The 144179-nt window shown below is 35.6% G+C and overlaps 1 protein-coding gene across 15 annotated transcripts; it reads left to right on the plus strand.

Moving 5' to 3' along the window:
- The first annotated feature begins 3548 nt into the window (after nt 1–3548).
- LOC127086004 (uncharacterized) lies at nt 3549–101717 on the plus strand. 15 transcript variants are annotated; one of them, XM_051026646.1, is made up of 5 exons: nt 3549–3705; nt 4058–4589; nt 4659–5098; nt 73830–73967; nt 101512–101717. In XM_051026646.1, exons 1-5 carry the CDS (start codon nt 3652–3654, stop codon nt 101542–101544), a joined length of 1197 nt encoding a protein of 398 aa, XP_050882603.1. In that variant the 5' UTR covers nt 3549–3651; the 3' UTR covers nt 101545–101717. The 15 variants fall into 15 exon arrangements, with proteins under 15 accessions (XP_050882603.1, XP_050882602.1, XP_050882590.1 ...); XM_051026645.1 differs by lacking the exons at nt 4659–5098; nt 73830–73967 and adding exons at nt 73278–73691; nt 100969–101153 and having other exon boundaries at nt 4058–4477; nt 101361–101717; XM_051026633.1 differs by lacking the exons at nt 4659–5098; nt 73830–73967 and adding an exon at nt 73390–73691 and having other exon boundaries at nt 3550–3705; nt 100969–101717.
- Nucleotides 101718–144179: the final 42462 nt, after the last annotated feature.

Below are 144179 nucleotides of genomic sequence, written 5' to 3' on the forward strand. Positions count from 1 at the left end.
GCTATTATAATAATTTTATAAAGAGTTTAATATCTTTTAAGATCAACTTTTTTATTTTAAATGTTACACTCATAATTTTTAATATGAATATTCACATTTTATCATTTATTTTTTCGGGTAAAGATATAAACTCCATCACATTTAAAACCAATTATTTATTATTAATTTAAAAAATATTTAATTTTTTTAAATAAAAATAAGAATAATGAAAATATATTAATTCGTTCCAGTATATAGTCCTTCTATTAATGGTATAAAATTGAATTTAATAATTTTTTTTAAAATCAATAATGTTTAAGGTTTCATTAAGGATTAATATATTTGATTGAAAATAAATACAAACAAGATTTATTATGATTTTTTTTGGATCAAGTAATTTATTGATTGGAAATTTCCGAGATAAAAAAGTGAGATGCCGTGGGTCGAATTCGTGCCCCTGCAATTGGATGTCCCATCTTGCATAAATAGAAACTGAACCGATTTATGATAATTCAATCAATAATTTTATATTTTAAAAAACTTATTTTTTTATTTTAGATATTTTTATTATAATAATAAACTATTATAATAATTTTATAAATAGTTTTACATCTTAAAAAGCTCAAATGTTTATTTTAAATATTACAGTCATAATTTTATTATTAAAATCTTTGTTAAAAATTTGCCAAGGCTTTGATATCTCTTGAGCCGATACTTATATCCATTAATTATATCAAAATTAAAATTAATAAAGTCATATTTAATATCAATAATGTTTCAATAATAATGTTTTAATAAAAATTAAATATATCTACTTTATTATCTATTAAAAAATAAATATCAAATGAAATTTATTATGAATAATTTTGATTAAATAATCTAATGGCTATAAAATAGGGTGATTGATAGAATATTAGTGTGAAAGTTGATATATGTAGTCAATTTCATATGGTGAAATAAGATTTTGTTGTTGTTTTCTTTAATCTAATGATTAGAATTTCATCCCTTAAAAGAAAATAAGTTAGATATCGCAGGTTCGAATCAGCATCTGTTGCAGTACATATTTCTTCTTGAACAACTATCAATTGAATTGGTTTATAATAATTTAATAAATACTTATACATCTTAAAAAGCTCAATTTCTTCTTATTTGAAATATTATTTATCATAATAAATTATCATAATAGTAAATTTATTAAGAGAGTTTAATAAATAATTTTACATCTTATAAAGCTCAATTTTTTTTAATTTTAAATATTACACTCATAATTTTTAGAACATTTATATTCCTACACCAAATTTTATATCTAAAATTTAGTAGTTTAGTTTAGTTGGATTGATTTATTGTTCCCTAATTTTGATTGCGTGTTACCATCCCTCAATTCACTTTAATCTTAACTGATTACTTAATTCAAAAATAGGAAACATAATTCTTACAATTTCATTCGTGCTATAATAATCAATAATAGGTTGGTATCAAATCAGTAGATCAGTTTATTTTATAATCACTTTTCATAATCACTTATTCGGAATCAAATATAAACCCCCAATTCGATTCCATTAGGTTAACAATAATTCAACGGTCTTTGAGATACTATATTTGAGTGTCGGTTCCCTTTTTCCTATGTTGTCTTAAACTCATTTTTGATTTATTTTTATAATTATTTTTATAATATAAATATAAAGTTTGTCATTAACCAATTTTACTATTATATTAATTAAAAAATACAGGTGATTAACCATATATTTTACTTATTATTATATCTATTAATTAATAAAACACATAATATAAACAAATTCCGACATTAAAATATAAAATGTAATAATTAATAATTAAGCAAATTATGTATTTCATATTTTAATATCATAACTTGATTAATATTACGTATTTTATTAGTTAATAAATTATAAGTGAAATATGTGATTTATAACCTATATTTTTATATTAATATAATAATAAAATTGTTTTGTGCTAGATTTTATATTTCTATTATAAAAATAATATTAAAAATAAAAATATTTTTATATAAATATTTTTTAATTAAAAATTAAAAATATATTTGATCATTTAAATACGGTCGTAGGAATACCATTATTCTAATTTTTATTATTAAAATCTTAGTTAAAAAATTTACAATAAATGTGGACTGACCTACATATTTAGATAAATATTTAATTTTATATATGAATATTCACATTTTATCATTTATTTTTTTAGGTTAGGATATAAACCGTCATCACATTTAAAATCAATTATTTATCATTAATTTAAAAAATATTTATACTCTTTAAATAAATAAAAAAACAATGAAAATATATTCATTATAATTTATTGCTTTTTTAGATAATATTTTATTATAATAGCAATATAATAATGTAGTGCTTTTTAGATAACTACAAATTTTTAACTTACTACATAAACACGTAAGCACGCAAACCCTAGTTACATGTGAACATCTTAAACATGCAATGGTCAACACAGTATACTCATCTGACTTTTTACAAGTTTCTTGTGAGACTATTTTGGATTCATTGTTGACCATGTAGTGAGACCCTAGGAGTTGGTAGCAGAAGATTCATGATTCATGATGTATACTCATCTGACTTGTTACAAGTTTCAAAAACTAGTGCTTCAAAATTTAATAGTTATCTAAATTTTGATAGGTAAATTCCAATTCAATTAATTGGATCCGATATTTAGTTTTCATGTTTGATAATTTTGATATCGTGTATATTTGATGATAATAGAATTAAAATATTATATTTATTATAATTAATTTTATAAAATAGTAATTATTAAAAAAATATAAAATATTAAATAATAGTTATTTCCAAAAATTAAAATTTATATTATATAATTACTATTAAATAAATTAATAAATATTTGTATTAAAATATTAATAAAAAACATATAAGACGAAAACATAAATATTTTAGTCTATATACTAGTCTTCAGATTTTAGTCTGTTAAATTAATTCATTGCATTTATTACATTTAATAAAATTAATTATTAAATTAGTTTAATTAATTGTAAAATTGACACTATCATTACTGCAAATTTTAATTCAACTAAAATATATTTATACAATTAGCTCAAATATTAGAACTCAAGAGGCGAGATTATGATAATTACCACTTCAATTATAAATTAAAATAAATTTATGAAATTTTAAATTACTTGAAATATCTTATTAAAATAAATGTTTGTTTAACATTTAAAAAATCACCTTTGTCATTTTAATATGTTTTAATTAAAGATTTTTAGAAAATCAATTTTAATTTTAAAATAAAAAACTAATTGCAGTAGCTTTTCTAAAATTTATTTATTTTAAACTAAAAGAATTTAGTTAGGAACTTCTAATTAAAAAAACGATGTCAAACAAACAATTTTTTTAAATTTTTTTAATAACTCAAAACAACACACCTAATAGATCTTGGAAAAAATAAATCTTAGTAAATTGATCCTTTTTAGACACATAAACTTATAAATTAAACTAAACATTTAAAAAATAAATTAAACTAAATATTTAAAAAGTAATCTGGCCAACCAAAGTCTCAATGTCCTTAATGTAGTTTTTCTTTTCATTTACTTATAAATAGCCCAATTCACTTCCATTTCAATACATCTTTTCACATTAAAACAATTTCCCCACAAAATCATAACATAAAGAAATGACACAAAAAGATGTTTTGTCTCTCCTTCCTTTTATCATGTTCTTGTTGATTGTAAGTTACTAACTTTGCATCCATTCTTGTATCTTTTACGTTTATATTTTTCATCATTTATTTATCGCAGTCTATCATTTCTCATCTTTATTTGATTTGATTTCATCATTCACTTTCAATCAAGTTGTTCTATTTGATTTGATAAAATAATGTTTTCTATGCGGTAATGAAATTAAAAAAATTGTTTTTCTTTCATTTTTATTTCACATTTTGTATTCATCTGAAATATATAATGAATGCGTCTTACCTGCGCAACATAATGTGTCTCATAAAACACATAATTTTGTTTTTATAGTCATATATACCATCTAAAAATAACTCACTAATATCCATTTATTCAATTGTATCGTAGAATGGACAAGGAAGCTTTGCCCGATATATCAAACTTCAACAAGAGAATGTAGAAGAAATACAAGCTGACCAACCTTACCTTGATGGTTGGCTCAAAAATCCATTGAAGAGTCAAAAACACATTGCTAATTCTAACCAAGTTTATCTTGATGGATGGTTGAAAGATACACGAGCAGAGAAAACCAAATCCTCCCAGGACTCTGATCAAGTTTATCTTGATGGATGGTTGAAAGATACCAGAGCAAAGAAAGCAAAAGACACCTCTGAATCCAACCAAGTTTATCTTGATGGATGGTTGAAAGATACTCGAGATGAGAAAGCAAAATCTACAGGTGACACCAACCAAGTTTATCTTGATGGATGGTTGAAAGATATCAGAGCTGAGAAAGAAAAGTCAATATCTAACTCCAACCAAGTTTACCTTGATGGATGGTTGAAAGATACCAGAGCAAAGAAAGCAAAATCCACCTCTGAATCCAACCAAGTTTACCTTGATGGATGGTTGAAAGATACCCGAGTTGAAAAAACAAAACCTACAAGTGACTCCAACCAAGTTTATCTTGATGGATGGTTGAAAGATATCAGAGTCGAGAAAACAAAACCCACCTCTGACTCCAAACAAGTTTACCTTGATGGATGGTTAAAAGATACCCGAGTTGAGAAAGAAAAATCTACCCCTGACTCCAACCAAGTTTACCTTGATGGATGGTTAAAAAATACTCAAGCTAAGCAAACAGAAACCATGTCTGACTCCAACCAAGTTTACCTTGATGGATGGTTGAAAGATACTCGAAATGAGAGAACAAAATCCACCCCTGACTCCAACCAAGTATACCTTGATGGATGGTTGAAAGATACCCGAGCAGAGAAAACAAAATCCACCTCTGATTCCAAACGAGTTTATCTTGATGGTTGGTTGAAAGACACTCGAGCTGAAAAAATAAAATTGCCCTCTGACTCCAACCAAGTTTACCTTGATGGATGGTTGAAAGATATCCGAGCCGAGACAACAAAATCCACCTCAGACAACAATCAGGTTTACCTTGATGGATGGTTGAAAGATATCCGAACCGAGAAAGCAAAATCCACCCCTAACTCCAAACAAGTTTACCTTGATGGATGGTTAAAAAATACCCGAAACTAATTCATATCTTTGTTAATCAATGTCTATGTCATTTTGAAAACTTTTCATGTTGTTCCTATGTTTTTAATATCTATGTTTTGTAAGATCTTATTTCTATGTATTAAGTAAGATCTCATTTGTGTACTAAACAAGTTATCTTTTCAATGAACTGGTTGTTTGTGTTTTAAAATAAACTTTAATTTAATTTGATAAAGATTGAGTTGACCTCTCTTTAGTTTTTTCAACTTTGGTAGTTGTTTGTATAAGCGCTATAAGAAATATGCAATTATATTTTATTAATTCAATATGTTTATTCTTAAAATAAATAGGGGGATAGAGATTAGTGAGAGATATCCAATTCTTAAACATTTAAGAAGAGGAGATATCACGACTCTCAAAATCTTAGAGTATAATTATTCTAAAATTATTATGTGTGATTGGTGTGTTATTGTCTTTATATTAATTGTGTTTCTTTAAATAAATATCAAAAAAATTTATTGTAAATAACTAGTTTATATTATCATGCGTGATGATTCCAGGGGCTGAAACTTTCCTATCTTTTTTTTTCTTTCTATTTTCTTCCCTTTTTCTTTTTCTTTCTTTTCTTCTTTTACCTATTTTCTCTTCCAACAACATAACACAAAAATTAACAAGGTTAGAAAAATAAAAATTCACTATGACATAAAAATAATTTCTTACTGATGGGTTGCCTCCCATCAAACGCTTTTTTTTTACATAACTAGCTTAACAATCCATGTCTAAGGTACGTCAGGCGCGAGGGATACCCTCACGCCTGTCACTTCCTTTCTCATCGTTCCTTTGTCTAATTTTTTACCTTTTTCCTCCGGATGGTATAAAGTATCCAAATTATCCACATAAGATGCCCAGTCAAATACCTTGAAAACCACATTCCTTTTATTTGACTTCAAGATAAGTTGACCAGTGTCCACATCAATCTTTGCTTTCTTGGTTGCCAAGAATGGACGTCTAAGAATAACAGATCCTTCTGAATCTCCTTTTGTATCATGCACTACAACATCTATAGGAAACAATAAGTCATCCACAGATACTAATATGTTGCGTAAAGTAACAATCGATTGAGTAATAGACGATTCAACTAGAGTGAGAGTCATGTTATTCAGTGTGATCTCACCCATTTTTAATTCTTTGACAGTTTTTAGTGGCATGACATTTATGTGAGACCCCAGATCACATAGAGCATGCAGAATATTGAATCCACTGATATTACAAGAAATAGTAAACTTACCTGAGTCTTTTAGTTTAGGTTGTAAGGATTGAGGTTTTACCATATCATCATTTTCGGTCATGTTTACATGTTCCTTGATCCTTTTCTCTTTCGTCCCATTTAGTAACGCCTTCATAAATTTACCTGAGTCTTTTAGTTTAGGTTGTAAGGATTGAGGTTTTACCATATCATCCTTTTCGGACATGTTTACATGTTCCTTGATTCATTTCTCTTCCGTCCCATCTAGAAACGCCTTCATAAATTTAACAAACTTAGGCATTAGTTCTAAAATTTCATGGAATGAAATACTTTCCTGGAGAGTAACTAGAACTTCCTTGAACTTTGCAAACATTCCCGCTTCATCATCTTGAACCAATTTCTTTTTAATTATCGGGTACGGTGGTTTTACGTAATCTGGTAAAGGAGGATTTGGTTCAATCAAGATATGCCTCTTTGTTCTCCTCCAAGGAGAATTTTTGTCTATAAGTTGATTAATGGTGACTCCTCTTTCCTCTTGGTCACCTTGATTGGTACCCTCCTATGCCTTAACCACACATTGTTTAACTATCTCATCCTTATCCTTTTCAGTAATTGCCCTTAAACCTATATTTAGGGTTATCATTCTTATGGCTATCAATGGTGTTACTGGTGAATCCTCCACTTGAGCTTGGCAAAGTAGCTACTTTTCTGGATAATTAACCAATCTTCATCTCCAAAATTTTGACAGACGCATCCTAGTTTCTACTCATTTATTCATGGGTCTTATTTACCCTATCAAATCTACTTTGAGTGGCCTTAATGAAATTTTGCGAGGTCTCTACCAACTATGATGGGATTCCTTTGAAACAGAGCTTGTTGACTTTGTTGCATCCCTTAGTTAGCATTTGAATTTTGATTATTATTCCAACGGAGTTTTGGGTGGTCTTTTCAACCCAGATTGTATGTGTTTGAATACAAGTTATTTTTTAAAAAATTAGCGAATTGGACCTCCTCACTTGTCTCTTCCAGTGAACACCTTTCATTCGCATGTTCTATTCTACATAAATCGCACCCAAGTGCTTGTACCTAGCCTACATTAGCTTTAACTAAGCTGCTTCCAACAAGATTTTTATTTAATAATTCAATCTGAGCTAAAAAAGCAGTGTGGGTATCAATAGGTAACATACCTTTAGGTGTGCCCACAGTTCCCATCTTGACCGACCTTTCATTCTTGGATCGGTACTCCTTCATACACATCTTCTCAATGAGATCTTTTACCCGTGGTTCATTCATTTTTCAGATAGTACCTCTCGTAGAAGCATCCAATAACATGTGAGTTTGACTCTTGAGACCTTTAATGAAGTTTTGCATCTGCACCATATTATTCATGTCGTGATTCGAATCTTTTCCAAGAGTCATAAAGTGACTCAGTTTCCTGCTGCACAAAATTCATAATTTCTGCTTAGCGCTCGGTAAACTGAGTAGTAGTGAAAAATATTTCGAGGAATTTATCCTTTAATTCCTTCCAAGTATGTATCGTTCTATTCAGAAGGCAAAGTAACCAATCTTTCTCCCTTCCAATTAGTGAGAACCCAAACAACCTCAATTTAACCTGCTCTTCAGTGGCATCAGTTGGTTTGCACATTTAAGTTATTTCATAAAAGTGTGTAAGAGGCACCCATGGGTCTCTAATCGTGTTCCCATCAAACGAATTTTCTCTCAAACCTTAAAGCACATAATTTTTAATATCAAAGTTAGCAGGGTCTACCAGCACAAACCCTCTTGATAAGTGTCCTTCATCAGTTAATTTATAATAATGCCCCATAGTTAGGGGTTGTGCAGCTTCCATTAGAGCTTCTTCTTTAGAGTCAGAAGAATTTGATAGTTGCTCTTCTTCTAGTATTCCTCCTTCCAGAGCTGCTTCTCTAACTGCTTTTCTGAGAGCACGTGTAGTTCTTTCAATTTCTAGAATCAATGGTATTAATGTTGATCCTAAATTGTGCATACACAAACAAAAAATACCTCAATAGCACTATGATAAACAAGAAAAAAAAACTAAAAGACTAAAAAAATTAAAATTAAAATTGCACAAACATCGCCTTGTTGAAAAATCAACAGTCCCTGGCAACGGCGCCAAAAACTTGATGACTTCTCGATAAGTGTATTGATATTGTCAAAGTAATAAAAAGATCGAATCCACATGAATTTCCTTCAGGCAAGACAAAATGTGTGCAATTTATAGAAAACTAGTAAAAATGGGGGTTTTCGAGTTTCAGTGTGAAAAGTAAATAAATAATTAAACAATATCACGAAAACGGGCATATTGTGTTCTAGAATCCCCTATTCCTCTATTGTTGATGTTTTATGTCTTTTACGAATGGTCTTATCACTATAACACCACATCGAATTAACAAAATCACTATAGCTGATCCCTCGCGAAATAACTCACTAACCACTACTCAGAGCTTTCTATCCCTAGTCTTCCAGCGTAAGCAAGGTTAGGTGATGTATAAAACATTAATTCTCTATGCCACTACTCAGGGTCTCCTATTCCTATTCAACCAGCGTAAGTACAACAATTTCCCTAGGTCCAACACATATACTAATAGTCAATATTCCCTATGTGCTCAAAATCAGATTAAAAGAGTATCTCACATAAAAGGAATTATGAACAAAAAGCAATTGAATGGAATTATAGTTTAAACGGTTCTTACAATGGTTAAATCAACATAGATTCCAATAATATAGAAATAGGTTCATCATAACACAACCTAATATAAAAGAGCTTAGCTACTCATAATGCAATTAAAAATGCCATAATTGATAGATGAAAATAACATGTGAAATACGTTGAAGTAATGGCCTCCAATAGCTTCCAATGCTATAAAAATCACCACTTGTGCTCTCAAAATCGTGCCTAGATCTCCCAATTTTGTAACCCTTGTGAAAGTGCAGAAAATCCTCTTTTAAAGGCGTTAGAATGGACTAGAACGTGTCTAAAAAGCCCATAAAAAGTACTTATCACGCGCGTAATTCCTTGTATTGCGCGTGTAATGCTGCTTTAAAGACCCCATCGCGTGCAAGATGCTATGTGAAGGTGCGCGTGATTATTCCCGTGGTTGCACGGTTTTGCTCCCCTTTTCACTCAAATTTTCAATAAGTCCACAATTTTCACACTTAGCTATTTTTTCCTCATTCTTCTTCATTTTATCTCAAATTTCACTTATTTTTCTTTGATTCTTCGACTAAATATATGCAATGACAAACAGTCATCAAATACATCATCATTTCTCTTGATTAGGTATGTCCATAGCTTCGTACTATGATCATCGATAAATGTGAAAAAATACATATTGCCACCAATAGAATCTACTTTCTTAATTTTCCCATATGATGCTTCGCTTGCATACATTCTTCATAAATTTCAGCTAGTATGTTGATCGATGGCAGCCCCGTTACCATTCTGTTCTTTTGAAAGTCTTTGAAATCTCTAAAGTTGAGATACCTAAGACGATAGTGCCAAATCCAATATTGTCTACTTGTTACAGTAGCAAGATATTTATGCTCTATAACCTTCAACTCAACCTTAAAGGTTTTATTGGAATCCATATGCGCTTTAAGGACCAAGACTCCTCTTACATCCATAACCCGCAACCCCTTGTCTTCCATGTGAATCTTGTAACCCTTCTCAAGAAATTGGCCAATACTCAGAAGGTTACATTTGATTCCCTAAATGTACAAGAATTTATGGTCAAGGAATGTCCATTATCCCTTCTCATGATTAAAACATCATTGATCCCATTGAACATTAGAGTGGTGTCATCCGCGAACTTTACTTTGTTCTTCATGGCACAATTGATTTTGGCACACCAATCCTTTATTCCCGTTATATGTGTAAGACCCCAATTTTGGCCCTAAGTTCCCTCATGGCCCATAACATCTCATATCATGGCCTCAAGGATCATTGCATGCCCTAGCTTCCCTCCTAGTGGTTGGGTATCTTGTGATTGTAATTTTTGATCACCAAGCATGTATTGCATTGTATGTCATTTCTTTACATATGTTTACTAACCCAAAGTACAAAAATATTGTCATCTAACCTTGTTGCTTGCAGATGAAGCAAACTAGGTCAAACCAGTTAAAATCAGCCATTGAGCAATGGATGGTGACCATTCTTGAAGAATTTGGGCACCATGATCATTCATCATGAGTTCATATGGCTTGTGATATCATTTTGGATCAAGATCTCATGTGGAAGAGGCTTGGAATTCATCAGAACATGGCTCAGTCAACCAAAACCCTAGAAAAATCAACTGTGGTCAACTGTGCATTTAATCAGGGATTTGAAGGTGTGAGATGGTTGGAAAAGTCTCATTCATGTCCATATGAGCCTCATTTGGTATTTCAAAGATCATCATTGAAGAATTTGAAGTCAGACAAAAAGTTTCCCAAAATGGAAATGACCTGTAATTTTCACCTGCCCAAAATGGAAAGTTTTTCTCCCCAAAATTACATGTCCAATAATGCTTCAAATCAAATTTTGCCCAACATGAAAGTTGAAGATCTTGTTCTCACCTTTCCAAAAAGTCCAAGAACTTGAAATTCCCATGTGTGGTTGGCAAGATATGGTCCAATCATTTTCTAAAAATGCCTAAATTCAAAGTGGCATAACTTTCACATGGAATGGCCAAATTGGATGGTTCTTCTTTGAGCAAACCACATTTCATATGAAATTTCATGATGCATCATTACATTTCACCAAAAACCTTCACATAAAAAGGTCATTTTTCAAGTGGACCATTTAAATTTTAGTGGGAAAAAAGTCCAAATTTCAAACTACATTGAATTTCCACTTGAAACCAATTCCAATAGCTTCCAAATATGATTTATGGCTTGCTCAAAGTGAAAAATTACTGTTACATTGGTTCAATCCATCCAAGGGCAAAAAGGCCAAATTGCATAAAGGAGCTCATTTCACTAATCACCAAATTTTGCTAATCATGATTAAAGGGTGGATTAAGAGCATGTATAAAAGCCTAATTCTAACAGAATTGAAGGAATCAATAATCATTTTTTAGATCCAATCACAAAAACTCAGAAATTCTCTCACTTTTCTCCATTTTTGACAAAAACTCTTTTGCATCAATTCATCGATTTTTCACTAATCTTTGTGCTAGTTCATTGTGGATTCATCATTTGCAGGAGATTGTGGAGTTCTGTTTGTGGAGATTGAAGGGAGAATCGTGCTAGAACCCTCACTGTTGCAACATCAAACTCCAATGGCAGTTGCAAGATTCACCTTCCTCATGCACTTCTGAGCTGAACGAGCATCACCAGTCACCTTCATAACCATTATACTTCATCTGTTTCCACAAATCAAGGCAAAAAACGCACGGATTCGAGCTGCATTTCAAGAAGGTAAAAATTTCGAACTCTTTAATTCACGCAATTGCCATGCGGTTTAGATAGGTCTTTGAACATAGAGTAGTTTGGTGTTTAAATCATGCACTTTCATGGAGTAATCGTGTAGATATCTTGATTCAAAGTTTGTATGACAAAACAATTCTTGAGTGGATCTTTATGTACATTAACTTCTAGACAAAACCACGGCCATATCTATGATCTACGTGGAGAGACGGAGAGAACGGTATAAGATTTGTTCGATTTGGTTGAAAAATGCTCTTCACGAATTCTGGAATTGAAGAACAGTGACGAAGCTCAAGAATTCTGGAAATTTCGCGTGTTGGATCCGTTTCCTCATGCTTCAATTTTCAAAACTTGTTTCCCGCGCGCTTGGACGAATCACGTGACGCCACTGCATTAAGTAAAACGGAGCGTTTTGCTCCCTGGCCACACAAATTACGAAATTGCCACAGCAAATTTAATTAATTCATTTTAGGTTCTAAATAATTATTTCAATTTTAATCAATCTTACAAAATTCATAACTTAATCAATTTTAATCCAAATTAGGTGGGAATTTTTTTGTTAGATTCAGAATTTCCTCTAGTTTTTTTTTTGGCATAGTAGTTCAAGTTGTGCCTGGTGATTTTTTTGGATTGGCTTAATGATCTTTGACATGTATGCCATATATGTATGTTTCACTATATTGATCATAAAATAATCATGCATTATCCAAAATGAATGAAATTTCATATGCTTGTTCTTGACTCATGCCTGGTGATTTTGATGTATAATTTGTAATTTTTGGATCCCTGGATTGGTAGGTATGATATAATCTTTTTGAGTGTGACAATATGTGTCACACTATGCTATGCTGTGTTCATGATTTAATTTTCCATGCTTACACTAGGCCTATGGCTCTGATTTTTTGCATGAGATACCTTGCATATGTCTAGTTTCACCCTGAATTTTTGTGGGAATTGTTGATACATTTCCTATTTGATTGACATTTTTGATTGCTGTTTAGCATTTTTGGATTGTTTCTTGAGTAGCAAACTTTCATATCTTGTGAAATGCTCATTTCTTACCATATGAATGTGAAATTTGGTGGAGTGTTTCTTTACATGTATAGCTTCACAGTGGCTTTGGTCCCATTCATTTCTCATTTGTTGTCACTGTTTTACAATTGATTGAAGTTGACACTTGTTTTGTGACCTAGTTTAGGTTGATTTTTGCATGCCATGACATGTTGAATTTAATTCCCATACTTCCCCTTCTCCAAATGCTATGAAATTTGATATGTAGCTCATTGGATATGTTCTGTTTGAGCTGGAATTTTTGTGGAATTTATTGAGATGTTTTGATATTTGTTTGATTGAAATCATTCTGTTCACTCATATATGGTTCACACTTGCTTACTTTGACCTAAATTGTGCATAAAATGAAAATGGTGTATTGTTTTGATATGAGGCCAATTGGATCCTCTTCTTAATTGAATTATCTTGGTTTTGATCATGTTTCACTTGCTGTTTTAAGATTTTTCCCTCCTTTGGACCCTAGGCTTGTCCTAGTGGTCTTGTTACTCATGTTTGAGTTTGACTTTGACTTTTCAAGTTAAGAAGCAAAGTGCTTTAAAGGAATTAATGCAAGTTGAATTGTTTCATTTGATTATTGTGAACTAACTTGTTTGTTTTGTAGGGGGCTTGATTCACTTGAGCTTTGTGCTATGCACATATTGTATTGTTTGATTGTACATTGGTTGTTGATTCTTATGTTGTTGTTTTGTTTATGTTGGGATGTTGATTATATTTGATTGATTTCAGGTACCCTTAGTTGCTCAGTTCTCTTAAGAACTTGCATTGCTTTGCTTGTATAGCATTTGCATTGAGGTATAGCACCTTCTTCTTCATGTAGTCTGGAAGACCTGGCTTGTTATTTAGCCAGGCAACTGTCTGAAGTCCTCCTTAAGAGGCAATGTTTGTGATTGTTTATGTTTGTCCCCAAGCAGGTAAAGTCCTTCTAAAGGCAATTGGTGGATATAAGAGATATGTAGCCTATCTCCCACTATTCTGTGAGTCTTCTCCTTGCTCCCATTACATGGTTGTAGCATTGGGATCCAAGCCCAAGATCTATCGAGTCTAATTTGTGGAGAGAGTTCCCCTTTTCTGAACTCCCACACCTTCTGATATTCAATGCTCTCCCTGACCAGGGATAAGAGTGATGAGGCACACCCCTCATACCCTTTCATCTGCTTCACCTTAGCCCCTCAATGGCAAGGTTAAGAGCAATATTAACCCTATTCCAGTTGGCTTTAATGCCTCACCCTTGTTTGAGCCTGATTGCTTGGTTATAGTGTGTGATAAATGACCTTGCTTGATTATTTGCTTGATTCATATGTACATGATTACTTGAGTTTGCCATTGTGCATGTATCATCATTGATTGCCATTGTGCATTTATCCTCATTGATTGCCATTAGTGCATGATCATTTCATTTGTCCTTGTGACATTGATGTTTTCCTATTGAGGACAACTGTAAGTCCATTTACTGCCTAGTGTTCCCATGACATGGAAGGGATAGAGTGTAAGACAACTTCATTGGCCACTCATATCCTCTTTGCTCTTTGATTGAGCTTGTTGTTGTATGTGAGGATTCATTGTAAGTCCATGTAATTTGGCATTTGTTTTCCTATGATCATATGTGGAGGTTAACCTAAGTCCAGATAGATTGGCAGTTGACTTCCATGTTTTGTTTTTGTTTTTGCTTTGAGGAGATTAGAGTAAGACCATTTATTGGCATCTGACATCCTTATTTTGTTTTGCCTTTGTGAGATTGGAGTAAGACCATTTATTGGCATCCGGTATCATTGTTTTATTTTAGGAGATTGGTGTAAATCCATTTATTGGTATCCGGTATCCGCCTTTGTGTGAGATTGGAGTAAGACCATTGAGTGGCATCCGGTATCACCTTGTATTTTATTTTACTAACTTGCTTTGTTCCTCATTCCAAAGGACGCCCTTGAATCATCTTCTATATGATTTCAAGAGGTGAACCTCTAGGAAGTTTTACACCCCATCATCCATACCTCTTGTTTCAAAACCCCTTTTCACATGGTTGACTTTTCAAACTTGTATATACATGTTGTGCAAACATTCTCACTTCTTTCCAAATTAGAAACTTGGACCTTAAGTCCTTGACTTTCCAAACTTAATTTTTGTAAATACTTCATTTTGAATTGACTTTAATCATACTTTGACCATACTTTGTAGATAATCCAAATCAATTAACTTCACCCAGTCAAATGATTTTGTGGCTTTGTCCATGTTTGTTAAGTTTTCATACATTAGCTATAGGTTTGATTTACCCTAGTTGGTTGATATTAATCTCACCTATTTGTCCTTAGTTGATTGAATTGTAAGTCTTTCTTGCTTATTATAGGGTTAACCCCTTTCTAGCAAGTTGAAGCTTTTCTCACATGGTGGACTTGTTGTTTCTTAAGGTTGAGTTTTCTCCCGTGGGTAACGTAAGACCTTAGAGCTTGTGTTTAAAATTGAATTCACTAATTTTTGGAAATCTTTTAGCCGAACTACGGCGTTTTGATCCTTACCTTTTATGGAAGGTACGTAGGCAACGGGTTCATCCGTTCGAACACAAAAATAATTAACATGTACATTCTTTTCTCATCATCCCATTCATGTTTGCACAATATGTCAAAACAAATAAACATTTTTCTTATACAACAAGTGTGAAAAGGGTTCCCTAGGAGTACCTAGGACGTGATGGGTGCCTAACACCTTCCCATTGCGTAATTTACCCCTTACCCCGATCTCTGATCTTTTCATTGGTTTTCTACGTGTAAAACTTCTTAGGCTTTTGTTCGCTTTTTAGCCAGTCCTTTGGATAAATAAAAGTGCGGTGGCGACTCTATTTACTTGTATACTTTGCTTATGATTTAATCAATAGATCATATAGCGACGAATACACCGCTACAATATGGGTTGAACAAACCAAGTCCAAATACCACTCCTCACTGCATTGAACTCCTTTCAAACTCATCATGGCGTCTTCCTCTTCATGCAATTGGTTAATCGTATCATTCAACCAGCCTATTCAACATTCGTTGAGTTGTTGTAGCTGTTGTCCCGCAGTTGTTTGCTGCTACAATTCCCTTCTTTGATCATGACCAAAAATGTATTCTCTTTATCAAACTCTTATCTTGCAACCTTGGCTTCATCCCCTTGAGATTCCTTCTTGTTCAAATTGCATTCTTTTGCAAACTGGCCAAACCATTGATACTTATAGCACTACTCCTTGCTCTTGTCAAACCTCTTCCTTCTACCTCTAAAGTTGCCTTGACCACCATGTTTGTTGAAGATGCTCTCACCCCTTTGACAAGTCAAATTATTTGAATTTTAGGACTCTCTTCCACCAAAATTATGAAAATTCCCTTTGCTTTTCTTGGGCCATTTTCCTTTCGATCTCTTGTCCTTCTCATTGAAACGAGCTTGCAAAGCGATCTCCGCCTTTGCCTTAACGTTATTCCTCTCTTCCATCCTTTTATCATGAGCCTCGAGAGAACTTTGCAGCTTCTCTTTACTCATCATCGTGAGATCCTTTGACTCCTCAATCGCCACAACTATATTGTTAAATCTTGGTGTTAAAGAACGCAAGATTTTAGCAACAACATATTGCTTCGTAATAGTTTCTTTGCATGCCTTCACTTGATTCACCAACCGGGTGATTCTCATTGCAAAATAGTTTATTGTCTCCTTTTCCTCCATTTGAATCAATTCAAACTGGTGTTTGTGAGTTTGTAACCTCGCCACCTTTTCCTTGTCAACCCATGCACATGTTTTTTCTAAGATCTCTCACACTTGCTTTGACGATTCACAATCACCAACTTTCTTAAAATTGTCGCCATCAACACATTGATGGATCAAGAGCAGCACTTTGAAGTATTTCTTCTTCTCTTTCTTATGTGTTTTTTTTTGCACCTCTGTTGCATTTTGAATAAGAGGACTAACACCATTCTTGATTACTTTAAGAACATTTTGGTAGCCAAACAACATCTTCATTTTCTTGCACCATTTATCATAATTCTTCGCATCAAGGATATGTAGGTTTGCAGGGATTCTTTCATTGGAAATATAATTCATGTTGTACATTAGGTGTTTGTGGATCTGAACCAGACTCTCGATGTCAAATGTTGGAACAAGACACCACAAGTTTGATGAACTATGGTGGAGATACTTTGGATGTAGAGTGTGAAAGAGGAGAATTAAGGGTGAGAGATTATTATTGCATTAACCTTAGATGAGTGTGCATTCTAAACATTTATACAAGAGATACAACACAATTGGGAACTGAATTGACCAAGTAAAATAGCAGGAAAAATCAAAATATTGCGCTTGTAATCGGTTACACAAAAGTGGATAATCGGTCTCAAGAAAAGGCAAAGGTTCATGTGTTTATTTCCATGCCTTCTTCAATATGTTACCTCAAACTTTAAGAAATTTAATAAAAATACATTCAAGGACACCTTATTTTTAGTTCATATGATCATCCATGTACCTTGAAATGCAATAAAAGTCCAAGTACACAAGTTTATTCCAAGAGGTTTGACCAAAAAGTCAACATTTGAAGTCAAAGTTCCAAGGATCACAATTCCTTCAATCCTCAATATTTTTGAATGTTTCTTTTTGCATATGACTCTTTAAATATCCTCTATAACTTCTCTTTACATTACAAGAGCCAATTATACATGGAGGATCATCAAAAGTTTGAAGACATTATAGGTCATTTGTGGACCTAGTGAAATTTGACCTATTTTCAAGTGACTTTTTCTCAACTTTCAAGGATTATAACTTCTTCAATTTCCAAAATTTGACGCTGACTCTTTTTGAAGAATATCATATGTGATGCCCTCTACAAGTTTTCTTCAAGGATCAAAGTCAAATTGTGCTTGGAAGACCATGGAATTCTTTGAGACATTATGGGTCATTTTTAGCCATCTGGGACTTAGAATTTTCCAAGTTGCATAACCAAATTTTTGTGCCAACTTTAACATGCCATAAATTTATGCTCAAGCATCCAAATGCAACCTTTCTTGACACATTGTAATCTTTGATATGATGTCCAAAAATTGCAAGAAAAATGAGATCAAAAAGCCTCTTAGGCAAGACGCCCCATTGAATTAAACATGGTAACTTGGAACTGAAGAAATCATCATGTTCAGAATTTTGAACTTCACTAATCCTTAATTACAAGTCAATTTACCACACGTTTTGGACCTAAACATGATTAATCAAGTCTTCAAAAGTTAAATGAATCATTTAATGCATAATTTGGCTGAGTTTTGATGGTTTTACAAGTCACACTTTTCTCACATCATGAGCAAATTCGTTTTGCACGAATTGAGCATCATTTGGCACGTATGAGATCACCAATCACTTCCCTATAAATAGAGCAATATATTTGTCTTATTCCCAAGCTTTGGAGAGCTAAAAACCCCCTGCTCCACTATTAAACATTTATAGAAAATTGAGCTATCGTGTTTTGATTTCTAGCTTGTTTCAATTCAATTTCTTGATTCAATTAGAACTTTCAGTCTCCTATGAAGATTTTGCAATAATTCCCAATCTGTAAGACCTTCTGAAGTGCCCTGACCAGATCAAGCTTCTTCAACCTCCGATCTTCATTTGGACAAGGTAGTTTTGAGCATCATTTGAACTCAAATGAGTTACCACAATGTAGTCCTTCACCCTCTTATGCTTTCCCCTAACTTATCTGGTGTTGACTGATAATGTTCATCATTTAATTTTACTTTTTGTGACTTGCTTGTTTCTAAAACTTCTCTGAAATTCTCCATACTCAATTTAGATAAATTAATTTTGAGCATTAGGTTGAATTCGTGATGAGGAGACGATCACATTGGTGGTAGTCTCATGTTCTTACTTTGTCAAATGATGAAACTCCGATGAGGGATTACCGAAGAAGATGAATGGATTTGTTTCAGGCCATCTGAGTTGGCTATCCATGTTGGCATTTTGAAATGTTTTGATTGGTCCATTTTGAATGTGATTCCATGTTTTATTCTAACTATTTTCCACCATGCGCCCTAGCCTGATAGTTGTTGGATTTGCCACGTCAATTAATGAGGTCAGATCTAATGCCTCTATTTTTTTCTGTTTTTTATTTATTTTTTATTTTTTTATTTTAAATTGCATTTTCTTTAAAAATTTATAGAAAATTCATTTTTTATCCAAAAAAATCCCAAAATATTTTCTAAAATTTTCTTTTTTTTTCTTCATCTGATTTTTATTTTTCCATATTTTATTTTCTTGGATTTCCTCTTTTTCCCCTTGTTTTAATTGGTTTAAAAATACTTTTATGCATTAAAAATATTTGAAAAATTTATTTTATGTTTCTTATTTTATCTTCAACCTTCCATAATTTTCTTGGCCATTTATTTGGTATTTTAAAGGGTTTTATGGATTTTTTGTTTTATTTGCCTTTTAAAATTCATTTAAAAAATATTTTGATGCATTTTATTTTATTTTCTTTCATTTTATGCTTGTTTGACCTTTGTTGACTTCTGTTGACCTTGGATCTTAGCTATTTTGATCATAGATCTCATCAAATTCAATGGATCTTGGGTGTTAATGGGGTGAAAACCCAAATCTACCAAGATGGATGATTGATTTTGATGATGACTTGATCAATCCTTTGATCCAATTTGGGTTTAGTTTCTCTCGTCTTCTTCTTCTTCTTAATCTCTTTCTCTTCCTTTTTTCTCTTGATCAATTGGATGGTTTGTGTCCATCTTGTTTATGATGTATGAATTGGTACTTGATGAACTTTCATCACTTCAAATCTACCTCCTAATTGATCATAGAATATTTAAGGTACTTTAGATTGATGCATAAGCTTGTCCTAAGTATCATGAAGTATTGATTGATGTAATGAACCACTCTCTTAACATTTGTGCTTGATCCATCCTTTTTTTTGTGTGGCATATTTTTAGGAGAATGATTTACATATAATTTCTCTAGCATGTATTAACATAAATATTATTATTGACCGGACTCAGATAGTTGTGACTTCAACATGAGTCCAATTACGATTGCTTAACATAATGTTAAATTTGTCCCGAATCCGAAAGTAAGTCATTTTCATAAGTGAGATTGTAAGTCTCCTACTCCCCATGGTATTGTGTGAAAAATATTGTTTCCTTTTCACCTAATAGAACTAGTGGCATACTTATTGATTTTATCCAAGTTGGAGTCTTTCTCATGGTGATGTAGAGGTCCACATTTTCATGCTTGTGGGCGAATAGTTGAGTATTCTCCCAAAAATGATAAATTATCTTTCAATTTTTTATTACTAACACAACTTACTAACATATTATTGTATTAAATTTACTTTAATGTCATTTATCTTATGCTATTTATTTTTTTGCCATTTATTTATTGTTATTCACTTTATGATTTTATTTTAGCATCTCATATCATATTGTTTGTATTTATGCTATTTTCTCTTTGTCCACTTGGACCTTTGTTTATGTTTATGTTTTTTTTCTTTGTCCATTTAGACTTCTTTTTCTTTTAAATACATTAATAAAGGAAAAAACTCCTAAAAAATTGGTTCTCTTAATTCATGGACTTGAGGTTACTATCATTGGGATTATTATGAAGTTACGGAGTTAGAACTAGAATTTTGACCCTTGTTTGGGAGTTTATAGTTTGAGACCTTGAGATTCATCTGGTACCTTTGACTTTGGGATTACTTTGAAGAATTTCCTTGGTTACTTTGGTTTCATCTGACACATGGATTTTTCTTTGCTTGTTTGGCTTGCTTGAAGCTTAATTCAAAGGAGAGTGTTCTTGCTTAACTCATGTCATAAAGCTTGTTATCTCTTAGTTAGATTTCCCCCCCTAGCTTTTACTTTATGTTTTAGGATAATCTTCTTAGCTCCTCCCCTTCTTTAATTTTCAAAATCTTTTCTCTTTTTTTCAAGAACCTTCTTGTTTTCAAACTTGAATCACTTTCTCAATAAATCTTGACTTTTGTCAAGTGATTTTCAAAATATTTTCTTAATAAATACTAATAAATATTAAGCATATTTAAACCAATTTCAAAAGACTTAAAAAATACATTACTCATTCAAACTATTTTGTGTCCTTTGTGCACTTTTCCTTTTAAAACTTTTTCTCAAAGTTTAGACATGAGTCATTTCCATAGTTGAGATGTAATTATTCTGTACCCATAGTATTGATGATAATTATTTTCCACCTAAGAGAACTAGTGGCATACTTGTTTATCTTTTGGGAGTTTATGATTTGAGACCTTGAGATTCATCTACTACCTTTGACTTTGAGATTCTTTTGAAGATTTTGCTTGGCTACTTTGGTTTCATCTGATACATGGAATATTCTTTGCTTATTTGGCTTGCTTAAGGCTTAATCCAAAGGAGTGAATTCTTGTTTGACTTATGTCATAAAACTTGTTATCTCTTGGTTAGATCTTTCCTCCATAGCTTTTACTTTATGTTCTAGGATAATCTCTTCTTCTCCTCCCCTTCTTTGATTTTCAAAATCTTCTCTCTTTTTTCAAAACATTCTTGTTTTCAAACTTGAACCACTTCCTCAATAAACCTTGACTTTTTTCAAGTGATTTCTTTTCAAAATCTTTTATTAATAAATTCTAATACATCTTAATCATATTCAAACCAATTTCAAAAAACTAAAAATGCATAACTCATTCAAACCTTTTTGTGCCCTTTGTGCACTTTTTTTTCCTTTTTAAAACTTTTTTCTCAAAGTTTAGACATGAGTAATTTCCATAGTTGATATATAATTTTTCTATCCCCATAGTATTTATAATAATTCTTTTCTATATAAAAGAGCTAGTGGATATTTGTTGATATTTATCCAAGTTGGAGTCCTTCTCATGATGATGCAAAGTTCCCATACTTGTGGATGGCTAGTTGAGTGTTCTTCTTAAAATGACAAAAAAAATTCATTAAAAATGAATCAAAGCAAACATCTTTGTTATTTTTACCACGAACTACGAGGTTTTGATCCGCCATTGCACTTTATGTGTACGTAGGCACGAGGTTCAGAAAGTCTTGGCAAACACAAAAATTATAAAAAAAAATTCTCTTTTCATCTCCCCAATCTTTTGTAAACAACACCATTTTAAAGCCAAATGCACATATTTTCAAAGATGTTCCTGTAGAGTACTATAGATGTTTAGGGTGCTAGTATCTTCCCTGTGCATAACCAACCCCTGGACCCTTATCTTTGTTTTTATTAGTTTTTTTTAAACTTCTTTGGGTTTGGTTCGTTCTTTTTCTATTTTCTTTGGAAATAATTGTTAGACTATGGCACGGATCTAGAAGGGGGGGGGGGGGTTGAATAGATCCCAATTAAAATTTGAGTCGGCGCTACCAATTAAAATTGATTTTGAAAATTTGTTTTAAGTGCGGAAGCGGCCGAGGAAAATATAGTCTAAAACGAACCGTTATTGGAAAACCGGATATGCGTCTAGCCTATGGATTAGTGACAATGTGGAATAAGAATCACTACACTAGTCACACGATCAATGATTTGTTTCACTTAATAGGATTCCTAGTTCCAATTATTCAAAGAGCAAACCAAACTAGATACACAACTAAGATAATTTTGGTTTAGGAAAATTATCAAACACTTGGTGTGCAAAAACACTCCAAGTGATATTTATGTTGAGTAAGAGATTTCAATTAGTCTAGTATAATATTTTATTGTACTTTGAATTCAAAAACAGAGTTTTAACTTCTTACTCAATTAATATCAAGGTTTGATAAAAGTGCTTATACAAAAATCACTTAATTTTTAAGCTAAAAACAACTATGCTGAAAAATAGAGAAGACAAAGATTTGATGAGGCAGTTCCCTCGTCGTCCTCGCTTCGGGGTACGTCTACCCTCAATTCTAAAACTAGAATTGAGATGATTTAATAGATATCACCTGTTGAATTTAACCGTTTATACAAGGATTGCAAAGCAAATTTACAACAGAACTCTCAAGACGTTGAATGTCGCTTCCACTCCTTGTTCCTTGATTCAAGGTGAATCAAGTCCTTCGATTGTTGTTGATAGACCTCCGATTCCAGCCCCTTTGTTGAATAACCCTCAGTTCTTCAAACCCTCGGCCCGGCTGATCTCAACTACAACAAATCGAACCCGAAATCTTCCCTTCAATATCACTGAATCCGCTACTAGGTTGACGAAGACTTCCTTTTCTCAATCACCTTCGCTCAGCTGAAAATTGATGAAGAATTCGTCCAAAAAACCCCAAACACAAACCAGTCTTGGAGGACAAAACCCTAACGGTTTTATTCAAGAAAAAACCTGTCACAAGCTTCAACCCAAACCGGATTCTTCAATCTCGGCTTCGAACCTTATCACCTTTAACCAATCACAAAGCACTTCAAAAATGGTTGTGTGTAGTTGATGTGTTGTGAGATGTTGAAGATGAAGATGATGAATCTTGGACACCTATTTCACTTTTTCTTGTTTCTTTGAACACTTGAATCAATTTGACAAATGTTAGTTGATACAAGTAACTAAACTTCTATATATAGTAACCAACTTACCAACCAAACTTAACAGCATTTCAAACAGAGTGGGAAATACACAAAAACTGAATCTGCGCACGAGTGGTCGACCATAGCAGGTCTATGCATCGATGCATGGCCTGCAATTTTGGACAGACTGAAGAATACATTAGTATGCGTCGACCATAGGTCGGCGTGCGCTGACCCGTGGGAAAGTGAAGGCTTCATGCGCCGACCCTGTGGTCGACTCAAGTCTCCATGCGCTGACCCATGACCAACTGCACTATATTATGCACCGACCTGTGGTCGACTCAAGCCTCCATGCGCTGACCAGTGACCAACTGCACTATGTTATGCGCTGACCCGTGGTTCATGCGCTGACCCTTGCGGTCGACTCAAACCCTGCAAATCTGCAAAAATTCATATTTTTGTGGTTTTCATGCATTTTGTCATGACCACATTTTATCCACATATGTTGTATGAAATATAGCAGTTTAGATGAGCATAGAAAATGATATGATAGGTGATATGTTGCATTTGTTTTGTAGAGGTGGAACCGACAATGCCGATTCATCCATGGTGGTCATTTGTCATCATCGAAACCTATGATCGTATGTTGTATGACAATTTGCCCTTACATACTCCCCCTTTTTGATGATGACAACTTGTGTAAAACCAAAGAGAAAAAACAACATGCAATATTTACACACATTATGCACACTCCCCCTTTCTTTTGTAATCTAAGGCTATCTGCAAAACCAACTGTTAATTGTTGTGAATATTTTGGCTGCTATTTTGGCTGCTTTGGCTTTGGTACATGCTCTTCTCCCCCTTTGACAACATCAAAAAGAGAAAAGGAACGATTATTCAACGTAACATGAAATACAACAGGAGATAGGGAATCATATAACAATATCACTCCAAATATTATTACTGAACAAATTAAAAGGAAGATAACATTAAATTGGATTTGCACAAACGAGCACAACAGAAAATTAATTCAGTCAAACAACAAAAAATTACAGATGCATATGCAGTTTTATGTCCTAATGGTCTCGTCCTCGATGGTAACAGATATCCGGGTTTCTGTAGGGGTCTGCCAGAGACGATATTTGGTCAGCAACGCCACCTAGATACTTGAGACCCACGTCGATCGATCGCTCTTGGCGTTCAAATGTTTCGGTAAATGCTGCATACCGTTCATTCATGCTTGTAGAGAGGTTATCGAGCCTCTCATTTTGTGCTTGAAGTTGGCTGCTAATATGAGCATAGCGCTCATCCTGAGTTTGCATGAAGGATTGTTGAGCCAGCTGCATATTTCGCATTATATCCAAAAGTTTAGAAGAGTTTGCGTGCTGTGGAGGAGACGGAGGAGATTCTTCATCACCATATTGATACGGCTGATAGAATTGGCGTTGTGTTGACCAGCCCGCATGTTGCCATTCACCCCAGCCACCCTGGTTGGGGGCATCTTCTGCAGTTGAATAGGTATTCTGAACCCAAGCTGAGTTTGTGTAATCGTGAGTGTCAACTTGTGGAGGACTATCATCTCCACCAAGCTGCTCAAATGCTTGACCAACTCCCTCTTCTTCATTTTCCTCTTGGTCTTCTTCTTCACTTTCATCACTTTCATCATCTTCTTCAACATTCGTAGGAACATACCCTCTGCGAACAAATTTGTATATTCTCCGCTCATCACACCGGAAATATCCCATCATAGACAAAGTTTTTGGGCTGAATTCTTTGTCTGAGGAAATGGAGGTATACGGAAAGGACGGATAATCCACGTCAGCTGCAGTAAGAACCTCTTGAATGAAAGATCCGTAGGCAAGATTCGTTCCTCGTCCGGAGTCTCGTAAACCGAACATTCTACTAGCAATGTAGTAGGGCCAGTTTATTTTGCGCTGATTCTTCAGAATGTATATGAGATGAACCTCAGCTTGTTCAACTCGGGAAAGACCACCCTTCTTAGGCTGCAGGATGCGCGACACAATCCACTGGAGAATGCGCTCACCTGTCTTCAGCTTACCGGCAGTGACAGTTCGTGGGAACGCGTCACTGTTCACAGTGTTGTCAGGGTATGGTCGTTTCAGCATAGCGTTCAAAGCGCTCTTAAACTCATAACCTTCTATTTGGTGAGAGTCAGTTACCTCAGCAAGAGGATTTTCATCAGCAGCCAATGACATATCAAAATATTTGTTCCAAACATTAGACTTAAACGATACCTTCCTTGTCCCGATCCTGGAGTGAAACCTTTGCCCACGAAATTTGTCATGAAGGCAGGCATAGAACACGCGGACCAGGTCTTCGTTATATTTGGCATTGCATTCCAGGAATTTGACAATGCCGTGATACTGTAGCAGAGACATGATTTCTACGAGATGCATGCGTTCTGCGGTGAGTTTGTAGAATGCATGCTGCCTCACAACTCCTCTTTTACCAATATCTTTGTTGAAGGAATCGACGAGAGCCGGTGGAACTAATGATACAGCGGTAATGGGTAGAGAGGCAGAGGATGATTCCCGTGATCTCTTACCGGTAGGTCTTCGGGATGAGGAAGCCATTGGAAATGATTTTGAAGCTTTGTGTGTGGGTAGAGAGTGAAGCTTGGTGAAGGTTTTTTTTAGAATTATTTGCCAGAAGGAGGTTTCCCCTCTTTATAGATGAGGATTTAGGGTTTTGGGAAGAGAAGAGGCCAAGAGACAATAAATACTAGGTAGATGCAACTCACAATGTAGTGGGAAGTTTGAAATGTAAATGCGCACTTAATGAGAATTTGAATGTAAATGCATGGGAAGTTTGAAAGTTTTCTGCAGAGAAAAACTGAATTTTCGAGCGATGCATCGACCATACCTCTGCATGCGTCGACGCATACTGTTTGATTTTTAAAAAACAAGAAAATTTGTAAGATGTGCGTCGACCATTGCCCTGTTATGGTCGACTCATACAGGCAAATTTTGCAATTTTCACTGTTATGCTCATATGCTCACATGTTTGATACATAAATAGAATGCCACACAACATTTAAACATCCAAACAGATATGGCATAAGAAACGATACATATATGTACAATATTATCATGTAGTACAACTATTTAGTTATGAAGTTTGGGAGAGAGAGAGAAAAGGAACAATATCACCTCTATGCCGGAATGACTTGATGAACAATATGATTGTGCTTGCAACAACATTAACTTGTTAGAAGTACAAGATTATAGTGTTAAATGAAATAAGGTAAAGCAGGCAATTTATAACGCCCGTTCAGAAATGTCGAGAATACCAAGTTCTCGGCGAATATGAAAGAAAGGCTCAGTAGCTAGCGGCTTTGTGAAAATGTCCGCTAGTTGATTTTCAGTATTAACATGTTCAAATACAACATCACCTTTCTCTACATGATCCCGGAGAAAGTGATGTCGAATTTCGATATGTTTGGTGCGAGAATGCAACACAGGATTTTTGGTAAGATTAATGGCACTTGTATTGTTCCAGAAAATGGGAATATGTTCGAGTTTGAGGTTAAAATCCAATAGTTGTTGCTTAATCCATAGGATTTGAGCACAACAACTACCGGCGGCAACGTATTCCGCTTCGGCGGTTGACAAGGCAACTGAAACTTGTTTCTTGCTATGCCAACTGACCAAGGAATTTGAAAATAAGTGACAAGTGCCACTAGTGCTTTTCCTATCCGATTTGCAACCGGTAAAATCGGAATCGGAGAAACCTACCAATGAGTAATCATTACCTTTGGAATACCATAGTCCATACTTCGGAGTACCGGATAGGTATCGAAGTATTCGTTTGACAGCTTTTAAATGGGATTCCTTGGGACATGATTGGTATCTTGCGCACATACACACGCTAAACATGATGTCGGGACGAGAAGCAGTAAGATAGAGAAGTGATCCAATCATACCTCTATACCTTTTTACCTCTACATCCTTACCGCTTTCATCTTTATTCAAGTTTGTACAAGTTGGCATGGGGGTGTCAATGGCCTTGGCTTTTGCCATGTCAAATCTCTTGATAAGGTCCAAACAGTACTTTGTTTGACTCACGAATGTTCCTTCTTTGAGTTGTTTAATTTGCAAACCGAGAAAGTACGTGAGCTCCCCCAACATACTCATCTCGAATTCACCCTGCATAAGATCAGAAAACTCTCTCACGAGATTCATGTTAGTAGACCCAAATATAATATCGTCTATATAAATTTGTACTAATATCAAGTGCTTTCCTTGACGTTTAATGAAGAGAGTTATGTCAACCTTTCCTCTTGAGTAACCTTGATCGAGTAAAAATTTACTTAGTCGCTCATACCAAGCTCTAGGAGCTTGTTTGAGACCATATAAAGCCCTTTTTAGTTTATAAACATGATCAGGATACTCATGAGATTCAAAACCCGGAGGTTGTGCGACGTAGACCTCTTCATTTATGTAACTGTTAAGGAATGCACTCTTAACATCCATTTGGAATAGTTTAAAGTCTTTCGCACAAGCGAAGGCAAGGAGAAGGCGTATAGCCTCGAGTCGGGCAACCGGCGCATAAGTTTCCTCATAGTCGATGCCTTCCTCTTGGTTATACCCTTGCGCGACTAAACGCGCCTTGTTACGGGTTATTACCCCGTTTTCATCCAACTTGTTCCTAAACACCCATCGGGTGCCGATTACTCGATGATCTATCGGAGGAGGGACAAGGTCCTAAACCTCATTTCTAGTGAACTGATTTAGTTCCTCCTGCATTGACAAAAACCAGTGTTCATCGAGTAGGGCTTCTTTAGGGTTTTTAGGTTCCATTTGTGAAACGAAAGCGAAGTGATAACATAAATTACTTAGCTTCGATCGAGTTGTAACACCCTTTGAGATATCTCCGAGAATGTTGTCAATTGGATGGTCTTTGGAAGACTTCCAAGCTTGAGGGAGATCATCGTTTGAAGGCGGATGAGCTACCTCGGTTTCCTCATGGTGTACATCTTTATCCTCCTCAACTTTAACTTTGTCGGGTTGATCAATCCCCGGCTCGCCACCCTTGAGTATGTCTTCCGTAGATGTACCTGCACCATGAACAACACTACCCTTTCCGATGTTTCTCGGATAGGATTCGTCAAAAGTGACATGTACAGACTCTTCCACAGTAAGTAATCGTTTATTATATATTCTATATGCTTTACTCGATTGAGAGTATCCGAGGAAGATACCTTCGTCGGCCTTGGAGTCAAATTTGCCCAAGTTTTCCTTTCCATTATTTAATACAAAACATTTGCAACCGAAAACATGTAAGTGAGAAACATTTGGGTTTCACCCTTTTAAAAGCTCATACGGTGTTTTATTTAGAATGGGGCGAATGAGCAGCCTATTCAAAACATAACACGCCGTACTAATGGCGTCGGCCCAAAAATATTTCGGTAAACCACTTTCGTTAATCATTGTTCTTCCCAATTCTTCCAAAATTAGATTTTTACGCTCCACAACCCCATTTTGTTGAGGAGTACGTGGAGCTGAGAAGTTATGATCGATACCATGGTTACCACAATATTCTTCAAATAGATGGTTTTCGAACTCACCCCCATGGTCGCTTCTAATTGAAACAATGTTTGTATTTAATTTATTTTGGGAAAGCTTAGCAAACCTTTCAAAGGCGGAGAACATATCGCTCTTGCTTACTAAAAAGATAGTCCAACAAAATCTAGAGAAATCGTCCACTATTACGAAACCGTAATAATTTCCTCCTAGACTTTTAATCCTAGACGGCCCAAATAAGTCCATATGAAGAAGTTCGAGAGGTCTCGTTGTTGAAACGATATTTTTGGATTTAAATGAGATCCTCGTTTGCTTCCCTTTTTGACAAGCATCACAAAGGTGATCCTTGGTGAACTTTATTTTGGGGAGACCTAGGACTAGATCTTTTGAGACTACTTTGTTTAGTAAGTCAAAGTTAACATGTGCTAAACGCATATGCCATAACCATGAATCTTCACTCATTGTTACAAGGCATTTGTCACTTGTTAACGATACTTCGTTCAAGTCTAACATATAGACATTATTCACTCGCAGGCCATTAAACATACTCTTCTTATCATCATTATGTACAATTTTGCAACAATCTTTTGAAAACGATACATTGTATCCTTTGTCACATAATTGACTGATGCTAAGTAGATTGTGTTTAAGACCTTCGACAAGCAATACATCAAAAATAGTAGTGGAAGTAGGGTTACCTACACTACCTTTACCTAGTATTGCTCCACGGTTGTTGTCACCATAGGTTACATATCCTTTCTTCTTAGCCATGAAGTCAATGAAGAGTGATATGTCTCCAGACATGTGCCTTGAGCATCCACTGTCGAGAACCCATCTTCTCTCGGTGGTCTCGAGGCATTGTACCTATGGAAATGCAATTAACACGAGAAGGTACCCAATGGCTTATTGGGTCCTGAATGGTGAGTAACGAAATGGTTGCATTTATGCAGCCATTGATAAATGCCTTTAGGAACTAAGAATCTCCTAAACCTGCATTTAGCAATGGAGTGGCCTTTCTTGCAACAATAAAGACAAGAGAAATTAACATTTTGATTGCCTTTGTTATCTTCATCTTTTATAACATATTTGTATTTTTGATATGGATTAACCATACTTTTTCGAAAGTTTGATTTGTCGATTGCGAAGGTAATCTTGGGTTCAAGAGCCTTGTCAAGTTTGGCCTTTAGGTTTCTTACTTCACCTTGCCAAATATAACAAGTATCACACCCAAAGTTAATCATCCTACTTCTAAGGTCCTCACAACTTGTTTTTGTGCTTTCTACTATAGAAGCTTTGAGTGCCTCAAGTTTCCTTTCGGATTCTCGAATTTTTTGTTCCAAATGGGTAAAAATTTGGTTATTTGAGGCAAGCCTTTTAAAGGCCTCTTTCGCTTCACAGTGTAAAGTATCAAAAGCAGCTTGTAATTCATGATGAGACATACTAGAGGATTTTTCATATTTAGCATGTCATACCTGTTTCTTTTTGTTCTTTTGATGAGCAGAGAGGCATAAATTTGCAGCTTCATCTTCATCACTAGAACTTTCATCATCGGAGGAGTCGTTATCGCTTTCCCAAGCTATGTATGCTCTCCTTGGCTTTGATGATCTCTTGTGTGATTTGGATGTTTCCTTTTCCTTTGTCTTTTTGTTCATCGGACAGTCCGGTTTGTAATGACCGGGCTTCCCACAAGTGTAGCACGACCCTCTAGTCATTCTACCTTTTGAGTCATCATTTTTAGAGTACCTTGATTGTTTCCGGAAGTTTACCAAGTTCTTCTCGGAATGTTGGATGTCGTTCTTTCTCACGTAACGATTGTAATGTTTAACGAACAACCCCATATCTTCGCTCTTGTCCTCTTCTTCTTCGTCGCTCGAGGAATAATCACTTTGCTCTTTTGCTTGAGACTTCGAGGAGGAAGTCTTAAGAGCTATGGATTTCTTTTCACTCACCTTTGCTTTGTCCTTCTTTTCTTTCTTTTCGTGTTGTTCTAGGCTCAAGAGTACTTGTTCGTGCTCTTGTAGTTTGCCAAATAATGTTGTCAAGTCTAATATGGTAAGATCATTTGCTTCTTTGATGGCGGTCACTTTCGGCTGCCATTCCCTGTTAAGACATCTCAAGATCTTATTAGTAGCAACATCATTGGAAACTGGCCTACCTAGTGAATATAATCGATTGATAAGATGAGTAAATCTCTTTTGCATGTCAGCAATGGTTTCCCCTTGCTCCATGAAAAAGAGATCAAACTCTTGTGTTAGTGTGTTGATTCTTGCCAACTTAACATCGTTCGTCCCCTCATGGGCAATTTGTAGTGAATCCCACATGGCCTTAGCAGTAGGACAATGGGATACACGATAGTATTCATCTACACCTAATGAGGAGATTAGGATATTTTTGGCTTTCCAATCATAATTGTATTTCTTTTCATCATCATCGGTCCATTGCGCTTCGGGCTTAGGCACTAATTCATTATTCTCATTGGTCATGGTTATTTCAATTGGACCATTGAGAATAACGTTCCATATTTTTCTATCTATGGAATTTATGTGCACCCGCATACAGTCTTTCCAATAACTATAATTTTCACCATTGAAAACGGGAGCTCTATTATAAGCCCCTTTAGGTTCGTTAGCCATTTTCTATCAAAGTTATATTTTGAAGCACGGAGTGAACCGGAGCTCCTGTACCACTTGTTAGACTATGGCACGGATCTAGAAGGGGGGTTGAATAGATCCCAATTAAAATTTGAGTCGGCGCTACCAATTAAATTTTGGTTTGAAAATTTGTTTTAAGTGCGGAAGCGGCCGAGGAAAATATAGTCTAAAACGAACCGTTATTGGAAAACCGGATATGCGTCTAGCCTATGGATTAGTGACAATGTGGAATAAGAATCACTACACTAGTCACACGATCAATGATTTGTTTCACTTAATAGGATTCCTAGTTCCAATGATTCAAAGAGCAAACCAAACTAGATACACAACTAAGATAATTTTGGTTTAGGCAAATTATCAAACACTTGGTGTGCAAAAACACTCCAAGTGATATTTATGTTGAGTAAGAGATTTCAATTAGTCTAGTACAATATTTTATTGTACTTTGAATTCAAAAATAGAGTTTTAACTTCTTACTCAATTAATATCAAGGTTTGATAAAAGTGCTTATACAAAAATCACTTAATTTTTAAGCTAAAAACAACTATGCTGAAAAATAGAGAAGACAAAGATTTGATGATGCAGTTCCCCCGTCGTCCTCGCTTCGGGGTACGTCTGCCCTCAATTCTAAAACTAGAATTGAGATGATTTAATAGATATCACCTGTTGAATTTAACCGTTTATACAAGGATTGCAAAGCAAATATACAACAGAACTCTCAAGACGTTGAATGTTGCTTCCACTCCTTGTTCCTTAATTCAAGGTGAATCAAGTCCTTCGATTGTTGTTGATAGACCTCCGATTCCAGCCCCTTTGTTGAATAACCCTCAGTTCTTCAAACCCTCGGCCCGACTGATCTCAACTACAACAAATCGAACCCGAAATCTTCCCTTCAATATCACTGAATCCGCTACTAGATTGACAAAGACTTCCTCTTCTCAATCACCTTCGCTCAGCTGAAAATTGATGAAGAATTCGTCCAAAAACCCCCAAACACAAACCAGTCTTGGAGGACAAAACCCTAACGGTTTTATTCATGAAAAAACCTGTCACAAGCTTCAACCCGAACTGGATTCTCCAATCTCGGCTTCGAACCTTATCACCTTTAACCAATCACAAAGTACTTCAAAAATGGTTGTGTGTAGTTGATGTGTTGTGAGATGTTGAAGATGAAGATGATGAATCTTGGACACCTATTTCACTTTTTCTTATTTCTTTGAACACTTGAATCAATTTGACAAATGTTAGTTGGTACAAGTAACTAAACTTCTATATATAGTAACCAACTTACCAACCAAACTTAACAACATTTCAAACAGAGTGGGAAATACACAAAAACTGAATCTGCGCACGAGCGGTCGACCATAGGAGGTCTACGCGTCGATGCATGGCCTGCAATTTTGGACAGACTGAAGAATATATCAGTATGTGTCGACCATAGGTCGGCGTGCGCTGACCCGTGGGAAAGTGAAGGCTTCATGCGCCGACCCTGTGTTCGACTCAAGTCTCCATGCGCTGACCCGTGACCAACTGCACTATGTTATGCGCCGACCTGTGGTCGACTCAAGCCTCCATGCGCTGACCAGTGACCAACTGCACTATGTTATGCGCTGACCCTTGCGGTCGACTCAAACCCTACAAATCTGCAAAAATTCATATTTTTGTGGTTTTCATGCATTTTGTCATGACCACATTTTATCCACATATGTTGTATGAAATATAGCAGTTTATATGAGCATAGAAAAGGATATGATAGGTGATATGTTGCATTTGTTTTGTAGAGGTGGAATCGATAATGCCGATTCATCCATGGTGGTCATTTGTCATCATCGAAACCTATGATCGTATGTTGTATGACAATTTGCCCTTACAATAATAAAAGCGTTGTGGCGACTCTTTCTTTGTGAGTTAAGTTAATCAATAGCTTAATCTCCTTACCAAATGGATCTCACATGACTGCTTGCATATCTAGAAACATTGTCATTTCCCTTTCCTTAACTCTTTACAATTTTCACTATATTCCTAACTTTCATGTCAATTTAATCTTAGTCACAAAATTGACTAGCAATATTGATTGCTATCTGAATTTTTCTTCAAACCCGTGTCATATTTTGCAGAACCATCCAAAGCAAATGCTTGGTACAACTAAATGGCACAGAGGCCTCTATGTGATAGATATTAGTGATGTTTATTCCACTAGTAATTATGTTATTTCTAATTCCTTTGAACTTTGGCATCTAAGACTAGGCCACCTTTCTAATTTCAGTATGAAAACTATGGCTAAACATTTTCCCCCCATCCCTTGTAAAAATAACATGAACCCTTGTGATTCGTTTCCTTTTGCAAAACAAAAGAAATTCCCCTTTCCAAATAGTCTTACTCATACTCATGCTCCATTTGAACTTTTACATGTTGATTTATGGGGGCACTTTTCTACTGATTCTATTTTAGGCTATAAATATTTCTTAACTCTTATTGATGGATTTTCAAGGTTTACATGGGTCATTTTATTAAGGAAAAATCTGAAACAAAACAAAGTGTAATACATTTTATTGCCTTAATAGGAAATAAATTCAAAACCACTCTTAAATGCTTTAGGTCATATAAGGGTTCAAAGTTCCTAACTCTTAGTTCCTTTTTCCCTTCCAAAGGCATAAGTCGCTATAAATCTTGTGTAGAACACCCCCCCCCCCCCACACCACCACACACACACCACCACCACCACCACTATAACAAAAACAACAAAATGGGGTAGTTGAGAGAAAACATTAACACATATTCCTTTAAACCTATGGAACTTCAGTATTCAACATGTTGTCCACAAGACTAATAGGATCCCTAGTCCTCAACTTCAATCAAAATCTCCATACGAGTTGCTTTTTCAAAACTTAATATATTATTGTTCATTTGAAAGTCTTTGGTTGTTTATGTTTTGCAACAACTTTACAGGCCCACATAACAAAATTCGATGGTAGGGCTAGAAAAGCCATTCTCCTTGGTTTTAAAGATGGTACTAAAGGTTATATTCTCTATGACCTTCAGTCTCATAACTTATTCATATCTCTAAATGTTTTCTTTTATGAAACCACCTTTCCATTCAAAAGTAATGCCACAAATCTCCCTACTTATATTCATAGCTTGATGGACATCACCTATGACATTGACTATGTTACACCTCAGACCCTCACTCTGACCCCTGAGCCTCATATGTCCACTCCTTCTACTGTTGTCACACCAGTCACAAATCCTTATGATTATTCTATTACTTCTGAAACAGGACTTATCCCTAACCTTCCAAGTCTCAATCAACCTACTTTGACTGACTCTAGTACCTCAAGTCCATATCAAACTACTTTTAATCCATCACCAAGTACCCAAGATCCTAATGTTATTGACTTTGAACCCAACATCCTTCATGATACCTTAGTTGATAACATGTATCCACACAATTCTAACCCTCCCTCAGACATTCCCCAAAACCAATCCACACTACTAACTCAAAAATCAATGAGAACCAAACACCCTTATAGTTTTCTCAAACACTATTATTGTAATCTCTTTCTTTCATCAAATAGCTATGCCTCTATAAATAACTCCTCTTCCACTACCTACCATATCTCCAACTTTATATCATATAAAAAATGCTCTCCAACTTACAAATCTTTTTGTTGCTCTATTTCATCCATATTTAAACCAAAAACCTATCTTCATGCCTCTAAACATGATTGTTGGAAGTAGGCCATGGATACTGAAATTGCATCTCTTAAGGACAATCAAACTTGGACCATTGTGGACCTTCCTCTAGGCAAAACTCCAGTTGGTTGTAAACGGATATACAAAGTAAAGTACCATGCCAATGGCTCTATTCATATATGCAAGGACCGGTTGGTACCCAAGGGTTACACTCAACTAGAACATGTAGATTACTTTGATACTTTTTTCCCAATTGCCAAAATTACTATTGTTCGTGTTCTTTTATCTCTTGCAGTTGTCAAACACTGGCACCTTGAGCAACTGGACGTTAAAAACTCCTTCCTTCATGGAGACCTAAATAAAGAAGTATATATGTCTCTTCCTCTTGGCTATGGTAATCTTGAATCCAACAAGGTTTGTACACTTAAAAAAATCATTGTATGGACTAAAACAGGTCAGTCGACAATGGCATTCTAAGCTTTCTTCAGCTCTCATTTCATTAGGCTACTCTCAATCTGTTGTTGGTCACTCATTATACACCAAGATCACACCTCATGGTTTCACTTCCTTTTCAGTGTGCATTGATGATATTGTCTTGACAAGCGACTCAATTATGGAATAAACAAGTAAAGTCTTTCCTGCATCAACAATTTTGCATTAAAGATCTCAGTCAACTAAGGTACTTCTTGGGCCTCAAAATCGCACGTTCTACTTCTGGTATCTTTCTCAGCCAGAGAACATACATGCTCTAGCTGCTTGAGGACACTGGTTTTCTTAGGGCTAAGCTTGTCTCCACACCTATTGATCCTCACATGAAGCTCTCGTCTAGTGAAGGTACTCCTTTAGAGGACCCTTCTTCATATTGCAAATTAATTAGCAGGCTACTTTACCTTACAAACACACGACCAAGTATTTCTTTTGTTGTCCGTCACCTTAGCCAATATGTGGCTAACCCCTTGGTTCCTCACCGTTAGGAAGCCACTCGAGTTTTGAAGTATCTGAAGGCATTTCCTACTTGAGGCATTTTTTTGCCAGCAATAATTCCTTAAAGCTGCATGGTTTTGCTGACTTCGACTGGGCACGTTGTCTGGATACTAGGAAATATACACTAGCATTTGTGTGTTATGGGGTAACTCCTTGATTTCATAGCGCTTAAAGAAACAAAAATTTGTGTCTTGTTCATCTACTGAAGCGGAACAGCATGCTCTCGCTGTAAGTACATTGTTTTTAGAGATGAATGTTTCTTTATTTTTTGGTTTATGGTTAGGTGGTGAAAGCAGTAAAGTGCATAAATTAAATAACATCGAAAATTATACAAGTTCCCGTCATAATCCGAGAGTACGTCAGTCCCCTTAGACACTATAAGAGATTTCAATATTGTTATAACTTTGTACAAGCCTAAACCTAGATTCTATACACAAGATTCTAACTTAATCACCAAGGAAAACCACCTTGTGATTTTACAACATAGAAAAATAAACACACTTTATTTTTCCATCCTTCTTGTTTCCAACAATCCTAGACAATAAGATACAGACACAAATATTTTAGTTTTTGATACAGATAACTATTGTACAGTAGTGTCGCGACGCGAAAAATGACCATGAGCGCTTGCGCGGTCAAGATAACAGAGTCACCATCAAAATTGATTTATTCCAAAAAGGAAAGGGGAAATATTGATAAAACCCTTAAAAGAAAAAGAAAATGTTTGTCACAACCAAATTCAGGTTTGGGAGTCGATTATGCGAGGGGAAGGGATTAACACCCCTCACATCTGTTACACTCAACGGGAACCATTTAGTTAGATTTGTGGTTGAAATTTTAGCTTATGTCATATGTTTTCTTCGAGTGGTCAAAAGTGTAAAGAGAAAACAAAATGGGTCACAAAAAGTTTTCTTTTATTAATGTGCCTGACGAGATTACGGGTCTCGCTTCTACATATCTCAGGTGCGATGAAAAACTCAAGGCTACGTAGTTCTGGGTAGAAAATTTTTGTTTGTTGATCGATTTTTACGAAAGGTACTAGTCGCATTCGAGCGAAAACATTATTTGCTACTAAAAACATGGAGAAGTGAACATTGGCATCGCATTAGAATGAATAACATAATCCAAATTCTCACAAATTTGTTCTCGTCACATTCGAGCGGAAAGAGTTATAACTTCTTGCGCATGGTAGAAACGAAGCGTGTTTACATCGTCTTGGGATGAACGAAGGGGGAGAGAAAATAGTTTTGATTGGTTTACTGTTTTTTAGGAAGACGATGAAAGCTCGAGCAATATGGCGTGCACCAATCACTCACTTATTCGAGGAGCAACAAGTTGTGCGCGTCCCATTCCTTTTTTGTCTGATTTTAATATTTTGAAAATTATTTACGGAAGAAAAAATATTCGCAGTAGCGAGGTGTGCGTCTTCCACTTGCTTATTCGAGGAGTAGAGATGTGTGCGCCTCTCTTCCTTTTTCATCCATGTTTATTTAGGATATTTTATTCGGAAGATGAAAGTTAGAGCAATATGGAGTCTACCAATCACTCACTTATTCGAGGAGCAGCGAGGTGTGCGTCTCCCATTCCTTTTTCAACTGATTTATTATGAAAATGATTTTCAAGTTTTTAATAAGCAAAAAAGAAACTCGATGTTGATCGAGGGTTTATTCGTGTTAGCATGAAAATAATTTGTGAGATGACTTGAAATTAACTTTGAATCGATGGTGAAAATAGTGAGATCTTTTTAAAACCAAATTCATATCGATAAAGTGTTTGAATCTTATTTTGAAAGGTTGATTTTATTGCACATTTACTTTTATCTTACTAACAATCAAAGGTCTAAGTGAAAGGTTACATAAATCATGGATCAAGTATGAACAATACAAGCATTCACACAATCAATAAAGATCAAACAAATCAAACCATAATGGAATCAAATTTATTTTTTAAAAAAGGAATAATTCTTAAAGAAATATTCTTCTTTTGAGATATAGCTTGATAGGAAAGAGAAACCCTAAGGCATGCATCAAACAAATTTTGTCTACTTTTATTTATTTATTGATAAAAAAAATTGAAATAACAATAAAAATCAATTATTATAAAATTGTAAACCACCTTTTTTTTCATGAAAAAGTTTATGTTTTTTTATATATTATTTTACTAAAATATTAATGCAATAAAAAAGGTCGAGGAAAAGACAAAAATAAATAAATAAATAAATAAGACAAGATGGCTCCTAAAGTGGGGTTTGCCCAAGTCACAAATAGGTAAGGCCAAACAATAGATGGTATACTCACAAAATAATTTTAAAAAAAACTAATGGTTAGTGGATCAACCGAACCTAGATTGGGTCTAGCCCGAATCGGTCCCTAACATAAACATAAACACGGTTCAAACTATGTTGAACCCTAATTCTCCTTCTTCCTATCTATGGTTGTGGTTCACGCTTTCAAATCTCCTTTCAAAGTTCCTTGCCAAATCCGTATGAGAATTTCATTGTTGACAAAATTTTAGAACTTTTTTAAAGTAGTTTTGATAATTGTTATGATTAAAATAAATGAAAAAGAAAATAAATTTTCACATGAAAATAGAAATAATTCATAAATAAAAAACTGTAAGTCCACGTAAGCATATATGTAATTAAAAAACTAAAAACTAAAATATATCATGATATTTATCATGACACGTAAGCATCAATCATGGGTCATTCCCCCAAGGTACAACCAGAATGTTTCTATAAAAATGTTATTAACCCTTACTATTAATACAAAATTATATACAATTATTTGATAACGAAAAACTAAAACGAATCGAAATATTTGTCGGCGGCTAAATTTATAAGTATGAGTGGTCCCCCCTTTGACTTTTGTGCATTTTATTCACTTTCAATGTCGCTCAATTTGGTAAACTCTTGCATCTTTTCCACAAATTGGTCCGTCTAAGTCCCGAATTTTATTGTTGAATGAGTTGTCCACTCCACTGATGTAAGTGGTATACGACATCCCGTTTCAAATAAATTTGAACAAAGTGTCGTAATTTTAAAGGTCTTCTAATACACAAAATACGATCATTTAGATTTTGAGGTTGGGTGGTGCGCAGTGGAAAAAAAGTTTCCAAAAAACCGTATCTTGTAAGACCAATACACACTTTATCAGATGCACTTGCTATGAGATGACTCATTTCAGGGAAGCACATTCATTTTTCCTCTGGTGTCGGACCACTAATGCAAGGAATAAAAGACTCATAAATTGCATCAAAATTTTCTTTCTTTCGGTAAAGTCGTGTGTATGATTCTTTATGGGTCCTCAACCATGGATAAGTTGATGGAAGACAAGTGTGTGATCATCTTCTCCTTTACCCAGCAAAATCGAAATAGCTCGAAAATCGCGATTACCGTCACCCTCAACATTGATGATTTGTTCGATGTATTTATGAAAAAAAATAACATCTCGTCAATGAATGAAATTTTTGGTAGAGACGGTGAAGGAGGTGGTTTGCTAATGCGAGTTCCTTTAAAAACACTTTTTTGAGATTTTGGAGTTGGTGATGTAGCTAGCGGAAATATACCCGAACACGTCGATAAAACCCAGGGGAAAGAGATATGTTGGGTAAGGAAGTTGATTATGCAATGGGAAGGTATTAGCATCCCTAACATCCATGGTACTCCATGGGAACCATTTTGATTGTTCTCGCTCGAATGAGTGTTGTATCTAAAGATTACTCGTAAAAGAATGGGGAAAATGAAAAGAAATAGATAGAGTGCTCGGTGAGGATTAGGGCCCTCATGCCTACGTATACTCATAGTGCAATGAGGAATTCATAACTTCGTAGTTCAAAGAACTAGTGGTGGGAGATGAAAAGGAAGTTGTGATCAAGGTATGGCCTGAACCAGAGGATAATGTTTTGAACCCCAACAAAGGGTGAAAGCGTGAACCCAAGAGTAAAACTGGCACTAACCGATATATGGATTGTCTGAACATTCGCCACTATATGGTATAGCCGAAAACAAAGGAAATTAATTTTGGTTTCACAACACAAACATCTCTTGGTTCACAAAGGGGTACAAGATGGAGCACAAAGGTATAATGTATTTGGCTCAAAGAATAGGGTATATCACATGAAGTGAATAAAGGTAGTATATGACTGTATCATGGAGATGGATGGAGAAATTCCCTAAGGCAGGAGTAATAAATAAGTATGCTCACGGAGGATTTGAACCCTTGTGTCTATGTATTCTCATTGTGCAATGAGAAAATCAGAGCAATCGTAGTTCAGCCTACTACAACTGAAAGCAAAGGGAGATTTGATAGGATTGCCCAAAGGCAAGGTGATTGCTTAATAAGCGAGAGTGTGGCACTTACCAAAGATGGTAATCAACCATAAGGACAAATGAGATATAGCTAGAGTCTGAACTCCACAAGGCAAGATAGATGAATTCCATAGTCTGAACTAATACAAAGGCAAGGAACAGATTCTCAGAGTCTGAACTCAATAAGAGAAAAGGAGATATAATTCTAAAGTCTGAACTTCAAGACAATGTCAAAGGTTGCCAGAGTCTGAACTCCATGGGCAAGATGTATAAGCATGCCATAGTCTGAACTATATAAGGCAAATGAACTGATTTGAATGCCAGAGTCTGAACTCCATAAGGGCAAAATAGTACAATGCTAAAGTCTGAACCCAATGGGCTGGATGAATGAATTCCAAATTTTTTACTATAAGGCATAATAATATGTCAAAGTCAGTACTGTATAGACAAAATCAGATGGCCAGAGTCTGAACTCATTAGGGCAAGGATGCCAAGATCGGTATCTTGTAGGCAAGGAATAAAGCCAGAGTCTATACTCCATGGGCTGCAAGAAGTTGCCAAGGTCTGTACCTCGTGGGGAAGAAACAAAGCCAGAGTATGTACTCCATAGGCTAAATGTCAGGGTTTGTACATTGAGGGCAAGCAATGAAGTATGCCATAGTGTGAACTGATAGGCAATGCATGAAGCAATTGATTGTGAAATGGGTATGTGACCCCAAGGTAATAATCCCAAGAAATGTATGAACATCCAGGAGGAAAGTCCAATACTAAAGGGGGTAACGGTGTTTCACTATTGAAGTGTTGAATGATTGATGCTTGCTTGAAGAAGAAGGCTTGTCAATTGCATGATTTAAATTGCACCAAAGTCTATGAAAAAAGGCAAATACCTTGAGCAACTGGGTCATTCGTCCCGTACCCAAGAATATTCTAGACAAGGATAGGAATTCTCCACTCTCATCATTCTTTGTTTCTTAAGGCTCATGGCGTGCAACTTGAATCAAAATTAACAAGTTGCTGACATGATGCCCTTTGTGTTAATGGGGGTAGGAATTCTTCAGTCTCATTCCTTCTTCATTACTTAAGGCTCATGCCACACAATCATAACTTTGATTTGACAAGCTCTCAAAGATGCCACCTTTGATGTACTTTGTATTATCCACTGCTTGGTCTGACCGATGATGCCTTGATTGAAAATATGACTTAAGGCCTCGAGCTCCACAACTTACAGAAAAAGTCTCATTAGGTGACCAAGAGTATTTTTGTCACTCAAATTAGACAGTGGGATTATACAATATCAAATGATTTTATTGATCAAAATTGCTTTTGATCAATTTGAATCAGAAGGTTTGAATTAGTTTGAAAACTAGATTAAATCCTAATCTAATGGTTAGAATTTGTTACAAACTATCCTAAGGGATCATGATATAATTGGTCAAGACTTGATTAAAATTTGATGTCAAGATCTAAACCTAAAGGAACATGTCCTTATGGCTAAAATGATAAACATAACCTCTAAAGGATAAAATAGTCAATATGCATAAATGGATTAATTAGGAAAATAGTTTCTAATAATCAACCTTTAATCAAAAACTAATTAATTATAATTATATCTAATTATGTGAAAATCTAATTAGTCTAAAATAGATTCTAAAACCCTAGTTAAATTCTAAAATTTCTAATTAATTCTAATGAAAATCCAAAATCTATCAATACTAGAATTCTAATTAAATCACAGTTTCTAATTGTCACTTAATAACCTAATATTCTCATTCTAACAGATAATAGAGTTCATGGATTGTGTTCAACCTCATCGACATGTGACTCCATCCAACATTGTGCTCGCGGACTTAAACAAAAAGAAAAGAAAATCAAAAGGACTTACCAAATTTGATGCTTCAACCGCGAACAGGTATTGACCGATCTCTTCCCTTTTTCTTCGTGTAAGTTCCTTACTTCTTCTTCGTCTCAATTTTGTTCCTTCACTATTTCTGTTATGTTGTTGCAATCTTATTCCTCTCCCTCTGTTCTTCTAAGCATATGCTGTTGTTGCGTTTTCCGCGTGAGGTCGAAGAGGTGCAGTGGTTTAAGCTCCACGAATTGAAGCTTCAATGGCGTTTCAAAGGAAGAGCTGTAGCCATCAATGCAATGGCTGTGTTTTCTTTTTCAGTATTTGAAGCTTCCATATAACCTCGATCGGCATTTATGTCTGTTGTTCATCATGTAAATAATTTCCAAACAGAGCCTAACAGAATCATGATATTTCATGCTTTTTTTTGTGCATTATCTTTTGGGACATGGCCAATTTGTGCTATGGAAATATTTCTAGTGAATGCATAAGAGGCCATGGGCTGCTTCATGACATTGTTGGATTATGATGCATTATAATGTAGCTTGTATTAGAAGTAATTCATATTTATTAGTTGTACTATTTTCTTAGCCCCTAAGTTTGTTAGAGGGTATTTTAGTATTTTATCCTATTCTAGTAACCCTAGTTTTAGCTTATAAATAGGGTGACAATCATTGTAACTTTTATCATGTTTTGTAGCCGTCATTCTCTTAATAGAATATTCATCTTTCATTCTACCTTTGCACCAACAATTGGTATCTAGAGCTCCAGTTCGGATTCATTGGGAAACACGAGTGAACGTGAGGTCTTGTGTGTTTGATTTTGATTCTTAGATTCGTGTTGAATCTTGAACAAAATCTTATCAGAATTTTAATTCTGTGGGTTGGGAAACACTGTGTGAGAAATCTGAGTGTACTGTGCAAGGTAGAAAGATGAACGGAAACGGCAACATGAACACCAAACTTCCAGTATTTGACGGTAAAAACTGGAATCGTTGGATGATCCAAATGCGTGTACTGTTCGGTGCTCAAGATGTTCTAGATCTTGTCACTGATGGTTATGTTCCGGTAGCAGCAGATGCAACGGGCGAACAGAAAAACGCGCAGAAGGAAGTAAGGAAGAAGGATCAGAAAGCATTGTTCTTCATTCATCAATGTGTTGATGTAAATGTGTTTGAGAAGATTGCAGATTCAACGACAACAAAGGCTGAGTGGGACACACTGGTTAGATGTTATGGTGGTGATGCATCAGTGAAGAAGGTGAAGCTTCAGTCCTTGAGAAAGCAATATGAGAATCTCAACATGAAGAATAATGAGAAAGTTTCTGAATACATCTCCAGAGTGATTCTGATCACTAATGAGATGAAAGCGTGTGGAGAAACTCTTTCTGAAGAAACAATCATGGAGAAGGTATTGAGATCCCTTACCTCTCAATTTGATTACATTATGGTAGCAATAGAACATTCCAAAGATCTGAGCACCATGAGAATTGAAGAGCTGCAGAGCAGTCTAGAAGCGCAAGAGTTGCGTTTGATTGAGAGAACTTCTGAAAGGGAAGTAGAGCAGCAGGCTCTGAAAGCAACTTCTGATAGGAGGTATCAGAAGCAGTCAGAAGCCAGGAGAAGATATGATGGTGGTCAGAAGTCAGAAAGCTCAACCTCTGATAGACAAAAGAATGCTCAGAAGGGAAAAGAGAAGTATGACAAGAAGAAAATCCAATGTTACTGTTGTAAGAAGTTTGGTCATTTTGCTAGAGACTGTTGGTCAAACAAGGAGAGAAAATCAGAAGAAGTAAAGATAGCCAGAAATTCTGATGACGAATCTGTGCTATTGATGGCCTCTGAATCTGATGATATGGATCTGACAGACTGGTGGTATATGGACACTGGCTGTTCAAATCATCTTACTGGAAACAAGAAATGGCTGGTTGACTTTGACTCTGAAAAGAGGACAAAGATTAGATGTGCTGATGACAAATATCTTAATGCAGAAGGTATGGGAAATGTCAGAGTGATTCTGAACAATGGGAAAACAGCATTGATTCAGAACGTGTGGTATGTACCTGGCATCAGAAGCAATTTGATGAGTGTGGGGCAATTAATTGAGAAAGGTTTTTCAGTTACCATGAAGGACAATCTTCTGAAGCTGTATGACTGCAATCAGAAGTTGATTATGGAGTCAGAACAGGGAAGGAATAGAACATTCAAGGTGAATGTCAGAACTACAGACTCAGAATGTCTTAGTGCAACAAGTGCTGAGAAGGAGAGTGAGTTGTGGCACAGAAGATTTGGTCATTTGAATTTCAGAAGCTTAAAACATCTGAATTCAAAGAAGTTGGTACATGGAATTCCTGCAATTAAGAAGCCTGAAAAGTCATGCAAAGTTTGCATGGAAGGAAAACAACCACGATTGCCATTTGCGTCAGAAACTGCTCCAAGAGCAAAACATGCCTTGGGAGTTGTACATTCTGATGTGTGTGGTCCATTTCCAGTAGCATCGATTGGAGGGAATAAATACTTTGTGTTATTTGTTGATGAATTCACAAGAATGACATGGGTATCCCTTATTAAGTTTAAACACGAGGTGTTTGATGAATTCAAGAAGTTCAGAATGAAGGCTGAGAATCAGAGTGGTCAGAAGTTGAAGATTCTTAGAACTGACGGTGGAGGTGAGTATAACTCCAAAGAGTTCCAGAAGTTCTGTGAGGAGAATGGAATTGAGCATGAGGTTACTGCTCCTTATACCCCTCAACACAATGGTCTTGCTGAAAGAAGAAACCGCACTTTGCTTGATATGGTGAGAAGCATGCTAAAGGAGAAGAAACTTCCTCAGAAGCTCTGGGGAGAAGCTGTTGCCACTGCAACGTATGTACTCAACCGATGTCCTACGAAGAAGTTGAAGGAAATAGTTCCAATACATAAGTGGACTGGAGATAAGCAAAGTGTTAGTCATCTGAAGGTGTTTGGTTCTGTTTGCTATAAACATGTTCCAGAAGCCAGAAGACAGAAGCTGGATGATAGAAGCAAAGTGATGATTCTGATAGGGTACCACAGTACAGGTGCATACAAGCTCTATTGTTCAGAAACCAATAAAATTGAATTCAGTAGAGATGTGATTGTGAAGGAATCAGAATTTTGGAATTGGGATAAGTCTCAATCTGATTCTGATGTTAGAACCTCTGAAGAAAGGTCAGAGTTAAGAATTTCTGAAGTTGGAGTAAACTCTGACGTTGATTCTGATTCTGATAGTGATTCTGACTCTGGAGAAGACTCAGAAGATGAAGGTGACTCTGATGATCCAGACTCTGATGACCCAGACTCTGATGGTAATCCAGATTCTGGTGGTAATTCAGACTCTGGAAATATGCCAGCCCCTGAAGATGGTCAAAGCTCTGGAGGAAGTCAACCATCTGAAGCTAGAAACTCTGAAGCTCAAGACTCTTAACAAGTTCAGAGACCACAAAGAATCAGAAACCTCCCCAGAAGATATGCAGAATTTGATATGCTGCAAGACACTGAAGTAGACTCTGAAGGAGAAGTTATTCAGTGTGCCATGTTAGTAGACTCTGAACCCATAAGTACAGAAGAGGCTCTTAAGCAGAAGCTCTGGCTGAAGGCCATGAAAGAAGAACTTGATGCTATAGAGAGAAACAAGACTTGGAAGCTGACAAAACTTCCAAAAGACAAGAAAGCCATCAGCGTCAAATGGGTTTTCAAGCAGAAGTTAAAGCCAGATGGTTCAATTGGCAAACATAAAGCAAGGTTGGTAGCCAGAGGATTTCTACAGAAACCTGGGTTGGATTACTCTGAAGTGTTTGCACCTGTAGCAAGACATGAAACAATCAGAATGGTGATTGCAATAGCTGCTAACAGGAATTGGCCTCTGATACATTTAGATGTAAAATCTGCATTTCTGAACGGTCCATTAGAAGAAGAAGTTTATGTGTCACAACCTCCTGGATTTGTGAGAAAGAATCAGGAAGGGATGATATACAGATGATACAAAGCTCTATATGGATTGAAACAAGCGCCCAGAGCTTGGAATCAGAAGATTGATTCATTTTTCAAGAAGCAAGGCTTTCAGAAATGTGAGATGGAGTACGGTGTCTATGTTCAACATACTTCTGAAGGAAATATGACTCTGGTATGTTTATATGTTGATGATATACTGCTGACTGGAAGTTCTGAACAGGAGATAGCCAAGTTCAAGAAAGTTCTGATGAATGAATTCGAAATGATTAATCTAGGCAAAATGACATACTTTCTAGGGATGGAATTCAGATACTCTGAGAAAGGTATTATTTTGCATCAGCTCAAGTATGAATTAGAAATTCTGAAGAGATTTAATCTGAAGAATTGTAAGATTGCTGTCACACCTTCTGATACAAATCAGAAACTGGATTCTGACTCTGATGGAAAGGATGTGGACGCTACAACCTTCAAACAGTTGGTTGGTTCTCTGAGGTATTTGTGCAATACCAAACCTGATATTTGCTATTCAGTTGAGATGGTTAGTAGGTTCATGAGTAAACCTAAGTGGTTCCATTACCAAGCTGCTGTCAGGATCCTGAGGTATATCAAGGGAACTCTGAAGTATGGAGTATTATTTCCTTCTGGAAGAAAGGATGAGTCAGAACTTCTGAGTTATTCAGATTCTGATTGGTGTGGAGACAGAGTTGATAGAAGAAGTACGTCTGGGTACTTATTCAAATTTCTGGGAGGTCCCATTTCTTGGTGTTCCAAGAAGCAACCTGTTGTGGCGTTGTCAACTTGTGAAGCTGAATACATTGCAGGTGCTATTACTGCATGCAAAGCTGTGTGGATTCTGAATCTATTGCAGGATCTGAAGATTAAAGTAAACAAACCTCTGAAGGTGATGATTGACAACAAGTCTGCAATCAATCTTTCCAGAAACCCAGTGTTGCATGGGAGAAGCAAGCATATTGAGACCAAGTATCATTTTCTGAGACATCAAGTTCAGAGGGGAGTGTTAGAAGTTGTACACTGCAGCACTCAGAAACAGTTGGCGATGCTCTGACAAAAGCTATCAAGACTGATCAATTTCTCAGATTAAGGGATGGAATTGGTGTTACAAGTTTTGATGGAAATATGAATTAAGGGATGGTATTAGAAGTAATTCATATTTATTAGTTGTACTATTTTCTTAGCCCCTAAGTTTGTTAGAGGGTATTTTAGTATTTTATCCTATTCTAGTAACCCTAGTTTTAGCTTATAAATAGGGTGACAATCATTGTAACTTTTATCATGTTTTGTAGCCGTCATTCTCTTAATAGAATATTCATCTTTCATTCTACCTTTGCACCAACAACTTGAAATGGAAATGTATGCTTGAGATATCTTGTATGGTTAGTGAATGAAATTCTATCTTGCTTGATCATTTGGAATGGTTAATATGGCTATGTAGGATATGGTTGATACATAGTGTAACAATGTAAAAAAATGGTTTGTAATAATTGTAAAGGAAAGTTGTAGGTAAAACTTGAATGTATTGGAATGGAACTTAGTGATTATGAAAAGATTGATATTTTGGATGAATAGAATTGCAATGCAAATATATGATGGAAAGAAAGGATTAAATGCGTGAACCATGGACAAATTTATTGTATTGAATGATATTTATGATGGAAAATTTTGAATGCTTATGGAAAGTTTATGAGTGGAAATATATTGTAAGAGAAGATGGTTTATAGAACTAAAATTGTTAACCTTGAACTGTTAAAATGTTTGGAATGGTCAAAATTACATTTGAAAATTGAATGAATTGGATGCACCAAATAGCTAGAAAAATGTGATTAAGTGTGAATGATCAATGAAAAAGTTTAATGGACTCAAAAAGGGATGGTTGACTTTGGTCAACTAGTTAACCGAAGTCAACTGTGAAATTTGAATTAGAATTTTCACAAGACATAATTCAAATGAAATAATGATTTTGCTTAAGAAACAAATAATGAACCAATGAAACCAAATATTAAATGGATCAATCATCCTTGATCATCTGCATCATATGAATGAAGTGAATCGGGCATATGGGTCTACGCATTTGCCCATACCAAAAGACTTGAGTTAATGGCCTATGCAAAGTTAAATGTGATGGACATAGGGATGCTTGAAACAAGACCTGAATCAGGTGCAATTCCAAACCAGTAGGCATGCATAATAGGATAGTCAAACACCTCTCCCTAATGAATTAGGGTTTCCAGCACACACAAGATGAAAAGTCAAGTCATAAGGTGCAACCTGACCAAATCTTCCCTCATTAGGGCTTCATGATACACAGGTGAAAGCTTGTGACACCGAAAGACAACAAAGTCAGGAATAAGGGTTTGAATGACTAAATGAATGTCGTGATTGTAACCTTTTTGAATCAAAGTCTAAAAGAGTATGAAATTAGGGTTTCCCCTCACATGATGAGCATATGAAGAGCCATGTCCCATCAGCAAACCTTAGATTTGCAGGCCACAAGCTTTGAATCTATGATTAACGAATGATGCATATGAATGAAATATGAATGTGGTACAGATGAATCTCAAGTTGATAAATTGAGTGGAAAGATGATATAGGGAGGGCAAATTTAGGGTACGACAGTTGCCCCTATTTAATCAGCTTAGACCTGAATGGTCGAATTGCGAGAGCTTTTCGGCTTTCTAAGGTATGCGTGGATTAAATATCGAAGTATCCGAAAAATTTTCCTTTAAGGACAATTGTATAAGATATAGGGATATCAACTTTGATTTTTTACGGGTTCATTTGCTGGTGATTTTGATGTACTGTGGGGATATTAATGGCAAATGACGATCATGATATGCATGCTAAATTGTATTTTTTTTAATCATTTTTGAAACATGTGGCCATGTATGCTAATCAGAGAACTCATGAAAGTTCCAAAATATTTTTGCAAACAAGGGGTTTCACAAATGAATCATCAGTTCAAAAACTGGAAACAAAGTCAAACACAGAGGTTTGAAAAAAAGAAAGGTCATCAACATTATAGTTTGGAAAAGAGTTTGTCAATCACGTAGATTGAAAAAGTTCATCAACCAATAAGGTTTGGAAAAAGTTTCAACAACCACAAAGGTTGGAAACAACGATCATCAACCCTAAAGGTAGGAAAAAGATTCAACAACCATGATGGTTGGAAGAAGATTCAACAACCGCAAAGGTTGAAAGCAAGAGAATCATCAACCTTAAAGGCCGGAAACAAAGTCTATCATCACCCTAATGGTGGGAAAAAGATTCAACAACCATGAAGGATGGAAATAAAGATCGTCAACCCTAAAGATTGGAAAAAGGTTATCAATCCTGAAGATTGAAAAAAGGTTCCTCAACCCTGAATGTTGGAAAAGAGGATCATCAACCCTAAAGGTCGAAAAAAGATACCAAGCAAACTGGGCTTAAAAGATGCCAAGCAAATTGGATTTTGGAAGAATCATCAAACTAGCTGGTTTTAAAAGATACCAGGCAAGTTTGGAATTTGGAGATGCCAATAAAATAATGGGCTTTGATTCCTTTGATTCTCACACACGATTTCATGCTATGATAGATGAATGGTATGCATGAGTGAAGCGACGTGATTTATTCATGATAATGATTTATGCAATGGTTAAGCCAGGTACTCATATAGAGGGAGGTGGAAATTTTCGGCTAGGATGGTATCCTCCAGACGTGATTCTTCGAACCTACTTCAAGCTGAAAAATTGTTGTCACACCTCTGGATTATGTCTAAAACATGGAGAGAGCTTGTACCCGCGTAGCCTGCCTCTGCCCTAATGTATTGGATATCTGCACCAACTTCTCCAATTAAAAATTAGAGTGGTCTCATCATCTGAGTATCTCAAAACTATATCCTCCTAGTTAATCATCTTAGGAGTGATTGACTTCTCATGCTCTTGAGGTGGCCTTCCCCAATATGAACTTCGAATTAAACTTTGCCCTTATACGGCTGATTCAGAGAGATTTGCAAAATCTTGGCATGGTGCCTTAGATTGACGGGCTCTTAAAGAGATCTGAGCTATGGGATATCAGGAATTTGATCAACTTTCCCATTGTAAGCTTCCTTGGTGTCAAATGACTGTTCGCATGTAAAATGCTCATTTTGAAAATGATAATTGTAATTTCATGCTCATGCAAGTTTTGAAAACTCAAGTGTGTTCACTAAGATTATGACATCTAGTGAACGAATCACTGTTTAGAATGCCATACCAGTATCAATATAGATGACAAGCAAATCTTAAGGAGTCAGCTTAACACGATCTTACCATAGTATGCTTTTGAAATAAATCCTACTTCAATTAGGTCTTTTGAGGGTTGTAACTTGGCCTAGTTCACGGTTTCAAAAAGAAAGGATATAAGGCTCAAACCCTATTCTAACCCACCCATTCTCTGTGATGTTATCTAGTTCTACATTAAATTAGCTTAAAACAAGCGTTCGTCTTTCAGAAAGGATTTTGAATATCATAAATGATGGTTTAAGGAATCCACGAGAATTTGGAGCGATAGCCACACACCTTCTGCTTTTGTTAATAGTCACAGGGATTTGCTCTCGCTACGAATTTTGGTATTGATCCTCTGATTCTTTTGTTTTGTTTACCCTTATTTTTTCCTAAGCTGATCCTTTGGGTCTGCATCCCACCGGAATACCCTGACTTTTGCCTAAGTCAATCTTATTTTCAAGCTTTTGACTTAGCAGGCTTTTAATTTTGTTTCATCTTTTATTTTTGTACTAGAGAAAACCCTGTGACACAGCTTTCTCGATTTGTTGCATGAGTCGTGACTATCTCACTCCTTTTGATGGGTAAGGGATAACCATCCTGGATTTCTGATTCCATCCTCTTGAGAGAGATATGATATGATTGATCACTGGATGAGATATTATCCTTCTTAAATTTGAATGCAAGTCTAAACTAACTGAAGAATACCCTGCCTCTAGTTAAGCATGAGGGTTTTATGTGTTAAAGAAAGAAACTCCTATTACAATAACCAAAGGGGTTGACTAGAAATTATCTTCCTTATATCTCCAGTGTTTAGGGATTGAACAATTCCTTACATCATCAGCACGATCTTATTCAAAAGCATACAGGCAGCGATCTTACGTATTTTTAATTGCATCATTCTCTTTTGATTTTGTTCGACAAACAGTTTGATACTGATAAGATAAAATATGAGTGAACACAAATGAATTTAAGAAAAACATGCACGTTTATTTAATTATTATTATCATCTGAAAAACCAGACAAGTTACAAATGAACAACATTTAAAAAATAAGAAAAGATTACAAATGATACATGATTGAATCAATATGATATTGCTAGCATCGATACTCCTCTGAAGAAGCAACTGAATCTGAGCAATCTTCGCCACTAACTACATTCACTATTTGTCCAAAGTGGTATGGCAACGGGTTGGTTATGACATTGGGTCCTGCGTCAAAGAATGACAAAGCCTTATGGTCAATTAACTCTTGTATTATGGCCTTGAGGACCAAACAATCCTCTATAGAATGCCCTATGTATCCGATATGAAATGAACAAGACACATTAGGATTATGCTTTTGATTTTAGGGAGGAGTTATAGGCGGAATCTCTTTTGGCGCAATTTCCCTTTACTGGACAAGATACGATAGCAACCGAGTGTATGATATAGGGATTTGGTCATGCTGAGGACGTTTTCTATCATAACGTCTGCCCTGACCTTGACTCTGGTTTCTGCTATTTTGTTGATTCTGAGAAACTGGAGCATGTGGAGGCTGTTGGTGCCGCGGTTGTTATGCAGGTTGCTGATATTGAGAAGCGACAATGTACAGATAAGGGTAGTATGACACAGGAGCCATAGGTGCTTGAACTTGAGGGTAGACATTTACTATCACGCCACTGGTCTCAGCCTCTTTCTTCTTAGCAAAACCCTGAGATTTCTTAAGCAACAAAGAATAAACCAATGGAACCAAGTCTTAAATGGATCAATCATCTTTGATCATCTGCATCATATGAATGAAATGAATCGGGCATATGGGTCTATGCATTTTCTCATACCAAAAGACTTGAGTTAATGGCCTATGCAAAGTTAAATATGATGCACATAGGGATGCTTGAACCAAGACCTGAATCAGATGCAACTTCAAACCAGTAGGCATTTACTATCACGACACTGGTCTCAGCCTCTTTCTTCTTAGCAAAACCCTGAGATTTCTTAAGCAACAAAGAATGAACCAATGGAACCAAGTCTTAAATGGATCAATCATCTCTGATCATCTGCATCATATGAATGAAGTGAATCGGGCATATGGGTCTATGCATTTTCTCATACCAAAAGACTTGAGTTAATGGCCTATGCAAAGTTAAATATGATGCACATAGGGATGCTTGAACCAAGACCTGAATCAGATGCAATTTCAAACCAGTAGGCATGCACAATAGGATAGTCAAACACCTCTCCCCAATGAATTAAGGTTTCCAGCAAACACAAGATGAAAAGTCAAGCCATAAGGTGCAACAGGATCAAACCTTCCCTGATTAGGGCTTTATGATACACAGGTGAAAGCTTGTGAGACCGAAAGACAATAAAATCAGGAATTAGGGTTTGAATGTCTAAACGAATGTCGTGATTGTAACCTTTTCGAATCAAAGTCTAAAAGAGTATGAAATTAGGGTTTCCCCTCACATGATGAGCCTATGAAGGGCCATGTCCCATCAGCAAACCTTAGATTTGCAGACCATAAGATTTGAATCTATGATTAATGAATGATGCATATGAATGAAATATGATGTGGTGCAGATGAATCTCAAGTTGATAAATTGAGTGGAAAGATGAAATAGGGAAGGAAAATTTGGGGTACGATAGGTAAGTCCGGAATTTTTTTGTCAACATATTCAAAATACGAAGGAGACCACACCGTTGAATTGTCACTCGATGTATGTTTGACCTTCTTCCATCTAAAAATGTACAAAAGTGACATATATTTCAAAATCCTGCCCCAAACTTCTGAAGATGCATCTTCGAAATATCCACGACATTGCTTAAATATCAATATATTTGTTCAAAATACTCGGAGATGTATCTTTGGAATAAGATTTTATTTTACTTTAGGGTGTCGCTCATTTAGTGTGTCATAAGGTGATACAATGTGTATTTGAAGATGCATCTTTAAACTTGAAGGAATATTTTAAATTTTGTATAGTGTTTTTCCATTTCTTATGATGACATAAGAAATTCCTTAATAGTTATCGGACCTATAATTGATTTGTTTAATTTTTTTAAAGAGGCTTTGGCATATTGATAGTTAGCATACCCTATTCATCGAGAAGGTAAGCCAGACAATGATCTTCATTTTTTCTCTCTTTTATCTATTATATTCAATAATATTTAATAACATTATTTGTCAAAAAATTCAATATTATTTAATTATTATCACTATCATTATTATTGTTTCCTTTTTCTTTTTCAACAAAGTGACAATAAATAAGGCTAAATATATGAGAGTATAAATTATTAAACTACTCATAAATTTACCACATCTTTTTATCAGAATTGAATCTTTTCCAATTTTTTCTTTCATGCCCCCTCTCATGTGCAACTTTAAACCATTTGATTAATCCAACTATTAAAATGTAAGAAATAAAAAAAATATCATTTAAAGAAGAGAGAGAAATATATCAATTTTAATTTTCTTTTATTTTTTTATCTACTAAATAATTTAACTTAAGAAAACAAACGATTAAAAAAAGGCCATATCATCTCATATAATTTATTATTCATTTTAATATTCTTTATTAAATAAATATTTTATACATTTTTATTTGATAATAATTAAATTATTTAAACTATTTATAATTAATTTTATTAGCCAATTTTAACTACTTTTTATTTTAATATATTATAAAAATTATGGTTAAAGAATAAAATTAACGTTTTTTATATTGTCAACATAAAAGTAAATAAAATATAAAATATATCAACTATTATTTTTTAAACTTTTAATTTTTAAAGCTATTTTATTTGAAAATGAATCATTATATAAATTGTTGAAGCATATAACTTAGATGTTGATTTTGTTTTTGTTTTTCACAAACCATAATTATTTAATTAACTTACCATTATATATTTCTAATTAAAAATGAGAATATTTATAATATATTATAAAAATATACTAAATAAATGTTGTGATTAAAGAATTAATTAAAATAATTGTTTTAAAATAATTTAACATTGATACTATTAGAATTTAATACTATTATCAAGTGTTATGTCGTGTTGATGAACTTTATTAGACACTAGTAAAGGACCCGTGCGTTCGCACGGGTCGCGCAAGTGCAATAATTTATTTTAAAAAAATTTAAATATAATATATATATATATATATATATATATATATATATATATATATATATATATATATATATATATATATATATATATATATATATATATATATATATATATATATATATATATATATATATATATATATATATATATATATATATATATATATATATATATATATATATAGTTGGATCAACGTACACAAATTTATTGCATAAGAGTTTTTTTTAATGTAATGAATGTTAAATGATCAATAAATGGGTTCAAAAAATTTCCATAAATAACTTTTTCCAGTTTGGGACATAATAAAGTAAAACATTATTAATTTATAGTAATATAATTTGCTTAATCTTTTTGTATACTATATTAAGGAAATAATCAAAAAAATATAATACAAAAATATTTTTACAATTTATTGATATATTGATATATAATAAACATTCCATTGTTAATGTTATGAATAAACATTCCATTTATCATTGAGATTTTGGACATAAGAAATAAAAATATATTTATTTAGTAATGGATGAAATTTTCCAATCTATTACTAATTTGAGGTATAAAAGCGCAAATATTAACCTTCATAATAAATGATTATTTAACCAAAATACATAAACCATGTAAAAGAAATACCAGAACCTCATTTGTTTTAAAATATAGTAATGAATACTACCAAATGTATTTTGATATATTTGAATCAATTTTTTAATTATATTTTATATAATATATAGTGGGATTTAGTGGGGCCCATTTTCTTAGCCCACTTTAATTATTTATAATCATTTTCTTGTACAACTAAATGTATAAAGAATTGATATTCTTATTGATTTATTACAAATTATGCATAACATTAATTATCTTACGGCTGAATTATTTTAATACTTCACTGACATAGCCAATAGAAAGGAGGCAGTGGACATAATTATTCATTTCAACCCCCAACTATATTTTGGCAAATAAATAATTTAAATATGTTGAGTTATAATACTATATATGATGACGTGAGATTGGTAAAAAGTATAGTTGCATGCTTAACTTAATCATTTCAAACAAACAATGTAGATTTTCCATTACCAATCAAAAGACAATTCACTGTATATGATAATTATACCTTATTTTTTTTTATAAATCCTTAATTCAGTTGAATGCAAGATTCAAACATTGCTCCAACATTTCTGAACTACCTGCAATTTTAACATATGTATTAGACTTTGAAAAAAATTGTAAAAAAATGTGTTTCTATGTGTTTTCTATAATTAGTTTTGAAGGATTTCATAATAAATTTTTATGTAATTGTTTTTTTAAGTTCTAACACCATTAGGCATGCTGAAACCAAATATGACATGCAATAATCTATTTATAATTTAGTCGTATACACATATTTCATAAGATGACAACGTATTTTGTTATCAATCTAAAATACTTATTAACATTTGAAGATATGATACTCATATAAATTTTGTAGTTGAAAGAACACACAAAACACAATGTTCAACATAACAACATAGGATTTTGAATAATTTCACACACATGAATTAAATACTCATTATCATCCTTTAAACCATACATGAAATATAAATGTCAATTGTAATCCCATAAAATAAACACTTCAAAAAAGTAAGAACACATCCTACAACCAAAACATATCATGTTCTTAACAACTTCATACTTAAACTCATTTTGGTGCTAAAAAGTTCATAAAATATATTTCAATATCAAATTTCCGAAAATTCTAATTAAGAAGATGGTTCTATCTTTAATTTCTTGGATGGTTTGGTGCCTGATAATTGCGTAGCGCCAGACGCTTCAAAATCAACTTCTTCACCCTTGTCAGCAATTACAACATCCTTAGCCGGAGTCATTAGAATGATTGATTCTGGATCATTTTCACCAGATGCAGATAATGTTTGCTTGCAATATAAAAAATTAATTGTCAGATATAAAATGAATTATAATAATACAATATTTATCATAGAAAATTATTATGTTAATAAATGAAGATACTTACTGCGGAAGTTTCCAAATTTTCTTTGTTAGGGACCAACTTTGCATATTCAATTTTAGACTGATTCTGCACATTGAAACATCGAATATTTATTATACTTGTTAAATGTTTAAATAATACATGAATTAAGTGAATATTATACGTCTTCTACTATGTAGTCATTTTCAATCTCTTTAACAAAGGCTTCATCATCACAAAGCTTCCAAACAGACGCTTGGGAAAACGTTGGCTGCATCTTAACTCTAAAAGCCATTTTCTTATTCAACATCATTTCAAGCTCATCAGGATAAACCATTGGATCATCTTCTCCATTCTAATGGAAAAATAAAATATCAACCATGAATGATAATCTGAACTTTACAACTCGATAAACTATTAACATTTTAACTTATGTATAACAATGTACCTCCACCATAGAGTTATGCATAAATTCAGCAGTCATTCCAAGTATAGCAGCACATTCAGAATCCCAGAATACAAATCGATATTTTGATTCACCATTGCTAACATATATCTCAATCTTGTACCTATAGTATTTTAAACAAAGAAAATAATATGATTAATAACAAATCCATTACCAAATTTATTTGCAATTCATCTAGATTATATGTACCTTGGTATAGGTTGTTCGACTTTTTGCCCACATGAACATTCATAAGCTTTTTCAGGATTAGGTGCCTTCGAAGAACACCTTGTGCAGCCATAATAAAACCATCCATACTTTGAGACAGCAAATTTCAATGTGGTTGCTACAGTAACACATAAAGTTTCCTAAAAGCAAATCAAAAATGATATTAATTTCAAAAAGCAAACAATATAATTGTAATAGTAAAGATAAGTTCGGCTCTATAGTATTCAACTTACATGTTTGATTTTGCAGAACTGACTTAAGGACATACATTTCGCATTATGAACAAACCTTTCTACTGGCGAATACTGAGAACCACCAGACCAATTAGAAAAAGATTTTGCAGATTGAGTAGGTTTCTCCTTCTGTTCATTAGTAGGCAACCTATAGAAATAAGATTGTTTTTGAAATTAAAAATTATGTATAATAATCTGAATATAAATAAATAAATAAAATCCATACTTAGACATAAAATCTTGAATTTCAGGGATGTCTTCATTTATCAACAATTTGGAACCACTTCATGCATTTGACACTGTAAATTGTATAATTAATATAAAAATTATTGAACGTATAATGAAAAATACAAATCAGCTATGTATTTATAAAGTCTGATAGTGTAATACCTTGGCCATCTTTTACCATTGCATGAGTGAGCAGAATTACAATAGCTCCATTGTTTTTAGGATCATTGTAGTACCAAAAATTTTGATCCATAGATTTCCCATAAATTACAATTTATGCAATTACCCCTATTTTGCAATATAAATAAACAATATTATATGATGGGATTCAGTGATGCAAAATATATAAATTTATCAAACACATAAGTTATGAAAACAATGCGCATTACTTCAAATCTTTCAGCACAACAGAAACAACAATTTTCTTCCCCGGAGTGTTGGATTGGATATGGTTTATCTCATTAACATCACCAATAATATCTACATTAAAGTAAGGTTCATTATTGAATGTGTTTGCAAATATATAAGTTATATAAGTTATAAAAGAATTTAAATTACCTTCCAGTCTATCGGTTTTGCATTTGCCTTGAAGTATCTCACCAAAATCTTTAAAGAAATATCCTTTAGGTGGAATATTTTGAAGTTCGATTGCCTTCATTATGGTACCACCAAGAAACACAATTTTTTTTGAATGATCACATACCTTCCACTGAAAATCATTGTTATAGACACTGCCATTGTTTATAATGCAGGTCATATTCTCCTTAATGACCTCTTTCCATTTCAGTAAATGGTCATGACGAATAAGGACCTGAATCCGATCACCCTAACAAAATGAAAATAATCTTCTTTTTATATGTTATACAAAAAAGCATTTTGTTGTAATTACTAACTATCATACAAAAATCTATACTTAAAAAAAGAAAAGCAATTTACCAAGGAATCCATAACAATCATCTCCAAATGTTCAATACCCTTATTATTCACAACACTCCAAACATTCATTATTCGAACAGCAAGACGCCAAGTTTCTTTTGAGTCATTGATGTCTTTCACAGAATCAACCTTTCTACTCATTTTCACTGGAAAAAAATTCAAAAATTAATGTAACTGCAAATTCAGATGACTATAAAATTACAAACCTAATAACCTGGAAAAAAAAAAGAGTATATCAATTTGATAGAGGTGTGTGGCAAAATGCTGAAAAGATCCAACCTTTGATGTTACACATATATAACATCGTTTTGATTGTATAATTATATGTTATTAAATTATAACTTTAAATTAAAAATAACTATTTAATATAGTTGATTAATATTAATTGAGTAATTTAATATTATTGTTAATTTACCTACCAATTAATTATTATTATTATTATTTTTATTATTATTATTATTATTGATATTTACCCGCCATATATGATAAGAATATTTTTAAAATTTAAATAGTATATTTATTATTTGATTTGATTTGATTTAATTGAGATCCAAACTCTATAAATTAAAATCGCGCAATATTATTATAAATAGTAAATAAATAACGTATAGTGATGGTTAAGAAATGTATATAAAAGATATATAAATTAAGTAGTCTTTCCCCGTCAGAAATGTATATTTTAATTTAAAAAATTAATGAAATAATTAAATAGTCATCTACATGTGGATTCCCATGGATCGCGAAAATATCTTTATAAATAGTAAATAAATATAATATAGTAATGGATAAGAAAATTCATAAAAGATATACAAATTAAGTAATCTCGGTCCGTAGGGCATGTCTATTTTAATAGAAAAAATAAATAAAATAATAGAAAATCAAGTAGTCTCGGCCCGGAGGGCATTTATATTTTAAGTTGTCTTGATTCATAGAAAATATATAAAATAAATTTTTTATTGTGATATGAGTTTATAAGTTTTATGCTAGAAAACATACATGTCAAACATATAAATTAATATTAGATAATGAGGTTGTTTGATTATGTTATATTTTTTAGATTTCAAAAATAAAAATAAAAATAAATATTTAAGACGTATTTTTCACACAATAACTAATGATTTTAAAAAGTATGTATCACAAAACTTATTTGATAGATTATTTTAAGAATATGGTTTATAAACTAAATATAAAAAATATGAAAAACAAAAATTAAATTCTATTTAATTGATGGATATGTGATAGTGGAAATGATGTAGGCTTAGACATTTATTATATATTTATGTTATAAAGCATAAAATGATAGATTCATTTGACAATAGTACTAATATGATTTTATAATTGGTATTAAATAAAAAATATATCGATTACTGGAATCGAAATTGAAATTAAAGTTATTTATAATATCTAAAAATTGATATGATATTATAGTTGTTATTTTTCTAAAATTTAAACAATTAAGGGAATCACAACCACCTGTTTTAACACGGGTCAAGTAATATGAAGAGTAATATTAATATATGATTTTTTTTTTGACAAAAAAACAATAGGTAAGACAGACAAAATACTAAAAAGTATTATTATTTTAAATAAATTATGCAATAAACTACAAATAAATAATTAATAAAGTTTGAATAAAATTTTGAACAAATAAATTTTGAACATTAGTTCACATTCTTTTGGTGATATTTTTAATTCATCACTAAGAAATTTTTGTTCTTCAGAAGAAATTTGTGTATTTATCAATCATAATTGTCTTATTATTTTTTTTATAAAATGGATATTTGTAGTATTTTTTTGTGATTGTCTTATATATTTTTTCGTGATTGTCTCATATTTTTTAGCATGATTTTTTTATGTATTTATCAATCATAATTTTTGTTTTTCATTAAAAAAAAGTTTATGTATTTATCTATGATAATTGTCTCATTTATACCAAATATTTCAATTATATGTATAGTAAATAAGATTTGTTAATATCATAATTATTAAAATTTGTGATTTTGTAATATTAATAAATCTACAAAAATTAAGTTGTAGAGACAGGTAGAGGATGTCTATTTTAGTAGAAAAAATAAATTAAATAATAGAAATTAAATAGTCTCGACCCAATAAACATATATATTTTTTCAATTTGTCTTGGCCTATAGTAAATGTATAAAATTAGACCTTGAAAACTAAGTTTAAATATAATATTATTGTATATTATTGAATTTGCCAATATCCCTAATATGAAGTAACTATATTGTAAACTATATTGTAGTATAAATATAAAGAATGCTAAAATAAAATAAAATAAAATAAAAATGTAAAAATTATTAAATAAGATACTTTAAGATTATAAATATATATAAAATAGTATAAATAAATAATTTTATATCATAATTGTATAAAATAGTACTAACATGGATTAAAAAAACTTAAGTTTAAATATAGCATTAATTTGATAGTTATATATTTAATGAATTTTACCGCAATCGTGTCTGAATGTTGAATGATATGAAAGTTATATAAAAATAATAAAATAAAATTAAGAATTAAATACAATTAGTATAATTATTTTAGTATGCATTAATTAGAATTGACCATCCTAGTATTAAGAAATATTAATTGAAAAAGAAATTATATTAAATAGTTATTTTTAATTTTAAAGTTATAATTTAATAACATATAATTATACAATTAAATATTCATTTTGTCATTTAAAGAAAATCAAGTAACGATAATATTTGGCAAAAAAAAACTACAATAATAATTAATTTGATTTCAGAATATTGATTTCATTTTGGAATGATAAGATTGCAACAACAATAAAATAACTGTAATATTTTTTAGTAGTATAAATAGAGTTTAGTACGAAATTACTTATAGAAACATGAAAGTAGCTGTATTATGGATTGTAATTAGGGTAATTAAGTAATTATGGTGGTAATTAACTTTTATATATTAAAAGTAGATTATACGATGTGTTTCATCTAATTTGAATTGGGTTAAATTTTTTATATAGTAAAAAAATTATAAAAAAATAATTTTTATTTAAAATATCGCGAACACAACCCTTAAATAAACGAGTCGGTTTCTGTCAATTTTGACAGTGATATTGTGGGTTGAACGACAAACTCAACCCATTAAAATTTAAACAGGTTAGATAAAGGATTATATCAAATCATGTCCAACCTAAAATATGTATACGAGAGTATAAGATATGTTAATTGATCATCTTAATTAATCGTTACTTCTATGATAAAGTGTATGTCCTCTCTAGCATTGTAAAAGGATAAAATTATATTTTATTTATGCAATTTTATTTTATTTACTTTTAATTTAAATCATTTATATTTAATCAATTATCTTATTTTTGTTTTTTTTTCTTTTTGTTTGTGTTTATTGTGGAAATTGTTTTATTATGTTATTTAGAGTAATGTCAATTAAAAAATTTGAATAAAAAAATTAGAAATTAAAAAAAGAGAGTTGAAATTTTAATTAAATTATAAAAGGGAACTTTAGATAAATTTATAAAAATAAATTAAAAAGTTAATTTAAAAATATTGCTTAATGTTTATTAAATAAACAAGTTAACAATGTACCAGATATATAAACAATAAAAAAATGAAAATAAAAATTAATAGTAGAAGTCAAAGGTGTAGATGAATTTAAAGACTTAAATACTAATAAAATTTCAAATAGTGATTTATTGATAAAAAAAATGATAGTAGACGACAACAATGTAATAGGAAATTTAAAATAGTCCAATAATATAATCCTTTCCGTTGATACCAGAATATAGTCCTTCTATTAATGGTATTAAAATTTATATTAATAAAATATTATTTAAAATAAATAATATTTAAGATTTTCTATCTTTTTCAAATAAATATCCAAAATAATTCACTTTTTCAACTATTTCTCAAAGTAACTCACTTTCAAAATAAAGAAGACGTCAATCTAATTGGTGTCCCCACTATGTTTAAATAAATAAATAAATAAATATATTATTATTATGAAGATATTATTAAAAATTAGATGAAAATAACAAAGTATATGAATATTTATTTAGGATATTGTCCAAAAATTAATGTGAATTTTTTATATTGAATTGTTTTTTTGTTATAATTTTAAAATAACTTTTGCCTAAATCTTTAAAAAAAATGATTTATAGAATTTTATGTTAATATTATGATCTCATAAAAAATGCATAAAAAAATATTTTTCTTGATAATAAAATTTAAGAATTTACAAAATTTTAAAATTTAAAAAAATTAATAAAAATTGTTTTAGAGATAAATTTCATTAAAAAATAAATATAATATATATTTATAATTTAAAAATAAATATAATATATATTTATGATTTAAAAATAAATGGAAATAAATTTATATATTAATATATTGTCCTCAGAGTTCAAAATCTCTAGCTCCGTCCCTGCATATAACACCTACGAGGATGCGTCAATCCAATTGACGACAGTGTACCAATATATAGCAGAGAGTATTAGAATTAACAGATTATTATGTACGACATTTCCACATTAGCTTACTATACTCCTTCTTGTATATATAAACAGCGTTGTAACTCATTATTATTCATTCAATAGAAGAGTAATTCTTCCTTTCTTTTCTTCTTCTTGGATGTAACCACTTTCTTCTTCTTCTTGATGCATAACTGATTTCTAGAGGCATCACCAACTGTTATACCTTTCATCCATGATGAACTCATGTTCTGCTGATATGGTATCAGATCCTGGTTTTAGCTCTGGTAGCCATTGTTCTTCTCTTTTCTTTCTTCTTGTTTCCTTAACTCTGCAACAATGGCTGCTCAGAGTTTTACGGATTTCGCTACCAACTCTGCTAATCCTTACTACCTGCATCCGAATGAGAATCCGGCTCTTGTTCTCGTTTCTTCACCGCTCGATGACAAAAATTACCACACCTGGTCTCGTTCAATGCAAATCACGTTGATCTCCAAAACAAGGACAAATTCATCGACGACACTCTTCCAAAACCCTCTATTTCAGACGTTCTTTATGCGTCGTGGATCCGTTGCAACACGATGGTTCTTGCGTGGATACAGCACTCAATCTCTGCATAAATTGCGCGATCGGTTCTATGGATTGACACAACTGCAGGTGTGTGGAAGAATCTGTAGGTTCGATTCTCTCATAGTGACATTTTCCGCATATTTGACATTCAAGAAGATCTCTACATGTTCCGCCAAGGTACCTTAGACGTATCCAACTATTTTACTCATTTGAAAGTTCTGTGGGATGAATTGGAAACTTATCGTCCAATTCCATCTTGTTCCTGTGCCATTCCCTGTTCTTGTGGTGCTTCTGGATCGATTCTTCGTTATAGGGATCAAGACTATGTAATTCGATTCCTTAAGGGTTTGAATGAGAAATTTACTCATTCCAAGAGCCAAATCATGATGATGAATTCGTTACCTGATATTGATAAAACCTTTTCTCTGGTAATTCAGCAAGAAAGAGAAATGAATCATGCTAATCCTGCAGTTATTCCCAGCGTTGGCAATCATGAAGAAAGTATAGCCTTGAGTGTATCTCATGATGCTCAGCCAAACAAATTCAATTCATACAGAGGAAAATATCAGGGTGCAGCTGGTTCAAGAGGCCAAAATCGTGTCTGTACTCATTGTGGAAGAAATAACCATACCATTGATACTTGTTTCATCAAGCATGGGTATCCACCAGGATTCAAACACAAGATCAAAGGCAATGGTTTCAGTTCCCAACAATCTGCAACAACCAACACTGCATCAGAGATAACTGCATCAGGTTCAAGTTCCACCAATTCCTCTTATGGCTTGACTCAAGAGCAATACAACAATATTTTGGCACTGCTTCAGCATTCAAAACCTGTTTCCACAGCCAATTCAGCGTCTACATCTCTTCTTGTGCTAAATTTTTTGTCTTCCAATGCCAATGGTAAGCCTCATTCTTTATGGATCCTTGATACAGGAGCTACAAATCATATATCCTTTAATCTTTCAGCCTTTAATAGTTATCACAATATTGTTCCTATATTTGTCACTCTACCCAATGGTTCTCAATTGTCTGCTTCAATTTCTGGTTCTGTCAAACTTACACCATCTCTAACACTGCACAATGTTCTTTATATTCCTTCTTTCAATGTCAATCTTATCTCAGTAGCAAAATTGTCTCAAAGCAACAATTGTTTTGTTCAATTCACTGCTAACTCTTGCTCTATTATGCAGAATCCTTCCATGGAAACGATTGGTATAGCTGACTTGCAATATGGTTTATATGTCCTTCATTCCAATGTATTTCCTCCTTCCTGTAACTCTGTATCTACTGATGGTGATATATGGCATATGAGGCTAGGCCATCCATCTCATAAAGGATTACAAACCATAGCTAAGATTTTTCCTTTTGTATCTTGTAATGACAATGTTTCCCCTTGTGATTCTTGTCACTTTGCCAAATAGAGAAAACTTCCCTTTCCTGATAGTATTACTAGCACTAATGATGTTTTTAACATTCTTCATGCTGATTTATAGGGTCCCTTTTCTACTATATCTATGTTAGGACACAAATACTTTCTCACTCTAGTAGATGATCATTCTAGGTTCACATGGGTGATATTTCTTAAAACCAAAGCTGAAACTAGAGATAACTTTATGAACTTTGTAGCATATGTTGAGAAACAATTTAATAAACATGTAAAATGCTTGAGGTCTGATAATGGTGCAGAGTTTCTAGCCTTACACAATTTCTTATCTACTAAGGGCATTCTACATCAAAAATCCTATGTTGAAACCCGTCAACAAAATGGGATTGTTGAGAGGAAACATCAACACATCCTTAATGTAGCTAGGGCCCTACACTTTCAATCCAATGTGCCTTTAACCATGTGGAATTTTTGTGTGCAGACAGCTATCCACATTATTAACAGACTCCCTACCCCTTTGCTTAAACTAAAATGCCCATATGAAATTCTATACCAAGAGCCTCCCTCCCTTATGCACCTTAAAGTGTTTGGCTGTTTATGCTATGCTACATCTCTTATGGCCCCTAGAACCAAGTTTGACCCTAGAGCATGCAAGGCTGTTTTCATAGGCTATAAAGAGGGAACTAAAGGCTATATCCTTTATGACTTGACTCATCATAATATATTTGTCTCAAGACATGTGATATTTTATGAAAACACTTTTCCTTTCAAATCTCGAATTCATTCCCAAGACAGACAAAGTTCTGCTCCCAATGACAGTACCAATCCTGCTTTTCCTTTATGTGATGATATAGTCCCAATTGTACCATCAGATAATAACCTGCCTGAAATGCAACCATCAGGCAATAACCCTCTTGCACTGCAACCATCAGACAATAACCTACCTGCCCTGCAACCATTAGATAATACCCTGCCTGCACTGCAACCATTAGATAATACCCTGCCTGAACTGCAACCATCAGATAATACCTTGGCCAATGTCCCTCACACTCTCAATTCAGGATCTCCTTCTAATCTCCTCATTAATGATAATCCCAGCCCAAGCTCTCCTGTCCAAAACTCTCCACCATCTCCCTTATCCATCAGTCCTATTCATCCTCCTATGAATATTAATGATGATCAACCTCCTATAAGACACTCTACTAGAACTTCTAACCCTCCCTCATATCTTGCTGATTATCATTGTTGTTCTACTTCTGCCAATCCTTCCTCTTCTAAAGTTACTTATCCTCTATCTTCAGTTTTGTCTTACAACAATTGCTCCCCAGATTTCCATCATTTTTATTGCTCGATTTCCTCTAACCCTGAACCATCTAGTTTTCTACACGCTAACAAATTTGAATGTTGGAAGCATGCTATGAATGTTGAATTACAGGCTCTTGATGATAACCATACTTGGACATTAGTGGATCTTCCACCTGGTAAGGTACCAATTGGATGCAGATGGGTCTATAAAGTGAAATACAAGGCAGATGGATCCATTGAAAGATATAAAGCAAGGCTTGTAGTAAAGGGTTATACACAGATGGAAGGAGTAGACTACTTTGATACCTTTTCTCCTGTGGCTAAGATAACCACAGTTCGAGTTCTTTTGTCTATAGCTTCAATCAAAGGTTGGCACCTAGAGCAACTATATGTTAATAATGCTTTTCTGCATGGAGATTTACATGAAGAAGTGTATATGACATTACCTTCTGGACTAGCCACTTCCAATCCCTCACTGGTCTTCAAACTTCATAAATCCCTATATGGTTTGAAACAGGCTAGTAGGCAATGGTATGCTAAACTCTCTTCTTTTTTGATCTCTCTTGGCTATTCACAATCTCAAGCTGATTGCTCTCTGTATGTTAAATCCACCTCCACAAGTTTCACAGCTTTACTAGTGTATGTGGATGACATAGTTCTAGCTGGTAATTCCCATGATGAAATTAACTCTGTTAAGCATCTTTTGAACCAACAGTTTAGCATCAAAGATTTAGGCAAGCTGGGGTATTTTTTGGGCTTTGAGATTGCTAAGTCGACTAAAGGCATTTTCATGAACCAAAGGAAATACACTCTCCATCTGCTTGAAGACACAGGTTATTTGGCAGCCAAACCATCATCCATACCCTTTGATCCCAATCTAAAATTGTCTGCTTCAGTTGGCCAACCTATTGTTGATCCATCATCTTACAGGAGACTCATTGGTCGACTAATCTATCTTACTAACAGCAGGCCTGATATATCTTATGTTGTACAACATTTGAGCCAATATGTTGCAAAGCTGCTTACCCCTCATTACCAAGCTGCCACTAGAATATTAAGATACCTCAAGTCTGCACCTGCCAAGGGTATTTTTTTTTCTGCTGTTAGTTCTCTCAAACTCTATGGCTTTGCAGATTCAGATTGGGCCAGATGTCCAGAAACTCGAAAATCCATCACAGATTTTTGTGTTATCTTTGGATCCTCACTCATTTGCTGGAAATCTAAGAAACAAAACACTGTTTCTCGTTCTTCCACTGAAGCAGAATATAGAGCTTTGACCTCTTTATCTTGTGAACTGCAATGGCTATAATTCCTTTTCCGTGACTTCCTCATTGAATTTCCTCAAGCTGCTTTTGTTTACTGTGACAGCAAATCCGCAGTGTATTTTTCTCACAATCCTACTTTTCATGAAAGGAGTAAACACATTGAGTTGGACTGCCATGTCATTAGAGAAAAGATTGTGTCCAAACTCATTCACTTGATGCCTATTTCCACTAAAGAGCAACTGACAGATGTGTTCACTAAGCCTTTATATTCTCCACTTTTCACTTCTCTTCTATCCAAGCTTGGCCTTTGTAGTATCCAAAGTCCACCTTGAGGGGGGATATTAGAGTTAACAGATTATTATGTACAACATTTCCACTTAGCTTACTATACTCCTTCTTCTTGTATATATAAACAACATTGTAACTCATTATTATTCATTCAATAGAACAATAATTCTTCCTTTCTTTTCTTCTTCTTGGATGTAACCACTTTCTTCTTCTTCTTGATGCATCACTAACTGTTATACCTTTCATCCATGATGAACTCATGTTCTGCTGATAGAGAGAGTTACACACTCTCTCTTGTAGACCGCCGCCTTCAATTGGATTGACGCCTTTTTTTTTTAGTTGTACAACGACGCATAATAATAATAAGATACTAACTGTGCATATTAATTAATCAAAAACTATTATAATAATTTTATAAAGAATTTTACATCTTTTAAGATCAACTTTTTTATTTTAAATGTTACACTCATAATTTTTATTATTAAAATCTTTGTTAAATTTTTTATCAAAGGGGTGTATATCTCTTGAGCCCGTACTTATATTCATTAATTGTATCAAAAATAAATTTAATAAATTTATATTTAATACTAATAGTGTTTTAATAAAGATTAAATATATCTTTTTTATTATCAATTAAAAAATAAATATCAATTGAAATTTGTAATGAATATTTTTGATTAAATACTATAAAATATGGTGGTTGATAGAATATTGACGGAAAAGTAGTTTATCAATGTAACAACCTCAGATAAGGTTTTGTTGTTGTTTTCTTTAATCTAATGACTAAAATTCCATCTTTTAAAAATAAATAAATGAGATATTGCAGGTTAGAATCAGCACCAGCCGCAGTCTAATATTTCTTTCTGAACAGTTGTCAACTGATTTATAATAATTTTAAAAATACTTACACATCTTAAAAAGCTCAATTTATTTTTATTTTATATATTATTTATCATAATAAAAAATTTATTAAGAGAGTTTAATAAATATTTTGATATCTAATAATAAAGTTCAATTTTTATTTTATTTTAAATGTTACCGTCATAATTTTTATAATTAAAAACTTTGTTAAATTTTTTACAATAAAGTTCAATATGTCTTATGCCGGCCTAGATATTTAGATCGATTAAGGAGATTAAATATTTAAGGGTATTGTGTTATTTTTTAATATAAATATTCATATTTTATCGTTTATTTTTTCGGATAAAGATATAAACTCCATCACATTTAAAACCAATTATTTATTATTAATTTAAAAAATATTTAAATAAAAATAAGAATAATGAAAATATATTAATTCGTTCCAAAATATAGTCCTTCTATTAATGGTATAAAATTAAAGTTAATAAAATCTTATTTAAAATCAATAATATTTAAGGTTTCATTAAGGATTACATATATTTGATTGAAAATAAATATCAAACAAGATTTACTATGATATTTTTGGATCAAGTAATTTAATGGTTGGAATTTCTCAAGATAAAAAAGTGAGATGTCGTGGGTCGAATTTGTGCCCCTGCAATCGGATGTCCCATCTTCCATAAATACAAATTGAACTGATTTATGATAATTCAATCAATAATTTTATATTTTTAAAAACTTAATTTTTTATGTTAGATATTTTAATTATAATAATAAACGATTATAATAATTTTATAAATAGTTTTACATTTTAAAAAGCTCAACTCTTTAAATATTACACTCATAATTTTTATTATTAAAGTCTTTGTTAAAAATTTGGCAAAGGCTTTGATATCTCTTGAGCCAATACTTATATCCATTAATTATATCAAAATTAAAATTAATAAAGTCATATTTAATATCAATAATGTTTAATAATGTTTTAATAAAGATTAAATATATCTACTTTATTATCTATTAAAAAATAAATATCAAATGAAATTTACTATGAATAATTTTGATTAAATAGTCTAATGGCTATAAAATATGGTGATTGGTAGAATATTAGCGTGAAAATTGATATATCATATATGTAGTCGATTTCATATGTGAAATAAGGTTTTGGTGCTGTTTTCTTTAATCTAATGACTAGAATTTCATCCTTTAAAAGCTCAATCTCTTCTTATTTTAAATATTATTTATCATAATAAATGATCATAATATTAAATTTATTAAGAGAGTTTAATAAATAATTTTACATCTAATAAAGCTCATTTTTTTTTTAATTTTAAATATTACACCAAATTTTACACTCAAAACTTAGTAGTTTTGTTTTGTTCAATTGATTTATTATTCCCTAATTTTGATTGCGTGAAACTTTATGCTTAATTCACTTTAATTTTAACTGATTGCTTAACTCAGCAAATAATATTCGAGTGCCGCTTCACTTTTTCCTACGTTGTCTTAAACTCATTTCTGATATATTTTTATAATTAATTTTATAATATAAATATAAAATTTGTCACTAACCAATTTTATTATTGTATTAATCACAAAAATATAGATGATTAACCATATATTTTACTTATTATTATATTCAATTAATAAAATAAATAATATAAATAAATTCTGACATTAAAATATAAGATATAATAATTAAGCAAATTATGTATTTCATATTTTAATATCATAATTTGATTAATATTAAGTATTTTACTGGTTAATGAATTATAAGTGAAATATGTGATTTATAACCTATATTTTTATAGTTAATACAATAATAAAATTATTTTGTGATAAATTTTATATTTTTATCATAAAAATAATTTTAAAAATAAAAACATTTTTATATAAATATTGTTTTTATTAAAAATAAAAATATTATTCATCATTTAAATACGGTAAAGAATATTTAATGTAAGTATTTGATGTAAGATTTAATGTAGGAATACCATTATTCTAATTTTTATTATTAAAAACTTTGTTAAAAAATAAATATGAGGCTGGCCTACTTATTTAGATAAATATTTAATTTTAGATATGAATATCCACAATTTATCATTTATTTTCTTAGATAAAGATATAAACCGTAATCACATTTAAAATTAATTATTTATCATTAATTAAAAAAAATTATATTCTTTAAATAAAGATAAAAATAATGAAAACATATTCCTTATAATTTATTTCTTTTTTAGATAATATTTTATCATAATAACAAATACAGTAACTTATCTATTTCTCTTTAGACTGGTCAGTATAATAATATATTGCTTTTTTAGATAACTACAATATTTTAACTCACTATTAGGTAAGCTTAACTACATAAGCACGCTAACCCCAGCTACATGTGAACCTCTTAAACATGCAAAGGTCAACACAGTATTTTAGTGTTTCTTGTGAGACTATTTTGGATTCATTGTTGGCTATGTAGTAAGTCCCTAGGAGTTGGTTGCACAAAACTCATGATTCAAAAACCAAGTGCTTCAAAATTTAATATTTGTCTAAATTTTGATATGTAAATTCCAATTCAATTAATTGGATCCCCATATTTAGATTTAAAGTTTGTGAATTTTGATATAGGGTATATTTGATGATAATAAAATTAAAATATTATACTCATTATAATAAATTTTATAAAGCAATAATTATTAAAAAATATAAAATATTAAAATAATACTTTTTCCACAAAATTAAAATTTATAATACATAATTACTATTAAATAAATAAATAAATATTTGTATTATTTTAGTCTTTCAAATTTGAATGTCGGGAATACCTACACCCACCCCGAATCAAAGGGGATGTTGTTAAATTAATTCATTGCATTTATTACCTTTAATAAAATTATCTATTAAATTAGTTTAATTAATTGTAAAATTGAAACTATCATTAATGCAAATTCTAATTCAACTAAAACATATTTATACTATTAGCTCAAATATTAGAACTCAAGAGGCGAGATTATGATAATTACCACTTTAATTATAAATTAAAATAAATCTATGAAATTTTAAGTTATTTGAAAAACTTATCAAAATAAATGTTTGTTTAACATTTAAAAAAATCACCTTTGTCATTTTAATATGTTTTTATTAAAGATTTTTAGAAAATCATTTTTAATTTTAAAATAAAAAACTAATTGCAGAAGCAGTTCTAAAATTTATTTATTTTAAACTAAGAGGATTTAGTTAGGAGCTTCAATTTAAAAAAATGATATCAAACAAACAATTTTTTAATTTTTTTTTATAACTCAAAACAACACACCTAATAGATCTTGTAAATAATAAATCTTAGGAAATTGATCTTTCTTAGACATATAAACTTATAAATTAAACTAAACATTTAAAAAATAAATTAAACTAAATATTTAAAAAAATAATCTTGCCAATCAAAGTCTCAATGTCCTTAATGTAATTTTTCTTTTCATTCACTTATAAATAGCACAATTCACTTCCATTTCAATACATCTTTTTACATTAAAACAATTTTCCAACAAAATCACAACATAAAGAAATGACACACGAAAATGTTTTGTCTCTCCTCCCTTTTATCATGCTCTTGTTGATCGTAAATTATGCATCCATTCTTGTATCTTTTACACTTATATTTTTCATCATTTATTTATCATAATCTATCATTTCTCATCTTTATTTGATTTGATTTCATCATTCACTTAATCAAGTTGTTCTATTTAATTTGATAAAATAATATTTTCTATGCGGCAATGAAATTTAAAAAATTGTTTTTCTTTCAATTTCATTTCACATTCTATATCCATCTGAAATATATAATGAATGTGTCTTATTTGTGTAACATAATGTGTCTCATAAAACACATAATTTTGTTTTTGTAATCATATATACCATCCAAAAATAACTCACTAATATCCATTTATTCAATTGTATTGTAGAATGGACAAGGAAGCTTTGCCCGATATATCAAACTTCAGCAAGAGAATGTACAAGAAATACAAGCTGATCAACCTTACCTTGATGGTTGGCTCAAAAATCCATTGAAGAGTCAAAAACACATTGCTAACTCTAACCAAATTTATCTTGATGGATGGTTGAAAGATACACGAGCAGAGAAAACCAAATCCTCCGAGAACTCCGATCAAGTTTATCTTGATGGATGGTTGAAAGATTCCAGAGCAAAGAAAGCAAAAGACACCTCGGAATCCAACCAAGTTTACCTTGATGGATGGTTGAAAGATAATCGAGCTGAGAAAGAAAAATATACAGGTGACACCAACCAAGTTTATCTTGATGGATGGTTGAAAGATAGCAGAGCTAAGAAAGAAAAGTCAACACCTAACTCGAACCAAGTTTACCTTGATGGATGGTTGAAAGATACCAGAGCAGAGAATGCAAAATCCACCTCTGAATCCAACCAAGTTTACCTTGATGGATGGTTGAAAGATACCCGAGTTGAGAAAATAAAACCTGCAAGTGACTCCAACCAAGTTTATCTTGATGGATGGTTGAAAAATATCAGAGTCGAGAAAGAAAAGTCCATGCCTAACACCAATCAAGTTTACCTTGATGGATGGTTGAAAGATACCCGAGCAGAGAAAACAAAATCCACCTCTGACTCCAAACAAGTTTACCTTGATGGATGGTTAAAAGATACCCGAGCTGAGAAAGAAAAATCTACCTCTGACTCCAACCAAGTTTACCTTGATGGATGGTTGAAAAATACCCGAGCAAAGCAAACAGAAACCATGTCTGACTCCAACCAAGTTTACCTTGACGGATGGTTGAAAGATAATCGAAACGAGAGAACAAAATCTACCCCTGACTCCAACCAAGTATACCTTGATGGGTGGTTGAAAGATACCCGAGTAGAGAAAACAAAATCCACCTCTGATCCCAAACAAGTTTACCTTGATGGATGGTTGAAAGATATCCGAGCCGAGACAAAAAAATCCACCTCTGACAACAACCAAGTTTACCTTGATGGATGGTTGAAAGATATCCGAGTCGAGAAAGCAAAATCCACCCCTGACTCCAAACAAGTTTACCTTGATGGTGTAAGAACAAAAAGTGTTCTACAACAGACTCCATGATTTTGATGATAACAAAGGATGAAACCAAAAATGGCACCCTAACGAAAAGTTTCTAAGTGTGCAGGGTTCTAAAGAAAGAAGAAATAAATCTGATGATGTCATCAGATGCACAACAAGATCAGATGCAAAATCTCAAGTATCAGAAGCATCTAAAGTGGAATCTCGTTTCAAGAAGCTCTGAATCTGGACAAAACTACAAAGTATCAGAAGCATCTGAACATGAAGTAAAGTCTAGAAGCTCTGACTCTGAACAAATGCCTTCTGTAAATTCTGAAGTTATCAGCGCCATCTGAACTTTCAAGAGATAACATCAGAAGCCAGTTTCTCCAGATACACAAAGACTCTAATCAGAATTGTTAATCATGATGAAGTAACGTTTAAGCCAAGTTAAAGTTCTGCAAATGGATTTCCTCAATTAGAAAGAGACGTTAATCTCCACTTCCAAGAAAGAAGATACTAATTGTGGTAAGTAGTCACTTCTAAGAGAAAAAGTCTACTGCAGAAGCTATTAATGGAATGGCGTAACTACATCTCTATATCCAACAGATTCAACGCTACTTCAACTCTACTTCAACTCCTATAAATAGAGAAGAAATCTCATTCAGTAAACACGAAAAAATCACTAGCCAAAACTATACTGAAATCATATCACGCTCAAGAAAAACATCTTTGTTCTTCAAAGATTTTCACTAAGCTTTTGCTTATCAAGTGAAAAATTTGTTCTTAAGTTTGTAATATTTGCTTTCTTAGAAGCACTCTAGATTACACATCTTGTATCTAATTTTTATTTGATTTCCTCAAGTGACTCTTTGTAGTCTGTAGACTTGAGAGGACTAAGAGATTTTCTTCTCTCTTAGGGGTTGTTTGTAATCTTTCAAGATTAGTGGATTAAGTCCTTGTTGAAGGCGAAATCACCTTGGCCGGGTGGACTGGAGTAGCTTTGTGTTATAAGCGAACCAGTATAAAATCATTGTGTGATTTCATTTTGCAAAAGCGCTTATTTTTCAAACAATTCAAACCCCCCTTTCTTGTTTTTCTCACCTTCAATTGGTATCAGAGCTCCGGCTCTGTTATTGATTTTCAAATCAAACACTTAACCGTGTAGAGAGATCCAGTGCGAGAAAAACAAATGGCCCACTCAAATGAGAAAGATTCTTACAATGCCAAGCCTCCTGTTTTTGATGGAGAAAAGTTTGATTACTGGAAAGATAGAATCGAAAGTTTCTTTCTGGGTTATGATGCTGACCTCTGGGACATTGTCACAGATGGATACAAACCTCCAACCTTAAATGGAGCTGAAGTTCCCAGAAGCAAAATGTCAGAAGATCAGAAACGTGAATTCAAAAATCATCACAAGGCCAGAACAATACTTCTAAATGCTATATCATACAACGAATACGAAAAGATCACCAACAGAGAGACGGCTAAAGATATACTTGACTCTCTGAAGATGACCCATGAAGGAAACTCCCAAGTCAAGGAGACGAAGGCTCTGGCGTTGATCCAGAAATATGAAGCCTTCAAGATGGAAGATGACGAAGCAATAGAAGCTATGTTTTCCAGATTCCAAACTCTTATTGCAGGTCTTAAAGTGCTAGACAAAGGATACACGACTGCAGATCATGTTAAGAAGATTGTCAGAAGTCTGCCAAAGAAATGGAGACCTATGGTTACTGCTCTGAAGTTATCAAAGGATCTGAACAGTATCAGCCTTGAAGAACTTGTTAGTTCTCTCAGAAGCCATGAGATAGAACTAGAGGAGGATGAGCCTCAGAAAAGGAACAAGTCAGTGGCGCTGAAGTCCAGACCTGAAAGACGGAAGTCAGACAGAACCAAAGCTCTCCAGGCAGAAACTGCAGATACTGACGACTCTGAACCGGAAGACTCTGATGATGAAGAAGAACTGTCCTTACTAACCAGAAGAGTTAAGCAACTCTGGAAAAGAAGGAACAACAACAACTTCAGAAGATCAAGACCCAGAGGGGATAGATCAGAGTCAACTTCAAAAGGTAAACCTAATAAAGATATTACCTGTTTTGAATGTAAAGAAACAGGTCATTATAGAAATGAATGCCCCAAGCTGAAGAAAGATAACTCTAAGAAAGAAAGCTTCAAGAAAAATGCCTTCAGAACAAAGAAGGGATTAATGGCCACCTGGGACGATAGTGAATCAGGATCATCAGAATCTGACTCTGATGAACAAGCCAACGTAGCATTTATGGCTACCACATCCAGCAGCTCAGATGAAGAATCTGAAGAGGTATTTTCTGAACTTTCTAGATCTGACTTAGAATCATGTTTATCAGAAACTCTTACCTCTCTTCAGAAATTAAAACAAAAAGTTAAAAGCATTAAAGGCCTTCTTAAAGCAAAATCTGAAGAATGTAGTGAACTTGAGACAACAATTCTAGCACATAAAGATACAATCAAATCTTTAACGTTAGAAAGAGATGGAGCTAAAACAAAAAGCTTAAAATTAGAAGAAGCGTTGTCTCAAGCACCACAAACTTCAAATGAAATTATTTATAAATATGAAGAAGCCTTTCAGAAGTTTCTGAAGAGTGGAATAGATAGGAGTATTATGGCATCCATGATTTATGGAGTAAGTCAGAATAATAAAAGGGGAATTGGGTATGATTCTGATTCTGATAAAACTTCTACCAGTAACCAAATTAAATCACCTTTTTCATACCACTATACACACACACAAGAACACAAATTTAAAAATGCTAGAAGACCCAAAGTTGTAAGAAACTCTGGGAAAACTAATCTGAAAGGACCCAAGAGATTCTGGGTACCGAAAGATAAGATTATCTATGTTGCAGATATCCTATGCAGCAAAGTTCAGACACCAGTCATGGTACCTGGACTCTGGATGCTCGCGACATATGACGGGAAGAAAGTCTATGTTCCAAAGCCTGGAACTTAAAGACGCTGGCTTTGTAGGCTTCGGAGGAGATCAGAAAGGAAGGATTAGAGGCTCCGGAACTATTGGTAATGGTACTCTTCCCTCTATATTTGATGTTCTTTATGTAGAAGGATTAATGCATAACTTGTTATCCATAAGTCAATTAAGTGATAACGATTATGATGTAATCTTTAATCAAAAAACGTGTAAAGCCATTAGTCAGAACGATGGCTCTGTCCTTTTCACAGGCAAGAGGAAAAACAACATTTATAAAATAAATCTTTCTGATTTAAAAGATCAAAATGTTAAATGTTTAATGTCAGTTCACGAAGAGCAATGGGTATGGCATAGACGCTTAGGCCACATTAGCATGAGGAAACTTTCTCAGCTAACTAAACTTGAGTTAGTCAGAGGCTTACCTAAACTGAAGTTTTCTTCAGATGCTCTGTGTGAAGCTTGTCAGAAAGGAAAGTTTTCAAAAACATCTTTTAAAAAGAAAAATGTTGTTTCTACCTCCAAGCCTCTGGAGCTTCTTCACATTGACTTATTTGGTCCTGTGAAAACAGCATCAGTCAATGGAAAGAAGTATGGACTTGTAATCGTTGATGATTACAGCCGCTGGACATGGGTAAAATTCCTAAGGCACAAGAGTGAGTCTCACTCTGTATTCACCAGTTTCTGTTCTAAAGTGCAAAAAGAATTTGACTCTAAAATTGTTAGAGTCAGAAGTGATCATGGTGGAGAATTTGAAAATAAAGATTTTGAAGAATTATTTGATTCTAATGGAATATCCCATGATTTCTCCTGCCCTAGAACTCCACAACAAAATGGAGTTGTAGAGAGGAAGAATAGGACACTCCAAGAAATGGCCAGAACCATGATCAATGAAACAAATGTAGCAAAGCACTTTTGGGCAGAAGCTGTAAATACAGCGTGTTACATTCAGAATAGAATCTCTATTAGACCTATTCTGGATAAGACTCCCTATGAACTGTGTAAGGGAAGAAAACCCAACATTTCATATTTTCATCCTTTTGGATGCATTTGCTTTATATTAAATACTAAAGAACATCTGAACAAGTTTGATTCCAAAGCACAGAAAGGTATTATGTTAGGATACTCAGAACGCTCTAAAGGCTACAGAGTATACAACACAGAAACCAAAATTGTGGAGGAATCAATTCATGTTAGATTTGATGATAAGCTTGACCCTGAAAAGTCAAAGCTAGTTGAAAAGTTTGCAGATTTAGAGATCACTCTGGTAGAATCTGAGAAAACTCCAGAAGCAACTGTCACTCCAGACTCTGAAGAAATTAAATCTCCAGAAATTCCAAGGAAAGTCAAGAGTCGTAGCAACGTATCTGAAGATTTGATTTTGGGAAACAAAGATGAACCTGTTAGAACCAGATCTACCTTCAGAACTTCTGAAGATATTCCTCTGGGACTAGTGTCTCTGATTGAGCCTACGTCCTGTGATGAAGCTCTTCAAGATAACGATTGGGTGGCAGCTATGCAAGAAGAGTTAGATCAATTCTCCAAGAATGATGTCTGGGATCTCGTTCCAAAACCCAGAGGCACTCATGTCATTGGAACCAGATGGGTTTTCAGAAACAAACTGAACGAGAAAGGAGAAGTTGTCAGAAACAAAGCACGACTGGTAGCTCAAGGTTATAGTCAACAAGAAGGTATTGATTATAATGAAACCTTTGCTCCAGTCGCGAGGTTAGAATCTATTCGTCTCCTTGTATCTTTTGCTATTAATCATTCTATCAAATTATACCAAATGGATGTCAAGAGTGCATTTCTTAATGGTTATATTTCAGAAGAAGTGTATGTTAATCAACCTCCTGGTTTTGAAAATTCAAACTTTCCAGAACATGTTTTCAAACTTAAAAAATCTTTATATGGACTTAAACAAGCTCCCAGAGCTTGGTATGAACGTCTGAGCAATTTTCTTCTGGAACAAAATTTTATCAGAGGGAAAGTTGATTCTACACTCTTCTGTAAAAATCATGAAAATGATCTCATGATATGCCAAATTTATGTTGATGACATTATTTTTGGTTCTGCTAATATCTCTGTTTGCCAAGAATTTTCCAAGTTAATGCAGGCAGAATTTGAAATGAGTCTAATGCAAGAACTAAAGTTCTTTCTGGGAATTCAAATCAATCAAACTCCAGAAGTCACGTACATTCATCAAAGCAAGTACATTAAAGATGTTCTGAAGAAGTTTGATATGTCTGAATGCAACTCTGCAAAGACTCCTATGCACCCAACTTGCATTCTGGAAAAGGAAGAGGTAAGCAACAAGGTTTGTCAGAAGCTCTATAGAGGTATGATAGGCTCTCTTCTCTATCTGACTGCTACTCGTCCTGATATTCTCTTTAGCGTTTGTCTTTGTGCCAGATTCCAATCAGATCCTAGAGAATCTCATTTAACAGCTGTTAAGAGAATTCTTAAGTATCTGAAAGGAACTCCTAACCTGGGCCTGATGTATGAGAAAACATCAGAGTATAGGCTTTCTGGTTATTGTGATGCAGATTATGCAGGAGATAGAATAGAACGAAAAAGCACATCTGGAAATTGCCAGCTTCTGGGAAACAATCTAATCTCCTGGGCTAGCAAAAGACAGTCAACAATTGCTCTATCAACTGCAGAAGCAGAATATATCTCAGCGTCACTGTGCACAACTCAGATGCTCTGGATGAAACATCAGCTAGAAGATCTACAAATCTTTGAGAGTAACATTCCTATCCTTTGTGATAATACTGCTGCTATTTGTTTGAGTAAGAATCCTATTTTGCATTCCAGAGCCAAACACATAGAAATTAAACATCATTTTATTAGAGACTATGTTCAGAAAGGAATAGTAACGCTGAAGTTCATTGATACAGAACATCAATGGGCAGATATTTTTACTAAGCCTCTAGCTGAAGATAGATTTCGTTTTATATTAGAAAATCTGAACATTAAAAATTGCCCTGAGTAAAATTTGGCTCTGAACATGTAAAATGAGACTCTGATAAAAACAAATACACTTCTGCCTCTGACTCTGATACTTCTACCAAGTTAAGAAGATATCTGAGTTAGAAATCTTCAGAAATCCTTTGGTATTCCTGAAGATCAGATACATCAACACGTGGGGAACATGCGTCTAACCCTAGAACTTCTAGACAGCTGTCAAAAGAAATCAAAGGTCAGAACGCTTGAAATCTCCTCGAGCAGTGTGCTTACTGTTGGGATTAGACATTCATTTATTAGCTATAATCATTTTTCCTCCCCTAGCGTGCAAATCTTGTGTTCTGTTCCAACGCAATTAAATGTGTCGTTTTGCATGTGTTTTTACCCTTAGGTATATAAACACTTTTCTCACATTTCACACACTTATCACTCTTCACTCACTCTTAAACCCTAAACCCTCTCTCGAAGTTTTCTCTGCAACCTTCTCAGTTCTTCATCTTCTTCATCAATCTTCATCATGAATCCTCAAGAGCAAGCAGTTTTTAACTTCTCCCAACAAATGGAAGCTGCTTCTAATCCCCAAACCTCAAACACTCAAACACCCATGGTTGTAGACGTTAGCACAACCCCAGTTTACAAAGAACCTCACATTTTGGAACGCGAACAACACATAAACCTTTCAACTCCCTTTGAAGGTTTGGATGTACTGTGTGAATCACTGGTGGATTTTGAGAACTTAAGAAGAAACGGTGTTGATCTTACTGAAGATCTTCACAAGCAAGGTTGGGAAACCTACTTCAACAGATTGTATGGTCCAATCTATCCTCTTCTGGTGAAGGAATTCTGGAGATGTGCAGATGCTGATGACGAGTTCATTGTTTCTTTTGTTCTGGGAGTGAAGATCATTATCACAGAAGCGTCTATTGCTTCTTTGCTGAATATGGAGAAAGCTGGAGGTAAAAGGATTTACAACATTCCTCCAAGGTCCAAGCGCATCACAGAAGTCATTAACCCTACAATCTTCAAAGCAAATGTTGAAGGAAACCCATCTAAGAACAAGGAGCTTCATCAGAACCTCCGAGTTTGGCTGAAGATTATTCTGGGAACAATCCATCATCGTCCAGCCTCCAACTCTTCAGATTATATAAATGCTGATCAGAAATGCATCCTCTACTGTATTCAGAAGGGTATTCCAATCAACCTCCCTGTTCTCCTCTTCAGATATCTGAGGGATTCAGTCAGAGAAACGAGGAATAACATGAAGCCCAGATCCTACATTCCTCTGGGTAGATTGCTCTCTGACATCTTCATTGAGCATGGGCTGGTAGATGCTCTGGAGAAGACCAGATGTATGGATGATCTGGCAATTGATGTGGGAAAGCCTCTGAATGCCAAAAATCTAAGGAGTATGGGAATCATCAAAGACATCAGAGTCAAGCCCACTATGAATGTGACCTGGGAAGCTCTGAAGGATCAGAGGAAGATGCCTCATGGCCTTGAAAGGTTCTTCAAGAATGAACCCAGAGATGCCATTGCTATCTATCTTCAGGATCGTCTGGATGAAGGCATTGATATCTCTGATTTCCGCCTTGAAGACTGTCTGGACTCTGTGGAAGATCTGGTCAGATACAAAAGAGGTCTTTCTGAGAAGAAGATAGCTGAGGAAGCAAGGAAGGCAAAGAAAGCCAGACTTGGAGAAACCTCTGGCACCAAAGCTTCAGCACCTCTGGATGTCTCTTCTGGTAAGTCTATTCCTCCTGTCTCTTCTGAATCTATAATGGCTTCCTCTAACCCTCTCTCCTCTCAACCAATATATACCACCTCTGAAATACCACCCTCAATCACCAGAACCTCTCAACCTCCACCTGTTCTAAAAATTGCTCGTAATTTCACAACAACCTCTGACCCTAATCAACTATATCACCACAGCTCTTCATCATCCTCTGAATATGAATCACCCCCTTACCTTTCCCCTTCTTCTGACCAAGAGTTATCTGATCATGAGTCCTCTGATCAAGAACACTCTGACCCAAACTCCCCAACAATAGCTGAAATCTATGCTAAAAATTTCGCCCCACAAACTCAAACACAAACTGAAGTAACCTCTCCCCTCCAAACTTCACTTCCACCACAACAAACAACAACCTTACCCTCTGAAACTCAACCATCTGATCCCTTCACCTCTAATATCACTCCACCACTTATTCCCGCTGTACCTGGACCAGACTCTGACCCTTTAGACCTAAATCCATTATATGCTTCATCTCCTAGTCTTCAACCAGACGCAGATTCTGAACTTCAAGCAGAATCTGAACCTCAACAAACTGAACCTCAACAATCTGAACCTCAACAATCTGAACCTCAACAAACTGAACCTCAACCTCTAAATCTCAGCCCTCAAAACTCTCCACCTCATTCACCTGAACCTGAACCTGAACTTACCATACCTACCCTTGAGGAGGCCATTATACAGGTTGCAGAAGCCTCAGTCCAGAAGATCAAGTCTCTGGCTAAAAACTCTGAAGTTAGTGATGATCCTAAATCTGTTAGGACACACTGGAACAGAGTCATTAGTTGGATGACCTCTGAGTCTTATAGGCTGAAGAGTATCTCTGAACAAGTCAGAAATGGCTACATCAGAGACTCTGAGGAAAGGCTCCAAGAGAGACTGGCTAGAGAAGCTGAGGCCAGAAGGTTAGAGGAAGAAAGATTGGCTAGGGAAGCTGAAGAAGAAGCTAAGAGGTTGGAAGAAGAACGCCTGGCAAAGGAAGCAGAACTTCTAAGGATTCAGGAAGCTGAAGCCAAGGCTAAGGCAGATGCAGAAGCCCAAGCTGCTGCTGAAGCTGAAGCTCAGCAAGCTCTGATTCAGGGGGAGTCTTCCTCTGCGATCCCTCTGATTCTTAACACTCTGAAGGAAATCAAGCAAGATCAGCAAGAGATCAAGAAAGATCAGAATGAGCTTCGTGCCAGGATGGACAAACAAGATGCCCTGAATGAAAACATCCAGAACATGTTTGCCATGTTGCTTCAGAGACTTCCTCAACCTCCGAACCCTTAGGCACTTAGGATTTATTTTCTTGTTTGTTTGCCTAAGTGTTTTTTGCTTCTGTTTTTCTTTTTAGCTCTGATATTCTGTTGAATCTAATGTTTTGACTGCTGTTTGCCTTTATGCTTTTCAATGAAGTGTTTTTCTCTTTATTTTTTTTATGCCTTTTTGATTATGCCAAAAAGGGGGAGAAATTATTAAATAGCTCTGATGAAAATTATGTCTAAAACCTTAAGCATTCTGCAACAATTATATAAATAGCTCTGATTAAATAATAGCTCTGATTAAATAATTCTAACTTTAAAGTTAAGCATTTGCAGAAAGTTTTCAGAAATCTTATTGCTTGGAAAGCTCTGGTAAGAACTTCTGAACTCCCTAGCGCTAACTCAGGGGGAGCTTTTGTCTATCTGATCTAATATTTTTCATGTTTCATCTGATAATTTTATTTGTTTTGTCATCATCAAAAAGGGGGAGATTGTAAGAACAAAAAGTGTTCTACAACAGACTCCATGATTTTGATGATAACAAAGGATGAAACCAAAAATGGCACCCTAACGAAAAGTTTCTAAGTGTGCAGGGTTCTAAAGAAAGAAGAAATAAATCTGATGATGTCATCAGATGCACAACAAGATCAGATGCAAAATCTCAAGTATCAGAAGCATCTAAAGTGGAATCTCGTTTCAAGAAGCTCTGAATCTGGACAAAACTACAAAGTATCAGAAGCATCTGAACATGAAGTAAAGTCTAGAAGCTCTGACTCTGAACAAATGCCTTCTGTAAATTCTGAAGTTATCAGCGCCATCTGAACTTTCAAGAGATAACATCAGAAGCCAGTTTCTCCAGATACACAAAGACTCTAATCAGAATTGTTAATCATGATGAAGTAACGTTTAAGCCAAGTTAAAGTTCTGCAAATGGATTTCCTCAATTAGAAAGAGACGTTAATCTCCACTTCCAAGAAAGAAGATACTAATTGTGGTAAGTAGTCACTTCTAAGAGAAAAAGTCTACTGCAGAAGCTATTAATGGAATGGCGTAACTACATCTCTATATCCAACAGATTCAACGCTACTTCAACTCTACTTCAACTCCTATAAATAGAGAAGAAATCTCATTCAGTAAACACGAAAAAATCACTAGCCAAAACTATACTGAAATCATATCACGCTCAAGAAAAACATCTTTGTTCTTCAAAGATTTTCACTAAGCTTTTGCTTATCAAGTGAAAAATTTGTTCTTAAGTTTGTAATATTTGCTTTCTTAGAAGCACTCTAGATTACACATCTTGTATCTAATTTTTTATTTGATTTCCTCAAGTGACTCTTTGTAGTCTGTAGACTTGAGAGGACTAAGAGATTTTCTTCTCTCTTAGGGGTTGTTTGTAATCTTTCAAGATTAGTGGATTAAGTCCTTGTTGAAGGCGAAATCACCTTGGCCGGGTGGACTGGAGTAGCTTTGTGTTATAAGCGAACCAGTATAAAATCATTGTGTGATTTCATTTTGCAAAAGCGCTTATTTTTCAAACAATTCAAACCCCCCCTTTCTTGTTTTTCTCACCTTCAGATGGATGGTTAAAAAATACTCGAAACTAGTTCATATCTTTGTTAATCAATGTCTATGTCATTTTAAAAGCTTTTCATGTTGTTCCTATGTTTTTAATCTCTATATTCTGTAAGATCTTATTTCTATGTATTAAGTAAGATCTTACTTGTGTACTAAACAAGTTATCATTTCAATGAACTAGTTGTTTGTGTTTTAAAATAAACTTTAATTAATTTGATAAAGATTGAGTTGACCTCTCTTTAGTTTTTTCAACTTTAGTAGTTGTTTGTATAACCTTTAAGAAAGGTGCAATTATGTTTTATTAATTCAATATGTGTATTCTTAAAATAAATAGGGGAATAGAGATTTGTGAGAGAGATCCAACTTTCAAATATTTAAGAAGAGGAGATATCACGACTCAAAAAAGATTAGAGTATAATTATTCTAAAATTGTCATGTGTGATTTGTGTGTTATTCTCTTTATATTAATTGTGTTTGTATAAATAAATATCAAATTTTGTTATCGTAAAGAACTAGTTTATATTATCATACGTGATGATTCTAGGGGATGAAACTTTCCTCTCTCTTTTCTTTTTCTATTTTCTTCCCTTTTGCTTTTTCTTTCTTTTCTTCTTTCACCTATTTTCTCTTCCAACAACATAGCACAAAAATTAACAAGGTTAGAAAAATTAATATTCACTATGATATAAAAATAAATTCTTATTGATAGGTTGCCTCCCATCAAACGCTTTTTTAACATCACCAGCTTGATAGTCCATGTCTAAGGTACGTCAGGCGCAAGGGATACCCTCACGCCTGTCACTTCCTTTCTCATTGTTCCTTTGTCTACTTTCCTACCTTTTTCATCCAGATATTAAAAAGTATGCAAATTATCCACATAAGGTGTCCAGTCATATACCTTGAAAACCACATTCCTTTTATTTTACTTCAACATAAGTTGACCGGTTTCCACATCAATCTTTCGCTTTCCCGGTTGCCAAGAATGGATGTCCAAGAATAATAGATCCTCCTGAATCTTCTTTTGTATCATGCACTATAAAATCTATAGGAAACAATAAGTCGTCGACATGTACTAATATGTCGCGTAAAGTACCAATTGAATTAGTAATAGACAATTCAACTAGACTGAGAGTCATGTTACTCGGTGTGATCTCACCCAATTTTAATTCTTTGACAGTTTTCAGTGGCATGACATTTATGCTAGATCCCAAATCACATAGAGCATGTAGAATATTGAATTCACTGATATTATAGGAAATAGTAAACTTACCTAATTCTTTTAGTTTAGGTTGTAGGGATTGAGGTTTTACTATATCATCATTTTCGGTCATGTTTACATGTTCCTTGATCCTTTTCTCTTTCGCCCCATTTAGTAACTCCTTCATAAATTTACTTGAGTCTTTAGTTTAGGTTGTAAGGATTGAGGTTTTACCATATCAATCTTTTCGGTCATGTTTACATGTTCCTTGGTCCTTTTCTCTTCCGTCCCATTTAGTAACGCCTTCATAAATTTAGCAAACTTAGGCATTAGTTCTAAAATTTCATGGAACGAAATACTTTCCCGGAGAGTAGCTAGAATTTCCTTGAACTTTGCAAACATTCTCACTTCATCATCTTAAACCACTTTCTTTTTAATTATTGGGTACGGTGGTTTTACGTGATCTGGTAAAGGAGGATTTGGTTCAGTCATGATCTGCTTCTTTGTTCTCCCCCGAGGAGAATTTTTGTCTATAAGTTGATCAATGATGTCTCCTCTTTCCTCTTGGTCACCTTGATTTGTACCCTCACTTATCCCTTCCAATGAACACCTTCCATTCGCATGTTATCCTCCATATAAATCACTTTTAAGTGCTTGTACCTGACTTACGTTAGCTTTAACTAAGCTTCTTCCAGCTTGCTTTTTATTTAATAATTCAATCTGAGCTAAAAGTGCAATGTGGGTATCAATAGGTAACATACCTTTAGGCGTGCCCACAGTTCCCATCTTGATCGACCTTTCGTTCTTGGATCGCTACTCAATTATACACATCTTCTTAATGATATCTTTTACCTATGGTTCATTCATTTTTCAGATAGTACCTCTCATAGAAGCATCCAAAAATACGTGAGTTTGACTCTGAGACCTTTAATGAAGTTTTGCATCTGCTCCATATTATTCATGTTGTGATTCGAGCATCTGCGTAACAAAAGTTTGAATCTTTTCTAAGAGTCATAAAGTGACTCAGTTTCCTACTGCTCAAACCTCACAATTTCTGCTTAGCGCTCGGTAAACTGAGTAGTAGTGAAAAATCTTTCCAGGGATTTATCCTCTAATTCCTTCCATAACCGTATCATTCCATTCGGAAGGAAAAGTAACCAATATTTCGCCCTTCCAATTAGTGAGAACCCAAACAACCTCAATTTAACCTGGTCTTCAATGGCATCAGTTGATTTTCACATTGAAGTTGTTTCATAGAAGTGTGTAAGATGCACCCATAGGTCTCTAATCGTGTTCCCGTCGAACAAATTTTCTCTCAAACCTTAAAGCACATAATTTTTAATATCAAAGTTAGCAGGGTCTACCGGTACAAACCCTCTGGAGAAGTGTCCTTCATCGGTTCATTTATAATAATCCCCCATAGTTAGGGGTTGTGCATCTGCCATTACGGCTTCATCTTCAGAGTATGAAGAACTTGATAATTGCTCTTCTTCTGGTATTCCTCTTTTCAGAGTTGCTCCTCTAACAGCTTTTCTGAGAGCACGTGCGATTCTTTCAATTTTTGGATCCAATGGTATTAATGTGGATCCTGAACGGTACATACACAAATAGAAAATACCTCAATAGCACTATGAGAAACAAGAAAATAAAACATAAAATTAAAAGACTAAAAAAATTGCACAAACGTCGCCTTGATGAAAAATTAACAGTCCCTGGCAACGGTGCAAAAAACTTGATGACTTCTCGACAAGTGTATTGACATCGTCGAAGTAATAAAAAGATCGAACCCACATGAACTTCCTTCAAGCAAGACAAAATGTGTGCAATTTATAGAAAACTAGTAAGGGGGGGGGGGGGTTGAGTTTCTGTGCGAAAAGTAAATAAACAATTAAACAATATCACGAAAGCGGCCAAGTTGTAACACCACGACGAATTAACAAAATTGTTATAGTTGATCCCTCATGAAATAACTCACTAACCACCACTCAGAGCTTTTTATCCCTAGTCCTCCAGCGTAAGCAGGGTTAGGTGATGTATAAAGTGTTAATTCTTTATGCCACTACTCAGGGTCTTCTATTCCTATTCAACCAGCGTAAGTACAACAATTTCCCTAAGTCCAACACATAGACTAATGGTCAGTATTCCTTATGTTCCCAAAATCATATTAAAATATCATCTCACATAAAAAGCATTATGAACAAGAAGCAATTGAATGGAATTATAGTTCAAAAGGTTCACACAATGGTTAAATCAGCATAGATTCCAACAATATAGAAATAGGTTCATCATTATACAACCTAATCTAGAGGAGCTTAGCTACTCATAATGAAATTAAAAATACCATAATTGATAGATGAAAATAACATGTGAAATACGTTGAAGTAATGGTCTCCAATAACTTCTAATGTTATAAAAATCACCACTTGTGCTCTCAAAATCGTGCCTAGATCTCCCAATTTTGTAACTCTTGTGAAAGTTCAGAAAATCCCCTTTTAAAGGCGTTAGAATGGACCAGAACGCATCTGAAAAAGCCCATAAAAAGTATTTATCACGCGCGTGATTCCTTGTATCGCATGCGCGATGCAACTTTAAAGACCCCATTGTGTGCACGATGCTACGTGATGGTGCACATGATTATTCCAGTGGTTGCACACTTTTGCTCCCTTTTTCACTCAAATTTTCAATAAGTCCACAGTTTCCATGCTTAGCTATTTTTTCCTTCTTCTTCTTCATTTTATCTTAATTTTCACTTGTTTTGTCTGATTCTTCGATTAAATATATGTAATGACGGACGATCATGAAATACATTGTTATCTATCTTGATTAGGTATGTCCATAGTTTTGTACTATGATCATCGATAAATGTGACAAAATACATATTGCCACCAATAGAATCTACTTTCTCAATTTTCCCTTATGTTGCTTCGCTTGCACACATTCTTCACAAATTTCAGCTAGTATGTTGATCGATGGCAACCCTGTTACCATTATGTTCTTTTGAAAGTCTTTGAGATCTCTGAAATTGAGATGTCTAAGACGATAGTGACATATCCACTGTTGTATACTTGATGTAGTAGCAAGACATTTATACTCTATAACCTTTAACTCAACCTTAAAGGTTCTATTGGCAGCCATATGCGCTTTAAGGACCAAGCCTCCTCTTATATCCATAACGCACAACCCATTGTCTTCCATGTGAATCTTGTAATCCTTCTCAAGAAATTGGCCAATACTTAGAAGGTTACATTTGATTCCAAAAATGTACAAGAATCTGTGATCAAGTAATGTCCATTATCCCTTCTCATGATCAAAACATCATCGACCCCATCGACCATTAGGGTGGTTTCATCTGCAAACTTTAGTTTATTCTTCATGGCACGATAGATTTTGACACATCAATTCTTTATTCCTGTCATATGAGCTGAACAACCCAAGTCCAAATACCACTCATCACTACATTGAACTCCTTTCAAACTCATCATGGTATCTCCCTCTTCATGCAACCGATTAATCGTATCATTCAACCGACCTTTTTAGCATTCTTTGAGTTGTTGCAGTTGTTGTCCCACAGTTGTTTGCTTCTATAATTCCCTTCTTTGATCATGACCAAAATTATATTCTCTTCATCAAACTCTTATCTTGCAACCTTGGTTTCATCCCTTGAGATTCTTTCTTGTTCACATTGTATTTTTTTTGCAAAATGAATGAACCATTAACACTTATAGCACATCTCCTTGCTCTTATCAAACCTCTTCCTTCTACCTCTAAAGATTCCTTGACCATCATGTTTATTGTAGATGCTCTCACCCCTTTGACAAGTCAAAACATTTGAATTTTAGGACTCTCTTCCACCCAAATTATGAAAATTCCCTTTGCTTTTCTTGGGCCATTTTCCTTTTAATCTCTTGTCCTTCTCATTGAAACGAGCTTGCAAAGCGATCTCCGCCTTTGCCTTATCGTTATTCCTCTTTTCCATCTTTTTCTCATGAGCCTCAAGAGAACTTTGCAGCTCCTCTTTGCTCATCATCGCAAGATCCTTTGACTCATCAATTGCCACAACTACATTGTTAAATCTTGGTGTTAAGGAACACAAGATTTTAGCAGCAACATACAACTCCATAACAGTTTCTTTGCATGCCTTCACTTGATTCACCAACCAAGTGATTCTCATTGCAAAATCGTTGATTGTCTCCTTTTCCTCCATTCGAATCAATTCAAACTGGCGTTTATGAGTTTGTAACCTGACCATCTTTTCCTTGTCAACCCATGCACATGCCTTCTCTAAGATCTCTCACGCTTACTTTGACGATTCATAATCATCAACTTTCTTAAAATCATCGCCATCAACACATTGAACTATTTCTTCTTCTCTTCCTTATGCGTTGCTTGTTGCACCTCTGTTTCATTTTGAACAAGAGGAGTAACATCTTTATTGATTACTTTAAGAACATCTTGGTATCCAAACAACACCTTCATTTCCTTGCACCATTTATCCTAATTCTTAGCATCAAAGATAGGTATGTTTGCAAGGATTCTTTCATTGGAAACATAATTCATGTTGCACACTAGGTGTTTGTGGATCTGAACCAGACTCTTGATGTAAAGTTTTGGAACAAGACACCACAAGTTTGGTGAACAATGGTGGAGATACTTTGGATGTGGAGTGTGAAAGAGGAGAATTAAGGGGGAGAGATTATTATTGCATTAACCTTAGATGAGTGTGCATTCTAAACACTTATACAAGAGATACAACACAATTGGGAACTGAATTGACCAAGTAAAATAGCAGGAAAAATCAAAATATTACGCTTGTAAAGTTACACAAAAATGGATAATTGGTTACACCTGACATTGAATTAAATCAGCTTTTGTGGTAACCGTTTACACCAAAATGGTTAACTGGTTACACCTTCAAAAACTCCACATTTTTGCTACTTGATTGAACTTTAGACCTTGATGTAATCGGTTACCTACCCGAGGTAACTGGTTACATCACTTGAATTACATAAAAAACATCAACAAGTTGAGGTGTGTTTTAGTGAGGCGTAAGGTGTGTCCCAAGATGCATTTTCGGATTCAGAAGGGTATTTTCAAAATTTTATAGGGCACTTTTCCAACACTTAAGATGAAGTTAGCAATTCACTAAACTAGTTGGTCCCAAGCCTAGATACAAAATTTTCAATTTTTTTTGATAGATATGAATTACATTAATTGAGAGTTAATGAGAATTATAAGAGATATTAATTGAGAGATGAATGAAAATTACTAAAATTTAGTAACAATAAACAGGGCTTTACTTTGTTAGCAAAATAAATTAGGCACAAAAAAATTAGGGAAAAATTCTTTTGGTTAGAAAACTTTATTCCTTAAATAATTATATTACTAATTTTTTAAATATATTTATTTCAACTCCTCTTAGAGACCTTTAATTACGAAATTGTTTATCTCTACATAAGTGCTGGAAAACCATCCTATAAAAATTTGAAAATGCCACTTAAATTTTGGATATGCATTTTTGGACGCATTATGAGTCTCCATGAATTGTGAAACATAATCCATGTTGCACACTAGGTGTTTGTGGATCTGAACCAGACTCTAGATGTCAAATGTTGGAACATGGCACCACAAGTTTGGTGAATAATGGTGGAGATACTTTGGATGTGGAGTGTGAATGAGGAGAATTGAGGATGAGAGATTATTATTGCATTAACCTGAGATGAGTGTGCATTCTAAACACTTATACAAGAGATACAACACAATTGGGAACTGAATTGACCAAGTAAAATATTAGAAAAAATCAAAATATTAAGCTTGTAATCGTTACACAAAAGTGGATAATCGGTTACATCTGACATGGAATTAAATCAACTTTAGTGGTAACCGTTTACACCACCTGAGGGAACCAGTAACACCACTTGATTTACATAAAAAACATCAACAAGTTGAGGCGTGTTTTAGTGAGGTGCAAGGTGCGTCCGAAGATGCATTTTTGGAAGAGTATTTTCAAATTTTTATAGGGCATTTTTCCAACACTTAAAGATGAAATTAGCAATTCACTAAACTAGTTGGTCCCAAGCCGGATACAAAATTTTCAAAAAACAATTAATTGATATGAATTACATTAATTGAGAGTTAAAGAGGGTTATGAGAGATATTAATTGAGAGATGAATGAAAATTAGTGAAATATAATCAGGTCTCTATTTTGTTAGAAAAAAATTAGGCACAAAAAAATTAGGGAAAAATTCTTTTGGTTAGAAAACTTTATTCCTTAAATAAGTATAATACTAATTTTTTAAATATATTTATTTCAATTCCTCTTAGAGACCTTTAATAAGGAAATTGTTTATCTCTACATAAGTGTCGGAAAACCATCCTATAAAAATTTAAAAATGTCACTTAAATTTTGGAAATGCATTTTTGGACGCATTATGAGTCTCCATGAAATATGACTCAACTACGCGGAGTCCTCAATTGCATTTAAGTTCATTAAAGAATTGTGAAACTCAAGTAAGGTTCACTCTCGGTTGATAATGAATGGTAGATTCAGTTCAACAACTTTAAGCTGAAGACGGATGCAGATTTAAGAGTTATGTGAAATACGTTTAACCGTTACGAAACAAAATGTTTGATCAAGTTGGATGCAATGATTGCAAGATCAGTAAAACATATTATAAATATGTTGAAACGTACATCTTGATGTTCAAATGCAAAGTTCAATTTATGTTAACAATTATCTATGTAATATTTCATTTTTCATGTTATCAATGTAATTAATCTTTGTTTCTGCATCTGTTTGGTTTATGCAATTCTTTCTGGTTTAGTAGGTTCTGAAAATACACCTCCGTTAATATTTAAGGAAATGTATTTCCGAATTAAATTCATGACTCAAAAATGAATTGATTGTGTGTGTTTGAGGTGCGTCCAAAGATTTATTTCTGAATTCTAAAGGTAGTTTTGATTTTTCACAAGGGTCGAAAAACAATCCTAAGAGTGTGTTAACCAAATCCCTTAATTCATGGACATTTTTTAATGCACCATATATATTACTAGGGCATGAGATGAAAAATACAAAAAAGCTCACATATTTCGAAGTTCGAAGGTGCATCTCCAGACTCACCCCAAACACACACATATAAGTCAATCTTGTTTTCATGTTTTTGACTTAGCGGGCTTTTAATTTTGTTTCATCTTTTCTTTTTGTACTAGAGAAAACCGTGTGACACGACTTCCTTGATTTGTTGCATGGGTCGTGACTATCTCACTCCTTTTGAATGGTAAGGGATAACCATCCTGGATTTGTGATTCCATCCTCTTGAGAGGGATGTGATATGATTGATCACTGGATGATATATTCTCCTTCTGAAATTTGAATGCAAGTCTAAACTAAATGAAGAATACGCTGTCCCTGGTTAAGCATGAGGATTTTATGTGTTAAAGAAAGAAACTCCTACTACAACATCCAAATGGGTTGACTAGGAATTATCTTCCTTATATCTCTGGTGTTTAGGGATTGAACAATGCCTTACATCATCAGCATGATCTTATTCAAAAGCATACAGGCAGCGATCTTGCGTATTTTTAATTGCATCATTCTCTTTTGATTTTGTTCGACAAACAATTTGATACTGATAAAATAAAATATGAGTGAACACGAATGGACTTAAGCAAAACATGCATGTTTATTTCATTATTATTATCATCTGAAAAATCAGACAAGTTTTACAAATGAACAACAATTAACAAACAAGAAAAGATTACAAATGATACATAATTGAATCAATATGATATTGCTAGCATCAGTACTTCTCTGAAGAATCAACTGAATCTGAGCAATCTTCGCCATTAACTACATTCACTATCTGTCCACAGTGGTCAGGCAATAGGTTGGTTATGACATTGGGTCCTGCCTCAGAGAATGACAAAACCTTATGACCAATTAACTCTTGTATTATGGCCTTGAGGACCAAACAATCCTCTGCAGAATGCCCTATGTATCCAACATGAAATGCACAAGACACATTAGGATTATGCTTGTGATTTTAGGGTGGAGTTGCAGGCGGAAGATCTTTTGGCACAATTGCCCCTTACTGGACAAGATACAACAACAACTGAGTGTATGATACAGGGATATGGTCATGCTGAGGATGTTTTCCATCATAACGTCTGCCCTGACCTTGACTCTGGTTTCTGCTATTTTGTTGATTCTGAGAAATTGGAGCCTGTGGAGGTTGTTGATACTGCGGTTGGTATGTAGGTTACTGATATTGAGCAGCGACAATGTACAAATAAGGTTATTATGGCACATGAGTCATAGGTGCTTGAACTTGAAGGTAGACATTTACTATCACGACACAGGTCTCGACCTCTTTCATCTTAGTAAAACCCTAGGATTTCTTAAGCAACAAAGAATGAACCAATGGAACTAAGTCTTAAATGGATTAATCATCCTTCACTACGCCAAAAACTGGAATAGACAACGCACCTTAGAGGGCGCTTTATTACAAAAGCGCACTCTAAAGTGAAGAGAAAAAATAAGGAGCGAACAACTGGAATAGACAGCGCACTTTAGAGGGCGCTTTTGTAACAAAGCGCCCTCTAAAGTGAAGCGAAAAAATAATGAGGAAATGAAGGGACACCAATAGAGGGCGCGTTTATGAAAGCGCCCTCTAAGGTGGCCCTTAGAGGGGGCGTTTAAAAAAGCGCTCTCTAAGTCCATGTACATTTCCAGTTTATAAGACACTTTTGGAAAGCTTTAGAGGGCGCTTTTGTAACGAAGCGCCCTCTAAAGTGAAGCGAAAAAATAATGAGGAAATGAAGGGACACCAATAGAGGGCGCGTTTATGAAAGCGCCCTCTAAGGGTACCCTTAGAGGGCGCTTTTAAAAAAGCGCTCTCTAAGTCCATGTACATTTCCAGTTTATAAGGCGTTTTTGGAAAGCCTTAGAGAGCGCTTTTAGAAGCGCCCTCTTAGGCCCCCTTTAGAGGGCGCTTTTTTTACACAAGCGCCCTCTAAGGTCCCCTTTAGTAAACATTAAAATTATAACATATACTGCATGTCTCTTTATTTTCCCTCGCTATATGCTATTTCGTTTACGTAACTGGGTTTTCTCTCTACTGCGATTACTCTCGTCCTCCGTTCGTTCTCCCTCCCTCACCATCGTCGCCGTCGCCTTTTTCTGCTGTTGCGTTCACGTTCACTGAGTTATCTGCGTCCACCGTCGCTGTTCACTTTCTTCTCCATCGTTACCGTCACCTTGAAGGTATTTCTCTCAATAGTTTGTATTTTCAGGTGTTTGATTAGGGCATTTTCTAAACTGAGTTTTGCATTTTGTGCATTATGTTGATTAATGTTGTTTAGGGCAAACGAGCACTATATGGTGTTCATGAGCACCTTGTTGAAAATCATTTTTTGTTATTTTTGTGTGTATGGTTTTGATCACTGAATGTTGTATGTTGTATGGTTATGTAAGGTTTTTTATTTCTGATTGAAAACTGATGTCATTTGGAGTGTGTTTGAGCTTGTGCTTGGAAGTTTGATGATTATGGATGCAAGTTTGTTCATGTTCCAAACACCATAAGTTTGCATTGGTCTTTTGTATGCAGTAGGTGTGTGTGAGTTTGTATTCAATAATGATGAAAAAAAGAGAGAGTTTAGATTGTTGTAACATGAGAGAAATGGAAGGTATATGAATGTGTTTTTTGTGTAGCTTCACGAATATGGTCATTGTCTTACTTGGGTCTTATTGAATCATTTCTATATTACAGATAAAATGGCTAGTAACCAAGAAGATACCCATGACGCGAGTGGATCACGTAACAATGTTGAAAATGAAATCAAACGAGGATTGACTGTTATGAAGTCAATCATTCGTGCAAGAGACAAGGGTGAAAAATTCGAAGTACATTGGAGTGCTGAAGACCAACTAATTGAGCCTAACGGTTCAATGTTGGCAAGTTACATTGGTTTCCTTGTTCGACAACATATTCCGATTACATGTGATAATTGGAGAAGTCCGGAATTGAAGGTTGGCAAAGAAAAAATATGGTCCGAGATACAGGTACTTACCATATATTGTTATATGTTTTTTTTGTTGACTATTTGTTGACCATATATTTTTATAATATTACTTATAATAACACACTCCATGTGTATGTTTTTTAGAGATCCTTTCACATCGACGAAAGCCGGCAAAAATATTGTATTCAATTGGCCGGAAAAAGACTCTGAGGATTTCGATCCTTTTTGTCCAACAAATTTCTCAAGGATGAGGAAGGAAAATTTGTTGAAGCAGAACGGCCAATGAAGTATGCGGAGATTATTTCAGCCGAAGAATGGGATAACTTTGTCGCCAAACGAAGAAACGAAAAATTCCATGTAATGTCTATTAATTATGGTATTATACAATTGTTAAGTTACTTGGTTCTGATATGCCTTAAACTTTTTTATCCAGGAAGTAAGCGATAAAAATCGGAAAAGGGCATCAAAACCCGCATATCCGTACAAAAAAGGGCGTACGGGATATGCACGGTTACAACAAAGAATTGTGAGTATATTCAAATGCTATGAGCTTATACATTGTCACAATATGTTATAATTGATGATCTTATAATCTGATTCAATGTGTAGCTAGCCGAGGAGAAAAGTGACGCAACATCTCTTCCGGAGCACGTATTGTGGAAGGCTGCTCGGGTTGGGAAGGATGGGGCTGTCGTTGAAGCGGTTCAGAGTGTTTATGACGAATGTGTAAGTATATATAACATTATTTCTTTAATTATATCGAAAATTTTGTTAGACATATAATTCATTTTTAATCTCCTCTAATAATATTTCAGGAGACTTTATCCCAAATCTTACCTTCAACCGAGGTCCAGGATTGCAGGAGCCTACTTAGTCGAGTACTAAATGTTCCTGAGTATTCCGGTCATGTGAGGGGTAAGGGTTTTGGTGTGACTCCGTCGTCGTTTTATAAAAAATCAAAAACAAAAAATCCAACCAACAAAGAGGTGATGGAGACCTTGGCGGAGTTAAGGGCACAAGTACTCGAACTGCAAAAGGAGAATGCAAGGTATAGAGAGGAAAGGCGGGATTCCGAGGCAAAAGATACTAGTGACCGAGCTAGTATCAATTGTCAACCGAAATTTCCCGAGGTAATTATATATGTTATTATGAAATTAAAATAACACTCTTTTACTTGACACATATACACGTTAACAATAACATATTTATTATTGGTTTAGGGCATTACACCTCGTCACCAATTAAATACCCACTGTTTTTCAAACAAATTTTTTTAAAATAACTAACACTTTAGAGGGCGCTTTCTGTAGGAAGCGCCCTCTAAACACTTTACATTGACAACTTTAGAGGACGCTTTGTCCAGAAAGCGCCCTCTAAGGTGGCCCTTTATGGACCACTCCAGAGGGCGCTTTTTTCTGAAAGCGCACTATAATGTGGCCCTTAAAGGGCCACTTTAGAGAGCGTTTTCTCTAGGAAAACAAAGCGCTGTCTTTACCTATGCCAGCGCCACTTTAGAGGGCGCTTAAAAGCGCTGTTATAGGCCAAAATAAGCGCCCTCTTTTCCCTTATTTGGCGTAGTGCTTGATCATCTGCATCATATGAATGAAGTGAATCGGGCATATGGGTCTATGCATTTTCCCATACCAAAAGACTTGAGTTAATGGCCTATGCAAAGTTAAATGTGATGCACATAAGGATGCTTGAACCAAGACCTGAATCAGGTACAATTTTAAACTTAGTAATTTTGTTTGATTCGAATATTTATTGTTCCCTAATTTTGATTGTGTGTTAACGTATGCTTAATCCGTTAATTCGCTTTAATCTTAACTGATTGCTTAATTCAGCAAATAAGAAACATAATTCTTACACTTTCATTCGCGCTATAATAATCAATGATAGGTAGGAAACCGAATCAATAAATCAACTTATTTTATAATCACTTTTCATAATCATTTATTATGAATAAAATATAAACCCCCAATTCGATTCCAATATATTAATAATAATTCAACCGTCTTTGAGATACGATATCCGAGTCTCCCTTTTTCCTACGTTGTCTTAAACTCGTTTTTGATTTATTTTTATAATTATTTTTATAATATAAATATAAAGTTTGTTATTAATCAATTTTATTATTATATTAATCACAAAAATATAGGTGATTAACCATATATTTTATTTATTACTGTATTCAATTAATAAAATAAATAATATCAATAAATTCTGACATTAAAATATAAAATATAATAATTAATAATTAAGCAAATTGTGTATTTCATATTTTAATATTATAATTTGATTAATATTACGTATTTTACTGGTTAATGAATTATAAATGAAATATGTGATTTATAACCTATATTTTTATAGTTAATAAAATAAAATTGTTTTGTGACAAATTTTATATTTTTATTATAAAAATAATTTTAAAAATATTTTTTTTATATAAATAGAGAGGCTGGCCTACATTATTCTAATTTACATTATTAAAAGCTTTGTTAAAAAATTTACAATAAATATGAGGCTGGCCTACATATTTTGATAAATATTTAATGTTAGATATGAATATTCACATTTTATCATTTAGTTTCTTATGTAAAGATATAAACCATCATCACATTTAAAATCAATTATTTATCATTAATTTAAAAAATATTTATATTTTTTAAATAAACATAAAAATAATGAAACTATATTCCTTATAATTTATTGTTTTTTAGATAATATTTGATTATAATAACTTATCTATCTTCTCTTTAGACCGGTCAATATAATAATATTGATAACTACAATTTTTTAACTTACTACTAGATAAGCATAACTACATAACCACGCAAACCCTAGCTACATGTGAACATCTTAAACATGCAAAGGTCAACACAGTCTTACTATTAGGTAAGCATAACTACATAACCACCCAAACCCTAGCTACATGTGAACATCTTAAACATGCAAGGGTGAACACAGTATTTTGGATTCATTGTTGGCTAGGTAGTGAGTCCCTAGGAGTTGGTGGCAGAAGACTCATGATTCACAATGTAAATTCCAATTCAATTAATTGGATCCCTATATTTAGATTTCATGTTTGGTAATTTTGATGTCGTGTATATTTGATGATAATAAAATTAAAATATTATACTCATTATAATTAATTTTATAAAATAATAATTATTAAAAAATATAAAATATTAAAATAATAATTTTTTTCCAAAAATGAAATTTTGTAATATATAATTACCATTAAATAAATTAATAAATATTTGTATTAAAATATAAAAAAAAATATATAAGACGAACATAAATAATTTTAATCTATATATTAGTCTTCAAATTTGAATGTCTCGGAATACCTACACCCACCTCGAATTAAAGGGGATGTTGTTAAATTAATTCATTGCATTTATTACACTTAATAAAATTAACTACTAAATTAGTTTAATTAATTGTAAAATTGAAACTATCATTAATGCAAATTTTAATTCAACTAAAAAATATTTATACTATTAGCTCAAATATTAGAACTCAAGAGACGAGATTATGATAATTACCACTTCAATTATAAATTAAAATAAATTTATGAAAATTTAAATTATTTGAAATAACTTATCAAAATAAATGTTTGTTTAACATTTAAAAAATCACCTTTGTCATTTTAATAGGTTTTTATTAAAGTTTTTAAGAGAATCATTTTTAATTTTAAAATAAAAAACTAATTGCAGTAGCTTTTCTAAAATTTATTTATTTTAAACCTGGAGAATTTAGTTAGGAGCTTCTAATTAAAAAAATGATACCAAACAAACAATTTTTTTAATTTTTTATTTATAACTCAAAACAACACACCTAATAGATTTGGAAAAAATAAATCTTAGTAAATTGATCTTTCTTAGACATATAAACTTATAAATTAAACTAAACATTTAAAAAATAAATTAAATTAAATATTTAAAAAATAATCTTGCCAACCAAAGTCGCAATGTCCTTAATGTCCTTAATGTAGTTTTTCTTTTCATTCACTTATAAATAGCCCAATTCACTTCCATTTCAATACATCTTTTCACATTAAAACAATTTTCCCACAAAATCATAACATTAAAGAAATGACACACAAAGATGTTTTGTCTCTCCTCCCTTTTATCATGCTATTGTTGATCGTAAGTTACTAACTTTGCATCCATTCTTGTATCTTTTACACTTATATTTTTCATCATTTATTTATCACAATCTATCATTTCTCATCTTTATTTGATTTGATTTCATCATTCATTTACAATCATGTTGTTCTATTTGATTTGATAAAATAATGTTTTCTATGCCGCAATGAAATTTTAAAAATAGTTTTTCTTTCATTTTTATTTCACATTTTGTATCCATCTGAAATATATAATGAATGTGTCTCACCTGTGCAACATAATGTGTCTTATAAAACACATTATTTTTGTAATCATATATACCATCCAAAAATAACTCACTAATATCCATTTATTCAATTGTATTGTAGAATGGACAAGGAAGCTTTGCCCGATATATCAAACTTCAGCAAGAGAATGTACAAGAAATACAAGCTGATCAACCTTACCTTGATGGTTGGCTCAAAAATCCATTGAAGAGTCAAAAACACATTGCTAACTCTAACCAAGTTTATCTTGATGGATGGTTGAAAGATACACGAGCAGAGAAAACCAAATCCTCCCAGAACTCTGATCAAGTTTATCTTGATGGATGGCTGAAAGATTCCAGAGCAAAGAAAGCAAAAGACACCTCTGAATCCAACCAAGTTTACCTTGATGGATGGTTGAAAGATAATCGAGCTGAGAAAGCAAAATCTACCGGTGACACAAACCAAGTTTATCTTGATGGATGGTTGAAAGATATCAGAGCTGAGAAAGAAAAGTCAACACCTAACTCTAACCAAGTTTACCTTGATGGATGGTTGAAAGATACCAGAGCAGAGAACGCAAAATCCACCTCTGAATCCAACCAAGTTTACCTTGATGGATGGTTGAAAAATACCCGAGTTGAGAAAACAAAACCTGCAAGTGACTCCAACCAAGTTTATCTTGATGGATGGTTGAAAAATATCAAGGTCGAGAAAGAAAAGTCCATGCCTAACTCCAATCAAGTTTACCTTGATGGATGGTTGAAAGATACCCGAGCAGAGAAAACAAAATCCACCTCTGACTCCAAACAAGTTTACCTTGATGGATGGTTAAAAGATACCCGAGCTGAGAAAGAAAAATCTACCTCTGACTCCAATCAAGTTTACCTTGATGGATGGTTGAAAAATACTCGAGCGAAGCAAACAAAAACCATGTCTGACTCCAACCAAGTTTACCTTGATGGATGGTTGAAAAATATTCGAAATGAGAGAACAAAATCTACCCCTGACTCCAACCAAGTATACCTTGATGGGTGGTTGAAAGATACCCGAGTAGAGAAAACAAAATCCACCTCTGATCCCAAACAAGTTTATCTTGATGGTTGGTTGAAAGACACTCGAGCTGAAAAAGAAAAATCCTCCTCTGATTCCAACCAAGTTTACCTTGATGGATGGTTGAAAGATATTCGAAACGAGAGAACAAAATCTACCCCTGACTCCAACCAAGTATACCTTGATGGATGGTTGAAAGATACTCGAGCAGAGAAAACAAAATCCACCTCTGATCCCAAACAAGTTTATCTTGATGGTTGGTTGAAAGACACTCGAGCTGAAAAAGCAAAATCCTCCTCTGATTCCAACCAAGTTTACCTTGATGGATGGTTGAAAGATATTAGAGCAAAATCCACCCCTGACTCCAAACAAGTTTACCTTGATGGATGGTTAAAAAATACCCGAAACTAGTTCATATCTTTGTTAATCAATATCTATGTCATTTTAAAAACTTTTCATGTTGTTCCTATGTTTTTAATCTCTATGTTCCGTAAGATCTTATTTCTATGTATTAAGTAAGATCTTGTTTGTGTACTAAACAAGTTATCATTTCAATGAACTAGTTGTTTGTGTTTTAAAATAAACTTTAATTTAATTTGATAAAGATTGAGTTGACCTCTCTTTGTTTTTTTCAACTTTAGTAGTTATTTGTATAACCTCTAAGAAAGGTGCAATTATGTTTTATTAATTCAATATGTTCATTCTTAAAATAAATAGGGGAATAGAGATTAATGAGAGAGATCCAACTTTCAAATATTTAAGAAGAGAAAATATCACGACTCAAAAAATATTAGAGTATAATTATTCTAAAATTATCATGTGTGATTTGTGTGTTATTGTCTTTATATTAATTGTGTTTGTATAAATAAATATCAAATTTTGTTATTGTAAAGAACTAGTTTATACTATCATACGTGATGATTCCAAGGGATGAAACTTTCCTCTCTCTTTTCTTGTTCTATTTTCTTCCCTTTTGCTTTTTCTTTGTTTTCTTCTTTCACCTATTTTCTCTTCCAATAACATAGCACAAAAATTAACAAGGTTAGAAAAATAAAAATTCATTATGACGGAAAAATAAATTCTTATTGATGGGTTGCCTCCCATCAAACGCTTTTTTAACATCACTAGCTTGATAATCCATGTCTAAGGTACGTCAGGCGCAAGGGATACCCTCACGCCTGTCACTTCCTTTCTCATTGTTCCTTTGTATACTTTCCTACCTTTTTCCTCCAGATAGTAGAAAGTATCCAAATTATCCACATAAGGTGTCCAGTCATATACCTTGAAAACCACATTCCTTTTATTTGACTTCAAGATAAGTTGACCAATTTCTACATCAATCTTTTCTTTCCCGGTTGCCAAGAATGGATGTCCAAGAATAATAGATCCTCCTGAATATCCTTTTGTATCATGCACTACAAAATCTATAGGAAACAATAAGTCGTCGACAGGTACTAATATGTCGCGTAAACTACCAATTGAATGAGTAATAGACAATTCAACTAGACTGAGAGTCATGTTACTCAGTGTGATCTCACCCACTTTTAATTCTTTCCAGTTTTTAGTGGCATGACATTTATGCTAGATCCCAGATCACATAGAGCATGCAGAATATTGAACCCACTGATATTATAGGAAATAGTAAACTTACCTAATTCTTTTAGTTTAGGTTGTAAGGATTGAGGTTTTACTATATCATCATTTTTTGTCATGTTTACATGTTCCTTGATCCTTTTCTCTTTTGTCCCATTTAGTAACTCCTTCATAAATTTACCTGAGTCTTTTAGTTTACATTGTAAGGATTGAGGTTTTACCATATCATTCTTTTCGGTCATGTTTACATGTTCCTTGATCCTTTTCTCTTCCGTCCTATTTAGTAACGCCTTCATAAATTTAGCAAACTTAGACATTAGTTCTAAAATTTCATGGAACGAAATACTTTCCCGGAGAGTAGCTAGAACTTCCTTGAACTTTGAAAACATTCTCGCTTCATCATCTTAAACCACTTTCTTTTTAATTATTAGGTACGGTGGTTTTACGTAATCAGGTAAAGGAGGATTTGGTTAAGTCATGATCTGCTTCTTTGTTCTCCCCCGAGGAGAATTTTTGTCTATAAGTTGATCAATGGTGTCTCCTCTTTCCTCTTGGTCACCTTGATTTGTACCCTCCTCTATCTTAACCACACGTTCTTTAACTATCTCCTCCTTATCCTTTTCAGTAATTGCCCCTAAACCTATATTTAGGGTTATCATTCTTAGGGTTATCAACAATGTTACTGGTGAATCCTCCACTTGAGCTTGGAAAAGTAGCTACTTGTCTAGATAATTGACCAATCTTCATCTCCAAAATTTTGATAGACGCATCCTAGTTTCTACTCATTTCTTTAAGGGTCTTATTTACCCTATCAAAGCTACTTTGAGTGACCTTAATGAAATTTTGCAAGGTCTCTACCATTTGTGATGGATTTCTTTGAAACAGAGCTTGTTGGCTTTGTTGCATCCCTTAGTTAGCATTTGAATTTTGATTATTATTCCAAAGGAGTTTTGGGTGGTCTTTTCAACTCGGATTGTATGTGTTTGAATACAGGTTTTTTTTTTATAAATTAGCAAATTAGACCTCCTCACTTGTCCCTTCCAATGAACACCTTTCATTCGCATGTTATCCTCCATATAAGTCGCTTTTAAGTGCTTGTACCTGACTTACGTTAGCTTTAACTAAGCTGCTTCCAGCTAGCTTTTTATTTAATAATTCAATATGAGCTAAAAGAGTAGTGTGGGTATCAATAGGTAACATACCTTTAGGCGTGCCCACAGTTCCCGTCTTGACCGACCTTTCATTCTTGGATCGGTACTCATTTATACACATCACCTCAATGATATCTTTTACCCATGGTTCATTCATTTATCAGATAGTACCTCTCGTAGAAGCATCCAAAAATATGTGAGTTTGACTTTGAGACCTTTAATGAAGTTTTTCATCTGCTCCATATTATTCATGTTGTGATTCGAGCATCTGCGTAACAAAAGTTTTAATCTTTCCCAAGAGTCCTAAAGTGACTCAGTTTCCTGCTGCTCAAACCTCACAATTTCTACTTAGCGCTCGGTAAACTGAGTAGTAATGAAAAATCTTTCCATGGATTTATCCTCTAATTCCTTCCATGTCTTTATCTGTAGCGGTAAATTCATGATCATCAAGCCATGGATAAGCTAGAGATCAGTAAAACCAGAGTCGCCACCACGCTTTTATTGTTTCCAAGGGAAAAGGGAAAAAATACGAACAAAACCCAAAAGTAAGAAGTTTTCAAATCAAAACTAATAAAATGTCAGAGATTACAGGTAAGGGGCTTGGGTACACAAAGGGAAGCTGTTAGCATTCAAAGTGTCCTAGGTACTCCTAGGGAGCCCTTTTTGTGTGCATATGTATTTGGTACAAAATGATGTTTACAAACAAATAGAGTGGGGGGGTGAGAAAAGAATTCATTAATTATATTTTTGTGTTTGACAAGACCTTCAGACTTGTGCCTACGTACCAACATAAAAATGAAGGATCAAAACCTCGTAGTTCGTGATACGAATTTCAAAGTGGATGCATTATTTTTAGCAAAAATTAAGTTTGAAGGGCACAGAAGCCTAAAAATGGTTTGAATGAGTTAGTTCTTTTTGGCTTTTTGAAAGTTTAAGTCAAGTATAATTGAGCCTCTTTACAAGTTTGATTTAAGAAAAGTAGTTTAAAAATACAATGGCATAAGGCCAAAGTTTCTATCATTTTGCAAAGTGCTCAAAGTTTTAGAACAAAACTAGTTCAAACAGAGAAGATTTTTTAAAATGAGGGAGAGATTTTGAAATTTAAGAGATGGGGAGGAGATGAAGAGACTAATCCAATGCACAAAATTAAAATTTAAGAGTTGAAAAGATCTGACCAATGGGTAGCAATCCAATAGACAAGAATGTCAATAGAAACCCAAATTCCCTTGGACATTTTGAATCAAGCAACACACAAATGCACAATTATATTATCTTGAAGAGCAAGACATCAAATAAAGATAGCCACATCCAAGCTTTAGCCACTCCATGATCTTCTTCAAATTAGCCCATGTAACAGATAAATTCCACAAGTCACAAGCTCAAAATAACAGCTTCACAATGATCATGTTGTAGATGAACTCAGAGGGATCTTGAATGATGTATCAGATGAAGTTTCAAATTGCAAGCACTTGGTTTCACAAAAGTTGCCATTGGCCAAGTCCTTTAGCATAGGAATGTTGCCTAAATTCTAAGCTCATTTGTCCAAGATCAAGCCAACAGTCCACACAAAAGTTTTTTAGGGTTTTTGTTGTTATTATGTACATTAATGGTCAAAGACCACACAAACAAGCAAAGTATACACAAACAAGATATATCACACAATATGGTCCAAGTGGACAAAGTGAAAATTGCATTAACATAAACAGTTAGAATGGTATGAATAATGGCAAATAAATAAAGACTAAAATTAAATGACATTAAAATAAATGGCTTGAAATTAAAAGTTAGTAGTTAATGAGTTAGAAGTTAGTATTGTTTTGCCTTTGCTTTTCATTTTTTAGTCATTCTTTGGAGAACACCCAACCCACTTATAACAAGCATGGATCCTTGAGCCAAGACATCTTTCAAAGGAAGGAAAAAAGGTCAAGTTTCCCCACAAAACCATGAAAGAGGGGAGACTTACAATCTCACTAACTAGAATGTTATGCCTTTTGTGTCACAAATTTAGCGCTATGTTAAACAATCGTAATTGGACTTATGTAGAAGTCACAACTATTTGAGGTCGGGCAATAGAATTTTGGTGTTAATGCATGTTAGAGACATAGTATAATGGACTATGCTCATGAAACATATCACACACAAAAAGAATATGCAAAAGAGGTGGCCTAATCTCATTCATACTTATGTTTATTTTTCAATCAACTAGCCTTAGGACTTTGAGATATCATAGGCCAAATGAGATGAATGCATAAAGAATGAGAATGAGATGAAGAGGGAGGGGAATGGATCAAAACTCAAATTGGTTAAAGAAGGACTTTTACCAAATAAATATCATCCATTCATTTTGGAAGATGGAATGTACATTCCATCAATCCTCTAAATTCAATGATATTAATTTGACAAAGTCAAATCAACCTTGACCAAGGCCCAACAACAAGAGTCAAACTCAAACAAGTCATCACAATTGGTCAACACAATTAATTGGCATTTATTCAAATTAAAAAGACTAAAATAATACACTTAAATTAAATATGGTTTGTCAAATTCCTAAAACCTCATCAAAACACCAAAGAAATGGCCATGAGATTTATCATATGTCAAACAAGGTCAAAGGATCTTGGAGAAAAAATTTCAGAATTTTTAAAGACTTAAAAGTATTTTTAAACAGTTAAAAACAAACACAAAATCAATTAAATCATGAAAAATATTAATAATGATCCAAAAAATAATTTTAATTCAAAATATGAAAGAGGAAATTATTTGAAATTTTTTGGTGAAACTCTCATATTTTTTGGATCAATATTAAAATTAATATGAATAAATGAAAATAAAAGGAATAAAAGAAAATCAGAAAATAACAGAAAAACGTGGACCACTTGATCTGCCTCATTAATTGAGGTGGCATATCAAATGGCCATCAGCGCGCTTTCCACCATAGTCACGAGTCAATGCGTAACACAAATGGTAATTACAAGCAACGCGTGAGATTAAAACATTTCAAGTGAGATCAACGGCTCAGAACCTGTCCAACACACCACCGGCGCTGGACCTCCGGTCACCTTCTCAAGCGAGGTCCACCGGACTGGTTCACTTATCACCATCAAGAAAATGAAAAAGAAGGACATGATCTGAAAGAAAAAATGGCGTAGAGCACAAATCTGACCTCAATTTTAACTAACTCCACATATATATATAGAAAGAAATGAGGAGTTGAATTTTGAGGTGTATCAACTGAGTTGCTTTGATTTGACCTCTAAGCAACTCAATCTTCTTGCCTACATTGGTAGGACTTCAGACAACCAAAGATCCAAGATAATTGAGTAGAATTGAGTGAGAATCGAAGAGATGAAGTTTTTTGAAAATTACCTTCAATGTTATGCAGTTCTTGATGTTGCTTGCTCCAAACACGATGTGATCACACTAGAGAAGCTAGCAGGAAGTGATTGGAGAGGTTGCAAGGCTTTGGATCCTGGAGTTCTTGAATCTCCAACAGTTGAGATTCAAACTCAAATTTCAAATTGAAATTTCTCAGGTTTTCCTTTAGAATGAGAGGGTTTCAATGGGGGGCAAAGCTGGCGCGCAAAAAGTTATTCAAATGAGCTCAGAGGCCTTCTATTTATAGCCAAAGGGAATAATATTTGCACACTTCAAAATCTATCCAAAATTGGCAATATGGATGGCACGAGTGCATGGGCATGTACAGGCCCATGATGCAATGCATTAAGGTCCAAAATGATTCCAATTGAAGTATGAATGAAGCTTGAATGGCAAGGCAATGTGAACTGAAGTTTGTGCAATTGATTCTTTCCAATGATGTAGCCCTGTTAAAGCCATGCGCAGTCCTAGCAATCTTTGTCCAAAATGCATGAACTTGGTTGATTTGGAAAGCTTGGATCAAGGGGAACAAGTTTGATATTCAACACTTTTTCATTTGGAGCTTGGAACATGAAGAATTTTGATGTGGAAGTTTGGAAATTTCAACATGTTGAAAAATTTACTAAGTGTCAAGCTATATAGCTCAATATTCCACCTTACTTAACTTTTTATGTGAGCTTCAAATGAGAAAAGTGTCTTCATCAACATTGTAGCTCTTCAAATACCTTCAAAATGGTCACCAATTTCATGTCATTTGGATTTAGAACGATAGAATTATGCATTTTTGAAGTTTGGAAAAATCACTTGTTCAATGGTATAGGTCAAAAATGACCTATAATGTAACCTCATATCACATGATCATAAAAGTTGACTTAGCTCTAACTACATACATCAAAGTTGAAGTATACATATTGAATTTTATTGTGCAACTTGGAAATCTTTCATCTCACAAAAATTGAGCAAGTTATGGCCTTGGGAAGTTGACTTTCAAATTAGGGTTTAGACAAAATGACCTATAATGTTTCAACATAGAAAATGACTGTCCAAGCAAAAGTAGCTCTAGACCTCAACATTAAAGTTGTTTATAATGTCATTTAGAGTAACTTTGATCTTGTAATCATTTTCATATGGTGAAAAATGTAGGAGATAGGGTCTAGGGAGATCCAGTTTTGATCAGATGAATTCATCTGGCCAACCACCATCAACCAACTTGCTAACCTTAAATTCTTTTGACTTTCTTGGCTCATGATAGATCATATATGTATAAGATGATGAATTTTGAAGTTTCCCTTGAGAAATTTGATCAATTGGCGAGATAGCTTGTTGGAGAAGTCACTTAAGATACCCAATCAAACTAGGGTTTCCAAGGCAAATCACCTCCAAACTCTTGAAGGAAACTTGATCAATATAAAATGTAGAGATCATTGGGACTCATATATGATGCTCATAACCATTCTTGGATCGATTCATGGTTGTACTCTTTGTCATGAGGGTCTCAAACCCTAGATATGAACTTGATAGACCAATGGAGATCATGCGCTACCTACAAAAGAGTTAGGCAAATGCAAAAACATATTTTTGTATTTTGGTTAATAAAATGATGATATACAAGTATGATACAATCACATAGTGCTTGGTGATCTCTCCCAAAACAAACCCAATGAAATAGGGGTAAGGAGGATGCCAAAGTATGATCCCAATGCTAATGCATATGATGAAATTGCATGAGGGGTCTTAGGGTCAAAATTAGGGTCTTACAGCTGCCCCTATTTAAGGACATTCTAACTGAGGAGGTAAAGGTTAAAATCTTCGGCTCGACTTAGTAGAATGGGCTTAAATAACAACATAGAAACAATTTTGGTCCCTAAGAGACCTCATGATGCATATGATATGAATGCAAAAGTAAATTCTTTGTGGGGAAATATAGCCACAAAGGAAAAGAAATCAGAGAGACCGAAAGTCCACATAAGTATAATGCATTCCGCAAGGAAAACTCACTGGGGAGACAGAGACTCTATGGGGATAAAAGAGTTATGCATAGGCCAGGCTACAACTTGAAAACTGCTAGGGGACTCGAGGAATTCCATACAAAAAATGGGAAAGACTCAGACGGGGAACAATAATATCTGCAGGGGATACGAGTAAGTCAGGATAAAACTGAAGTACTTAAATCATGCAGGAAAAACGATTTCACTAAGGAAATGCACACTCAACTCGACTGGGGAAGAAATAAACTTCAACACAAGAGGGGCAGAAATATATTATCTACTGCATGTTATTGGGTGAGGAGATAATAAAGATCTGACAGAGAGGACATCTGTCATCGATTAGGATGAACATATCAAGGATGACTCGCTGAGAATTTCCAGGAGAGAGTATTCATTATCGGTTACTAGGTAAGAATAGCCTTGCTGGGGAAAACTGCAGAAAATAGGATTTATAACTACCGGCTATTGGGCAGAAGACCAAAGGTGAGAATATCCGTCATCGGTTAGGATGAACATATCAAGGATAGACTCACCAGGGAAGAAAATCCGTCATCGATTAAGATGAACATATTAAGGATAGACTTGCCTGGGACTGTCAAGGAGGATACCCGTCATCGGTTAGGATGAACATATCAAGGATATACCAACTGAACCACAAGGTAGAAATTACATCTATCGAATGCTAGATAGAAGACCATCAAAGAGAAAATCTATCACTGGTTAGGATGAACATATCAAGGATAGACTCTGTGAGGGGAGAAAATAGGAATTACATCTATCAGTTACTGGATAGAATACCATCGAAGAGAAAATCCGTCACCGGTTAGGATGAACATATCAAGGATAGACTCTACGGGAGAAAGTAGGGTTTACAACTACCTTTTACTGGGTAGAATACCATAAGGAGAAGGAAATCCATCATCGGTTAAGATGAACATATCAAGGATTAACTCTCTAGGGAACAAAATAGGGATTACAACTACCTTTTTACTGGGTAGAACACCAAGGATGAGAATAGCCGTCATCGGTTAGGATGAACATATCAAGGATACACTCAAGCAGGGGAAAGAAAGATATCTGTCACCACTTAGGATGAACATATCAAGGATATACTTCCTGGGGAATCAGAAACAAATGAATCCACTGGGAACTCCGCTGCTATGAAAACAGGGGTACTTATGTCGGGTATTGGGCAAGAAGTAACAAATTTCAGAAGAATATTACCAGTTACTGGGTAACAAACTCTTAGAAGACTCAAAGCATATATCCAGGTAAGATCTAGAAAGAAACAGTCAATCAAGACTCAACCTAATGAGGACATAACTCAAGGGGAGTGATTCCATCCAGATAATCAACTGGGAAGGAAACTGAAATAATAATCATCCACTAGGAAACAAACTCAGTGGGGAAGAGGAGAAAGGTTAAAGTCTTCCTGCCTAAGGGGATGACACTCTGCAATTGAGGGAGGACAGACACCAAACTCGTATGGGGATAAAGTATCGCCATAACAGAGAATAAGAATCTCAGATAAACTAATCAGATATGATGATGCAAATATGCATTTATGAAATTATATGAAGGTATATGTATATGTATATATGATGATTATGCTGACAGAACGATCACAAAGGATACAAAGGTGTTGCAAAAAATTTGAATCATCGGTACAATCCTCGGTCAACCCGCAAAAGAGGGAGACAACTGCCGGAGAACAAAGAAATCAACATTCAAAGGCTTAAATCTAGCCGAGGGAAGAGGAGATCTGCTGAGGAGATGAATCTTTATCGAGTCTGCAGGGAATTTTAAGTCAACGCCATATCAAATGGGAGACAACCATACAGAAGATAAACACAAAATGGCTGCTCAGAAACAAGGAGGAAACTCTGACTGGGAGCAAGTAGGATGGCGACTGGTGAGGAAACCAACGCGATCCACTGGGGAAGAACCTCTTACTCTGCTGAAGATCAACCCTGCTGAAGAAACACGAACTCCGTTGGGGGGCACAGAAACTCTGTCGGGGAAATAACACGCCGCAAGGTACTGAATCAACCAACTCAGTTGGGGAAAAGAATCGGAACTCTGCTAGGGAACAAACACTCCGCAGGGGAACCAGATCAACACCAACAACTAGGGATACCCGAAGGGTTAACTGCTTGGGGAACCTCTGATGTTTCACACTTAAGGAACTGCTGCTCTTTGAAGTGTTGTCGATACTTCCTTTTAATTGATTTGAAAAATTCTTGTCTTTATATGTTTTAAGAAAAATGATTTTGATTAAAAAAATTTAAATTTCCAAAATAATCATAATAAAATTTAAACTATTGGCTGAAGTAAATAAGAGTAGAAACAATTGGATAAAGGCTCAACTTTATTTAATGGGATGGTAGGCTGTAAATGACAAGACTCCATAGATTTTTCCAATGTTGAAAATGGTGATTTACATGGAAAAGGGTTACATTGAATACAAATGATCCTTAATCCTTCTACCAACTCTTGATATCCATTGTGCTCTTGACCGCTACTGGGATGATGAATCGATGTCAACCCTTATGCTCAACAAAGTCTTTCCAAAATTGGGCGATCAGCAGACTGTAGTTACTTGCCATAATCCCTAATTTTTGCATAAGTTGCCCCAAGGTGGGGTATTCAACTTATCGGGAAATTCTTTCTGTTTTTATGTCTCTAATTTTTGCCTGGATCGCCCTTTCGGGTTTTCAACTTAGCGAGCTGTTCTTTTCTTTTTTTAGGCGAAGTATTTCTTGACTGCATATGCGTTCACAGTGTAACACCTCAAAGTTTGCCCTCCTCTCTTGGGACTAGCTTAACATATTGCATTTCATTTTTAGGTCATTAGGCATTGCATCTTTGCATATCATATGGCCACAATGAACAAGTCATCCTCCTAGGTCTTTCTCAGAAGATAAAGAGGTTAAAAGATATTCAAGCCTGAGGGTCTCAAGAATTGATCAATAGCCATCTGAGGGTGTGCTTCAAATTAGGGTTTCTTGGTTCCTCAAGGAGATTGATCATCATCTCGGTTGAAATGGTACGTCATCATCATCATGATATTGTCATCATCCAAGAGGTTCATTGTGCTTGATCAGATGCCTTGGGATTAGGGTTTTGACCACTGGTCAACCCTAATCATTTGTATTGGGTCAATCAGGGCTTGTCAAGGAGATGAGGTCTTCATTAAGATGGGGGATCATTATATGGTTTTATTGAGCTTGTGGAAGCTAGGGTTTCATTTTGGAGCCATGTCATCAGAAGATTGAGGCTCAATTTCATCTGTGCATAGCCAATTCATCTATCAGTCAACAAAGGTCAACTGTTGGATTTGGATATGGGAGAGGGTTAGAGACACTTCATTCATGTCCAAACAAGTTTCATTTGACATTTCAAACATCAACATTGAAGAAAATAAAGTCAGATGAAAACTTTCCAAAAATAGAAAGTGACTTGTAATTCAAAATTGCCAAAAATGGAAAGGTTTTCTCCTCAAATTTACATGTCCAAAAATGCTTCAAATGAAATTTTGTCAAAAATGAAAATTGTATATCTTGCTCTCACCTTTCCAAAAAGTCCAAGAACATGAATTTCTCATGTATGGTTGGCAAGTTATGGATCAATCTTGGTCAAGAAATTTTGAATTTCAAAAGTGCATAACTTTTGAACCACAAGGCCAAGTGAAGTGGGACTTTTTGCAACATTTCACTCTTGATATGAGCTATCCAAATTACACATCATAAACCATGAATTTCCATTGCAAAAAAATTGAACTTTTCATTTGAATTGAATTTGAAAATTGGAGGGAAAATATCAATTTGAGAAATATGCATTGTTTTCATGTTTTTCCAATTGCCTTGGCTTAGAAACATCATTTGGAGTTGATCCAAACCAGAACATTGCACTGTTACATTGATTTTCATGCATGTAAGGTGGATTGGCTAATTGGTCATAAAACTTGATATCACTTAATCCTTTTGCATTAACACTAATCATGATTACCAATATCATTAGCATCACATATAAAAGCTAAATTATAACTGTTTCCTCATAATGATAACAGAATTGAGATCTAGATCTAGAAATCAAAAAATTCTTCAACTTCTTCTCTCAACTTTTCTCCATTTTTCTGCATAAACATTGCATTTGCTTTGATCAATCCTTCATCCATGCGCATTGTTGAGGCTATTGGAAGCAAGATCACAAGGTTTTCAAGCTAATTCAAGAACTGTTGCAAGTGTGTTCATCAATGGCAGTTTGAGTTTTCAACAAGATCGTGCACAATTAACATCAAAACCTTGCTTCATTCACTCATACAAGCACTGAAGAACTTCTGTTTGCACCTTACAAAGCTTGAAATCCATGAATTCACTTCTGCTACTCCATTAAGGTCAGTTTTCGAGCATCACAATTCTTGTAATTAATACATGCTTTTGATAGATCCTTGGATGTAGAGTACACTACAAGTTGAATCATTAAAATCCATGGAGAATTGAGGAAGTTATGTTGATTTTAAGATTGATGCACAAAAATGTTTTCCTTCGAAACTTTTAATCTAGGAAGATTTAGCATAAAATAAGCTTGGATTGATGATGTACGTTGAAAGAGGATTCTAGTGATATAGATTTCATGAATTTCTAAGCATAATTGTTCTTGAGCCTAGGGTTTATGATGAACACGGATGAACATTTGAAAATCGTTTCCAGAAGCGTTGTAGATCCATGCCTTCGCCTGTTTGCATGCTTTTTGTGTTTTTTGCCCATGCAACCAATCATGCCATGCCACCTCACTTAATGAAACGACACGTTTCATTAAGTGAGCGCCACAATTTGAATATGGAGCCGGCTCGATCCTTGGCTCGGTGGCTTTTTCATATTGCTTTTTGCCTTTTTCACTTAGGCTTTCCATACTTCTATATGCTTGTTCACATCATTTTTTATTTTTCTCTTCCATTCCAAAAATCATATCTCCATTAATCCAATTGAGCTGTGGTTTTTTTCATTGTGTTCATCATGATCTCTAGAATTTAATGAATATTTTTCCAGAAATTGTGAACTGTTGGATTTTTATTTTGCTTAGGGATTGTGTATGTGTATGTTTTCATGACCTATCTTGCCATATCCTTCATGAAATGATGAGTTTTCATCCAAAATTCTTGAAACTTTGCATGCTTAAAATAGACATCTCAATGAACATTTTGGCTTTGAGTTTGTGATTTTATCATTTCTGGTTTGTGAGATATGAGCTGATCAATCTAGGTGTGACAATGTGTGTCACACCATTTCTTGTCCAACTTGTGGATTTTTATTACCATGCCATATGAACTTGAATTGATGTGAATTTTTGCATGTTGACTCTTCTGGATGTTAGGTTCACTTGTGAATTTGTGTGGAATTTTTGGATGCATTTCCAATTTGGTTGAGAATTTCTTTTCTGTTTGATCATTTGTGAACCTTTTGTGAGTCATGATCTTAAATGATTTGTGAAATTCTTGATGTGTATCACATGGACTTGAAATTTTGTGGAGTGATTATAGACACATTAAAGTTTGCCATGGCTTTGGTTTGATGCATTTATCATGTGTAGATTCTGTTTTAGGTTTGTGTGAAGTTGATGTATGGAATTGTGCTTCCTTTGAGCTTGTTTGAGCAAGCTTTGACTTATGGATTTTATTTGACATGCTTCCACTTGTCCAATTGACTTGAATTTTGGTATGATGATCATGTTATGAGATCTGTTTAGCCATAATTTTTCTTGATATTTATTGAATTATTTTTGATTGGATGTGGATTGATTCATTCTGTTTGGTCCAATGAGCTTTGAAATTGCATGCTTTGCACTAAATGCTTTATGAAATGAAATTGGTTGATGATATGGATATGAGACCACTTGGACATTGTTCTAAATTGATTGAACTTGATTTGTCCCAATTTTCATGTTCTGTTTTGAATTATTTCTCCCTCTTTGACCCTAGGCCTTGTCCTAGGGGTTTGCTTCTCATGTTTGAGCTTGGTTTTCAGGACAAAAAGCATATGGCATGGAGGAATTAATTCACTTGGCTTGAGTTGCTTATTTGATTGATGTTGATTAACATTGAGTTTGTTTTGTAGGTGGCTTCTAAGTCATTTGAGTTGAGCATTGGCTTGTGCTTTGCTTGATGCATTGCTTGTGTACAGTTAACTGTTGACTTGTAATTGTCTGTTTGACTTTCTTTTCTGAGTTGAATACTAACTGAGCTAGATTGTTTTCAGGTACATTAGTGGCTATAGTTCATTTTGAACTTGCTTTTGCTGTTGCTTGGTTGCTTAACCAATTGAGGTAGAACTCACTAACTCCATGTAGTCTGGAAGACCTGGCCTGTTACTTGGTCAGGCACCTGTCTGAAGTCCTCCTTAAGAGGCAATGCTTGTGATTGTTTATCTTTGTCCCCAAGCAGGAAAAGACCTTTGTTAAGGCAATTGGCAGACACAAGAGATGTGCAATCCATCTCCTGCTATTCAGTTGAGTCATCCCTTTTCTCACACAACTGGTGTTGATGCATTGTGGATATTAACCCAAGATCCATGTTGAGTCAGTCATAAGTGTAGAAGAGTTCCAAATTTTTGAACCCACACTTCCTTTGTCTGAAGCTCTCCCAGGCCAGGGATAAGAGCTGTGAGGCACACCCCTCACTTCCTATTTCATCTGCTTCACCCTAACTCTCAATGTTAGGGTTAAGAGCTAACATCACCCTGATACAGTTGGCTTGCTTTTGCAGCCTAACCCTTGTGTGAGCCCACCTTTGTCTGTATATAGTGTGTGCTAATTGTGTATGTTTGCTCTGTTTTGATTGTGCTTGTATGCTTTGCTTTGCCTGTTTAGGATTAGTTTGCAGCCTGTGCAAGTAGATAGAAAACTCAACCTAGGACCATTGTGGAATACATGGTAACTATTAGGCTCGAGTCAGTCTCCCTTCTAGTTGGTCATTTCCCAGTCTCTGGTTAGGAGAAAGTTTCTCCCCTGTTAATGGGAACTACGTTGCCCTGATCCTCATACCAGATGAGGTACGTAGGCAGGAGGTCGCACGAGATCTCTCCGGGCACCTTTTTTCTTTTGTGTGGGTCTGCTTGACAGTTATTAGGCTCGAGTTCCCGACTCCCTATTAACTTGTTTGTTTGTTACCCTTCCTGTGTGTTAGGAGATGGATGTAAGACCAGCGATTGGCATTCCGTATCCTTTTGTTGTGTGCTTGGAGTCCGATATAAGTCCATCAAGTGGCATTTGGTTTCCAGTGTGGGTTTGTTTGGTTCGGAGTCTGATGTAAGTCCAGCGATTGGCATTCGGTTTCCATGTTTGCCTGCTTGTGTGGAGTCTGAAATAAGTCCAGCGATTGGCAGTCGGTTTCCTGCGTGTGTTTTGTTTCGGCGTGCGTGAGCCGAACTACGGTAGCTCTTATTCTCATTCCAGATGAGATACGTAGGCATAGGATGCGATGTCCTAGCGAGCCCTCTCCCCTCTTCTCCCACCTGTGTTGTTTTCAGTGTGTGTGTATGATGTTTGTTTTAGCAACTGTCATACAGTGAACTGACTTGGGGTGTTTTGCTTTTTATCGCAATGTCGCGGATAGCAAGAGTCGCCACCGACTTTTCTTTTATCGAATAAGGAAAGGTGGAAAAGAACAGGAAAGACCTCAATAGATTTTGGGTTCGGGAGGTACATTATACAAAGGGAAGGTGTTAGCACCCTTTGTATCCATGGTTATCCATGGGCTCTTAATTGCTGGATCACTTATATTTTTGTCTGAAAAGTGTTCGTGAATTGTTTAAAAAAAAGTTTCGAAAAAGAGAGTTTAACTTTGTAATGATTCTCGTATGAATGTATACAAAGCATTTATCTCGTTTGATTTTGAAAAAAAACAGTTTAGAAAAATATAACTTGGTAATGATTCTAGCATGAATATATACCAAGTGGTGATTTTCTAGGATTTGCAAAGTGTGAGGGGTGGAAAATGTTTTAGGTTATGATCCAGCAATTGAGAGTTATACCTTCCTAAGGTCGTTATGAACGTTTCCTATCCTTATGAGGGTAAAACTGTCCTTACTATTGAGAAGTAAGTAATTTTACCCTTTGGATGTTTAAGGGTCATCGTTGGGTCATCGATAGGTCATTGAAGGCAACAGTTGTAAGGATACCTTAGCATTCGAAGGGACGATCATCATTTAACCGTAGGCTACACCGAAGGGTCATCGAGGGACAAAATCATATATTCGAAGGCCACATCCGAGGGACTATGATTTATTTTAAAGGGACATGACGATTTAATCGAAGGGCCGTTGCTAAGTGTATCCCTACGTTCGCGGGACATGACCGTTATACCGTAATATCGTAAGGCAAAAGAGAGGTCCAAGATCACATATTTAAAAGCCATATTTTAAAGTTAATTAGGTAATTAGGATGAGCTTCCACATTACAATCAATACATTAAAATTAATACATTATTAAAATACGTTAAAATTAATTAAGCAATTTAGGGTGGATCTTCATAAGGGTATCCCACAAATAAAGTGGAAGGCCTAAACTGTGATCTTTTTCTGGGACCTATGAACCTTTGCAAAATTCAGCAAACGGGTTAGCATACCAAATCAGGGTGCAATCGAGGATTACACCGCAAACGAAATACAACAGCACAAATATCATGCAAAATAATGTATGATGATAAGGGAATAGATCAGAGAAGCATAGCACAGAACAAACGAAATATAAGCTACTGTCCCAGTCGCCTCTGCCTCGCCTAGCGAAGGCCTAGCGAATATTCGTTACATGCTCGCTTAGCGATGTGCTAGCGAGCGGCTGCGGGTTTTGAATTTCAGAACAGTATGACTTCGACCTGCGGCATGGCTTATGGCATCCAACACATAATTACATGGTTCAGCATTCACAATATTCAGGCACACTTAAATTCACATGCAAAACCTCAAATATGTTTATGAATTCAATTATAATATCACATGCAAGTTAAGAACATAAAGCGGTATCACATGCAAATTAAGAAAAGAAAGCGATAATAGTAATGCAAACCTGTTTGCAATCGAATTGCAACCTTGAATTGGCGAGCCGGATTGAGTTGGGTGGCGGTAGCTTCGAGGCGGGTGAGCGGCTTTCAGGGTTTCCGTCTTCCGAATTCTCTGGATCAGCAGGGTTTCTGTGCCAGGGTTTCCGTTCTTCTCCGTCCGTCTCGGTTTGTGTTTTTCGTGGCAGAGGAGCTGGTATTTATAGTAGTAGTGGTGGTGACCTAATGGGCTTAAAATGAGGTCCAAAACTTCAGATTTTCGCAAGCTTCGCTAGGCGAAGGAATTGCTCGCCTAGCGAGCAAGCTAGTTCTGGGCTTTTTCCTGGATCTGATGCTTCGCTGGGCGAGTGTCATGATGAAATGTTCGCTAGGAGAAGGGACTGCTCGCCTAGCGAGCAAGCTATTTTGGGCCGCCTTTGGATTGGGCCTGTTGTGAGCTGGGCTTTTGTCCATTTGATATCAGTGCCTTGCAGAGCAAGTCAGAGGGTCTTGAGGAATACTTTGAAATATCGACGGGCAAATTTTGGGGTATGACAGCAACCTTTTTCTATCGTTTGAGCGTGGATCCCGTCGAGTACGACGGATGCGTAGGGGTGATAATACCTTCCCTTTGCATAACTGACTCCCGATCCCATTCTCTTTGGTCGCGAGACCATGCTTTTTCCAGGTTTACTTCGAGCGTTTCCTTTCCCTCTTTTGGGATAAATAACGCACGGTGGTGGCTCTGTGTTGTTTTGTTTTAGCCCGCCGGTTGTTTTTCGCGGATGCGACAGCTGGCGACTCTGCTGGGGAATACAAGAAGTTGACCTATTGCTGGTTCATCTTCCCTAAGCGAGTCTCTCCTAGCGTTCTAGGATAGTTTAGGTTGCTTGTGTTGCTCTATTTATTGCATTTATTATTCTTTTGTGTATATATTTGCATAAATATTTGCATGCATCATACTATCATGCTGCTGTCCTCTGTACAGGTGGTTCCTCTGTTTTGGGGGTGGGTGTTCTGAGTGGGGCTAAAACCCAGGCCCGAGTATACACCTAGGATTAGTGTGGTCTCACGTTCCTCATTTGCTTTATCAGCATATTGTTGTAACGTGACATACCACAAGCCGGACGAGGTTCATTGGATAGTGCTCTTCCTTTGTGGAGTATCCACTTTGGTTGAGTCACCTCTTTTGGACTATTGACTTCGGTGACCGATCTTTCCCAAATCTTTGGTTTAGACGATCTCAGGAGAGCTACAATGGCACACCCGAAAGGGCAAACCCATTGAGTATCTCTGCCCGATTGTCGAGACTATTATCCGCCTTAGGATGACCTGATTAGAATTTACCTGTGAGGGGAGGGTGATTCTTACAGATGCATGTTCAGATGGTGACTTTGATGGTGACTATTGGTTCCGCTGATCAGAGTCCTATTTATAAGTCGGATTTATGGATATTTATTTCTGAGACGCCGAAGTGTTGTCCGTATTATTTATCAGTGGGGATCCGTTTATTTCAGGATTCCCCGGGCCGATTCAGAGATTGTTGTGGTTATCTGCTCAGAGATTGTCTGATGATGAAGGTGATGTATCTTCCAGTTCCGTTTATTTCGGACCCCTGAGTCGGATTTGTGGTTACATATTCCTTCAGATGGTTGTGATCAGTTCAGAGATCAAAGGCCGTAACTCAGTGCAACAGATGTTCAGATGACTGGGAGGATGGCATTGCATTCATTCATCAGCATCATTCACATTTTGCATTTACCTGCATCTAACACATGTTTATCCATATGCAGGGACATTTTGATTGAGATCCTGGTTGAGAGACTTCTTTGCTCAGATATGAGGACCGGTTTGAAAGATGATGTTGTCTATAGATTCTTCGATCCATAGATCAGTGTGCTGAAGGATATGATAGCATTGATTACGCCCGACCATGTGGGGATGTTCAGAGAGGCATACGGTGGTATTTTGAAGTTGGTTTTCAGACTCACAGACAGTGACAAAAGCGACATTCATACTCTTCTCCAGTTCTATGACCCGGGTTTGAGATGTTTTGTGTTCCCGGATTATTTGTTGGGACCTCTGATGGAGGACTATGCTAGCATCTTGGGTATTCAGATCCGAGATCAGATTCCTTTCTGTGCCATTAGGGGAGAGCCTGACATCCTTGAGATTTCTCGTGCTCTTTATTTGAGCCCGGAGGCGACCAAAGGGGGTTTGAAGGAGAAAGGTAAATTACCCGGTTTTCCTTTGAGTTTCTTGGAGGCTAAAGCCAAGGAACATGCTGCTGTGGGTAATTGGAAGACGGTCTGTACCTTGATTGCTGTGAGCATTTATGGGACCATTCTGTTTCCTAATCAGAAGAGCTTTGTGGACCATAATGCCATCAGATTGTTCATACAGAGGAATCCCATTCCTACTCTGATTGGAGATGTCTACTACTCGGTTCATAACAGGAACGAGAAGCGGCGTGGTGGTTTGATCCGGTGTTGTGCCCAGTTGCTATACAAGTGGTTTATGGGGTATTTGCCTTCCCGAGGTTCTTTTGCTTCTCTTGATCCTACGGTCAAGTGGTCAGTCAAGTTGATGGGTTTGCGGGCCGCTGATATAGCTTGGACTCATAACGGGTTGGCAGGACGGGATTTCATATACAGTTGTGGGAGCTTTCCCAATATGCCTCTTATGGGAGTTCAGGGTAGCATTAATTACAACCCAACGCTTCTTAGGAGACAAATGGGGTTTGCTATGGAAGTTCCTCCTCTCGAGTGTGAGATTCAGGAGTCTTTCTATTTCCCAGCTGAGGGTAATCAGGCCAAGTTGAGACAAGTGTCTGGGTCATGGCGTAGCATTCAGAGAAAGGGTAAGGTTCCTTTTGGCAAGGTCAACAGCCGGTCTTTTCCTCCATTTGATGATTGGCTTCGGAAGAGAATTGAGCTCACGTATCTACCATTTCCGGGAGGTGATCCTTGGTGTCCTATGATTGAGGGTCCACGTTCTTCTGTCAGTATGGAAGAATTCCTCGAGATGAAGAGAGCCAGAGATCAGTTGCTTGCAGAAAAAGCTGAATTGGAGATGAGTGTTGCTCGGATTCAGATGACTAATCAGGAGATCAGAGTAAGGATGGAAGATCAGGATAAGCGACATGCCATGGAAGCAAAGCGTTTTGAGATGGATACTTCCTATTATGGGAAGATCAGCCAAGCTTTAGCGTCATCCACAAGGGAGCACGACATCACTAAGGAGAAGCTAGCCAGAGCCTCGAAGGTCATTGAAGATGAGAAGAGAAGGCAAATCCTTGTGAGGGATCAGAGGGAAGACAGAGTCAGAATCCTCGTCGCTGAGTGGGAAGCAAAGTTGAAGACCAAGGAAGCAGAGAACGCGAAGATCACTGCTGAGAGAGATCATTATCTCGCTGAGAGAGATCATTACTTCAGACAGATGAAGATTGGCCAGAAGGAGATCGGGAGATTGCAGCAGGAGAATACCGAGCTCAGGTTCGCTGCGGAGTTTGCGAAGATGGTTGATGATGTCGGGCCTTCTGTGGGACCTTCGTCAGACTAGACTTTTCTCATTTTGTGTGGATTATCGTCAGGCCTGTTGACGGAATTCACTTGCTTGTATTTCCTTCCTGATTCTGGGGAATTGTATTTGACCTGTATCAGCTTGATGTATGACTATGGCGCTTATTGTGCACTTGTGATATGCATGATTGTTTTTATTCAGTGATTGATCTTCAAGCTTTATTTGCTTTACTGTATGCACTCACACAGCACACACATGGTCGGGTGGTATTACGCTAAATCATATGTCTCTGATCTGTATGATGAAATCAAATGATGAATGTCAGAATATTGCCGCCGGATTATTATCTGTCTCGATGAAACCTGGATTGAAAAGACAGAGTGTTCCTCATACGGATAAACATTGCATTCATGCATGATCATAATAACTTGTCTGCTATTTTGCAGGTGTCAGTGTCTAACCTGTTTGATTGATTGAGGAATGATGAATCCACCCAACGCCGACGTTCTCGATCTGAAAGAGAAAATAGGTGAGTTGTTCAACATCATGCAAGGGCTCGCCGTGGGGCAGAGAGCAATCGCTGAGAGGTTGGAGAGGATTGAAAATTGGTTGAGAATGGGGAAAATCCAGGGAGATGCTCTGTCGTCTGGAGTAAAGAAGCCCTCTGGCAGTATTCAGCACAAGAAGGAGGTTGAATCAAGTGATGGGCATGCCAAAAGGGGTACAGATCGTTATCACCCGTATGCTGCCGCATTGACTATTCCTGCTGGTAACTCATCTGTACTACAGCAGCGACAATCACCTCCACAAAGAACACAGAAAGCTGGGTGCCAAGTGAGAAGAAGGACGACAGATCGTTATTTTAATAAGCCGCCCGTGACTTATGCCTCTCTGTTTAAAAGGTTGATGGATCTCGGGTTGGTGCAGCCAAGGACATTGGTTCCAGGGAAACCGGATCAGAGGCTTGCAAGTTATGATGAGAATGTCAGGTGCGAGTTCCATGCTGATGCACCCGGACATCACATTGAGGATTGCAAAGCTTTTAAGCATGTCGTTCAAGATTTGGTGGATTCTAAAGCCATCAATTTTGATCGGATGACGGATGTTAATACTAACCCCGTGCCGATGCATGGCCTTATGGGGGTGAATGTGATGTCCAAAGTCAAGAGGAAAATGGATGAAATGAACGGGGACCAGTTGAAGATTCCAATGCCTGTGGTCCAGAAGCATTTGATGAAGAGTGGGGCTTTCCCTGGTGTTGATAACTGTTGTGCGGCTGTCGCTACAAAGGGGCGTGCAATGATGAAGGAAGCAATTCAAGGAATGATTGAAGGAGGAATGGACGATGTAAGATGTAAAGCACCCAGTCTGGCAGTTGAAACCGTCCAGGTGGAGAATGCCATTATTGTTGAGAAAGAGAAAAACCCGTCCATTTCTTCTTATAAGCAGGTCGTGGAAGTGGTGAGAAATGGAGGGATCCCAGGCTGGGGAAAGATCATAGGCATAGTGGTAAAGGCGGATATGTTTGGGGTTGGCTATCAGCCAGATCAAGACTTGTTTGGGCAAAACAGAGGATGTCGTCCTCCGTTCACATTTGTCAGTGCTGGAATGTTGGATCCAGGTCACGCCTGTACAGTAGGTGGAGAGATTGACAGTGACTATGAACTGGACTCGTGGATAAAAGCGTGCGTACCAGGGAGCTGGAAGGCCTAAAAGATCATCACTGTCACTCATTCGGAAGAGTAATATTTTCTGTTTTCAATTTTATTTGCATGGAAGCCATACGTTTTGCCCGAAACGTAATGGTTCATTATAAGGGCCATCTCATATGTTTCATTGTGCAACGTTTTGCATCATTAATAAATGGATGTTTTTCACATTAAAAGCAGTGTTCCCTGTTTTTCATTTATTTTTGCAGTTTAAAAACAAATAAAAATGGCAATGTTTGTTTTCATTTTTATTTCCTTGTGTCTTGTCTCGTTCCGACTTCGAAAAATAATCCTCCGGATCTCATTGATAACAATTCGGTTACACCTCTGTATGACTTCGACAATCCAGTCTATCATGCCGAAGAAGAAGGCGGAGAAGATTGTGATCTGCTGGGAAATTAGCCAGGTTGTTGAAATAAGAGGAGAAGGTGATTTAGTCGCGCGAGGAGCGATGCAAGATTGTTATTCCAAGCGCCGTCGAGGTCAGCAAGGAAATGAAAATTGGGGCCGTTTTAGAGACGAGTTGAAAGCAGAATGGTAGCCCTGTGGAAAGAGCATGTGGATACCTTCACCTGGTCGTGTCAGGATATGCTAGGGTCGGATACCAATGTCGTTGTGCACAAGCTACCATGGAGAGAAGACTGCCCTCTAGAGAAGCGGAACGCCGGTGCCACGCATCAGAGTGACTTTGTTTCATGATATGATTCATCATGAAATCGAATGTTATGTTGATGACATGATAGCAAAGTCCCAAACAGAAGAGGGGCATCTGGTAGACCGGGGCAATTCATTTGACCGGTTGAGATAATTCAGACTGAGGTTGATTTCGAATAAGTGCACTATCAGAGTGCGGGCCGGTTAGTTGCTGGGGCTTATTGTGAGCGGAAAATAGGAATCGAGGTTGATCCTGCTAAAAAATAAAATAAAAAAATAAATAAAATAATAGAAAGGAAAACAAGATGTGCCTGAACCGAGAACAGAAAAAAAGGTTTGTGGTCTATTAGGTAGATTGAACTACATGTCATGGTTCACATCTCCTCTAACAGCCACGTGTGAACCTATACTCAAGCTGTTGAAAAAAAAAGAGATCAAACGGTCAGGTGAAATAATGAATGCCAAGGGGCATTAAGAGATACAAGAATAAGTTGCAGGAGCCTCCGATTCAGACGTCTCCCTGTAGAGGGACGACCATCAAATTCTGTACTTGACGGCCTTCGAGGGGTCTGCGAGGTGTATTGGGTCAGCATGACGAGTCTGGTCGAAAAGAGCATGCAATTTACCTTAGCAAAAAGTTTACCGACTGTGAAACAATACATTCACTGTTCGAGAAAACTTGATGTACTTTGGCATAGGCTGCTCGCCGACTGAGACAGTATGTGCTGGTTCATACCACTTTGTGGATTTCAAGATGGATCTGATCAAGTACATATCTGGGAAGCCAGCAGTGACCGGATGGGTGGCGAGATGGCAAATGATTTTGACTGAGTATGATATACAATATACTTCTCAGGAAGCAATCAGAGGGAATGTATTGTCTGATTACCTCGCCTAACAACCCGTGGAGGATTATCAACCAATGATGTTTGAGTTCCTTGATGAGGACATCTCGAGGTGCTCAAATCGAAAGATTGAGAGTAACCGATCCCGGAGGAGGGGCCTGACCCTAAATCCGAACGGATTCTGATGTCTGATGGGGATGTTAACGTGAATGGTGGGAGTTGGTGTTGTTTTGGTCACGCCAAAAAGATCCCACATTCCTTTTGTGGCCCGGATAACATTTGAATGCACCGACAGTATGATTGAGTATGAAGCTGGTATCCTGGGTATCGAACCTCGGTGCGCCTACTGGGGAAAAGCCTTTCTCGTTGATATATGGGATGGAAGTCGTGCTACCGGTTGGGGTAAATTCCCTCTTTGAGAGTCCTGATGGACGTGAAATTGCAAGAGGCGGAATGGGTAAGGACCCGGTATGAAGAGTTGAGCCTGATTGAGGAAAAGAGGTTGGTAGCCATCTGTCATGGGCAGTTATACCAACAGCGAATGAAGCGTGCTTTTGACCGAAAGGTATGATCTCGGGTATATCACGTGGGTGATATGGTGCTGAAAAGGATCCTTCCTCCTCAAAACGATCGAAGGGGCAAATGGACACCCAATTATGAAGGTCCATTCGTGGTCAAGAAGGTTGTCTCTAAACAGAGCCTTGTCGCTGACGACCACGGATGACGAAGATTTTCCATCCCTTGTGAATGCGGACGCAGTTGAAAAATACTTCGTATAAAGAGACCCGCTGGACGAAAAGAATAAAATAGTTCAGGCAAAAAAGGGCATCCCGGCGAACCAAAAAAAAACCGAAAGAAAAGGTTCGGGCAAAAATTAGGGATATAAAAAGAAAAATTTGTACACCCGGCAAGTCGAAAACCTGAAAAGGCGACTTGGACAAAAAAGGGTATCCCGGTGGACTGAAAACCTGAAAGGGCGGTCCAGGCAAAAGAGGGATTGAAACGAACAACTGCGTCTGGCATGATCGTTTGCGCTTTGGTTAAGACACATGGATAATACCCGGTAGGGATCAATCAGAAGCGTCTTGTTCAGAAGGCAGAAAACACGGAGAGTCTGAGGACATATGGGGTGTAACCGAGTTGGAACTCGATGAGATCGTGGTTTCACATTGCCATTAGGATAGATTTTTCCTTTTGCGCGCAATTACCTCTTTTCAGGAATTGCTTCCTTTGTATTGCTCAATTTTGAGCCACACTTTTTCAGTCAATAAAATGCATGTTCAGTCAAATAATTTTGTTTTTGTTTTTCATCACCGCTTTGATTGCAGAAACATCCAATTGTTTGTGATAAAGAATCTTTGCATTTTAAGACATACAGGTCCCTTCCAATGCATGCTTATAAGATTGAAGCTCGAAATTATACTCGGAAGGATGAGTGGCCCAAGTGTTGAAATCTTGACACGCCTGGGGCACGTTTTATCTAACGATCTCTTTTGCAGGTACTGTTAGATATTTTCACTCACTTGCAGGTTGTGATGTGGAAGCTGTTGACAAGACAATCCCCACAGAGTCCGGTCAGGGACGAACGAATGGAAGAATGGTGAAAAAGACGGCGAGGGACGTACGACGATCCTTGGAATTAATCAAGAAGACTCTTCAAAGTCTAGAGATTGAAAAGTCTGTATAAATCCCAGGAGTTCGCTCTCTGTCGAGTACGGAACGGTTGGGAATACAAGGTGATGAATCAGAAAAGTCCAGGCGAGTCTGGGAGTTCTCAAAATTGGAAAGCTGACAGTGGATTTAGGCGATGAATGCCAAAGGTTCGACGAGTCGGCAGGTGTTCCGTGTCAAGACTTTCCTCATCTCCCCAAGCAGAGTTGTGAGGACTAGAATTCCCCAGCAGATTCCAGGTCTGTGGCTTCCCTAGCAGGGTCGGTATGGTTATATCCCCAGCAGGTTTGAGATCGATGTTTCCTCAGCAGCCAGGCCTGAAGGTTGCTGTTTCCCAGCGGAGGTATTTATGGGTGGTGGTTCCCCAAGCGGAGTAGGGATTGTTATATCCCCTAGCAAGTTAGAGACTGTTGTTATCCCCACAGAGTGCGTTGGTGGTCTATTCCCCAGCAATTCCCCAAGCGGATCGGGTGCAGAGGAGGTTTTCCCCAGCAAGGGTTGCCGTTTCCCAGCAGCAGTGTTATTCCCCAGCAGGGTGGAGATTGGAGTGTTGGCGAGTCCCTCGGCAGAGTGCCTCGAGCTTCCCAGAAGAGTCCCCTGAGGGGGATACCTTTTTATACATTCATCATGTAGAAAAGCATAGCATATTGCATAAATCGCGTAGCATTTCCATGGTTAGGGAGCATTACGCTGAAAAAATATCATGCATCATCATTGCAAGCATACGATAGTCTCAAGCCGTGGTTACCGCTTGAGATTTGGTTTTGCCAGTAGGTGAAGATGCTACTCAAGTCGTGGTTACCGCTTGGGATTTGGTTTTGCCAGTGGGTGAAGATGCTACTCAAACCGTGGCTACCGTTTGAGAAGTGGTTTCGCTAGTCGGAAGATCAGCAATATTGCAAGTATCAGTTACTCGAGCCGTGGTTACCGCTTGAGATTTGGTTTCACCGGATGATGAAGATGTTACTCGGATGAGTTTAACATCATGACGCGATCAGCGCGATTCAAGCCGTGGTTACCGCTTGAGATTTGGTTTCACCGGATGGTGAAGATGTTACTCTGAGGAGTTTAGCATCCTGATGTCAGATCAGCAATGTTCCCCAGTAGTGCGATACTGGAGGAAACTTTTCCGTCGGACAAAGATGGAAATGTGACGCGATCAGCGCGATTCAAGCCGTGGTTACCGCTTGAGATTTGGTTTCACCGGATGGTGAAGATGTTACTCTGAGGAGTTTAACATCATGACGTCAGAACCAATGTTCCCCAGTAGTGCGATACTGGAGGAAACTTTTCCGTCGGACAGAGATGGAAATGTGACGCGATCAGCGCGATTCAAGCCGTGGTTACCGCTTGAGATTTGGTTTCACCGGATGGTGAAGATGTTACTCTGAGGAGTTTAACATCATGACGTCAGAACCAATGTTCCCCAGTAGTGCGATACTGGAGGAAACTTTTCCGTCGGGCAGAGATGGAAATGTGACGCGATCAGCGCGATTCAAGCCGTGGTTACCGCTTGAGATTTGGTTTCACCGGATGGTGAAGATGTTACTCTGAGGAGTTTAACATCATGACGTCAGAACCAATGTTCCCCAGTAGTGTGATACTGGAGGAAACTTTTCCGTCGGATAGAGATGGAAATGTGACGCGATCAGCGCGATTCAAGCCGTGGTTACCGCTTGAGATTTGGTTTCACCGGATGGTGAAGATGTTACTCTGAGGAGTTTAACATCATGACGTCAGAACCAATGTTCCCCAGTAGTGCGATACTGGAGGAAACTTTTCCGTCGGACAGAGATGGAAATGTGACGCGATCAGCGCGATACAAGCCGTGGTTACCGCTTGAGATTTGGTTTCACCGGATGGTGAAGATGTTACTCTGAGGAGTTTAACATCATTACGTCAGAACCAATGTTCCCCAGTAGTGCGATACTGGAGGAAACTTTTCCGTCGGACAGAGATGGAAATGTGACGCGATCAGCGCGATTCAAGCCGTGGTTACCGCTTGAGATTTGGTTTCACCGGATGGTGAAGATGTTACTCTGAGGAGTTTAACATCATGACGTCAGAACCAATGTTCCCCAGTAGTGTGATACTGGAGGAAACTTTTCCGTCGGACAGAGATGGAAATGTTACGCGATCAGCGCGATTCAAGCCGTGGTTACCGCTTGAGATTTGGTTTCACCGGATGGTAAAGATGTTACTCTGAGGAGTTTAGCATCCTGATGTCAGATCAGCAATGTTCCCCAGTAGTGCGATACTGGAGGAAACTTTTCCGTCGGACAGAGATGGAAATGTGACGCGATCAGCGCGAAAATACAGTTCAATCAGAGATGAAGAAAAAAGATTATCAATCAGAAAGTTCTGGGGTTCAAGAAAAAGTAAAAAAATAATAATAATAATAATAATCCCCAGCGGATGTGGTGTTCAGGCCATGGTTACCCCTGTGTTACCATTTATTTTAGTATACAGGTCGACATTTCTGTTCGATATTCAGGAGGAGTTTTCTCCGTATCAGACGGATTCTTCCTTTCAAGATTGCTTCTTTGCTGAGTCTGCCAGGCATTGTTAATTATTTTCCCATCAGAGTGCAAATTGTTCGTCTGTTCTTGATATTCAATCACTCTTCATCCTGATCATCTGAAAGTCGAGGCTATTCATATCGACAGGTTCACAGTGGATTGAATAGGGGCAGCTGTAACACCTCAAAATTTGCCCTCCTCTCTTGGGACTAGCTTAACATATTGCATTTCATTTTTAGGTCATTAGGCATTGCATCTTTGCATATCATATGGCCACAATGAACAAGTCATCCTCCTAGGTCTTTCTCAGAAGATAAAGAGGTTAAAAGATATTCAAGCCTGAGGGTCTCAAGAATTGATCAATAGCCATCTGAGGGTGTGCTTCAAATTAGGGTTTCTTGGTTCCTCAAGGAGATTGATCATCATCTCGGTTGAAATGGTACATCATCATCATCATGATATTGTCATCATCCAAGAGGTTCATTGTGCTTGATCAGATGCCTTGGGATTAGGGTTTTGACCACTGGTCAACCCTAATCATTTGTATTGGGCCAATCAGGGCTTGTCAAGGAGATGAGGTCTTCATTAAGATGGGGGATCATTATATGGTTTTATTGAGCTTGTGGAAGCTAGGGTTTCATTTTGGAGCCATGTCATCAGAAGATTGAGGCTCAATTTCATCTCTGCATAGCCAATTCATCTATCAGTCAACAAAAGTCAACCAAAGGTCAACTGTTGGATTTGGATATGGGAGAGGGTTAGAGACACTTCATTCATGTCCAAACAAGTTTCATTTGACATTTCAAACATCAACATTGAAGAAAATAAAGTCAGATGAAAACTTTCCAAAAATAGAAAGTGACTTGTAATTCAAAATTGCCAAAAATGGAAAGGTTTTCTCCTCAAAATTACAAGTCCAAAAATGCTTCAAATGAAATTTTGTCCAACATGAAAATTGTAGATCTTGCTCTCACCTTTCCAAAAAGTCCAAGAACATGAATTTCTCATTTATGGTTGGCAAGTTATGGATCAATCTCGGTCAAGAAATTTTGAATTTCAAAAGTGCATAACTTTTGAACCACAAGGCCAAGTGAAGTGGGACTTTTTGCAACATTTCACTCTTGATATGAGCTATCCAAATTACACATCCTAAACCATGAATTTCCATTGCAAAAAAATTGAACTTTTCATTTGAATTGAATTTGAAAATTGGAGGGAAAATATCAATTTGAGAAATATGCATTGTTTTCATGTTTTTCCAATTGCCTTGGCTTAGAAACATCATTTGGAGTTGATCCAAACCAGAACATTGCACTGTTACATTGATTTTCATGCATGTAGGGTGGATTGGCTAATTGGTCATAAAACTTGATATCACTTAATCCTTTTGCATTAACACTAATCATGATTACCAATATCATTAGCATCACATATAAAAGCTAAATTATAACTGTTTTCTCATAATGATAACAGAATTGAGATCTAGATCTAGAAATCAAAAAATTCTTCAACTTCTTCTCTCAACTTTTCTCCATTTTTCTGCATAAACATTGCCTTTGCTTTGATCAATCCTTCATCCATGCACATTGTTGAGGCTATTGGAAGCAAGATCACAAGGTTTTCAAGCTGATTCAAGAACTGTTGAAAGTGTGTTCATCAATGGCAGTTTGAGTTTTCAACAAGATCGTGCACAATTAACATCAAAACCTTGCTTCATTCACTCATACAAGCACTGAAGAACTTCTGTTTGCACCTTACAAAGCTTGAAATCCACGAATTCACTTCTGCTACTCCATTAAGGTCAGTTTTCGAGCATCACAATTCTTGTAATTAATACATGCTTTTGATAGATCCTTGGATGTAGAGTACACTGCAAGTTGAATCATTAAAATCCATGGAGAATTGAGGAAGTTATGTTGATTTTAAGATTGATGCACAAAAATGTTTTCCTTCGAATCTTTTAATCTAGGAAGAATTAGCATAAAATAAGCTTGGATTGATGATGTACGTTGAAAGAGGATTCTAGTGATATAGATTTCATGAATTTCTGAGCACAGTTGTTCTTGAGCCTAGGGTTTATGATGAACACGGATGAACATTTGAAAATCGTTTCCAGAAGCGTTGTAGATCCATGCCTTCGCCTGTTTGCATGTTTTTTGTGTTTTTTGCCCATGCAACCAATCATGCCATGCCACCTCACTTAATGAAACGGCGCGTTTCATTAAGTGAGCGCCACAATTTGAATATGGAGCCGGTTCGATCCTTGGCTCGGTGGCTTTTTCATATTGCTTTTTGCCTTTTTCACTTAGGCTTTCCACACTTCTAGATGCTTGTTCACATCATTTTTTATTTTTCTCTTCCATTCCAAAAATCATATCTCCATGATTATTAATCCAATTGAGCTGTGGTTTTTTTCATTGTGTTCATCATGATCTCTAGAATTTAATGAATATTTTTCCAGAAATTGTGCACTGTTGGATTTTTATTTTGCTTAGGGATTGTGTATGTGTATGTTTTCATGACCTATCTTGCCATATCCTTCATGAAATGATGAGTTTTCATCCAAAATTCTTGAAACTTTGCATGCTTAAAATAGACATCTCAATGAACATTTTGGCTTTGAGTTTGTGATTTTATCATTTCTGGTTTGTGAGATATGAGCTGATCAATCTAGGTGTGACAATGTGTGTCACACCATTTCTTGTCCAACTTGTGGATTTTTATTACCATGCCATATGAACTTGAATTGATGTGAATTTTTGCATGTTGACTCTTCTGGATGTTAGGTTCACTTGTGAATTTTTGTGGAATTTTTGGATGCATTTCCAATTTGGTTGAGAATTTCTTTTCTGTTTGATCATTTGTGAACCTTTTGTGAGTCATGATCTTAAATGATTTGTGAAATTCTTGATGTGTATCACATGGACTTGAAATTTTGTGGAGTGATTATAGACACATTAAAGTTTGCCATGGCTTTGGTTTGATTCATTTATCATGTGTAGATTCTGTTTTAGGTTTGTGTGAAGTTGATGTATGGAATTGTGCTTCCTTTGAGCTTGTTTGAGCAAGCTTTGACTTATGGATTTTATTTGACATGCTTCCACTTGTCCAATTGACTTGAACTTTGGTATGATGATCATGTTATGAGAGCTGTTTAGCCATAATTGTTCTTGAGATTTATTGAATTATTTTTTATTGGATGTGGATTGATTCATTCTGTTTGGTCCAATGAGCTTTGAAATTGCATGCTTTGCACTAAATGCTTTATGAAATGAAATTGGTTGATGATATGGATATGAGACCACTTGGACATTGTTCTAAATTGATTGAACTTGATTTGTGCCAATTTTCATGTTCTGTTTTGAATTATTTCTCCCTCTTTGACCCTAGGCCTTGTCCTAGGGGTTTGCTTCTCATGTTTGAGCTTGGTTTTCAGGACAAAAAGCATATGGCATGGAGGAATTAATTCACTTGGCTTGAGTTGCTTATTTGATTGATGTTGATTAACATTGAGTTTGTTTTGTAGGTGGCTTCTAAGTCATTTGAGTTGAGAATTGGCTTATGCTTTGCTTGATGCATTGCTTGTGTACAGTTAACTGTTGACTTGTAATTGTCTGTTTGACTTTCTTTTCTGAGTTGAATACTAACTGAGCTAGATTGTTTTCAGGTACATTAGTGGCTATAGTTCATTTTGAACTTGCTTTTACTGTTGCTTGGTTGCTTAACCAATTGAGGTAGAACTCACTAACTCCATGTAGTCTGGAAGACCTGGCCTGTTACTTGGTCAGGCACCTGTCTGAAGTCCTCCTTAAGAGGCAATGCTTGTGATTGTTTATCTTTGTCCCCAAGTAGGAAAAGACCTTTGTTAAGGCAATTGGAAGACACAAGAGATGTGCAATCCATCTCCTGCTATTCAGTTGAGTCATCCCTTTACTCACACAACTGGTGTTGATGCATTGTGGATATTAACCCAAGATCCATGTTGAGTCAGTCATAAGTGTAGAAGGATTCCAAATTTCTGAACCCACACTTCCTTTGTCTGAAGCTCTCCCAGGCCAGGGATAAGAGCTGTGAGGCACACCCCTCACTTCCTATTTCATCTGCTTCACCCTAACTCTCAATGTTAGGGTTAAGAGCTAACATCATCCTGATACAGTTGGCTTGCTTTTGCAGCCTAACCCTTGTGTGAGCCCACCTTTGTCTGTATATAGTGTGTGCTAATTGTGTATGTTTGCTCTGTTTTGATTGTGCTTGTATGCTTTGCTTTGCCTGTTTAGGATTAGTTTGCAGCCTGTGCAAGTAGATAGAAAACTCAACCTAGGACCATTGTGGAATACATGGTAACTATTAGGCTCGAGTCAGTCTCCCTTCTAGTTGGTCATTTCCCAGTCTCTGGTTTGGAGAAAGTTTCTCCCCTGTTAATGGGAACTACGTTGCCCTGATCCTTATACCAGATGAGGTACGTAGGCAGGAGGTCGCACGAGATCTCTCCGGGCACCTTTTTTCTTTTTGTGTGGGTCTGCTTGACAGTTATTAGGCTCGAGTTCCCGACTCCCTATTAACTTGTTTGTTTGTTACTCTTCCTGTGTGTTAGGAGATGGATGTAAGACCAGCGATTGGCATTCCGTATCCTTTTGTTGTGTGCTTGGAGTCCGATATAAGTCCATCAAGTGGCATTTGGTTTCCAGTGTGGGTTTGTTTGGTTCGGAGTTTGATGTAAGTCCAGCGATTGGCATTCGGTTTCCATGTTTGCCTGCTTGTGTGGAGTCTGACATAAGTCCAGCGATTGGCAGTCGGTTTCCTGCGTGTGTTTTGTTTCGGCGTGCGTGAGTTGAACTACGGTAGCTCTGATTCTCATTCCAGATGAGATACGTAGGCATAGGATGCGATGTCCTAGCGAGCCCTCTCCCCTCTTCTCCCACCTGTGTTGTTTTCAGTGTGTGTGTATGATGTTTGTTTTAGCAACCTTTTTCTATCGTTTGAGCATGGATCCCGTCGAGTACGAAGAATGCGTAGGGGGTGCTAATACCTTCCCTTCGCATAACCGACCCCCGATCCCATTCTCTTTGGTCGCGAGACCATGCTTTTTCCAGGTTTACTTCGAGCGTTTCCTTTCCCTCTTTTGGGATAAATAACGCACGGTGGCGGATCTGTGTTGTTTTGTTTTAGCCCGCCGGTTGTTTTTCGCGGATGCGACACACAGGACGAGTGAACTCTTCACCATCCATAGTCGTAAGAATCAAAGCACCACCTGAAAAGGCTGTCTCAACAACATATGGGCCTTCATAATTGGGAGTCCATTTTCCCCTAGAATCTGGTTTGAACAACAGGATATTCTTGAGCACAAGGTCACCTTTCCTGAATACCTGAGGTCTGACCTTATCAAAAGCTTTCTACATCCTCTGCTGATATAGCTGACCATGACACATGGCAGTTAACCTCTTCTCTTCAATCAAATTCAGCTGATCAAACCTGGTCTGACACCATTCAGCCTCAGTCAACTTGGCTTCCATGAGCACACATAATGATGGAATCTCAACCTCTACGGGGAGCATTGCTTCCATTCTATACACAAGAGAAAAAGGGGTTGCCCCTGTTGAAGTGCGGACGGATGTACGATACCCATGCAAAGAAAATAGGAGCATCTCATGCCAATCCTTATATGTGACAACCATCTTCTGAATGATCTTCTTAATGTTCTTATTCGCAGCTTCAATAACCCCATTCATCTTGGGTCTGTAGGGAGAAGAATTATGGTGTGAAATCTTAAAGTCTTTGCAAAGAGCTTCCACCGTATTGTTATTCAAGTTCGATTCATTGTCAGTAATGATATTTCTTGGCACACCATAACGACATATGATCTGATTCTTGATGAACCTTACAACAACTTGCTTAGTTACATTTGCATACGATGCCGCTTCAGCCCATTTTGTGAATTAGTCAATTGCCACTAAAATGAAACGATGTCCATTCGAAGCTTTGGGCTCAATCATCCCAATCATATCAATTCCCCACATGGAGAAAGGCCATGGGGAAGAAATAACATTCAATTGTGTCGGGGGAACATGAATCTTATCAGCATAAATTCAACACTTGTGGCACTTCTTCACAAATTTGCAACAGTCAGATTCCATTGTCAGCCAATTATAACCTGCTCGTAACATCTTCTTTGCCATTGAATGTCCATTGGAATGAGTACCAAAGGAACCTTCATGCACTTCAGTCATCAACAAGTCTGCTTCGTGTCTATCCACCCATCTGAGCAAAACCATGTCGAAGTTTCTCTTGTACAGTATAACACCATTCAAGTAGAAATTATCGGCTAATCTTCTCAAAGTCTTCTTATCTTTCAAAGATGCCCCAGGCGGGTAAATCTGACTTTGGAGATAACATTTGATGTCATGATACAACGACTTCTCGTCTTTGACTTCTTCAACAGCAAACACATGAGTTGGCCTATCAAGACGCATCACAGACAAATCAGGAACCTTATTCCAATACTTCACCACAATCATTGACGCCAATGTTGCAAGAGCATCTGCCATCCGATTTTCATCTCGAGGGATATGATGAAACTTAACCTTTGTAAAGAAAGTTTAAATCCTCCTCTCATAATCTCTTTATGGTATTAAACCGGGTTGACTTGTCTCCCATTCACCTTTGATCTGATTCACAACCAAAGCTGAATCTCCAAAGACATCCAAATACTTGATTATGAGATTCATGGCCTCTTCAAGCCCCATAATGCAAGCTTCATATTCTGCCATGTTGTTTGTACACTTGAAAGTCAATCTAGCTGTAAATGGTAGATTCGTGCCTTGAGGAGTAATGATCACTGCCCCAATGGCATTACCATACTTATTAATAGCTCAATCAAATACCATGCCCCAACGGGAACCAGGTTTTGGCCCTTCTTTAAGCAATGGTTCGTCACAATCTTTCATTTTCAAGTACAAAATCTCTTCATCAGAAAAGTCATACTGCACTGACTGATAATCTTCAATCGGTTGGTGAGCCGAATGGTCAGCCAAGATACTACCTTTGATTGCTTTCTGAGATCGGTATTCGATATCATACTCTGATAACAACATCTGCTAACGGGCAATCCTCCCAGTTAAAGCAGGCTTCTCAAATATATACTTGATCGGATCCATTTTGGATATCAACCAAGTGGTATGATTCAACATATACTAACGCAGACGCTTAGCAGCCCAAGTCAATGCGTAACAAGTCTTCTCAAGCATAAGATACCGAGTCTCACAGTCGGTGAACTTCTTACTGAGGTAGTAAATTGCAAATTATTTATTTCCAGTCTCATCTTGCTGACCAAGAACACAACCCATACTATCTTCAAGCATAGTCAAATACATGATCAATGGTCTTCCTTCAACAGGCGGAGACAAAATCGGCGGTTCAAGAAGATATTCTTTGATACTGTCAAAAGCTTTCTGGCAGTCTTCGATCCAATCATAAGACTGATCTTTCCGAAGAAGCTTGAATACAGGTGCACATGTGGCAGTCATGTGTGAAATGAATCTGGAGATATAATTCAAGCGGTCGAGAAAATCTTTGACTTGCTTTTCAGTTTTGGGCGCAAGCATCTCTTGTATTGCTTTGACCTTGGCAGGATCAACTTTAATACCCTTCTCACTGATAATAAATCCCCACAACTTACCAGAACGAACACCAAAAGTACATTTATTGGGATTCAAGCGGAGTTTATACTTCCTCAAACGCTGGAATAGCTTCAATAAATGCTCAACATGTTCCTCTTCATCAATTGATTTAGCAATCATGTCATCGACATAAACTTCGATCTCTTTATGCATCATATCATGAAAAAGAGTAGTCATTTCTCTTTGGCAAGTTGCACCAGCATTCTTTAAACCGAAAAGCAACACTCTATAACAGAATGTTCCCCAAGGTATAATGAATATGGTCTTCTCTATATCTTCGGGTGCCATCTTGATTTGATTATATCCGGAAAATCCATCCATAAACGAAAATACTTTGAATTTAGCAGTATTGTCTACCAACATATCAATGTGTGGCAGAGGGAAATCATCTTTCGAACTAGCTTTATTCAAATCTCTATAATCAACACACATGCAGACTTTTCCATCTTTCTTCGGCACAGGCACATTATTGGCTACCCATTGCGGATACTCATCGGTCACAAGGAAACAGACATCAATCTGCTTCTGCACTTCCTCTTTGATCGTCATAGCCATATCAGGATGCGTTCTTCTCAACTTCTGCTTGACCGGCGGGCATTTTGGCTTCAACGGCAATCGATGCTCCACAATCTCAGAATCCAAACCAGGCATGTATTGATAGTGTAGCGGTGTATTCGTCGCTATATGATCTATTGATTAAATCATAAGCAAAGTATACAAGTAAATAGAGTCGCCACCGCACTTTTATTTATCCAAAGGACTGGCTAAAAAGCGAACAAAAGCCTAAGAAGTTTTACACGTAGAAAACCAATGAAAAGATCAGAGATCGGGGTAAGGGGTAAATTACGTAATGGGAAGGTGTTAGGCACCCATCACGTCCTAGGTACTCCTAGGGAACCCTTTTCACACTTGTTGTATAAAAAAAATGTTTATTTGTTTTTTGACATATTGTGCAAACATGAATGGGATGATGAGAAAAGAATGTACATGTTAATTATTTTTGTGTTCGAACGGATGAACCCGTTGCCTACGTACCTTCCATCAAAGGTAAGGATCAAAACGCCGTAGTTCGGCTAAAAGATTTCCAAATTGTCAGTGGATTCAATTTTAAAACAAGAGCACTAAGGCTTTTCATTCTCAACGGGAGAAAACTCAACCGATACCAACAATCCACCATACAAGGATGGCTTCAACATACTAGTGAGGGGTTAACCCTATAATAAGTATGGAAGACTTACAATCAACTCACTAAGGATGCGGTGAGATTTACATCAACCACTATGAGAATTGAAACCTATGGCTAATGTATGAAAACATATTAACAATGGACAAAGCCACAAAACAATTGAATGGGTGAAGTTAATTGATTATGAGTATTCACAAAGTATGGTCAAAGTATGATTAAGATTGATTCAAAAAGAAGTATTAACAAAAGTGAAGTTTGAAAAGTCAAGGACTTAAGGTCCAAGTTTCTAATTTGAAAGAGGTGAGAATGTTTGCACAACATGTATATACAAGTTTGAAAAGTCAACAATGTGAAAAGGGATTTTTGAAACAAAAGGGTATGGATGATGGAGTGTAAAACTTCCTAGAGGTTCACCTCTTGAAATCATATAGAAGATGATTCAAGTGTGTCCTTTGGAATAAAGCAGCAAAACAAGTTAGTAAAATAAAAGACAAGATGATACCGGATGCCACTCAATGGTCTTACTCCAATCTCACACAAAAGCGGATACCGGATACCAATAAATGGATTTACACCAATCTCCTAAAATAAAACAATGATACCGGATGCCAATAAATGGTCTTACTCCAATCTCACAAAGCAAAACAAAATGGGGATGTCAGATGCCAATAAATGGTCTTACTCTAATCTCCTCAAAGCAAAACAAAATAGGGATGTCTGTAGCACCTCAAATTTGCACCTATCATTGTACATACCATTTCATATTAGGTCATAGCATATCATGATCCATTGCATAGCATTGCATTGTCCCCAGTTGCCTCAAGAGCAAGCAAGTCAAGAATTAGGTCAAACTGATCAAGAGATCAGTCAACCAATCAAGCAAGGGTGTTTCTCAAGGAGCCAGGGCCCTAGGTTTGGTCCAAAATGTTCACATGACTTGGAGGTCCATTTGAAGTGTTTAAGTCAAGGGTTGGATGATCAGAAGTCATCAGTTCATGCACAGACAGTCAGAAACCCTAGAAAGTCAAAGTTGGTCAACTGTGGTTGATTTTGTGGTTTTGATGGATGGATTTGGTTTGAGAGAGCTTATTCATGTCCCAATAGGCCTCATATATCATGGCAATCAACATCATTGAAGAATTTGAAGCCAATCATAAAATTTCCAAAAATAGAAACTGGACCTGTAATTTTAACTGCCAAAAATGGAAACTTCTTGATCTTAAACTTACATCATGATACAAGCTCCAAATGAATTTTTGCCCAACATGAAAGTTGAAGATCGTGTTCTCCCATTTTCAAAAAGTCCAAGAACACCCAAATCCCATGAATGGTTGTCAAGATATGATCAATTCAATTTCAAAAATTTGTGAACTTCAAAAGGCCATATCTCATGATTCCTTTGGCCAAAATTGGTGGGGTTTTTTCCTACAAACCACATTTTTCCTCCTCTTTCCAAAAATATAAATTTCATACACCAAAACCTTGCCAATCAAAATGGCATTTTTTGACTTGTTTCATTAAAATTCAAGTTTGACCAATGGTTGACTTTTTGATTTATCCATTTTCAGCATAATTGGCCATTTGGAATTTGTTTTTATTGTCATTTGAGACTTGCCAAGGCCCAGAATTCGTGCACTTGCTACCACATACCACCATTTGGTCAAAAATGCAAAATTAGCAATTTGATTAAAATGAGCAAAACAAGTTTACCATTCCATTAACTGATGTTAAACAGCAAATATAATGCATATTTTCAGTCAGTCTCAACCCTAGCTAGCAGCTGCAAACATCAGAAACTCTCATTTCCTCTCAACTTGCATTTTTGCATATTGCATTTTCTGGCCAAAACCTCCACAGCACTCGAGCAAGCCTTTGTTCATTCACCATCCAAGCATCATTTCAAGCATATTTCCATTGCCATTTCACAACTGGAAAGAGGTTTTATTCGACTGTTCTTCAAACACCACTAGCCATGGCAGACCCGATTTGAGTGGTTTCTCAGCTTCATTGAGCCAAGCTTTCTTCACCATTCAACTTGTGGAAGAAGAATCTTCAACTGTTTGAGCATATCCAGACCAAACAACTGCTGAATCTTCCTCTGCTCTTCATATTGGTAAATTTTCGAATCCTTTATTTTTCAAATCCATGCTATGTTTTGTGTAGTCCTTGCCATGCTGAGTCTATTGCAACTTGTATCATTCAAAATGGTTGTGTTATGGCTGAGAAATCTGGATTTCACTTTTTATGCTCAAACTTGCTTTCCATCGATTTGCTTTGATGTTGTTGATTTCATGAAAACTATGTTTGGAATATGCATGCCTGATGTTTGCTGATGCCATTGATGTGCTTGCTATTGATTTCTGGGTGTTTTACAAATTTCGATTTGATGAAGTTGATGAACACATGCTGTTCATGTTAAACCCTAGCTCTGCCCAGAATTTTCCCAGAATCGTGTTTGGTGGGCTGTTGTTATATGTTGCATGAACATTATGATTGTGTTGCCATGTGGTTTGCATAATTTTGTTTGAATTCGTTTTGCTATGATGAGCATGATGATGAATACCATTGCTGTAGAAACCCTAGCTGTTTGTTACCCAGAAACATGAACTTTGATTGGCCTCGTTACTGTTCCATTGGGAGGCCACCAATCAGAACATTTCGTTCTGTCTCCCTAAACGCTGCGTTTAGGTTAATGAAGCGCACAATTACAAAAGTGCCACTGGTCAACTTGTTTGACTTTGCTTATTCATGTTATTTTGTCCATGTTCTTCCAATTTGTTCACATCTTTGAAAATTCACAACTTGCTCATTTCAATTCCAAATCCAATGGGGTTTTTTGCATCACATTCACATGATTGTCTAGTTTTTTATCATTATTTTTAATATTTTTTTGGATCATTGGTTTTTAAATGGATTTAGGTTTCTTGTCATGTGACCAAAAATTATACCTTTTGCCAATCCTTTTGTGAAATAATGATGATGCATCCAATGACCCTGAAATTTTTTGTGGTTAATCTACACTCACTCATGTTCATTTTGATGTAATGTTTGTGCATTTATCATATGTGGTTTGTGAGATATAAATTTTTGAAGTAGGGTGTGACAATTTGTGTCACACCAGTGATATGCCATTTCATGATTTTTGTTCACATGCTTCCTGGCCTTCAAATAATGTGAAATTTTGCATGAGCCATCTCTTATATGTCTAGTTGATGTGTGAATTTTCTTGGATTTAATCATGCCATTTCCTATTTGTTTGAGAATTTTCTTCCCTGCCTAGTCAATTGTTGACTTCATGTGATACATCTTGCCATATCCTTTGTGAAATTCTCATATCTTATTGTATGATCATGAAATTTTATGTGTGCATACTAGACATCTTGAGCTTTGCATTGGTGTTAATCCCATCCATTTCTCATCTGTTTTCATTTTGTTATGAATTTTTGAAGATGACACATGTTTTGTTGACTTCTTTGTGCACACTTGAAATTGTGTTGACTTCCTGATTTTAATTGACTATCTTCCCATGATCCAATTGAGCTGAAATTTCATATGCATGCTATGTTATGGATTGTGATTGAGTATGAATTATTTCATGATTTTTGGAATTGATTATGTTTGCTTTTGAGCTTGGTCTTGCTGTTGACCTTTTGTATGCTTCCTTTTGCCATGTTTTGACTTCTTTGGTCTATAAAATGATAATGATGCATGATATGAGTTTGAATCCAATTGTGCTTGCTTCTTAAATGCTTGAACTTGACTTTGGTTGACTATTTGTTTGCTGTTTTGACTTTCCCTTTTGTTTTTGACCCTAGGCTTGCCCTAGTGGTCTTTTGGACTTATGTTGAGTTTATGTTTCAGGTTAAGCAACAATGCCTCAAAGATCATACAAATTTGATTGGGTTTGATTACATATCATATGCTAACCTTTGCTTTGTAGGTGTTGTGACTCATATGATTTGGGTCTTGTGCTTTGCACATTTGCCTGTCTGTTTTGACTGTTTCATGTTGCTTTAACTGTTAAGCTGTATACTGATTAGTTTGACTATTTCAGGTACCCTTAGTTGCTTAAGTTCTTTGAACTTGCTTTGCTTTGCTATTTAGCAACTTGCTTGAGGTACAATCTCTCTTTCTTCATGTAGTCTGGAGACCCGGCTTGTTATTTGGCCGGGCAAACTGTCTGAAGTCCTCCTTAAGAGGCAATGCTTGTGTATGTTTAAATTGTCCTTGTATAGAGTCAAAGACCTCCTAAGTGAAGAGGCAATTGGCAGAACCCAAGGGATAAGCAGCCTATCCCCTGCTATTCAGTGTGTCTTCTGTTTTGCTCACACTACTGTGTTGATGCATTATAGATAAAAACCCAAGATCTTGTGCAATTGCACAGTTGAGTCAGTATCTAATGTGTAGAAGGGTTCCCACTTTCTGAACCCACACATTCTTGTCAAATGCTCTCCCTGACCAGGGATAGAAGCAATGAGGCACACCCCTCATATCCTTTCATCTGCTTCACCTTAGCCCCTCAATGGCAAGGTTAAGAGCAACACTCACCCCATTCCAGAGGTTTGTTTGTTGAGGTTGATATGACCCCTCGACTAAAACCTAACCCTTGTGTGAGCCCCTTGTGTGCATATAGTGTGTGCTACCTGTGCCTTTGTTTGTTTGACTTGCTTGCTTTCGCCCTCGTTGCGATCGAGCCTTTTCCTTTCTCTCGCCCTCGTTGCGATCGAGCCTTTTCCTTTCTCTCGCCCTCGTTGCGATCGAGCCTTTTCCTTTCTCTCGCCCTCGTTGCGATTGAGCCTTTTCTTTTCTCTCGCCCTCGTTGCGATCGAGACTTTCCCTTTCTCTTGCCCTAGTTGCAATCGAGATCCTTTGTCCCTCCGTAGCCGAACTACGGCAACTCTGATTCTCATGTTCAGATGAGATACGTAGGCACGAGACGCGATGTCTTGCCGAGTTTGACTAACCACTAACACTAATTCTTTTCTCTCGCCCTCGTTGCGATTGAGACCTCCCCTTTCTCTTGCCCTAGTTGCAATCGAGACCCTTGCTTCCTGTGCAAGTTAGCTAGAAACCTTAACTTAGGGTTGACTTTGCATGACAACATCTAGGCTCGAGTCGTAGTCTCCCTAGTGTTGTGTCTCCCTCTGTTATCTGGTTAGGCTAGATCCTTGTCCCTGCGTAGGGGAACTACATCGCCCTGATCTTCATACCAGATGAAGTATGTAGGCAGGAGATTGAGCTGATCTCTCCGGGCGCCCTTTTTCTTTTTCAACCTTTTGTGTCTTAACCACCCTTGTGTGTGTTCTGGTTGGAGTCCGACATAAGTCCAGCGATTGGCAGTTGGTTTCCTGTGTGCGTTTAGGTTCGGATGCTGATGTAAGTCCAGTGATTGGCATTTGGGCTCCATGTTTGCCTTTGCCTGTTTTTGTTTGTGTGCGTGTCAGCCGAGCTACGAATGCTCTGATTCTTCTTTCGTCCGAGAAGATACGTATGCATAGGATGCGATATCCTAGCGAGCATGTGTCGTTTCCCCAGTCCGAACTACTTCGACTCTGATGTCTATGCCTGATAGACTAAGTAGGCCCAGGATACGATGTCCTGCCGAGTCAGTTTCAGTCAGTTTCTTTTGTCTCTTTTCAGCCAGTGTGCGTGTGTTTGAGCAGTGTTTAGCAACCAATATTCCTTCCTTTGGTGCGTGGATCCCGTAGAGTACTACGGATGCGTAGGGGTGCTAATACCTTCCCTTCGCATAACCGACTCCCGAACCCATTCTCTTTGGTCGCGAGACCATGTTCTTTCCTAGGTTTACTTCGAGCGTTTCCTTTCCCTCTCTTGGGATAAATAACGCACGGTGGCGGCTCTGTTGTTTCTTTCTTTTCCCGCCGGTTTTTCGCGTAATGCGACAGCTGGCGACTCTGCTGGGGATCTAGAGAAGTTGACCTATGCTGGTCCATCTTCCCTGAGCGAGTCTCTCCTAGCGCTCTCTAGGTTAGGGCTTTGGTTGCTTTTTGCTGTTATTTATTGCATTCATTGTATATATGTGCATTTACTGTTTGCATTTATTATTTGCATTAAATGTTTGCATTCATTCATATTTCATCTGTTGTGCTGTTTGTGTTTCTC

The sequence above is a fragment of the Lathyrus oleraceus genome, chromosome 5, assembly GCF_024323335.1.
Source record: "Lathyrus oleraceus cultivar Zhongwan6 chromosome 5, CAAS_Psat_ZW6_1.0, whole genome shotgun sequence".
Taxonomy (NCBI): domain Eukaryota; kingdom Viridiplantae; phylum Streptophyta; class Magnoliopsida; order Fabales; family Fabaceae; genus Lathyrus; species Lathyrus oleraceus.

Coding starts and splice junctions, on each gene's coding strand:
- LOC127086004 (XM_051026633.1), top strand. CDS start 3,652: ATGACACAAAAAGATGTTTTGTCTCTCCTTCCTTTTATCATGTTCTTG. Junction 3,706..4,057: donor TTATCATGTTCTTGTTGATT/GTAAGTTACTAA, acceptor ATTGTATCGTAG/AATGGACAAGGAAGCTTTGC. Junction 73,692..100,968: donor CTGACTCCAACCAAGTTTAC/CTTGACGGATGG, acceptor AATCAAGTTTAC/CTTGATGGATGGTTGAAAAA.